The sequence below is a fragment of the Pholis gunnellus genome, assembly GCF_910591455.1.
Source record: "Pholis gunnellus genome assembly, chromosome: 18".
In the NCBI taxonomy this organism is placed as follows: Eukaryota; Metazoa; Chordata; class Actinopteri; order Perciformes; family Pholidae; genus Pholis; species Pholis gunnellus.
In genome coordinates this window covers 15,405,711-15,514,579 of record NC_136545.1, presented here as the reverse complement: position 1 = coordinate 15,514,579, position 108,869 = coordinate 15,405,711, and the positions used below count along the sequence as shown (strand labels likewise).

Here is a 108,869-nt window from a genome sequence, read left to right as displayed (position 1 = left end):
ACAAACATGAAGATGATCTGCTCATTTATACAAATTAAAAAAAAGCCTACCACATGAATATATGAGGTATTCACTACTCCCTAAAAAACAGACATACAGTGATTTACTCTATAGCTAACAATACATTTAGATTTATTACACGTCATGAATCATCGTCATCATCGTCACAGCACCAATATTTCAGTAGGAGGTTTTACTCTTTCTACCTCCATTGCAGTTTTACCTGTTCTCTACAAGAATGTATTTATTTTTGCAATACAATATTAATTAACCAGCCTTTATTTAACCTGGTAGACCCACTGATATTAAACATCTTTTTCAAGAGAAATATTGCCAGACATGCATGTATCAAAGGTTTCACACTAATCAAGCATTCAAGTGGAAGACTTAAATAAACACTAGGGACACAAAAACTTGTTCATGCAGGTAGGACAGGTGCATTGTGGGAACAGTTTACCTGGGAGTGGAGGTGGGGGCACTGGGGGCAGGATGGGGTTCTTTCCTTTAGTAATCATGCATATCCAGTCCTGGTGAGCGTCACAGTTGAGGTCGTTCCACCGCGCGTAGGTCCCGTTGGTGCTGCTCACCATCTCTACGCATTCCTCGCGGCCCTCGTGGTTGTTGGGCTCACCGGAACCCCAGTTGGTGTGCGAGAGAGGTGTGCCATCGCTCCAAGAATAGCCTACAGGGATGGAAATGATCATGAGGGTTTTTTTTTTTCTGTATCCCAATTATCTTCCCCCCCCAGGGTCCACTCTATGAACCGTACATTATACTCACCTCCTTCCGTAGGGTTGTGCTTGAGGCCGATCCACTTGCTGGTGCCTTTGCTGTATAGAGCCAGGAACTCTTCCTCCGGCTGGTTGTGGATGCTGACCAGATCAGCTCCTCTGCTGACACAGTCCTCGTGTGCTGCTCCCCAGCTTTTCTTCAGGGACCAGTCCACATTGTGGAAGAGCTGTAATAAATCAGCCAATAAATCAGTACTTCAAAAATTGACCACCGGTCTAATAACCCCCGCGGCGAATCACGGTTTTAGCTGTTTAATCCGCTTCCTTGTTTACCCGATAACAGTTTCTGAAGTGAGGCAGAGCTGTCCACCCAGTAGCACAGCCCTGTGCAGGCGGAGGAGTCGGGGGCTTGGTGGGCGGGGTGATGTCGGGCCTGGGTTTCTCACAGACGAAGGCGTGCTCCTCTAAGCACTGCTTGTCATCCCAGAAACCACCGATCACACCCGTGGTCATAGCCACACAAGTACCATCCCCGTTATCTGGAGACGAAAAGGACAAGTTGTGTTTGGCAACGCGTCCATACTGTCTCATCCTGTCTCATCCTGTCCAGCCGATGTAAGGGTGAGCGTTAAGGTCGGTACCTGGCTGGTCTCTGTCCCAGTGAGTGAAGGTGAGGGGTGAGCCGTTGTCCCAGATGTAGTCGACCCCTCCACCTGTGCCTCCTGCACGCAGGCCAATCCACCACAAACCGGTCTTTCCCGACAGTGTCACTGTAAAATGTGCCTGCTCATAACTGCAGGGAAACACAGAGAGACGACCGAATCAAAAACTCGAGCCAACCGGGTTGTTACATTATGAAGACAGAATCTTTAAGATGCTACATCTGCCGCCGTTATTAATTCATCCAGTCTTTCTTTCCAAGCTACAGTTCAGATATTTGGCAAAAGAATATTGTCCTGAGAGAACCTGAAGAGCAACATCACAATAACATTCAATTCACACACACACACACACACACACATATGAAGGGTGAGGGCAAGGGTGTGCCCCGCCGCTTTTTCCTTTAGAGGATACTAAAGGAAGGGAGGTAGGTTGTCACTCACACGTCTCCGATGTGCAGCAAGAAGCCGTCCTGCTCTTTACAGAAATCCTTAGCATCCGACCAGCTCCTGGCGCTCTCCTCCATCCAGTAGCAGGCGTAGCCGTATGCATCCCAGCCCTGACACGTATCACAGTCTCGTTACACAACATACACTGTTGCTCTCTTTCAACAGGCATCATAACTTTAAAAAAAAAGAACTGAAGGAATAAAGTATGGTTAGAGTTTGTCCTACCTGAGGGCATCCGTACACAGTGGGTTTTACAGAGGGCACTGGATAATGATCTTTGGGCATTTTGCATATGTAGGTATTGAGCTCGGTGCAGGACACGTCGTTCCATCGTCCAGTCTGAAGCAGATATGGAATGAACAATCAAAGAATGAATAAGGATACACTTTTTGTCTTTGTATTTGAAGTATAACATGTATGATACTGGTGTGTGTGAGACTATTTTTCCATCCTTCTCTCACCTGGTGTAGCATCTCAACACAGTCTTCAGTGAACCCATCGTGGTTGTTGGGCTCCCCTGGAGCCCAGTAAGTGAAGGTCACTATGTGTTCGTCAGACCAGGTGAACATACCAGTCACAAACAGGTCATTCAGACCAGTCCACACGTCATTGGTGGCTGTAAAAGACAACCAGGAAAAGAAAAATCAATTAGCTTTCTTTTTTCTCTTCTCTCTCTGGGCAGCCTACTAAAGGCCGCAAGCTGACTGTGTCAAAATGAAATCAATACCCGTAAATGTTTTATGTGGGAATGGATAAGAGATCACTTTTTAAAATCATTTTCCGAGATACATACCCATGTACAGGTAGCTTTCCAGCCAGCTCTGCTCCGTCATCGAGAGGATGGATACGAGTTCAGCACCCAGAGCCCTGCAAGTGTCCTGGGCATCATGCCACGTCTTTCTGTCCTCAAAAGGTTTGTAGCAGAACTCTCCAAACTCATACCAGTCAGGCCCTGAACACCTCAGCTCTGTAGCACAGAAGTTAGAATCAGTGCAATCAACCATGAATTGAAAAATACCCCAAAACACACACAATGTTTACTTTTTCTTTATAAACCTCTGTCTGATCAGAGGAAGGAGAATTAAGGGATTGTAAATGCATCTCAACTCACCCCCATCTGCAAAAGTGTAAGACACAGCATAGTTTCCATCATATCTGTAGGAAAATAAGCGTGTTGTTGAATTTGCCTCCCAGGACTGCACCGCACAAAGAATAAGGATTTGGTTTGAAACTCTTACTGGAATGACGTGATGCCGTTCCTGGTGGAGCCGGGATAGAAGTCCAGTCCCGCCATTTTCAACAAAGTACAGTCTCCTCCAATGTCATTTAATATCACTCCAGCGTGGATGGCTGCAGCACAGATGTTTGAGTCCTGTTCGAGGAGACAGAGCAGAGATAGAAGTACATATTTATACTTCAACAGTTAAGAGAACTTGTGCTACAGATATGACAATACACTCACATACCCCACGATATACTGACGTGCCGTACACTCGGTGATAAGCATTGGCACAGCGGGATGGACAGTGGAGACTGAAAGACACATGAGAATCAGTTGCTTCTGTGCGTATGATGAATGGAAATATCACGAAACATTATGTTATCCCACAGAATACAAATGCTACATGTAATATACAGAACATCACTCTGTTTAAAAATGATATTTCAGGTTTCACTCACGTCATTTTATCGTTGGCAAAGTTGAAGTTGGGCCAATTGGCGCATGAGATAGCATCTGTTGAACCACAATTTGTTATTATTGACCATCAGTGTTTATTTGTGACAATATCACAGTAGACCAATAATAAAATGTATTTTTTGGTGAATTTGGATGTAGACTTGTAACACTAGTAAAGTGTTTTTTCTTACAGTCCGGTGTGCATCCTAACACGTCGAAGCGAAGGCCTGCCTGACCGCTGAACTCCACTGGGAGGATGCGGACGTACTGAGTTGACACAGGTGTCCCCAGCAGCTGAGTTACAGGACTGTCTCTGTCTGTTGAGCCTAAGAAAAACTGGAAATGATGGAGATACAAAATGACTACCTGTTCCCCGTCTTCACAGTTTGCGTTTGAACCAGGAAGTCTCTGGACTTCTCTGTCATGTTTAAGTCTGTGCTTACTCACCTGCCCGTCAGCAGTGTAGTCGGTCCAGCTTGTTCCGTCCATACTGTGCTGGATCTTGAATTTGGTAAGCCAGTGTTCGTTTTGAGGACAACCCTGGATTACTATTCCCGTTACTTTTCTGGTCTGGCCAAGGTTTACCTGGATCCAGCTTGAGGTTGCTGGAGGAATTAGTTATAGTATGAGACTAATGTGAGGATTTCAGTTCAGCTTCAAATAGAGATGAAACCCAGTCTTCACCTTTAACCATCTATTAAAATATGATTTCATATGTGTGACCGCCGGGTTGGTACGTACGGCTTCCTGAAGGCATCCAGCAGGAATTTCCATTCAAACGGGCTCTGTTGGGAGTGAAGGCACCCTTGGAGGAAGAAGCGGAGAGCTGAGTGTCCGTGATATTCCCGTCCTCGACTCCCAGGCCGCGCAGACACACTGCGAGCAGCCAAAACATTAGCATTCAGCTGTGATTGTAACAAGTTCAGGGGAATATTTTTGATACTCCAGGAGACACGGAGGTTGGATTTGAAACTACTTTAATGAATCAAAGAAAAGGACGAGCCCACCTTTTTGTTCACAGGTGTAGACGATCTCAAGGTATTTGGAGATTGTGGGACAGGGGTCCACTTCCGTTTGGGCGTACGCAAAGCAGTAGGGATGGTTGTCACACAGCTTTCTATAGCGAGGAAGGATACCGTCCACAGTGCAGCTTCCTACAGAACAGAGATTACCTTTTGGTTAAACATAGATCAATGTTTACTTTTCAATTTGATGTGATTTACAGAAAACAACTCGTCAGAAAGCATCTATGCACATTGACAGAGTAGTATTGCGCAGCAGCCCCACCTTCTGATCCACCCATGTGTGGACAGATGGTATCACTCTTTCGTCCGTAGAAAGCCGACTGGATGTTAATTACACTTTCGGGCGGACAGTGAAGGACAGCAGAGGAGTCCTGGCACACCAGCGCCATCATGAAACCTGCAGCGGGAAGAATTCAACGTTTTTACATGATGACAAATTCATTGCTGTTTTACGTGTTATTTGCTGATGAAAGCGTATTTTCTTTGTTGTTGTTTAAGAAGTGACTGATCCAGAGGTATTGTTACCATCATGAGGTGGAGGAGGCTCAGGTGTGTTTCCTGAAAGGAAACGTGAGTATAGTGTTACAGACGTGTATCAACACTCTAAATATCTGTTTGCAAGTGTCAACAACAACAATTAGAGCAACATATCTCACCTTTCCGTTTGCAGATGTATCCTCTTTTGTTCAGACAGTGGTCGTCATTCCAGTAGCCGTTGTTAATTAGTATAGACAGGCAGTCTTCACCGTTATAGTTGTCTGGGTTACCTGTGACGAAAGGGAACTCAGTTGTCTTTTTTTTTTGCAAGACAATAATCCTCGTACGTTTTGTTTCTCACAGAAATTGTGCAGAATATGTTTGGCTTCAAACCTGCATTCCAGCGAATGTATCTGAAAGGAGCACCATCTGCCCACTCCCAACCGCCCTCAGTGATGGAGTCATGACCACCCATCCACAGAGAGATACCTGTAGGACTCAACTGGATCACACCTGAGAGAAAACCACAAAAAAACTAATTAAGGTGAGTCAAGCTTAGGAACAGATCCCCAAAAGGTTTCTTTCTGCCAAAAAAGGTTTGGTGTAAGAAGTTTTAAAGCCTGTTTCACCTCCTGGGTGTGATCAGAAGTGGGCTTTATTGCACCTGTAACCACAACCAACAGTGATGTCACTGTGTCCTGGAGTACACTTGTACATCACTGCAGCAAAGTGAGAGAGTAAACCACTGTAGATCAGCGGAAACAAGATGTTCAGCAGGTTTTAAGTTCCTGTTTGAAGGCACTATGGGTAGAATTTGTCTTTTGTCGCCTTGCTAATTCCACCATGCTTTAATGCTGCACAGGTTACAGAAAATGAGTCAAACAGCGGGCGGGTGGCAAGCGGCAGCACTCGGTCTCACTATTTATAGAAACCATGAGAAAAATGTCAAAGATGCCGCAGTCAGACAAAAATGCAACAAGCAGTAACTTTAAAGCAACAACAGTTTAAATTGGTTTATTGCTAGAACGATAAACTCAACAGTATATATTGTACTTTAGATATCTAGAGTACAACAGATTATTGGGGGTCACTGAACTAAGTACAAATATTTGGGGAAATAAAAATAGCCAGCATAACGAGGAAAACAATTGTGGTGTTTATAAAAAATCAAAGTTGACAAAGAAAGAAAGAAAGAAGTCAGAATTTTGGGGGATTTTTTTTAAATATGTATTATACTAAGGTGCTTATTGGTGAAACCTAAAACTCCATGAAAAGGAAAATCTCTCAGAATTACGACCTAATTCTTTAAATATTACTTGACTAATGAGTAATAATAGTCCTTCAACATACTTACGTGGTATATTCAAGTCTACTGTCATGCATCCAACAAGCAATGAATTTTGGGACAAACAAAAACTTGAAATGAATAAGCAGGACTAAGGCAACAATAACAGAAATACATTAAATTGGGATAAAAAAGAAGAAAAAGAAAAATCCCATGTCAGAATATTGGCGTAAAGATGTAAAAGTCATACCTTGTATGAAGGCCTGTTCGAAGGGATCGGTGATACTGACGAGGTCTCCTCCCTGGTTCACACAGTCGGCTCGAGCCTCTGCCCACGGCCTCATCGACAGGTAGTTGAACAGGTAGCAGTAGTCGTTAAAAGGGTCAGCCATCCAAGAGCCGCATTTCTCATTCCACCCTGTGACGAACACAACAGCGCACATATGCACATATCAAGATAAACACATCATCGGGTTCAGAGCATGCGTGACGTGCAGCGGAGTATCAAGTGAACCTGGTCCAGATGTTGGGGGCTGGGGAGGAGGTCCTTGTCCCTTGGCTACGGAGAGACAAGACATACAAGAACTATAAAATACAGTCTGTTTACAACACAAGAGACACTTAAATAAAAGGCACAGTGCATCACACCTTTTTTGCAGATGAAATCCCTTGTGGAGGTGCAGAAATCATCATTGATTTTCCCAGGCTCATGGGCAGTCATCCCTCTGAGGTGCACACAGTCCTCGTCGCCCTGCCAGTTGTCTGGCTGGTTGGTCGACCATGGGAGGGGGTCCTGAGATCCAAAGACAAGAAACACAGGCATGATGAAACATTCAGGACACACAAAGCTCCAAGAAGGATCCCATGATTTCCAAATGCTTGGGATCATGATTATTTTATTCATTAGTGTCAAAATGATATCATATTACAGTGATGGGCTTCACACAATATGTTCATGGTTTTGTCACTTACTGAAGGAGTTCCATCCGTGTATACAAACTGGTTTTCAACATTGATATCATTCAAACCCACCCAGGATTCCCCTGGCATGTGAGCTGAAGATAAAAGACAAGAACATCAAGCTTATTTTAATTTCAAACAACATATTTATATTCACAGCGTTCATATCATTTCTTGATGTGATATTTCAGGATTATGGGGGATGCACTGCTTTCTTAGCTGCTCACCGATTAAGAAACTGATGTCTGCCTCTGAGTGGAAGCTGGCAAGGTGGCCCTGCTCTCTGCTACAGTGAGCCTCAGCGTCATGCCAGTTTTTCCCCGACTCACCCTCAAAGTGATAGCAGAAGTCCCCATACAACACAAACCCAGGGTCACAGTGGGAATCTGAAACAAAAAAAAACATGCAACAGTTGTCAACATATCCTCAGCTAGACGGTATGTGAAGAGGAAACATGAAGTCTGACTAACCAGGAGCTGGAGTAGGTTTGGGGTTCTGTCCACCTGTGATCTCACAAATGTAACCCAGGCTCTTGAAGCAGTTGGTTGTTTCCCATTTTCCTTCATATATTCCTGGAAGAGATAATAAACTGATGTTGGTCCGGGCAATGCCAGCCTCAACTGAAAACATGTATTTAGGGCTAGAATGGTAGAGTGCTAATTCTACCTGTGTAGATTTGTCCACAGTCCCAGGTGCCGGCAGTGTTTTTGGGCCAACCAGGACCATAGTTGGAATAGGTTATCGGGGTTTTATCCACCCATCTGAAATCCCCGTCCTGGTCCTTATCTGGTGACATCACAAACAGGAAAACAAATGAAAGGGGCAATTTAAACAAATCACGTTTATCGCAAAGACAACAAGAGAGGTTTACAAATAGCATCATACGTTTTGTGTGTACAGTACCTGATAAACCGATCCAGATGTCAGGAATGTCCACTAGGTGAAAGTCTGGAAGTTTTCCGTTTATGAAGAACTGTTCTTCTTCACTGCACACGAGGGACGAGGGACGGGACACAAAAGACAGACAGGGTAAGATATCTACTGTTCTCCCAATCAGCTACTCAGCTTTTTTGTCTTTTTTAGCCCGTTGTTTTGGCAAACAAAGTTTGTAGGTGAACTTAGTCGAACATTTAGCAACTTAAGAGACAGATATTTCTCTCAGGAGTTAGTGCAGACCAAAAACAGAGCTAAGATAGTGAATACTGAACATTTATCTCATTGTTTTGTGTCTGCTTGATGTGTTAATTAATAGTGTTAATTGTCAGCTTATTTTGCTGCCCTAAGTGGCCAAAATAAAGAAATGTAACTTTAACGTTTGTGATAAAAACCAGTAAAATATGTATATGTGACGGGCAAAGAAATAATCTAGTCATGAAGTCAGCAAACCGACTCAGTAATGTCTTTAAAATTGGCTTGGCCTTTCTTCTTTAACAGCACTTTATGTGTGTTACACAGAGTCGCCTTTACTTCTTAAGAACACAACTTTTCATTTTGTAAGAGGAGGATTGTGCTATTTCTTCTTTTAAAAGTGACATAGTTTTGCTTTAAAAGCAAATGCTTCTCTCCTACCTGTTTATAATCAGCAGGTGGGCCTCCGTCTCAGAGCACTTGGTGTGGGCCTCGTGCCAGGTGGTCAACAGATTGACATTACTGACCAGCCAGTAACAACTGCCAGCGAAGCTCAGCCAGCCAGGGGGGCAGATGGCTGGAGGCGAGTATTGGAGGAAGAGCAGGAATAATGTGAGCGGTAAAAGCATCTTTATTGAATCATTGTACTTTCATGCTGAAATGAAGAGACGTAATCTTTGCAATATTTCCAAAACAATCCAGCTTACTGTTCAGCGGTCGTTTACACATGTAAGGACGCTCATATCGGCACACATGGGATCTCCACTTCCCAAATTCGCCTGATGAATCTTTGACGATTGCAGAACATGCGCCGGCCTGTGTATCGCTGTTGGAGAACTTGTGTTTAAACCTCGATTGCACTAATAAATACTTTATAATATTTAAATGACACCCTAACAATATGATATCTTACCCTGTCGGTTCACCATCAGCCCAGTTTCTGTACGACCCCAGAGGGAGAGCATCAGACCAGGTGTACTCACTGTTTCCTGCTTCAACTTGACAGGAAATCTTGTTGCATTTCTGGAGGAAGAAAGCTCATCTTCACACGGTTGTACTTAATATTCATATACAAATAAAAAACACCAAGTGAGCTTTTTTTTTTAATGCCACACTGTGTTCCTCTCACCAGTGTGGAAAGCCCAATCCAGAGGTCAAGCCATGATGCGTCCAGTGTTCCTGTGACAAAATGCTCCTCTCCTGCTGAGGTAATGGACACCAGGTCTCCTCCTTCCTGCACACAGTCAAGTCTCGCTGCCGCCCAGTTCCTCCTGCTGTCTGCTTTCAGCTTGTAGCAGTTGGAGTTGTACTGTCTCCAGCCGTTGGCTAAGTCACACTGTGGGCTAGGATTAGCTAAAGAGCAGAAAAGAAAATATGTTAGCCCCTCATGATCCAGTATCTGATTTGTTATTGAGGTTTGGTCAACTTTACATGCAAATAATAAAACAAATATTGTGGGTTTTGAATGAATTCAAAACTTTAGAGGACTCAGAAATGAAAACAAGTATTGTTCCACTAAGAGTTGAATCCAACTTTTTGTTACCCGCACTGGTGAGAAACTTCACAGCTTCACAAAATGAGACTAACATCTAAAACGGTACGGACGCTCGTCGGTGGACTTACGGTTGTTGTGCTTGCAGATATATCTCCTCTCAACGGCGCAGTTCTCGTCATTCCACTGTCCAAAGCTTGATCCTATCACCTGACCACAGTCCTCCCCGGGTTCATCGCCCCAGTTATCAGGCTGGCCCGACAGCCAGTACCTGAAACAGGAGAGAGATCATTTGGATGTGGACATTTTAAGTGTTTTTTTTTTCATTTACATATGAAGGAACTGAATGCTTTTTCTACACTGGAACAGAATTACATACGATATGTATGGTATGAAAGGGCTCCCATCACTCCACTCCCAGACTCCCTCTATGACTTTGTCATTCAGGCCTATCCAGTAGATACTTCCGCCAATTTGTGTCCTTACCCACAACTAGAAAAGGACACATAAAAAATACATTAACCCGGTGCGTGAAATGTTTTATCAAATGTTGTTTCCGGCGGCCTGTCGTGTGCGTGTCGTCTCACCCGCTCATGAATGTCCAGAATGCTCATCAGGTTGGAGTTCTGCTCCAAACAAAATGCGTTCGCCTCCGGCCATGACTTTGAATCATTTGAAAAGTAGTAACATTTATTCTCATACTCCCTCCAGCCTATCTGACACTGGCTCTGGGCTGTAAACGCAGCAATACAACATACTGTTAGTGTGCACATATTTGACAAAAACATGATATATTGAATAAAAACCACAAATATGAGAGGCAGCACATCATAAAATACTACTCACATACTACCACCACAATTCTCAATGACACACTAAGATTAAAGATTAATGGTCAATTCAAAACAAATCAAACAATGTCCTGAAATCACCATTTTACATTGCTTTAAAGTTTTTGTTAAAAAAGTGTTATTTTGTTAAAAGTGTTAAAATATGGACATTTGTACCATAATGCAAATTTAATGACGGAATAATGTCTTTGAGTCAGCAGGAATAGGATAGTGAAAATACTGTGACTACTTTTCATGTTTAATAAGTAAGAAAGTTGATGTGAAATGTCACAAGCTGGTGAATCATTTGAATGCCCATCAATCATAAAAGTCTCATGACAGATCCACAGTCCAGCCATGTCGGTCCACTCTCACACACAACTTGGGATAATGTTTCACTTTAACAACTTCAACAGGACGCTATAGAATCACATGATTTGCACGCATCTGTAATGAGTTCCCATCTGAAACAATGTGCTGCCAATCAGTGATGCTTAAGAAACACCAAACATCAGTGCCTTAAAGACTAAACTAGGACACTCTTCATGGATGACCACTGATACAAATGCTTCAGAACACTGAATATAATACAATGGTCTGAAATTTAAGTATAAAACATTTTTTATTTCTACTACAATTGGTAGTAAAGGAAATCAGTGTCTAGAGAGCTTTCCTTCACATGTTTAGGAGTTGATTTTATTAGAAATGACAGAAAGTAAATTAAACAACGCATAACTAATAAGCACTAAGGTTGAGAAGTCTCCTTTAGAATTAAATTTATTCTTTATTTGTTCTAAATGTTATCTTTTCTTCTGCCCATGATAATATTTTCATGCAACATGAAAATGTATATGTTTACAAAATCTCTCTTCCATCTTGGTTCTGCACACCAGGAGCAGGACGCACTTTAAAAATAATGTCTTGAAATAAACAGCACAAAGCACAAGTCATTAAATCGACAACATCTGCCTCACAACATATTAAAAGCACAACTTTCAGGTAATATTTCATGGTTTTTCTTTGTTGACACACTTTGTTTTTACTTTACATCTTTATTCCAAAACTAAAACCAGTGCTCTCAGGTTCATATCTTGACCTCCCCAAAAAAATGAAATGAAGAAGAGACTTACCACAAGCAAGAAGAGCAGCGAAGCTGAGCAGCTGCAGAAACATGCTTTGTGTTCTGTCCATTTTCTACTTTTCTATGTTCACCCCTCAAGCTGTGTTTCTACGCATCCTAATAGCTTTAAGTTGTTCTCCAAACTCTCCTGAACCTTTTGCAGCGCTTGAGATGTGCTGTAGCTTCCAGTCATCAGACCTCTGAGCATCATATCTCTGGTTCACCTCTTTTCAGCATCTAGCCAGGGTCCAAAGACTGAAAGCAGTAAAACACAGACGACAGACATTTGAGCTCTTGACTCATTTTCTACTTTACAATCTGCTGCAGTTTGCCACCAAACACAACTTACATGGCTAAAAACAAAGCGGGCTATTTTGATACCACAATGTGCAATATTAAGGATAAAACATAGTACCAAAAATACCAATTCATAATAATAAACATGAATTCGACAACAGAAAATGGAGGTTAAAAAAACAATTAAATATTGTATGTTATTTCTTGCAAAATGCATTTTAATGTAAAACACCTCGAGTCAATTGGCTGAATGTGTTTTATAAAAACAATTTACTTACCTAACCAAGAGAATAAAAGGCTGAAACATTTTCTGTGTGACTCCAACCTCTTCTTCAAGTTGAAAGTTTAAAAAACAAACCAGTTCAATGTTATAAAATAATCAAAGCACTTCCATCAATGCCCAATTAAAGAAAAGAAAAAGTATCCGATATATTTTGGGGGGAATTGGGACGATCTAACAGAATATGTGAAATTGTGCTTAGTGGTTCAAGAGGATGGAATAAAACACTTTTTGTCTTTCAGTAACCAAATATAAAATACATATGCATATATGTCACCACTGCTTTTAACAACTGTGTGTCCTTATCTAACCTTTACTTGCATGCCCTGTTTCTGTTTTGATGTATTTAAGAAAGTCTTTTCCAACACCTTCATCAGCGACAACAAATAGGCTAATTCTGGCATTTTATTATACCATGTGTATCGGTTGATTCTCTCAAATAAATAAAATAATAATTGTTGAAAATGGTAGAAATTCTGTGAGCTCAAGGCCCAAAGAAGTCATACCACACAGTACATAACAATAATAATACAAACACACAATTAGTTTCTTGAACATCAACAGGGGATGTAAACAATTTGTGCAACAGGAGCTTCAGGCGTCTATAAAACCTTAAAGACGTGTTGATTATAGTTTAGTGTGCACATCACATTTGACACACAAAGTCCAGAAGAGCGTGTATAACAACCACACCATAAACTTTATACTGCCAAACCTCTGCCTCACACGGTTACTTTTTAACTGGGTTTGACAAGATGTTACAAAACAATAAACCCAAATTTTATATTAAATTCTCATTAACGCGTTATATTGCTCAGCAGACTCATCAGAATCTCCTGAAGTACACTATCATGAACCAAACTCTTTAGTTTAGACCTGATGTGCACGTTGATGGAGACTTTTCATAAGTGAGAGAATAACAACTTGATAGCTGAAGGGTTGTTTGGGCCGGTTTGGACCTAGATTATAGTCCTGACGGAGGCAAAATTTGTTACCGAAAAAAAAAAAAGAAATCCCACCATTAAACTTTACACATAACTTTATTGTACCAATTCATACCAATACCAGGTAAACAAAAACACAGGATGGAAGCAGTCAGGAGGAGAAAGAACAACAAAGTACAGTCAAATTTACAAAAGACTTAGAAAAAAAGGTTTCTGGCTCATTTGCTAACAAAGTTGGGAAGTTTTGTTCTTTCCGGTTTTGGAGTAAAAATGATGTACCAGGTTAATAATATGCACCAAAATGATGATTGCCAGTACACAAACTGTCCAATAATATGTTTATTTCTATTATAACCATATATAGCATTTCTGTATTAAAGTCATCGCTCTGTCAACCTATTCTGAGGAGAAGAACACTTCGCCAGAAATTATTAAAGTTTTCATAGAAATGGCAGAAATAGGCAGGTGTGTTAAATAAACATCTTTAAACTTATAACATAAAATTCTCCATTTAGGACAAAAATATACTCAAGACTTCACATCTATTCTAGGAAAATAGTGCACAGCAATGGATTAGACAGTGTAGTAAAGGATAATAGCAAAGATACACCTATTTTATTGTACAAAATATCCATATATTAAAATATATAACGCGACCATCTGCGGAGACAAACCTCAGCTGCATCTCATACATCACATCCGAAAGCACTCTGATTAGGATTTCTGACAGTCCAGCTATCGTCAAACACAAATCTTCAAATTGAATATCTGTCCCCGTCAGTTTGAGCAGATCTCTGTACAATAAATCTGAAAAAGACCTTGAGAGGTGCACCGTATTGCTCTGATCAGTCCTCGGCTCTCAGGTATAAAGTCATCAAACCGTCCTCTCCTCTGAGGCGACTCAGGATTCAGCGGGCGTTGAACCAGATTGTGCATCTGCAGCTTCCCTAGAGCGGCTGACACTCTCTTTTTTTTTTTCTTCGTTTGGCACTTGCAGCAGTTAAATTCCTTGAACCCGTCACCTCCTACCCCAGTCAATGACTTGTCCCAATTAACCTTAAATGATTGTTCAAACACAATTACAGGCACATTCCAGCTAAAACTGCTGCAATATGATTACAGCAGCTGGAACTGCTGATAGAATAATCCTGAAACGCACCTTTTAAAAAGTCTTAACAGATGTTCTCACGTATCCTGGCTAAAGATCACAGGAATCCTAGAAACGTATTTGACATCTTAACATTGGATTTCAGATTGACTGATGAAAATGTTAACGTTTTAACTGCATACGCTGCACTGCAAAGAATGTGTTCAATCTAGTGATTTTTCACATCTGTGGAAAAGAAGTGCAGAGCCAACGAGTAACCCAGAGACCTTTGAAATGGTCTCACACTGGCCCACATTCATAATGTGCCGTTGACCAAAACTCACCTCTCGTTCCCGAGACGTTCGTATCAAATACTAAAAGGCTCAGCTACTATGTTGCCTTACAAAAAAGTCAAAACTATGTCAAGGCAGTCAAACAAAAAGAAAATACAGTACAAAGAACAGACGTCACTGATTGCAAAGAAACACCAGCAGGAGTCAAGAGAAATGTCTCGAACGTGTCGTCGTGCCAGAGAAGACTTCAGGTGTGTCCGTTGTGCACTGCAAGTCAGCAGAACCTCGCTAACATTACTCGATCACTGTGTGCAAACCGCGTATCAGCCACAAACTGACTGAGGCTGATGTTCAGAGTGGCCAAATCCCTCCCGTCACTGTGTGTGTGTGTGTGTGCTTTTGTGTGTGTGTGTGTGCTCGTGCAGTGACCGGATCGGACGGTGACTTGGCAGTCAGTCACCTGGGAACAAGTGGAGCGGCGGTCACATGCAGTTGGCCACGTTGCTGGAGCCCTGGCCGACGTCTCTGATTTGGCTGACGTGAGACGAGCAGACGGCGACTCCGGCTCCGGCCCGGCAGTGAGACACCGAACCCACCAGCTCCCATCTGAACAGCAAACAAGAGCACGACGAAAGAATAATGAGACGACATTCTAACAGTCCTAAACAACACAGCAGCTCTTAAATTATTGGATGCATGGAACCCCCTTACAGTTTATCCTGATGGGTTTTTAGAGGTATTGGATCCTCTAAAACGCCACCTCGATACCGTAGAGAAACACATCACAGTCTTCATTCATCGCCTGCTCACCTGTTCATCCGAGGCTCAAAAGCCTCCACTGTGTTCAGGTAGATGTTGCCATTGTGACCCCCGACTGCGAACACTCTCCCCATTACGGTGGCCACCCCGACTCCCCCACGTGGGGTGGTGAGCTCAGACACGTACTCCCAGCGGTGCATTCGAGGGTCAAAGCGCTCCACAGAGCTCAGGGGTGAATTGTCATCAAAGCCGCCTTTGGGAACAATGAGAGAGAGGATTATATAAAAAAAAAATGAAATCACAAGAAATGTATCTCGGCTGAAGGGTGATACAGGAAACTGGCATGTATGATTTTACTACAATAGCTCAGGTGTTAACCGCTAACACTCAGAGGATGATTGTGTTGTTGCTGATAAAGCAGACACAAAAGAAGAGGATTTCATGAATCCATACTGAGCCACAGCTACTGACCAGGCAGAACGCCCCGTTTCAATGAACCTTGAATGACTCTTCAAATTCCAGCGGTACAATAAAACCCTCACACTGTTAATCAGTTAGCAGATGGCTTTACAAAACATGAACTTTCACCTTTCCTGATTCACGCATTTGTGTATAAAGTCGCAGGCTGTGTGTCTGGGAGGCATGTGACCCGGGTTGACAAAATGAGTAATTCCAGTCACAGACAAAATACATCTTGTATACATCAGTATCTGGTACCGACAGTACCTGGCAACCCATGTGATCCGATCTGAAGAGATGAATATTACAGGTGTTGGGATGTCATGTATTTATTCCTCTCACCCACTACATAGAGGCAGCCGTTGAGCTTGCTGACTCCATTCCCGGCCCGTCGCTGGCCCATCTCGCTGACCTCCGTCCACTTGTTGAGGTGCGGGTTAAACCGCTCCACACTGGACAGGGACGCCACGCCATCGTTGCCTCCCACTGCGTACATGAAACTCTGGCAAAGAAGCGGGTATAAAAGCTGTAAAGTCCAGAACGGACATCATATAAATCAAGTCACACATGATGGGCCTCCGTTTGAAGTCTTACCCCCAACGCCACGGACCCCACTCCTCCTCTGGGAGTGTTCATCGGAGCCACGGCGCTCCAGCAGTCACTTTCGATGTCGTAGCGCTCGACATCGTTGAAGCAGGAGTTGTCATCCAGACCGCCGATGGCGTAGATAGGACCACCGAGAGCGGCCAGGGCTATGCCCCTCCTGAGAAACACACATCATGTCCATTTACTAAGACGACAGGAAACAACTCAATCTAAATTTAAAGAGAATATGATTGCTTCAGCATATTGTAGTGTCTGTGTATACCTCTTGGTGTTCATGGAGGCTTTCATCATCCACTTGTTGGTGAGGGGGTCAAACATCTCCATGTTGCCCAAGTGTTCGCTACCGTCATGGCCGCCAACAGCATAAACCTTGCCTAAAGAAACCAACATCAAACAGATATGAGAGTCTTTATGATCACGTGACCTGACCAGGAAATATTATTGTATTTGTAGAAAACGTATATAAGAGACACTCTGTATAATGAAACAGCCTCCAAACTTATAAAGTTGGATCAACACATCTCTAAATGGTTTAAAAAGACTGAACATTACAACCTTCATGAAGGTAGCAGTTATTGTAGTTCCAGCTAGGTCTATAAATAAATTGGCAACTGAGAATACAGGTCGTAATGTTTCCAAACTGCTCAACTTTCTATGCCACCTCTTTTCCTTTCTGGAGTTAATTATATATACTAGTAACCCCTCTTACCTCCTACAGATATTACACCCACATGACGCCGTCTGCTGTTCATTTCAGGACCAAAGAACCAGCTGTTCTTAGTGATGGAGTAACACTCGATGCTGCGAAATGGGTCACCAGAACCCCCCCGGCCACCCACACAGAACAAAACCCCTGAGGGAAAATGGTCGGAGAGAACAAAGCGTTGGCTTTCATACTTTATGCACAACGAACCTCAGAATAAACGCATTTTTATGGAAAAATATACAAAGAAAATATGAGTTTTTATATTATTGTAAATCTGATTAAGTTAAGACTAAGCCTGTAGCTGTTACAACACATTAACACTAAGAAAAGCATTTGGTTTCATGCATGTAGCTGTGTATTTCTGAGGTGCTAAAAAAAAAAAAAGTGCAAATGCCATAAAATCAGTTGTTACATGTTTTTAAAGCCAAACCATATAAGTACTACCTGCAGTGTGTTTCCGGGGTATGGTACGAACTGAATACTCAAAGTCCAGCACCACCTTGTTGCTGAGGTGCAGGTGGTAGTTCCTGGCTTCGTCCATCAGGTCGCGACAACTCAGGTTACCTTTAACCATCTCGTCCTTCGCCACCGTTCCAGTCAGGAACTCTACCGGGAGCAGGGGGAGGCGCACCTGAAGGAGAGACCAGACATTGTATCGGGGTTGTAAACGCGATTACGTAAAAGCTGTGAACGCATATGTAACACACATTTTACACAGGGATGTAGCTTTACCTTCAGGCAATCAGTAAGCTAGGTTATAAAGTCTAGAGGTACTTCCAAACACAACACACTTTTGACTTCAGGAAGATGCAGCACTAACGTACGTAAGCTAACCCACACCCCCGCGCTACCTGTAAGCTGTGAACTCTCTAACCTGAGACATGATCAGGTCCAGCCAGGTCTCGTGGTGCTGTGGGTTTGCCTTCAGCCATTTCACCGCTGCGTTGTACACCTGTGTCTCTGAATGGATGTTGAGCTCGCTGGAGGACAGCAATGTGCGCAAGTGCTGGGGAGACACGGAAGTAAAGTCCTCGCAGTCCACCACCTCCGTGAAGTGTTCGCAGGCATAGCGGTCAGCCATGTCCATCAGGTCCACGCGATTGTGGCTCTCAGCGAAGGTGCGTACTGCCAGGCAGTTGGTGGGGTGGAAGTGGGCCTTCATGTACTCACAACAGGCTCTCGCGACCAGCTCCACCTGAAAGATTCAAGCAGTAATGAAGTAAATATTAAAAACTAAATAGAATTCTGTTCCGTGTACAAATTGTCATAACATTTTGAATTGCTTAAAAAACGGAAGCATTATCACGCTTAACCCTTCATTGAAAATGCAGAACCCCTTTTGTAAGATACGGTGCATTTCTTTACCTGAAGGATGCAGGCAGCATAAAGCAGTGGCTGGACATTGTCCACAGTTAACGTGAGCTTGGAGGAGTAGGCAAAATGCACCAGGTCCTGGATGGCATCACCATCAAAGTCCTTGATCTCGATCAGTTCCTGCTTCGCCTCGGACATCTCTGAGAGGAACATGGCCCTGAGGAACAAATAGTCACATAGACAACAAGTGTGTTAATACTGTGCCTGATGACTATCCTTTAGGGCTGTTACAAGCATTACATTTTAGTTTATAATAAGGAAAGTGTCCTTTTTCTTTTTTGCTTTAGTGAAGAATGCAGTTATAGGCCAAGTTAAAAAAACAACATAAGAATGTAACATACCTGAAGTAAGGGATAACACAAGCCAGCACTAGCTTGTGGCATGGTATCATCCTACTGCCAACCTACAAAAAGAGACGTTTAAAAAAAAACAGGAAACAAGACACACCTGTATACAGCATTAATAATCTCACCGTTTATTAATCTCCACAGTACGACTGCGATTACAGCAGCTATTTAGGGATTCAAACAAAAACAATGCTCAGCTAAAATGTTGATTAATTACGCTCACATCTATAAAATATTGAAATCACAACCTTTAACCAGATATTACGGAAAACATAAAATAAAGAAAATAACAAAAACAAATAGAAGACGAACAAATCTCGCTCTTCCCTCGAGTCTGGACCGAGTGACCCACCTTCAGCGTGACGTCACAGAGCTCTCCTACTTCATAGAAATGCCTGAGGGAGTTGTGGAAGTCCTTCCAAGCCTCATGAGCCTCAAAGATAAAGGACCCATCGGGCTCACAATCTGCTTTCGATGTCCTGGTCACAGGCCGCTTCTCCTTGGGCTTCAGCTGCTTGGCATGGTCTTGCACCATATCCCCTGGTGCCATAGCTGGCTACAGGTAACAACACCTAGAAGAGAGATGAAAGAATCACTCAATCAATGAGTAATCAGTAGAATTGAGGGGAAATAATCAGCAACAACTATTAAATTCATCATATCATTCCCTGGTTTGAGCACCTCAGCTGTAAAGATCTGTATCTTTGTTAATTTGATATTGATGGGTATTGTCGCCCATCCCTAGCAATAAGCAGGCCAGATTTTCACTACCATTGACTGTGCCATGCAAGAATAACTTGCAAAATGAAACCCCAAATCAGTGCAAATACCATTCTACAGGCTTCAATGGAGGAAACACAAAGAGACATTAGTGGTGGAGGACACTGCTTGCCAGCTGAACAAGTTTGGTCAGTAATCCTCCCCCCCCCTCTTTCAGTGTCACTTCCCCTTTACTCATTTAGCAAAGAGACCGGAGACAAAACAGGACATGCACATTCCTCCAAGCTAACATGACACACCATGCAGAGAATACTGTGCAATCAAAAAACCCATACAAATTCCTACCTATTGCTGAATCAGATGAAAAATGTCCACAGTGTTTATGTCACAGAAATACTGAGAGCAGACAGCCAGAGTCCAAAGCTCCACCCACACCTTACAGATGATGCACTGTCTCTCCTTTAAGCTTTATGTCTCTGAAGCTGAATAGACTCAGTGTATCGCCCCCCTCATCACTAGTCCTCTCAGCTATACCAGCAGAAACATCTACAGATCAAAGGCTCGCTCTCTCTCTCTCTCTCTGTCTGTCTCTCCCCCCACTTCTGTTCTACTACACTTGTGGGCAGGCTTCATCTTTCAAAACCACATGTGGGGGACTTTGAATTGAGGGAATATTGCAAAGGCAGATTCGGGAACACTTTCATGGCCTTAAGATGATAACATCGTCTGTTGTATAATTTATGAGGAGCGAGAGAGTCAATAATTTAACGACAGATGTATCGCACAACTCAACTCCACCGAGTACAAAACGGGAAAAACAGTATGTGCCGACAGCAACCTCTTTTTAAATTCAAACGTGTTTTTTTAATGCATCTGCCATCTGCATACAAAAGGGACCAATATAGCACATTTGGTAGAAAGGTACACAAGAGATGAGTGTCTAGAGGCACACAGGAACTACTCTATGCTGTGTTTCCATTGGTTGGCCTTCAATCAGAGTATTGTGAAAGGAATAACTCAGCTAATATGCTTGCTTCCTGCACACTTGATCACTATACTTCCCTCACCACCTTTTAGGAGATTGAGGTTGAGATCAGCTTGTGATAAAAAAATCAATCAATGTCAAGGACTACTTGCTATGCAGTCAGCTGGAACAATGTAGTAAAGCATTTTATAGACCTTCAGATCACATACACAGTTCCGTTTATGCAGTCTGAAAGTAGTGCATCTTTAGTCCTGACTAACTTTAGTCCTGCACATGCCCAACATGTACAATAAGGGGACACATATATATGTCACCAAGATGTTTTAACAGCTTCTCGAGGACATAATATAAGTAATACGATAAGATAGCAGCTATAACAATACTGCAGATATCACATAATTGACACCAAGCTAGTTAGTTTTAGCTGGTTAATGTAAACGTTAGCTAGCATCTATTCTACAGATGCCATTAACGTTAAAAGTATTTACACGTGTCAATGTTTTGGTGTACGATACAAATAAATACTTGTATTTATCACAGCCAGATAAGTGCGTAATATCGGGCACAACTGTGGGGAAAAGTTGAGATAAAATCTAAAACATGAAACACAATCACACGTCAACAGTGTGTCACGAGATTAACGCTAACAGATTACTAGCTTGTTTGCTAACAGCAACTAGCAAGCAGAGTAGCATCCGAGAGCTAACGTTAGCTGGCAGGGAAATAAACCGATTCAACCGGGAGTTATGGCGGAAATCTTAAATGTAGAAATGTAACAAATAACATTGAATAACCGCTGCATTAAGTTAAACATATTTAATTTAGATACCTCATGTCGTAGGGAGAATTAAGATGCCGGTTTCATTGAGCGGAATGTTTGGCATTGGCACGTTTGTTGTGATTCCAGGTGCCTCATGGGTATTGTAGTTTTAAGGCATTACCTGACCAACTGCTGAAAGGACTATATTAAATGCTTAGAAGCTCATAATGCCGGTGAAAAGCGGCCAGTTTTAAGATGCGCTCTTTTGTTTCTGAAGCTGATCAGTGAAACATCAAAGTGTAACATATTTTTTCAATAAACTTCACACAGAGGGCATGCGGTAATGCATAGAGGGCTCTATGTTATATATTTCCGAAAGCAATAACTATTGATAAACAATGTCAAAGTTGATATAAACAGTGTCACATTGATTGCTCTTATTAGGTCTTCTGCCTTCCTGTAGAAGAGTTCCAGTAAATTACACTGACCTGTTAAAAATAAAGCTACAGCTTAATGTTCAAAGTAGGGAAATGTTAAACTGTAATTACAGTTGTTATAAAACTATATTGGCCAATCAAATCTTGGCTAAAATTATACATTAACACCTTCACATACGGTTTTGAGTTACATTTACTGTCAGTGCAGCGTCTGTATATTTCAGCTGTAAACACATATCGAAAACAGGCCATTAATGTGGACAGATGTTATACTTTTATATAAATAAAATATCCTCAAAACATAATTTGTGGGGTCCATGCCCACAGACATAAAATACGTAGTCCTGAAAAATCACAATTTGCTTGAAACTGTCATCGCAGCAGTGTTAAAACAGTTAGTGTAAATCTTAACAAAAGGTGTTTTCTATTAATACTTTTTTAAAATGGGATTTACAGATAACTAGGGGTGTGTTCTCAGATAAATGGTGATACTTCGAACTCTAAGAGCTAAAACTGTCCAAAAACAACACCCAGACCATTTTACTTTAAATGACTGAAATACATAATTTTCCTGTAATTCAAACTGTGATCAGTGGGAGGCCAATGGAAGTAAGAGCAGCCAAACATTATAATGAGACCCACACAGAAACCTTCACACAATAATTATCCAAAAATGTTTTATTTCAGAGCAGTGTAAATGTATGAAGTTCACCAGTGGAAAATAACATGAATAAACAGTTTTACAAGCTACTTGAAGGATGTACAATATTATTTGACACCGTCACCGTCAGATGGCCACCACGAAGCAAATATAACATTATGTCCGCATCTCCTACTTGTACTGCTTCTTCTTTTTCAGGAGCGCCTCCCGTAGAGCAATCTGGATGAGGAAATCAAAAATATTTCCAGTTGAAATGCTACTTATATTAAAACACAGTCAAATATACAGCAGCTATTTCTGAGAGGTGTGACCTACCTGTTTGTCTCTGAAGGAGCGTTTGCCTTTTGTTCTGACATTCTGACTGTGTCTCATCATCATGAAGTTCTTCGTCTTCCTCTTCTCTCTGTTGCTGGTGCCGGCGTGTGGGTTCAGCTTGGTATGCTTCTTGACAAAATCCTTCCGGTCGGGCCGTCCCGCCTTGAAAAATCGACAGAAAATTACTCCCAAAAAAAAAGATATTTGCTAGTTTTCTTAGTAATAGCAAAACTATAGTTGTTCTGGTTATCTTTGTTACCTTTATTTGACATTTTATAGACCAAACGATTCATCAAGAACATAATCAGCAGGCTGATGTTACAAAAGTCGCACATCTAGACAATAAATATTCCAGGCTGCACAAAAGAACAATTTAAAGACGGAAAAAAATAGATTCCTCACGCTAGATAATGCTCCCATGAACATATATTGAATTACCACCTGTGACGTTCGAGGGTCGAGCTCTTCTTTAGAGGCATTATTTAGTGTGCAGATTCTATTTTTCAGAGTCCACAGTGTTTCAGCGTCCATGAGTAACTCACTAGAGGAATAGTTGAAATCACCCTATAGGTATAGCATTAGAGTTTTACCATTGCTGTTGCCAGGCGCGTTTCCTTGTCTGCCTTTGGTTTCTTATGCAGTTTCTCAATGTTCCTCAAAGTCAGCACCTCCCCTCTTAAGGATTTGGGAAAAAAAACAAGCAAAAACCTCAGTATGAACTTCTATCTTTACCCACACACACACACATCAATTTCATCTCTGTAAATGATGCTTTAAGCTCTTCTAACCTGTTGTCTTCCTCTTCTTCGAGGTCCACATGTGTCCTCTTCTGGCCTTTGCCTGGTGCACCGCTGACCTCCTTAGCCAGCTGGACCATACGGATCTTCTTGAAGTCATCTTGAGTGAGGAGCCTGCTGCCGCTGACCGCCGCTGCTTTGGCTTTTCTTTCCTCGACTGGCATATCCTGAAGCTTCTCCACCTTACACACACACACACACACACACACACAACTCTTATATTAAAACCAAGATGCCAAACAAAATGAAGCATCAGCTTGTAAAGCCCTCTGAGGCAAATTTGTGATTTTGGGCTATACAAAATAAATTGAATTGAATAAACTATCCAGTTATATTCTCACCATTTCTCCCGCCTCTCCATCCGAGTGGTGAACATCCACCCACTCCCCATCTTCATCATCACCACCACTCATACTGGCGCTCTCCCAGCCATCTGTTGTACAATATGAAAAATGCGCCAAATATTGATCATCTCTATACACACATGGACACAATGGATTATGACCAGTTCAGCCCCTGTAATCAAATCCTATAGATTCAATAAGAAGAAGAAAAAGCTGCTCACCTCCGCCTTCCTCTCCCTCTTTGCTCCCCTCCTCCACCTCCAGGACCTCAGCTCCAGGAATGTAATCTTTAGCCTCCAGCTCTCCGTAGTCTCTGATCTTGGCCTCGGTTGATGCCTCTGTGGGTCTCCCCTGGAAAACAAGCGGCACAATTACTTACATTTGTTGAATGCAACAACAAAAAAGGGTTCTTTTTTTAAAATGGTTGTTGTTGTTTTCCAGTAAAAGTCTCGGCTCACCCTGTCCCTCTTGTGCAGCATCTGTGGATTAAGACTCCTGAAGAGCTGGATCAGTCCTCTGGCAGACATCATCACATCTGAACGCAAATACAGACAGAATCATGTTGTTTTGAGAGTGAATATACATGCACATGTATGCACAACTCCTTAGCGCATTCACATTTGTGGTTTAAGTACAGTGGCCAGAAAAACAGACTCACTCTTGTCTTTGTGGATCTTGTACTGAGCCAGGTCCTGCAGCAAGTCCTCAGTGATGGCGAGCGGACAGCGGGCTGTTATTTCTCTGATGGCGTTGATGCTTGATACAAAAAAGGTGTCGAATTTAATATAACATGGTAAAGTAAGCCGTGGCATGGTAGCTACGTATAAAACAATAAATATGGAATTTGTATTTCTGGTTTGAACATTTTAATCCATGCAAACTTTTGAGAACTGAAACCAGAAAGCAGACAAGGCTGCTACTCACCCCACAGTCATGACCTCCCCAGAGTTTCTCTCCGTCACAAAGTTGTTGGCGATGGTCATGATTACAGGTTCGATGATCTGCACAAGTGGGAAAGTGTGAGAAGGTTCATACAGGAATCCTTGCGTTATAATATTTGTGTTGACGGAATAGATGGATCTTCACGTACCTCTGGTGGGACGAGTTGATGGGAAGCCTGGGCCACACACAGGAGAACCTTTGTCACCTCTAGAAAGGCAACAGTTTGTTAAAAACAGCTCGTCAACACACTTTCATTCACTTAATTGGGAGTTCTTTTTACCTCTTTGATGGGGCTGTAGAAACCTCTGAACAAAGGCATAAAAGTTGAAGAGGAAGAGCTGGAAAAGAACAGAGTGTTATGCTTTTATTATTATTCCCATAACTCTGGCACAGTCAGAACGGCTTAGATGTCGTTATTGCTGGCAAAGCTTCTCCTGCACACTATTCATGTGAAATTCTGCCAATATTTACGAGGGCCAGTTCTACAGCAAGTCATCTGCCACCAAGGAGCGCACAAACTAGCTGATGAGAGCCACGTCACTCACCTCGTGGATTCCAACCAGTCTGGATATGAACTCCATCATCATGATCTTCACCTCGAAGCGCTCTTTAGAGGCTTCCAACTGCTTCAAGAGTTTCTCAGAGAAATCTTTGTAAAAACAGATGTTTGATGTTAATTGTTGACACAAAAGACCCTGAACAAATTCTTTGTGCTAAAGATGTTGTGGAGAAGACTGACGAGTCTACCTTGCGGGTCATGAATGAGGTGAATAGCAGAGAAATTGAACACTTCCACCTTCTTCTTCTTCTTGTGTTTCTGCCCGATAGAGTCAAAACAACGAACGTTATTCATTTGAACACAAATGACACAATACGAGTCATGACGTAGTAGTTACAAGAGCGGTACCTTGAGGACTTTCATCGCCTTTTCCATCTTCTTCTTGTTTTTGGAGGTTTTCTTGCCAGTGGAGTATCTCACCTTCACGTCTCGGAGTGATGGTCCCTCCGCCTGCAAGACAAGACCGATTCTTAACAAAACGCATATCTTAAATATGCATTAAACAAAAACGACATTCTGGAATGAGAAACGGTGTAATTTCTATATATTTTTGGTACTTGCCTCTGAGTCTGAATCATCTGAATCTTTCTCATCCTCATCTTTGCCCAGAAAGAATTTAAGACCGGCAACAACGATCTAAACAGGAGGAGAGACAGGTGAGAATGCACTTGTGCAATATAATGAGCAAAGCATTGCTTTCATTGGGAGAAAACATACCTTTGTAACCTTGGCGAAGCACGCCGTTGTTATGACATTAACTGTTTTGGTGTCGTTCCTGCGACACAAACAAAAAAGACAATCAGACTAAAGAAGCAAAAAATAAGAATGTGTAAAGTGAGTCCAGTGTACAAACAAAACCCCACCATATGTTTCTCTTGTAAAGCTCCACCATTACATCTAAAGAGATCTTTGCTGCTAGGGGGTTACTGTCTCTCAGCATGGTGTACATGAAGTTCTGCAACGTCTGAAACACACAACAGTATCACATCATCACGCAGACAGCGAGCGGTGACTATTTGAAGCTGCTGTAGTCAAACATGAAAACGTAAGACGTGCGAGTGTGTGTACTTACTGTGTTAACTTTGTTGTTTTTGTGCTTGGCATTGATGTTTTTGATATCTGCCACGATGTGTGTGTACAGTGTCTGCGGGGAGAGAGAAGCAAATGTTTACTTGTGAAGGGGGAAACATCAAAAGAGCACAAGTCAACAATTAAACATATGAATACAGAAGAAAAGCCTGTGAGAGTTATAGATTCATTGCTATACGAGGAAATCAGACATGGTAAGCATGAATACAATTTGTGAAATTAGCTTTGTACAAGAAGTTGTCAACAAATTCACCTTCTACTCAAAACTACTTCTTTTAATTATAAATTATAAGACCAGACTTTATGAATGTGCATCTACAATTTCATGGAAAACATGTAATAACAGTTATTTTCAATATCAATTAATCCGCTGATTATATTCTAGATTTATCGATTGATTGTTGGGTCTTTAAAATGTCTATCTCTGTTTCTCAAAGTGCAAGGCGATGTCTTTAAAAGTTTTTGTTTCGTCATCCAAAAACCCAAAGATATTCAGTTTAATACCTCCATATTTGCGAGGCTGAAAACTGCATTTTCTGCCATTTTTGCATTACAAATGACATGCCAATTACTCAAATATCGAAATAGTTGGCGATTCTTTTTCTGTCACTCGATTAACCGATTAGTCGCCTCATCGTTGCAGTGCTACATGACTACACGGACAGAGAATACACGTTGGAGGGCTGAGTGCAGTGCCGTGCTCCAACCTTTCTGAGAAGTTTGTCGTGACATCGCAGCAGCTCAAAGAAGAGCTCCAGGAGGCTGGTGGGGTCGATCAGATTTTTGTTCCTCAAAAGAATCAGCCCTTTGCAGAAAGTCTGACAAAGACAGGAAACAAACAAAAACATGTCAACACTGACAGACATGTCATTTGCATGAATATCAACAAACTCATAACACGGACAGTAACATATAGTCTCACCATTCTTAGGTCTGGCTCTATCATTGTGTGGTGACTCATTAATAACCCAGACAGCTCTTGTGGATAGGTGGACAGCTGCTGCGGGTAGCATTGGCCAACCTGAAGGACAAGAAGAACTTTAATTACGCAACCTAAAGATACTACACAATATAGCAGTGCTGGAATGCAACAAAGTACATTTACTTCCACTCTCAGAGGCAAACGTACTTTTTACTCCACCATATATATATGTGGCAGCTCACTATTGGATACAAGCTTAAACACGGTACCTGGGCGAGAAACATGACAAGATCCGCCAGCTCCTTGTTCGGCTTGTCGGGCTGCAGTTTGAAGATCTGCACGTTGGACTGGTAGTGTCGGTACTGCTGCTGAAACTGTGGAAGGCACAACAACATAGCGATTAATTACTGCAGAAAGTCTGCTAGCCAACAACGTTAGCGCGTTTGGCTAACAACACTTACCTCTTCTACGTATGACTGTGGATCTCTTTTTATAAGATTCTGCAGCTGTGGCAAGTTGTTCGGCAGCTTGTTGTTGTTTCGCCCGGACATGTTTGAAGAGGGGTCTTTGCCAGTAAGTAGAGAGAAAACTATGAAAAGCAGCGGTTCACAAGGCAAGCGTGGCAAATGTGTAGGCTGCCATTTAATTGCAGTGGCGAACGTTACTTCCGGTCATATCTCGTCACTTCCGCTTTTACTGAAGAGTTTGTTGACCATATTGTTGATATTTACTCATGTGCTGCTGTTCTTGGGGGTTTAAATTATTTAAAACTCATGTTACCCATGTCTAACTTTATATACATTTTTTTTTTACTTTTGTATGAACGTGGTCCACGCTTTGTCACAACACTAAATCACTTTTACTGTTCGTTGCTTAGATTACCAATACTCTCGATGTGAATTTGTGCAAACATATTCATCTCACACTTATGCAAAAAGTTAAAGCTTCATCTAAGAACATCTTAATAACTGAGACTGCACTGATGAGTGCTGAAAGCATTCTGACCCAAAACTGAGCATAAGTTGCCACCTATAGCGATAAACCTTTCTTGTAAAAGCATGGCGGTACCTCTGGTGCCACCTTCAGGACAAAATGTACTTTATTTTTGCAGAGTGGTATCCAAAAATAGCAAGGTTTTGTTTTCTCAATTTTTTAATCCTTTCGATGTTTTTTGTGTTTAATGATCATCACATCTTTACCGCCAGCAAGGCATTTTAGTTGTATGTGTGGAGAAATCACAAACCCAATTTGATGACTTAAAGAATCAGAATGACATGTTAACAACTTTGGGATGTGCAAATCAATTCTTTCAATGTCACTAAAAACATAACATCACAGTCGTTTCATTTCCGTTTTAAGAATGAAGAGATGTGAAATGATGTTTGATACAGTACATTTTACTGCAAATGAGTAAGAAAAGTAAAAAACAGTCACATGTCATAATCAAAAAAGCTGATGACATTACACTATGCGAGTGGTTACGTATAGTTCTCCATCTTCCAAGTTGTTAGAGTTTTAAAAAATGTAAATAAATATAATAAAAACAATGTAATGTAAATATAAAACATGCAAAAACTATTCACAGAAATTCCCCAACTCCCTACATGTTTTTTTCCCCCAAAACATTTTTCAACCATCAGAGATTAATACGGCACCATTTCTTTGGACGGTTCTTGACAACCATGTAAAATAAGTCCACTCATGTTGATCACATGCTCAATTACTGTGAGTCATGGACGACATCGTACCTTAAATTGACAAGAGCGGAACATATTCTCAGAATCTTGTTCATTTGAGGAGCCATGCTATACGAAACAACGTGTGATAATATTTTGTAAACCTTCAAATGTTGGAGTGCTGTAGCAACGTGGCCAATGGATGACACATACTGCTTATCTCTGGAGGAATATCCATGTTGTGTCGTGAAAAAATCTCCAGGTTTTAACTTGCCTAAAAGTCCAGAGTCCGAGGTTATGCTTTTGTCACTGGTGTGCACTTCATAAGCTCCAGAGATGAACATGATGAGTCCACATGGGGCAACAGCAACCACGTATTTCACCGTGTCATAAAAGTGGACGTGCGGTTCCCCTCCTGACTCAAGGTTTGGGGTTTTTTGCACATGGCTCTGACAGAACTGTAAAACACACGTTGTGTTAGGATAGTACTTCCTAAATGCTTGGGGCATGGTTGCTTCAATGGTTTCTTTGGGAAGCCACGGAATTAGAGGTTGCAGAACTTTCTCCAGTTCGTCAATCCAATACGAGACGATCTTGCTAGCCATGCTCTCCGATACGCAAAACTGTAGGGCCTGCATACCAATGTCACGGTTGGTCTTGAACATCATAAGCGTCAGGAGAAGTTGATCCCGCACAGACATTGGAAATTCATTGCTAGCGTTTCCTTCCACTGATGACACAAGGATGTTAAATACATCCAGGGCGATACCGATGTAGGACAAAGCATTGTGGTCATCATCAATTAACGGGTATCCAAAGTCATCATATCGAGTCTTATATTGAGTCATCTTAGGGTGCACATCTTGCATACTGCCCGTCGTGCAATAATCATGATCAAGTTGTGTGGGTTCCACCGAATGTGCATGAACTGAATGGAGCTGTGGGTCACAGGGATTTGCAGAACTTGAGTGGCCGGAGTTGCTCGAGACAGTCGGAGTGAAGTCTGACAAAGACACAAAAGTATGATTAGTTAGGAGCATAAACACTGTAGACGGATACTGTACGTCTGAATAACTTCCATGTGTATAGATGGAGGCTGACTAAACACAGACACTGTTATTGTGCCCCTTGTATAATCTGAGACTTACATTGATTGTTAGACTTACCTAGATCCATGATTACATTCAGTCTAAGACCGCATAATGTACTGTTTTCAAATTACAGTATACAATATAATATGAGATATGTATCACTGGGTATTGCCAGGATTGTATTGATACCAATGTCGATACTGATACTTATCAATACTTCTGTTGATACTACTTTGCATCATTTCGTGCAAGAAAAATAAAGACATTTGCTACAAATGTCTGTTGGTGATGTAACTATAAGGTTAAAGTGGTCATCTCTTTGAAAATATTAACCATAAACAACACAAAAGTAAAACAGCACACATAACTACAGACATGTCTTTTTATTTTTTAAACAAATATTACATTTAGATGTATTTCCATATAAAGGAACACACATATTGTCAGTAAAGTGAGCCCACACTTTGGGAAGTTACGCCCCGTCAACCATGACTAGAGAGGCCGAACAACAAGAAGACACCGAGGCGACCACACTACAAAACAGTCCACCAGGGAATGCGAAGGCTCCGTGAATATCAACATTTACATCAGACATATTTAAAAAATAAATAAAGGAGTCAAGTTACAATAAACTAACTTACCATTCACCGAAAAGTGAACTTCCACGGGGTCCGCCATTCCTAAGAAAAAGTCAACAAACCCAGCAGCCGCCTTTTGTAATCTTCTTCTTTGAGGTTTATTGGCGGTTGGCAAACAACGAATTGGTGCATTACCGCCACCAACTGGTGTGTTGATCGGGATGTCTAGTACTTACATTATATACACATGTTAAGGATTAATCATACATGTATTCATGAGACATAGGCTATTTAGACATTCTAAATAGATCTGTAGTTAAAAATTTGGTATAGACACTTACTAAGGGAATTCTTGGTCTGGGTCAAAATTGACCCGAACCATACTGTGAAGGCATTAAATATCAACATTATGTAAGGGTTAATACGAATGAACCAAATGTCTCTTTATTTTTCGACTGTCATTATGTATTGCTTCATGAACTACACATCAGGGTCCAGAGAACTGGTTTTAGGATTATCATATTTTAATAACCCTCTGATTTACTCCCTTGTTTGCTCTTGTTTTAGTCCTGGAAGATGCTTTCTCCCTTTCATTGCTCTCCTTCTCACAACCTCTTGCATGTCTGCATCCGGACACTAGCGACAGAGAGGCTGGACAGACCAGGCGCTATGAGCAGAGTCTGTTTCCTGTGGCTCCGTGGATGTTTCAGGGCCCAGTGTGATGTTGCTGCCCGGTCCACTCCTCGCTGGTCAGCTGCTGTGTTAAGAATGCTGGATGTGCATGCGAGGTTATATACAGTACATTTGTGATGTATGTATATTGTTGTGATTTTTCTGTGCGTGCAATAGGTGTTTCAATAAAAAAAAAAAAAAGTATGCGTATGAACTCTGCAACTAACTACGGTAAAGAAAATGAAGTTAGAGCTCCACACCAACTGAAAGAAAAGGTTTTGTGTTTTTTTTACTTCTGGTGTGTCCCCTCGGCTTGTAGATGAATAGAAAGCATTACAGTCCAAGCTGAATGAAAGAGACATTACAATAATGGGCAAGGTTTAGTGCACATCTGCCCATGGGCCATTCTAAAAGAATCAGAATGACATGTTAACACCTTTGGGATGTGCAACTCAACTCTTTCAATGTCACATTAAAACATAACTTCACAGTCGTTTCATTTAAGTTTTAAGAATGAAGAGATGTGCAACGATGTTTGATACAGTACATTTTACTGCAAATGAGTAAGAAAAGTAAGAAAGTCACGTCATATTAAAAAAAAAGCTGATGACATTACACGATGCGAGTATTGTTCTCCATCTTCCAAGTTGTTAAGAGTTTTAAAAAATGTAAATAAATATAATAAAAACAATGTAATGTAAATATAAAACGTGCAAAAACTATTCACAGAAATTCCCCAACTCCCTCCATGTTTTTTTCCCCCAAAACATTTTTCAACCATCAGATTAATACTGCACCATTTCTTTGGACGGTTCTTGACAACCATGTGAAATAAGTCCACTCATGTTGATCACATGCTCAATTACTGCGAGTCATGGACGACATCGTACCTTAAATTGACAAGAGCGGAACATATTCTCAGAATCTTGTTCATTTGAGGAGCCATGCTATACGAAACAACGCGTGATAATATTTTGTGAACCTTCAAATGTTGGATTGCTCTAGCAATGTGGCTAGTGGATGGCACATTTCTGGAGGAATATCCATGTTGTGTCATGAACACATCTCCGTGTTTTAACTTGCCTAAAAGTCCAGAGTCCAAGGTTATGCTTTTGTCACTGCTGTGCACTTCATAAGCTCCAGAGATGAACATGATGAGTCCACATGGGGCAACAGCAACCACGTATTTCACCGTGTCATAATAGAGGACGCGCGATTCCCCTCCTGACTCAAGGTTTGGGGTTTTTTGCACATAGCTCTGACAGAACTGTAAAACACACGTTGTGTTAGGATAGTACTTCCTAAATGCTTGGGGCATGGTTGCTTCAATGGTTTCTTTGGGAAGCCACGGAATTAGAGGTTGCAGAACTTTCTCCAGTTCGTCAATCCAATACGAGACGATCTTGCTAGCCATGCTCTCCGATACGCAAAACTGTTCGGCCAACTTACCAATGTCACGGTTGGTCTTTAATATCACAAGCGTCAGGAGAAGTTGTTCGCGCACAGACATTGGAAATTCATTGCTAGTGTTTTCTTCCAGTGATGACACAAGGATGTTAAATACATCCAGGGTGATACCGGTGTAGTACAAAGCCTTGTGGTCATTATCAAGAAACGGGTATCCAGCGTCATCATATCGAGTCATCTTATGGCGCAAATCTTGCCTACCGCCCGTCTTGCAATAATCATGATCACGCTGTGTGGGTTCCACCGAATGTGCATGAACTGAATGGAGCTGTGGGTCACGGGGATTTGCAGAACTTGAGTGGCCGGCGTGGCCCGAGACAGTCGGAGTGAAGTCTGACAAACACACAAAAGTATGATTAGTTAGGAGCGTAAACACTGTAGACGGATACTGTATGTCTGAATAACTTCCATGTGTATAGAATAGATGGAGGCTGACTAAACACATTGTTATTGTGCCCCTTGTATAATCTGAGACTTATATTGATTGTTAGACTTACCTAGATCCATAATTACATTCAGTCTAAGACCGCATAATGTACAGTTTTCAAATTACAGTATACAATATAATATGAGATATGTATCGATGGGTATTGCCAGGATTGTATTGATACCAATAGTGGCGGGCTGTGGTTTTTATACCTGGGCCTTCAGTGCTGTCTTGCAGCTGAAACACCACCTAATAACCTCATGATGGCGCCACAACTATGGTTATTTGTTTCTAGGGGTGTAACAATACACGTATTCGTGTTAAACCGTTCGGTACGAGGCTTACAAACCGAACAATACGTTTGAATATTACTAGTGCATTTGGAAAATGCAGAAGCTTAAATTGGGGAAATATAATGTTTTCGGTGGACTGCGCTCACGTCGGAGACAACGGGCTTTGTGACCTCTCAACCCGGAACAAAAAAACCCAAAACATAATTTCTTCTATATCTTTCAATTTGAACTCTTACTAAGTTTCGTTTCACAATAGTCACGTGCTCGCCCACTGACCAATCGCAGCACACACACTGCACCTCACTGCAGAGCTGCACCTGGAAACTGAGCTGCTGACGTACTTGTAGGCCAGCTAGAAGGCTCTGGCACGTCAAAGAATACGCCCAACATGTCAAACTAAAGATCTGATTGGTTGACTATGACAATCAACAATATCGTCTCCATTCACTTAAACTGCAAAGGGATTCACTTGTGAGTCTGCAGGCCTCGGGCCTCTCTTCTTACCTAGAGACACAGAGCTGAAATCTGATTGGATAAAAGCTCTACTTAAAACAAGCTGCGCTGGAAGCAGAGCAACTGAGGAAGACAGTAGCTGTGCAATGAGAAAATAAGATAATGGGAAAAATATTTTTATAAATTATAGTAGTGTATTTAAAAAAAATATTAAATTATAAAATAGCTCTAACTTTGTGATTCTGTTTAGGCCAGCAGAGAAGGCATTGCTGACCCTGACGGCCCACCACTGGATACCGATACTTATCAATACTTCTGTTGATACTACTTTGCATCATTTGTTGCAAAAAACAAATAAAGATATTTGCTACAAATGTCTGTTGGTGATGTAACTATAAGGTTAAAGTGGTCTTCTCTTTGAAAATATTAACCATAAACAACACAAAAGTAAAACAGCACACATAACTACAGACATGTCTTTTTATTTTTTAAACAAATATTACATTGAGATGCATTTACATATAAAGGAACACACATATTGTCAGTAAAGTGAGCCCACACTTTGGGAAGTTACGCCCCGTCAGCCATGACTAGAGAGGCTGAACAACAAGAAGACACCGAGGCGAACACACTACAAAACAGTCCACCAGGGAATGCGAAGGCTCCGTGAATATCAACATTTACATCAGACATATTTAAAAAATAAATAAAGGAGTCAAGTTACAATAAACTAACTTACCATTCACCGAAAAGTGAACTTCCACGGGGTCCGCCATTCCTAAGAAAAAGTCAACAAACCCAGCAGCCGCATTTTGTAATCTTCTTCTTTGAGGTTTATTGGCGGTTGGCAAACAACGAATTGGTGCATTACCGCCACCAACTGGTGGGTTGATCAGGATGTCTAGTACTTAGATTATATACACATGTTAACGGGCAGGTTTCTGCAATATAACAAAACATGTCCCACTGTTTCTTCTTCTCTTAAGTATTCACACTTTCTTATTTCGTCCTCCAGACCCTGTACTTATTTTAAGACCATACATCTTCCTTTACTTTCTTTGTTCTTTTACTTCTGCCACATATTTTTTGATTTGTCCCTTAATCACCACTTTAGCTTCTGACTTACGAATATTTAAATTGGGACACACCTGTGATCTTCAAGCCCATTTTGGTGCTTCATCTGCCTTTTCATTCCCATCAATTCCAACGTGGGCATCAACCCACACAAACCTAACAATGTCAGTGTTATCATAGAAGCTAATGGATAGAAGTGTTGAGGGATAATAGAAATGTTACAGTGACATGAATACAAAGGAATGTAAAACAGACTTTATCAAGAGGGGGAAGCTGTCCACTGAAGATGTTTATCAAGGCTCACCATTTGTGTTTTGTGTGAGCAAACTTTGTACTTCAATTTACAATTTTCAGTCACGCTAATTAATCAAACCAGGATGTTTAGTAGGGGTCTTTGATTTTACAACTTCATAACTGCCCCTATCTCAAGGAGGTATTTACTAAATTCTTCTTGCAGGATTATTTTACGTGGTGGTAAATCAGTGCAGCAGATATCCATCAGATAGCTCAGGGGTGTGTATTCATTCATTCAGGACAATCATGTTTAATGACTACATACATGTGAAAGACACGGTAACATGAGCACCTGTAAAATATGAATTCCAATCCAACAGCCAGGCAGAAGAATACAATATGAAGGTTCAAATGTTCAATCTTTGTAGAGACTGTCAGCTCATCATCACAAACTATAGCTCCAAATATGAGAAGTTAACGCTTCTCTGTCAGCCTCAGCAAAAGCTGAACATTATAGGCTTCATTGATGCATTTTAAGTCACACGTCACAAAGACAGTGGATGTTACAGGTCCACCCTTATACAGGTGCACAAGTTGTAGCTTTTCTTCCTCATCATTTTCAGTGGTTTTGCTAGTCAGCAAGCTTGGAAAAGCTGAATTAGGTTCATGTGTCTATAAATAGAGTTAACAAAGTGATGCCAACCTTTTTACGCTTTTTACAAAAGACAAAATATTTGAATCTTTTTTTTTTTTTGGAATAAAACTTTCCTCCACATTACACTTAAAATGTAGGCAGTTTAATTTTCAGGAGATGAATATGTACACTTAATTCCATCATTTACCTCAGGCAGTAAGCAATTACTGTATAATAGATTTACAAAGCAAATACTGACATAGTATTCTGTCAAGGCATGTTCCAGCATCAACATAGGATTCAAAATACACAAGTACAATTTTGTTCCACATAAAATATGAAATCATTGATAAATTTCATAATTATTTAAAACAAATCCAAGAATCTGGGGGGGGGGAATATTAGTGTTCTCTTGTAGGTGACAATAAGAAATACAATCAGCAGTTCTCATAAATGCATTGAAAAGGAGTAGCAGCCAAAGAGAGAGAGAGAGAGAGAGAGAGAGAGAGAGAGAACTCAAAAAGCAAACATAAAAATATAGACTTCTTTAAAGGATGTACTCTCAAGGAACTGGATATTTTAAGGCATTTTTAAAAACATGTAGTGTAATTTGGCAATTTCTGCCTGTGTCAACTCTCATTTTTGTTTGAAACAGTCACCCAGCCTCTACATGATGGCTACTATCCAGAGATGGTTTCCTCTGCTTGGAGGCATCGGAGGACATAGAGGATCACTTGATAGCAGAAAACATATTGCTCCTGTAAAAGAGAAAATAAGGGAAAATGAACCAACGAGATATCGAATCAGAACATGTAAGAATTAAGCTACTTGATACTTGAATCAAACATTAAAACTCACCTCTGTCTGGATCATTCCCTGTCTCTGAAGTCTCATGTTCCGTACCACATCTGAAAGATCAAACTACAAGAAAGCATTTATTGGATTGGGATCATGCTGAACACAGAAGAGACAATTAAAAAAAAAAAAAACAGAAGCTTCCTCTTAAACAAGATAAAGATCGTCTGCTTACGTCTGCATCTTTACTGATGAGACCCAGAACCACGTCTATACAGATGAGGGTTCCCGATCGACCGATGCCCGCACTGCAGTGTGAGACTATTGGCCCCGATCGATGGACGTGCCTCATGTAGGAGATAAACGTGAGCAGCTGCTCGGGTTGTGAGGGCGTCCCGTGGTCCGGCCATCCCGTGTAGTTAAGGTGAGTTACACGCTGTATTTCATTGGTCTGAGGGAGGAGAAACTCTCAAGTTAACGTGTCTCTTCACAGTGTAGGAACGTTTTCAATTGGTATACAAACCAACCTGAACATCTTTGACCTCGATGAGTCGGATGACAAAGTTGTCGAGAAATTGGTCCTTGATCAGCGTGATCTGCAACCTGTCGTCCACCATCTCTGCGGTCCGCGGCGTGTCGGGCCAGTACCGCTGACATTTCACCTTCCCTCCCTCTACTTCCTGGGTCATCATGGCGATCACATTAGACTTCTGCTCCCAGACCATTTGCCAAAAGTCCCCCAGAGTTGTGGGTAAGGGACCCTGACATGCGATGTACATATAGTTCTCATCCTTTACGGACATATTGATGAAGTTGGCATTGATGTAGCCCCCGTCTTTGCCCAGCACAACTCGAGTTGCGTCGACTAAAAGAGATTTGTAAAAAAATCAAAAGTCAAATTATGTCCAACATTGTAAGTGTCTAAATTGATCGAAAAGGCGAAAAAAAAAACACATTTGTGACTTTTCTTACAAGGAACAATGTTCTTGTAGCGGTTCTTCTTCTTGTTCTCCTTCGTCTGACCGATCAAACAGTCGTCCAGCGGCTGGAGATTCTGAAGATTCTGCCAGGAAGGAAAGCAGAAAAAGATGTTCATAAAAAAAAAAAAAAAAGAATCGAATGAATTGCAATTAATTCACATGCATTGAAATTCAAAGTAGATTCTTACATCAAACTCCTGCAGCGGGACCTTCTGCTCCAGGAGCCCCCTCATCATGCGGACCACAGTGTTGAGCTTCTGTCCTGTGTACTGGCCATCAGGGACCACTTTGACGAGGGGCAAAGAGGTCAGCTCATCCTCTGTGATGATTGGCCCGTCTGGAGGAGGGCAGAAACAGTTGAAGCAGAATTAGGAACATAATTCAAAATTACAAAACTAATGGCAGATTTTTGTCAGCGAAGACAAATCTGAAATTAGTTCCTCTTTATTATAGACTCCATTCTGATAACCCCAACTAGAAATTGCCATATCACCTGTAACTTTAACTCACATCTTAGACTCAAATTTCAAATCCAAAGTCGCTCTTACTATCTCTTGATTTGGAGTTCATGTTCTCAATTGGCAGGTCATCACTTCCCCATGTGATTTCATCTTCCTCTGGCTGTCCAGCACCCATTTGCAGATAGCTGTTGATTCAAAAACATAACCAGTGAGATGTTTATTAATATATTCACAGTCCCAAGTGCAAACCCTAAAAGCTAAATCTTACTTTTCATTCCTCGGATCGTCAACGTTCTCCTCTTGCCATTCCACTTTCCTGGAACTCTATTTTGAAAGAATTAAAGAACATATATAACAAACTGAAGTTGCATATAGCTTCGATGTTTCATCAAGTTAGATGGATTAGATTTGTACCTCGGGGGAGTCTTCCGGTAAAGAAGAGCCATCACAGTCTGTGTCCTCTGAAAGCTCTGCGCTGTGCTCCGTCTCTCTTCTGTGTCCTAGTGGATCATCTTCATAGTCTTTGAAACAAGAGAATGAAGTCGAGTTTGTGAAGTTCACAATTTTATTATTTGATATACAAGTTCATTTATTTTGTTCAAATCTAACAACATTCAACATGGTTCTATAGAGATGTTCAGTCCCCTTTGTAGCCCGTATGTTGTTACCTATTGGTGGTATGGGAGGACCGCCGCCAGCTTTCAGCTCATCATGGAGAGTAAACAGCTTCGTCTTTGCTCCATCGTCCTCACTCAGATCTGAAAGCAACATGAAGGAGAGTTTACAGAGATTATTAAAAATGACACTAGTGTCTATTTTATTTTAAATACAATAGAATTACATCTTCGTCAATTATTTAAGAGACTGAATCATACGTAGAGATTCCATGTTTTGCGTCTCTGCTTGTACCTGTGTTTCCATTGCACTTGTCAGAGTTGATGGGCAGATAGGCCAGGTATGTGCTTGGGTTCTGGTCTGGCGGTCTGGACACTATAAGATGCACCAGGCCCTTAGCTTTACGGATGGTGGTGACAGCTTTGGTGTGGGACACACCTGTCATTAGTTCCTCATTCACCTGCAAAAAAAAAATCACAATCTTTGATACACGAAGAAAAACTATGTTCAGCAGATTAAACGTTTTGCAGTATTTGTTATTTGTGGGCAGAGGTCAGCTGTCAAATGCATTTGGCGGAAAGTTAAACAGTAAATGAACAATATGCATTCAATCTTGTTTAATAGAACTACGTTAATCAATACGACCTTACATTCTGAGCAGCAGATGTCAAATAGAACTCACTTTCAGCAGCCTGTCTCCCACTTGCAGTTTGCCCGAGGACTCTGCTATTCCTCCCGGTGTGATGGACTTGACAAAGATCCCCCTTTCCCCTCCAATCACAGAGAAACCCAGACCTCCTGACTGCAGCTTCTCCAGATCCAGATGTATGATCTCCTCCTGCATATTCAACGAATACATGTGCAATCATACTATAACTGTTTGGTAGTGAAGTCGCTATTAAAACAAAGCTTGATGGTAAAAATCAAGACTATTCACAACATTACTGTGATAAGAATTGTCTCTTAATTCAGATACAAAGCACAATAATGTATTTCTAAACTTACCTCTAAAGGACAAAGTGCTGCTAGGCTCTCTGTATCTCTTAGATCTTCTCCTTTAAGAAACCCTTAAACAGAAAGCAAAGTTGCAATTATATGCAAAATAACAGACACACTCAGCATTTGTTTTCGTTTTTTTTACAGCTCTGAAACATACCATTCATGCTGGAGGAAACCTTGGGGCTAACATTGTTGTTCAGAAAGGAGACACTTTTCTGCCCGGTAGAAACAGGCTGTCCATCCCTTTGAGGAAAGAAAATGGATGAAATAACTTTTTGTAATGCCATTCAGATCAATAACTTACAGACTCTGCATGAAAAATTCCACACAGGCTACACACGTCATTGTTTTCTAGACTACCTCGTGGCTTTGAGTGTGAGGTCGTCGAGGGACAGGTCCATCAGTCTGGTGCTCTCACTGAGAGTCAAGTACTGCGTGGGAGCCCCGTTGATGTAGTGGATCAGATCAAGTGGTCTCAGGCTGCCCTCATCAAAGGCCATTGAACCGGGAACAATGTCTTTCACAAACAAGACATCATATACACTGTCACAGCCACCATCCAGTACCAAACCTGGCGACAGAACAAGATGTGAAACAATCAACACTGGACTTGAAGTACTTATTTTGGATGCAGCTTCTGGGAACCAATGAAAAGTGCCGGACATGTTTTTTGATGTTATGAGGGCCGTTTCTTACCCAGTGGCTCTTGACTGCCCTTGAAGCCAATGTCAGGCAGCAGGTGGGCTTCTATGGGGGGCTTGGGAGCCTCCAGGATCCTCCCTACCACCAAGTCAACCACACGAGGGGCCGCGCGCACAAGATTGACCACCTCGGTGTGGCCCATATTGCTCACATCTGTGTTGTTCACCTGGAGATAGAAAACAAACGACTCATACTTTATGGATTTAAAAGGAATCGTTCGACAATTTGGGAGATAGGCTTGTTTGCTGGAGACACTTTTTTTGTTTGAAACCACAGTCTTTCGTTTACTTTTATGCACCAACAACACAGGCTGAAACATACTGTCGGCTGTGACCAGATTAAGGGAATAAGGATGAATTTGTACCGTAATCATCCGGTCCCCGGGCCTCAGAGTTCCGTCTCCTTTGGCTGGATCCTGGACGATGTCATGGATGTAACATCCATGATCATTACCTTTAGTGAGGGTGAAGCCCAGGCTGCCCTTGTCTGACTTCACCAAGGAGACCTTTAGCTCTACCTCCTAACAACAGAGATGCATCTCAATTAGAGAAATTTAGACATTTTAAAAATGTAGATCCACATTTTTCTTTCCGCACTCCTTACCGGGCCAAAGTCCTCCATGTCCTGTCCATTGCCGGACATGGTGAGGTTTAACGGCAGAGGCAGTGGAGGAGGAAGGGGATCTGGGCTTGGGGCAGTGAGGGAGGACACCATATGCAGGGGGGACGGCTCCAGATTCGCCGTCACGGGGGATGGAGGACACCTGCACAGACAACAAAGACACAATTATGAAATATCAGAGAATACAATGAATGCGGACGATATGACCATTATTTAAACAATTCTTCAAGTACCTCTTGCTGAGGTCCGAACTCGCCATCGACAGGTTTGGGGAGTAGAAGCCTGAGTTGATGGTGTCGTCCAGTTGACCAGTGCTGTCGTAGCGTCCCAGCTCCAGGTTGCTGCTGGGGGTGTGGTAGACACTCCGCTCCCAGGTTTGCCTGCTGTGGTCCGCGGGGATGGTGCTGAAGGCTTCCTCCACCTCCTCATCCCCGTCAGTGCTGTCGCTGTAGCTGTTGTGTCGGCCGGGGGTTTTGACCAGCAGCCTCTCCAGGGCGTCCTCCACGAGGCCCTGACTCCTCTTGCCTTGAGAACCCGGAGGAGATTTTGCCCTGCCGAAGCTCAGGCTGGACTCTGCCTGGGTCACCAGCTCCTTTCGGGGGGATTGCATGGGCGTCTGGGAAGAAATCAGTTTAAATTGAGTCACCAGTTACTGGTACTTGAAATGTCCACACCGCAGTTGGAAGACAAAAAAGGAGCTGTATTTACTGACTCACCAAAGCTGAAGTGTCCATTTCAGGTAGGACATGATATTCAGGTCTACACAGGAGCAGAGTCACCTCCTGTCCTGTTCCTCGCAAGGCTGATATCACCTCCTATGTGAAGGAATGAGGACAGACCAGACCAGATCCAAATAAATTGTGGTATTACATTTTTTTTATACCATTTATAAGAACCTGTGGCCGCAGCGACTGCAGAGATATCCTACTTACATGTTGCGAGAGTCCTTTGAGGGGGGTCTGATTGACCCGCATGATGACGTCGCCCACCTTGATGCGACCGCTCTCTGCAGCTGGTTGGCCAGGAAACAGCTTTTTAACCCTCACCATGCTGGAGCCGGGGGGTTCGTCGGGGATGTTCTCCTCGCGACTGAAACTGAAGCCCAGACCTGATGTGTTCTTCAGCAGGCACACGTCAAACACGTTATCTGTGGGAACGAAGACATGCAGCTTCTATTTATTTGTTGTGACCGGGGTGTGCTCGATCTCTTGGCTGACAAAAGCCCCTCTGACCCTGCACAGGATAGGAATGTATAGACGGTGGAGGGACGAAGTAATTTGAAATGAAATACACACACAGCAGTCTGAGTTACACAAATCAAGTGGGTATCTTTCAAAATCACAGTATTAATGGTACCTCATTTACACTTGTGTTACTAATCCACAAGGAAACACTATCTGTGGCGAACACTAAACTACAAATTCAGAAACAGATTGATGTGACGCAGCACATTTAATTCTAGGAAAGCAATATAATGGTCTTCTATGTCCAAACCAAACACACATGTTTATTTTCTGTCAGATGAGATTACCAACTTACTTTGTTTAAAGAGAGCAAAGTTTCTTAGTGTAATACTGTTAAAGTATATATGAGCTAAATGGTCAAAGTGTTTCCTACTTACGTTCATTACCATCCCCGTGGACTCCTGAACATGTATGCATGGCAGTATAGGCTTACGGTATAAGGGAACACTATTTTGCAACCAAAATAAAAATACAAAACATCCATTGATCTGACAACAGGTGCCCAGCCGACGAAGAAGATTAATTGACACATTAAGGTGTATTAAAACGGGTTAATCTTGGTTACTCAATCACCCTGCTTGTCGCCTCACCTCGTGTAACAAAGCTGTACTCTGGTTTTTCTTTGACCTCGAGTGGCTGCTCTTTGTTTTTGGTCTGGTCTCGGCCGCCGGCTGCAGTTGTTCGCGTGCACTGAGGCGTGAGGGGAGCATGGACACTGTCTGCAGGCGGGTGACCCTTCTCCAGCAACAAGTGCACCATCTGAGGGAGAAAGTGATTTACTTGGGGAGCGACTGTGGCTAAGTGGAGAGCAGGGCCGTCCTTCAATCAGAGGGTCGGCGGTTCAACCCCCGGCTCCGCTAGACGCATGTCGATGTGTCCTTGAGCCAAAGACCCAAAATTGTACTAATGTACTTAGAGTGTTATCAGTAATTAATCATCCCTCACCTGCCCAGTATCTCGGAGAGCTTCTACTGCTTGCTGATGAGTGGCTCCCTCCAGACTATTTCCATTGACAGCCACCACACGGTCACCTGAGCACAAGAGAGTCCAAATAGATAAAAACACACACTTGTTTGCTCCAATACTTCAGTTCATTATTCTATTCTGCGTCATCATTTGCAACTTCGGCATTTAGGCCGTCACCTTTCTGTATCCTTCCGTCGAGCTCAGCAGCTCCTTTCGGTATGACGGCTTTGACGTAGATGCCTCCGTGTCGAACAGTCGTGTTGACTCCTCCCTAACAAAGGAACACACCTCTTAAGTCTAATCAGCCAAAGAGAAAATAGGTAATTATGTATTTTGGGGGGTGATGGGAGGGTGGAGGTTCTTTTTCATTTTAGGTGTTATTGCTAAAATGATAAATGCTTTGTCTTTACTGTGGGTTCATAAATATGTTTTGTACGTTGTATGAAGACGATAACTTCGTGAACATATCACACAAGAGAAGTACATTTGGCAAAAACTTTCAGGACCAAAGTTTCCCTGCTTTTAATTCTGTAGTTTGCTAACACTGATTGTGTTGTTTGTGGACCTGACCAGAGATCAGTGTTTGTTGATGCCCGTGTGAACATCACACAAAATAACTGGCTTAGATTTAAGTCGAGCAGGTTTGGCCATTTGTTTAGAAATGCCATCAGCTGACTGTCCCGAGTTTGTATCATTCACGTGTCAGACAGAAGTGACGTCGGTTTTCCATTTCTTCATTCTTCAATAGTTCGTTCTTGGAATAACTTTGGAATGACATTACTTTCCCAAAGTGCCACAGCAAAGCACAGCCTACAGAATAATAATGTAATGTCCACTTAATAAATGAAGTTAGACAAAGCCTTTATCGTATCACAATTATGAATTAGTTTAAAAATGAAAAAAATCCTCCACTGTGATGTTATTGACAAAATTATTGAGATGTTAAATCCTAATAACCAACGACAATGTAAAGTTCTATTCCGTGTCCACTTGGTTATGAATGATAGTCTTGATGATGGGTTTATTGTTGAGGTGAATCTCGTGGTTAATTTCATACACACACACTCACTCAGTTATTACAGCAACCCTGGTCAGATGACACACAAATCACGTGATTTGTTATCGAGTGTTATCGTCAATCAATAAAAGCAGCAGCAACAAACGTGTAGGAAGCCAAAAGAGAGCTCACTAACCAGTCCTGTTTAAAATGTTCATGGTCCTTACTGTGAAGATACTGAGTGACTTTATTAAAAAAAAAAAGAAAATCCTTATTGATCAAAAAAAAGAAGACCGCATGCAAAAAGAATTAGGTGGACAACATTTCCACAGGAGCTTCCAGAGCCGACAACATCCAGCGTTAAGAAAGCAGACCCCACCAAGCAAAACATGTAAACACAGAGAGACAACAGGATGAGAGGGAAAGGGGCAAAACGATAAGAGAGGGTGAAAACCTTGCCGAACAGTACCGTGACACTTATGCCCAGGCTGCTGTCTTTTTTAGACAGCTCAACGTCAAATAGTTCTCCTGGACAGAGACTATTGACCCCTGGGGCATTAGCATTTACATTTTCCATGATGTATTCCTGCAAACAGAGAACAGTGTATTAAGTTGAATTATCACAAGCTGGAACATGCAGAGAGAAAAAAAGGGGATCAAGGCAGAGTGAGGAAGCTGAACTGAGCAGACATTACATTCAGGGAATGACATGCAGTGAACAGGTAACAAAGTGCCTTGCATTGACATTGTATATGTAATGGTAGGCAAAGGTTATATATACACAACAGGTTTGTTGTTCCAAGCATCTGAAAAGGTAAAGCGTGATGCTTGTTTGTGGAAGAACTTATCCTGTTCCTTTAAGAAAAGTTGATTTATATTTGCTCCACGAAGATAAAAAAAAAAAACAACCTTTTGTGAGTTTTGATTCATAGATCTCTTGAGTAGACAACTACTCTGTGGGACGATGTATAAAACCAATGAATTCATAAACACAAAGGCCGCACCTTTTTCACTTTGAGTTTATCTTGACTACTGGAATAAGTCTCCTCATCCATGTCTGAATCGCCCCAGTCAGAGTGCTCGGAAACTTTGGGAGCTTCTGACACTTTAGCTTTTCTGGTTTTGGGCGGCAGAGCCGGTGGCGCAGGATCCAAACCCATGCTAGGTTCTGGTCTGTGATGTTGGGCAACGGTTGCGACGGTTACAGCTGTGGCAGTGGCTGTAGCTCTTTCTAGGCACTGGTGGACTCCATTAGCAGGGGGTGGGCTGATTTTAGCAACGCTGCTCGTCCTGGAGTCCTGAGAACTGAGGCTGGAGTGCTGGTGGACTAGGGAGGAGGTGGATGGCGGCGTGCCGGCGCCGTGGAGAGGAGGGCTGGGGCTTCCTGCTCCCACCTGCTCCTCTGTCGAGGTCTCAAAGTCTAGTTCTGGTCTCTGGCCAGAGTTTAGTGCCTTTAATGCAGACTTGGCTTGATAGGGAACATAGCCTGGAGAAGATTCTGTCCAAAAAAAAAAAAAAGGAAGACAAACAGTCTGCAAGCGTGGACGAAAGAGAAAACACTGGTACTGCACTCCGTACATGACGACAATGAGATGTGACCAAAACAAAAAATGATCGTTTTACCTTTGTAGAGGCTTTCTTTGGGCTGCAACACCACCAGAGCGACATCATCAGGAGCATTTTGGAGGATGTCAATCGCGGTGGCGTGAGAGAGCCCTTCTAGGTTCACATCATTCACTGAGATCAGCCGGTCACCTGCATCAACATTACAACCGTGACACACGTGCTAGCACTGCTGACTATCATCACAGCGGACACCAAAACAAACATCATTATCTTGCCAAATGAGAGGAAGAGCGGAGCAAAACACCGGCCTACCAGGTTTGAGGCAGCCGTTGACGTCAGCAGGACCCCCAGGAGTAATGGAGCTAATGATGGTGCCAAGGTCCATCCGACCAGAGTTCTCCCCTCCAACAACCTGGAACCCTAGAGAACACACACAAACAAGACATAAACACATAAACACACAATCAAACACAAAACATCTCAGGAATACTTGCGTTGTTATTTCAGGAGGATGCATATGGACCCTTACCCAGGCCATATTTCACATCTTTCTTCAGGTTTACAGTTGTGATCTCTCTCTCTAGAGACGGTAAGGCAATGAGCTTCTTCTTGAGTGAATCTGTGCGGCACAAGGACAAATGGCATTTGTTATAATTACCAGAAAATACAGTTAATACATTAGCGCCGTTATTTCTGATTGATATCATCGTAGTTCCGGTACATTAATTTAACAGGGGGTATACAGCAGGCCATTCTGAGAGGATTAGTACATCTACACTGCAAATATTAATCAGCTCAGGCAGGCGTACAGTGTTACTGAAGGACAACTACTTTAGCACTGCTGGCTAATGGGCCTGAAAAGGCGGGTTAAGCTAGGATGAAAGGGAAGGTCACGAGTTCAGTGCCAAGCATGAAGCTATTAAGTGGTGGGACCGGGGCCAGTTCCACAGGCAGGAGGCACTGAGAGGACCGAGACTCAATTCTGCATTATATAATTGTGATTTAGAACACAAGTTTTTTTTTTTTTTTTTTTTTGTATATCCGTACTTGGCTGTGCCATGATCCACATATGGTTCACCAGATTGAAAAGGGGGGATTAACAACGTTACAAAATGAGTGACGGTAGAGAGCAGTCGGATGTTTTCTGCATTTTGAGATTATAAAGTATACAAAGCGTGGACATCCAGTGTCTATGTATCCGGGGGAAGGGAAGGATATTTTGAAACATACCGTTAATAGAGGCTGGGGTTGAAGGCCCAGGGGAACTGTGCATACTGACACCTGGGAACAGAAACACAAGAGATCAGCAAGGCTGGGCTTTGGGTTTGTACATTATACAGAACAACGTAAACTTGTCTCGTCTGCCTCTCTGCCCACTTACAGACAATAATATAGGAAATATTCACAAAAACATGTATTGTCATCAATTAATAATCAACACATGCAGAAGCCCCCCCTGCATGATCAGACCATTTCATGAGAATATCATATTATGTGAAGTAAACAAAAACAAAAAAAGTGTCTAAAATAGAGCATCTGTTGCAGATATCTTGTTGTCAGTCTGCTGCTGTAATTCAATGAGGAATCATTTAAATATATTCTGCCTTTGTGCTGGAACAGGCAGACTGAAACAGTCTTACCAGGGAAACTAGATTAACTGGTTTCTAATATAGATGATGAGCAGTGAAGCCAGTAAACTAAAAGGGATTTTTAACACTATAATAATTCAATGTTTCCTATGTGGGAACTCAGCTACTGCACAGCAGGTAACACTATACCAAACATGCAAAGTATTGAATGCGAACTGTGCCGCCTGTTTTTCCTTCTTACTGTTGACTTGCCACAGTGGAGCCAGACCTCAAATCACACACTGCAGTTTGGTTTTAGATCTAACTGCTCGCCTTCAGAATACACGTTCGTCATAATTACTTGCTTTCCCAAAGTTCATGAGATTGATCTTAAAAAAGGCCCCATATAGAAGGTGTATGTGGCATTTGATGTCCCCTGAATTATTTTATTATACTCATGGAAGAGAGCTGGAGCCGCACAGAACGACTATCTTAACTGCTGGTGAAAGATATTAATCATTGTGATGAATTATCAGATTAATCACAGAGAGTGTGGAGAGTCTCCACCACAATTAAGATGACATTGATTTATACAAGCACAGATGTACATTTCAGATCCTTACCGACTACATATGCTTGGCCAGTCTCCTCCGCGGAAGAAGAGTCAGAGTCTTTTTTGGACATATTGAGACTCCAGGTTGGGCTGCTGTGGGTCACCGAGCCAAAAGATCTGAGGAGGAGAGAGGGTAAGTGGTCAATAATTTAGCCCGAGGAGGCATCATGAGAACGAAAAGGAGTTTAAAAAAAAACAACAACTGTGTAATGTCATCTGTAAAACCGACACGAGAGGGAGCAACTGACAGGAAAAACAGGGTTGTTCCTGATTTATAATAGGAACACACACTGGTAAGATCAATCTCACAGACACAAGGGTGCATGTGCGCACACACACACACACACAAACACACACACACACACAGACCCCTAGAGGTTTAATTAGAGGCTCGAGGTAGAGCTGTCTGTGTCTCTGTGGTGTTAGGCAGAGCTTTAATCCCAGTAACAAGTCCTCACTTAGAAACCTTAGCCTGTGCTGAAGTGAGCTTGGAGGCTCTGGCACGGTAGACTTTACATATTCTAGTTCCCGCGAAGTTTGATGAATGGTAAAGTAATGAAATACCAAGGAAACAATGTCAGCATTTACAACATCCACTATGATTTTATTCTGAACTACTCTCTCTCACATACTAGTGTGTTTAGGCTTTTGCTTAACATTTCACGTATTTCAACTCACTTGTCCTGTTGGTGCAGGAGGGAGTCTGTGTCTGAGCTGGCTCGCTGGTGTTGCTGGAAGTGAGGGGCCACTGGGCCGGGTGGTGCCTGACTCATCCTGATGTGCGGCTGTCCACGATATGACTCTGCCGGCCGGAGCTCTGGAGACTCTGGCATCTGGCCGAGGTTGTGGTGGGAGCGGCTCATTATCCGCGGATTGGAAGTGGTTGAGGCCACTGGATTGAAACCCGGAAAGTGAAGCTCATCTTGGACCAAAATCGGGCCAGACGGTGCCTTGTGGAGGGCCACCTCTGAGTAGGAGATCCTCTTGAGGTGGTCTGGGTTGGAGCGCGTCGATAAGCTGGGGGCCAGGCTGCCCGAGCTCACCGTCCTCCCCACTGCGTCTCCACTCCGAGGGTCAAGGGAATACTGCAAACTGCTCAAGGGGCTGTTCTCTGGTTACCAGAAAAGACATGCAAAACAGAAAAGAATCGGAAAAAGATAAAGCAGTGAAATCCCAACAAGCTAAAGTGTTGATCTGTGTCGTCTACTCAGCAGTCTGAAGTAATTATTGTCAGGACAGAAAAAGCAGGTACTGTCCTCGGCACCTTTATCTATTTTCTCTGGAGTTCTCCATCTTAATCATCAGAACTAATGGAATGGTCAGTCTTCTTGGCGGTCAACTTATTAACTTAGTTATGACTTTATGTCTACAATCTGGTGGGAGTATTGGAGTGTGATGAAGGCAAAGCTGTTCTGATGTTCAGCCAAGTGAAACTAATCTAACGAACCAAGGTACCATGAAAAAGATAAATCAACTGTAAAAAAAAATGTGCCCACGTTTGCTTCACTTATTGCACAATTAAAATAGATTAAAAAAATAGATAAACAAGAGATACAATAGACTTTTACACAGACAGGTTAGATGACGGACATGAGTAATGACAAAGCGGAGCTTATTCAGGTAGAATAACTACTTGTATGTGAAGTCATTGAAACAAAATGAAGGAAATGAGCGGGCACCAGCTATTATCTGGGGAGCCTATGTGGGATGGCTGACACATGCAACTGCGGCTAAAAACAGTGTAGTTCAGCGTCGACATCATCAGGAGGTTTGCCCTTTTCTTGGACATGATGCGACACTTTTGGGCCTAATGTGTGAAAGCATTTCTGTGACATCTGAACCTTCCCCTCAGTGATAATATGTACAATTCTCCTCTGTCTAGGCCTGAGGCCATGTTATGTGACCGCTATGCACTTGTGTGGATGCTCACTTGTCTCCTACCTAGGTCTTGAAGCTCCTGGTTGCTCTGGCGGGCCTTCATCTGTAGGTGGAACTTGTGCTGATCAGAGCAGAGCTGCAGCAGATACTGACAGGTCTTATTGCTGTCCGTCTGAAACAGGTGCTTAATCTCATCTGATGTGTTCTGGAGGCAAATCTTCTTTTTCTTCAGGGTGACAAGGTGAACATTTCAGTGAAATTCAGGACCAACTAGAGAGAATACATACGTTTTATTTTTGATAATAAAGACGAATACATACTATAAAGGAAATCTTTTTCGTCTCCCTCCAGGGGAACCTTAGCACCGGCGTACGATTTCCATTAAGCACCTCAAAGATGAGCACTCCCTTGGAATAGACACCCAGCATGATGCCCGTCTGGGAGCGCTTCTCAGGAAGCACCCGGTGGAAGTGGACACCGTACTCTGTCAGCCTCTGGCTCACCTTTAAGACAATCAATAGAGAGTCAGAGGGTGGACGTGTTTTGAGTCAGATTCAAATGGAGTACTGGAGCTTCTCATGCCGACAAAAAGGTCTTTCATTGGGTCAGTGATCCAATATGAGTGCACAGATGTTTATCTGACTACATACGATGTGATGATATTATTCATTTTGGTTCAGTTTTGTTTGCTGTCAAACTCAAAATGTATTACTTCCTTGGCCGCGGACAACTTTCTCCTGGAACACCTGGTATTTTGAGCATACAAAATGTTCACTGCGTTTGTCACAAACACTTGTGTCGCAATAACTGAAGGTATTTTGGTTCACTCTGGTTTTGCTGACCTTGAGAAACTCAAACTCTGCATCGGAGTCAGATGCTCCGTAGTAGTTGCTGTGAAGTTTGGGCAGCTCCTCCTTGATGGTCGTCTGGTCCACTTTATCCAGGACCGACACCGGGACGTAGTGCTCCAGTCTGAAGTAGGTCTTCCCGTGGAGCTGAGGCACAGAGATTAACAGCATTATTTTTCAATTTGTCATTTCATGAAGTTTAAAAAAAAAAGGTTGTACTGATGTCCCTCGAGGACAGAAATGCCTGCTTCTAAAACAAATGCAGTAAAATGATATCAATATTATTTTCCACTTTCACAGAGTACAATCTTTAACCAACTTCATTCCTGATCATAATTATCAAATATTAAGTTTCTGAATTGTAATAATTTAAATGCCAGTTTGCTGACATAATGCCACAGGATTTTTTTTTCCACAGTCTTGGATATGTCAATGATCAGCAACAACATTGTTTTGTATTGCATCAAACACTGCAGTGCTCCATAATACAGCAGAAACAACCTTAGAATGCATTGACCCCAAAAGGCAAACATGTGAAATGGCTCAATTTGGTGGAAAATTTAAAAAAAAACTACAACTTTGAAGCCAGGGCTCTAGATTGATTGCCTGATATGATAGAAAGCATGATGTTGTGCTTTAATGGCCGTGGGATCACAAATTGTGGGTTTTAATGGGGTCGTGTTTGTCTTTAAGGCCCGGAGTGTCTGTATTTTGGCTGCACTGTCGAGAAAAATTTGGAAAGACAACTTGAACCCTTGCCAAAACCTAAGCCAAATGCATTAACACAACCAAAATGATTGGAAATGTCCAAATGAAAAAGCCAAAAAAGTCCCCAGTGATGCAGTTAATGAGACCAATGTACATTTTTAGATTGTTTAACATTTTACGAAATAGATCTTTAGCTCTATATTCAGCAATACTAATATATAAAACAACAAAAACTTAGATTTGACGATGACACAATTAAAAAAAATTCAGTTTAAACCAGTAGTTTAAGTGTTGTTAGCTGACTGAGAACACTTATATGTGTTAAAGAGATTCAGTACCTCAGGTTGGTAGTCACTGAATTCAGCCTGCAGTGCCAGTGAAGCCAACACCACGGCATTTTCTGTGTCACAGCGCATCCTCTCCTCCAAGATATCCTTCCTCAGCTGCAAGTAGTACTGATGTTTGGTCATAGCGTGCCTGTTATACACAGGAAAATACAGACATGTTTGGATATGTTAAACATGATATGCTACCACACGGGTCCATTGTTCTGTAAGAATGAAACTCGGGTCACTTTACAAAATATATATACTCACTGTATGAGGTTGACGTCATCAATGAAGAACTTGATGCGTAAGAAAAGGTTAAAAGACACATCGGATTTCTTCTTCTTAGGATCCTCCTTCCATCCGTCTGGGGCCACTTTGGACAGTTTGGCGTCAGGCTCAACGAAGAAGAACTCATCATCTGTGTGTGTGTGTGATTATTGAGAGGAAATGAATCAGCAATGTCAACAGTTTGCATCTTCACGGAGACATCGGGGGTAGAAAATGTATTTACATGGAAATATTGTGAAACTACTCAAACACCATTTCATAAGCTTGAGATGTGCTCTCACTGTTTTATACTTTGCATTTAGGAGGGGAAAATATAATAAATAAATATGCAATTTCAAAAAGGTCTTCCATGAGCAACACTAGATTCCTGGAATGTTTTCTTAAGAGAGAAAGAAGGTTTTATAAGGTCAACGTGGATCAGTAACGAAACAAACATTGGTTACCTAACAACCACGGTATGGTAACTACATAACCACACATAGAAGGCTGATGCCCTACGTGTGCCTGACAAAAACATGCATACGTGTAACTCCAACCACAGACATGCATTACCTCTGAGGTATGCTAGGCCGAAGAGATGGTGCTCCACCAGCCCGATGTGGGCCACCACCATATCAAGAACGTCTTTACAAACTGCCTTGATGTCACAGCTCAGCTCCAGCTTTTGGCCATTCAGCAGCACCACACCCACCTTGCGCTGCACTTCCTCCACCTTGCCACGCTTCTTATGGGCAGAAGGAAAAAAAAGGAAGGATCAGAGGACTGCAAATGAGATACAAAGCAGTTTCTGTGGCAACATCAGGGATACATCGGCTTAAAAAAGGTGGCATTAAATGTACATCCTCACCATTATTGAAGAGGGAACGGATAAGGCAACACAGGGCTCACTGGCCATCTTCACAAACTCAGGCCCATGGAAGTTCTGTCATTGGTGTCAAGATACAAAAGTAATTGTTATTGAGGGAACATTTATTTACAAAATGTTAAAAGATCATTTTCACCCTGGACCTTCTTTTTATATATATCCCTTTGCTATTATGACATCCGATTGTTCAATGTGCTCACTTGTCAGTGCTGAATTACGATACAAAAGCACCTGTGACACACACACACACACACCCACACACACACAACCAAACACTTCCTTTCTACACAAAGACTCGCACTGCAGGTTCAAGCTTGTTTTTAATAGCTACACTAATTATGAATCATGTGATGATGATGAACAGTTTTTGCGAACATCAGCAGATTTGTTGCCATGTTTACCATTTGTACACATTTAGTTATAGTCGGTGGGATGAATCCAACCGGCTGACATGAATTATGGTTTTCACTCAGGCAATTTGCATATAAAGAACATTCACTGAGCAACAACGTCAACAACCTAGTTGCCAATGAGCTCATGAGAGTTAAAATCTTACATCCATCAAATATCGCTACATAAACAAGCTTCAAGCGATAGTCAGAACTTGAATGTCGGGAGTTCCCATTGTTGAAATGATGTCTTAACTCATTTCAGGAGTCGGCTGTGTCATGTGTGGTCGACAGCTCTATAGTATTTGCACGTAAACTAAATTAATGTTCGGAAAGGAAAATAACTCAAGGTTGACATAATAAATAATAAACACAGATCATCATTTAAAGCATATCCTGGAGTCTGTTACGCCACAAAGAGCACAAACCTTGGGTTTGCGAAGTGGTACAGAAGAGGCGAAGAGGGGGTCTCGAAGATCGAGCATGGAGGTGCGAGGTGGGGCCAGGGGGTCGTCGGTGGGGTACAGGTTGGCCCTGGACAGCCTGTTGGCCAGGTGGGCCTGGAGCCGCTGCACCTCCTCCTCCTGCCTCTGGAGGAGCAGCTCTGCTCCCACCAGGCCTTCATCCGCTGCCCCCTCATACAGCCTGCGGGCAGAAGAGAAGAGGAGGGTTGGTGTCGGAGCAGATATTGTCAGAAAGCTGAAACAAGACTGTCGCCTAACGTATGATTTTTATTTACTTCTTCTTTTGCTTTCTCCGTAAAATAAAAAACAGGAAAATAGCAACATGATGTCAGTCAACGTGTTGACACACAGAAGGACACCAAATACTAGCTGCTATGTCTTCTTTTTAGTGTTTGGGGAAAACAAGTGCTCTGTTCAGTGGGACACAGTGGTCTTTCTGTTAGCGGGCATAGCAACAGCAGGCAGCACTTTTCTGTAATGCCAGAGATTAGAGAGCTGGAGATGGCTGAATGTGGATGTCACATTAGATGACCTCACTACAGAAGCATGGGGATAGAGGCTAGATAGAGGACCGAACACGGCGGCTTCCCCTGTTCTGTGGAGTGAACAAACGTATACAAACACATTTGATTCAAGACATACACACTCCTATGCAGTGGGGCAGATGGGAAAATTCACATTTATTCTTGCTCTTTTTCATGTACAATTCAAACACAGCGATTCAACACTTGAATTTGCTAAATGAAACTGGCTGGGAAATGAGTTCATATTGGAGAGGCAGAATGAGGATGAATAGGATACGAGATGCTGCCGGCGTCTGCAACATCCACTAAGGGGTAGATTTCCATATTGATCAATTAAAGGGACAGTTCACCCCCCAAATCAAAAATACATTTTTAGCCTCTTACCTGTAGTGGTATTTATCAATTTAGATAGTTTTGGTGAACTGCCTAGTTTTGGCCGTCGAGTTGTGGTGTTCAAAGCAGTTACTATAGTTCCGACATGAAACTGCTCACAACAAAGTGAAATATCTTGAGTAGCTGAGACGGAACCCTTGATTTTGGGGTGAACTGTCCATTTAACTGGTAGTTTCAGGTTGGCTGCTTAAGGGAGTAAACGCAACACTAATATCTTGTTTGTTAAACTGCCTCCTGTATGGAAATGTGTGTGTTACCTGTGCCTGTGTGCGTTGTGACTCGTCAGCGACAGGGCATCGTGTTCAGAGGAAAGTGCCAGCTGGGAGCCAAACCTCCGCACCTCGCCTGGTTTCTTAGCTGGAAGAGACATTGCAGTATTAGCTGTGTACACATACATGTATAAATATAAATACACACACAGACACACTCACAAAAGGAGAACAGGACGTCTGTTGTTCTGGGTTTAAATTGTGTACAAAATACCACCATTGCATGATGGTACTAAAATATACTGAGTCAAGTACTGCTCCGGCTCTGAAATTATTATACAACCAAAAGCACATCTGAAACCACATGGTAACATTGGAAAACTGCCTATGTGTACAGTAACTAGTATTTTTAATATACATATGTTTATATTTTCTTTAATTATATATATTTTACCTTGTCTGTAGTCTAGATCAGAGGAGGTCACTGAGGGGCTTTCACTGGATGAACTGTAATCACTGTGGTACCTCTGTTGGTTGTGAACGGGGTCTGAGGGAAGAGAAAGACCATCAATTCATCTTTAAAAAAACAATACAATATGAATCAGGCACCAACATAAGAGGATATCTGCCGGATGATGATATGGATCAAACATAAACTTCATGCACATGGTAGACAACTTAGAAATGGTTACATGGACTTGTTTTCTGTTTGTGACGAATGTTAAATTGAAATTATGTTTCGCAACAAAGAATTGGAAATCACTTTTTATAGGACTTAGTCAGGAGGTGTACCAACAATTGATGACCCTCTCCAAATCCTACTGAGACTGATGGCAACCCTGAACCAGTAGACTGAGACACACAAAGCAGGCATTAGTCATGCTGTTGGTAAACACTCCTGATGAAAGGCATATGCAACGACACTGAAAAGCATCTTCTGCACAAGTGCATCCATGCATACCTCCTGTCAGCTCACGGAGCATTTTTTTTGTGTTGAGGGCGTAATCTTTTGTCTTGCTTGACTGGCTGAACCAAAGCAAGTACAGACCAGCTCACCACAATGATTTACTTTTCTCTGAGCAATGCTTGATCCGTGGCAAAGCAGGAAAACACCACAAAAAAAAATGTTAAAAACAGGATCCTAATCTACTGTGTCATGCGTTTCTCTGCCTGTAGAGCAGGGAACTTGAAAGTCCTGCTCTACAGTATCAGCGACTGAGCATGAACGAATGGCATTCCCTCGTCACTGCTCAGGCATTTTTAGTTCAGAAGAGTTTCACAGTAAAACATCTCTTTGTGACGATGCGTGCCTTAAATAAGCTCCAGAAGTACAAAGCGTTGTGACCCAGAAAGAAAAGGAGGAGTGGTCAAAATAGATTTCCATCTTCCGCTGGTTAGTGAGTCACGAGAAAACATCTGCATTAAAGCAGAAAACAGTGTCTTCTGTGTCTTTTACAGTGATTCACCTTCAACAATTAAAATCCCCATACTTAACAATTTGCACCCACATTGCCACATATACGTGCACAGATACCCACTTATTGTTAAAAATAATCTACAGGTAAAGGAAGGTGAGTGTTCTGGATGTGGCAAACATAAAACAATACGTCGCAAACAATAAGGCAAAAAAGTTATATTTGAATCAGTCTGACTGTTACTTTAATCTAAAAGTAATACATTTTTCATGGTTGTAAATTGTACTTTTAATTAAATATCCTGTTATAAACAGAGCAGAAATACAAGTACCCAGCCTACCATATAACATATAGTGCCGGGGTAATTATATTGCTATCCTATTATGCTGCATATTGAGTGCAAAAGAGCCATAAATGTAACTCCTGTGAGTAACTTAAATCTGTGTACAAAGGCTTCTGGTGAAGCCACGAGTGTCAGTAAATCATAATTAACCTGAGGGTGACGGAGCATATGTAGAGAAATCCCAAATAAACATGGGATCAACACTTCATCATGTGCCCCCCCCCCCCAAAAAAAAACACTGCACCTGAACGCAACGAGAGGAAAGAGAGACGAAGAGCGTCACGGCTAATTAGAGAGATGAACAGCGATAGCTTGACGATAATGTGAATGTTGAGTGAGGAGGCAGAGCGGTTAGATAAGGGTTAGGAGCTACTCCTCAATGATTGCTATTGTTTCTTTTCCAGGATATATATACATTCCTCTCCCACCTAAAAGGGAGTACACAGTAGGTAGCAAGCATGCATACATAAATTCACTAAAGGACAATGACAGAAAGTAAAGAAGAGGAGGATGCTCACTCAGCTCTATCATGTCTTTCTCTCCATGTAAGGAGTCATACACATTCTTAACGGGAAGAGCATCATTTCCTGGGAACAGTTAATGCAACCTGAATTTATCTCCTTACTTCCCTGTACTTCCTCCACCTTATCCTCTCATTTCCTCTCCCACATCCCCGTTCCTCTTTCCCCTCTCGGTGATTCCTTGCAGAACAGACACTTCAGCGCGGTACGAGTACACAAACAGCTTCTATAGGCTGTGGCCTTTTGGGGCCGTTCAAGCTGAGAAGAGACACAAACTCAGACGGGGAGGTTTATTCAAAGTCTGGAGGTCCCACAGAGAAAGACAGCACTTCCTTTAAAAGCATAGAGTAAAATGGATAATAGCTGACAGAAAGCCTCAAGTTTCCCCCAGTCAAGTTAACATGACTCAGAAGAAAAACACAGAAAAACTGAAATTTCAAGTGCATATAGTGTAGAAAAAAAGCCAACCCAATGGAAAGTATGTCTATTCATAACATTTCTGCTTGTGAACCTTGTTTTAGACATTATGCATAATGTGAAGAGGAAATTAGGCAGTTGATTAAAATAGATCTTAAATAAAGCTAATGAGTTTTGTTTTTTATAAACGCCTTAAAAACGCTATAATTTTTCCAGCCGCAACACTTTCAAGAAAAAAAAAAAAGCTGTGGTTTGGTTTGCTTTCGCTGAACGCCTCCCCTTCCTCCCGAGGCAGACGTGTTCTGTATTGTTGTCCGAGCTGGACCCACTCCGGTCCAAAGCCACATGACCCGCCGCCAAGTGCTGGAAAAGTCCAATAATGTTTGGAATTCCCTCATCCGCTACGCATGACTTCAATTACGCCCTCTAGGTCGCCAAGGGACGTTTTCCACCGATAGAAGCACCGTGGCACCAAAAGGAGGGGGTGAGACATAGGGGACCAGGTATAAACATGCCCATGCACACACACACACACACACAGGCATGCACACACACACAATGTTTAGTTATGTTCATGTAATACACATTCAGTTGAACGTGATTTGCACACACACACACACACACACGGACGGGCAGAGAACCAGTGTGTAACTGGGGGAAACCTGAGAGCACTGACCACTGCTGCGCCATCACTTTCCTGCAGAAAAGAACAGAAAAGAGTAAGAGCAAGAGAAAGAAAAAGGAGGTCTCTGCCAAATAACGGATCCACAAGGCCCTGCAAACGGTCTGCGCTCAATTAGGCCCCATTCATACTATAGAGAAATAGCTCTGGGATGGAATACGAAAACATTTTGGCTCAGTCGTCACAGTCGACCTCAGTCAATTTGGATGAGAGTTAACATTCCTTTGCATCGGCATGGTGTCTCACATGAAATGCGGGACAATAGACGGGGGCTACTCGTAATGTTCCTGTTCTGACACTCTGCTCCTCTCTTCACACCGTCATATGAAATAGAAAATGCCAAGCGCCTCTGATTACAATCAGCAAAAAGCAAAAGGGGAGGGAAGGAAAGGAAGGCAGGACTTGAGGCGAAGAATGCTGTTGGTCGGTGGCTCGGTCAGCATTAGAAATAGTTGCCAGAAAAGCAGGGAGGCCGGAGGTTTGGGGGAGCTGGAGAGCGGGGAGTACGGGAAACCAGCCGGAGGAGGAGGAGAGAGAAGAAGAAGAAGAGGTAGAAGACAGTGGTTTATTATATGAAACCATTCATCCCTCACGCTCCTCCACTACCCCAGATGGCCAGCAGACCCATACAGCCACGTGTGACTGTGCATTAAACTCGCCTGCCGACGGAGACTTTACCGAGAATTCAATAAGCTCCCGAGGGAAACGTAAAGCTCTTGGGGCTGACTACTGAGGTGTTAAACAATTGTGTTGTGTGTGCTCGGTCCAAGCATGTGATTTTAACAAAGATTGGGTTTTTTTCCGAGTCTGTAAATACCTTGCACGTATGTGTGCTTACGTCTGTGTTTTTGAAGTCATATGTTAGGGAAAAAAAAAAAAAAGAGAGAAAAGGGCCTTGGCTATATAGCATGTGTGACAGCTAGCAGCGGGCTAGAATTAAGCTAACCTGTAATTACAATCAGTCATTTTGGAAACCTCTGTACCACTGACTCATACGTTCTGTCCAAACACCGCTGCACAGCCACCACCAACGATACCTCGCTGGATGCCAGCACCCTGCTCTCTCCTCCCACATGGTAGTTACAGATGGACGCGCAACCTGTAACTAAGTCCGGGTGTCGGTCTGCTCACGTCATCCGCAGCGCTGTCACATGTCCTCCAGCTGATGGTTGTCTCCCTGCAGCCCAAGCTGCTGTAACCCCGTTTCATTGCCTAATGAATTCATTTTACCACCCGGTCTGACATTTCCTATACATCTTGATGACACAGCTGGGACCTTGTGTGACTATGATTTACTGAAGATTTTATTCTTTGTCTCAAAAGCAGACTGAAGCGGAGAACTTAGGTGCGGGTTTTCCCCTTTGTAATCGTGGGCCACATTACGCATAACGTCCACGTAGCTTCATTAAATGTTGAAGTCGTGTTCTGACAAAGTACCGGCACAAGCGCCAACCTGTCACCAAAATCCCATTATCCTGCAATACGTATGACTTATGCTGATTGTTGACTGTAATCTGCTGCAATGAGGAAAAACAAAAAGGCAGAGATAAAAGATCTGAATGAAACCATGGCTGCAAAAACAGGCTGAGTGTGGTTTGTAGATTTTGCATATTAGGAATGTCAAGATTTAATCTTTACACACCTAACACTAAAAGAAAATCAGTGAGGATCCTTTTTTGTTAAAAAGGACAAAAGGAAGGTCGTCCACAGTATGGCATGTGCACAGTAAGAGTCAGGATATGCGAGGAAAGAACTAGTTCATATTACGTGCAAAATGTGTTCACAGCGGTTCTGAACGGCCACGGTCGAGGGAGGGATGTAAAGATGGCCGTCAGAGAGAGAGGGGGATCAGGGAGACTTGATATTGTTTCAATAGGAGGGGAAACATCACACATTGTAGACAGCTTCTCCTGGAAGGCCTCCATGGTTTGTACTCTGTACTTCGTCTTAGTTAGTTCTGTTGACATGTTAAAACCTCGACTGGTTTTTCACCCCCGCACACCTGGCCAGTCACAGCGTGAAGTGGGCGGGAATTTCCGATGGTTGATTTCAGAAAGATACAGAAATCGTTGGACCAAAAAAAGCCCCCCCCCCAAATCTGATGAAGCATACTGGCGCCTTAAGAAGCACGTCCTACGTAAGCAAAACTATAAACCAGTTTGATTCATATACTTGTGGCATGAGACTTGCTTTGTAGTTTTCACACAGGACTTTTCAAACATAAACACATAATACTATACATTTAACCCGTAGGACTGAAATAGAAACCTAAGAGCACATTTATCTCAGTGCTGGGACTGAAAGCTCCTCTTTACTACACTTTTATGTCCAGAAAGTATACTCACCATCCACTGCAAGCCGTAGCACCTGAAGCTTCCTCTGTCTCTCCTTTATCCTGTCGTAGGCGTCGGTGAGGCCCGAGCCCACCGTCACGGCCGAGTGGTGATGAGGCTTCTTGCTCTTCAGCCCACCGAACTCAGAGAAGTGAGAATCCCTGGACGCCCACAAGGGCGATTTGCGCCTGCCTATGGAGTGGGTACTTATGGCACTGCTGCCCCTCCGTGCGTCCTCCAAGGCCCCAAAACGAAGAGCCTCTGGGTCAATGCAAGCCAAGTCCACGGAGGAAGCCCAGTACTTCCTTGCCCGACTAGGGCCAAAGTCCACACTGTGGAAGGGTAAAGATCTCCGGTCCAGTTCCACGGGCCGGCCCTTTTGCTGGGGGTGAAGGGGGTGCAGGTAGGGATAGGAGTGCTGGTGATGGAGTGACGGGGGTCTGGGGTAGAATTCTGTGGGGGATTCAGAGTCGGGTTGATAGTCATTCGGGGAATACTGTAGGACCGGCCTTTCATCCCCCTTCAACAGGTCCTGGATTGGTAGAGAGCCCATGGAGCGGCTGAGGCCTCGATTAAGTGACGTCGGCTCCTGACTCCTGGCTTTGTAGCGCTCCAGAACCCTGGGGGCGGCACTCCTCCCTGAGAAACGGAGAGAACCAACATTTGATTGAACTACGAGCAGAAGCTCACACTGTTAGAACTCGAGTGTCGAGGCAGTGTCGGCTCGACTTGGTAGGTTTAAGGTTTAAATGGTTTAAGTGCCACCGAATACTTTGTGAATGTTGACAAATTTACAACTGAATTCATCGTCAGCAGTGGAACAGTTTACAAGCGCTGTGAATGTTGAGGAATTAAAAGATGTGTACACACTCTTATTGCATAAGCCTGGAGAGTTACAGAAGTCACATGGCTTGTTTGACCTGCTCTCCGTGTTGTTAGAATGAAACCGGGCATCGTGAAACGTCATGACATTGCATTTTACTTGGGAGATAGATGTTTGCAGTAAAACGACTGGCTGCCAAAAAACCCACAGCACTCAATATCAGCTGCAGCAGAAGTTGAAGTTTGCCAGCAGTAGATTAACTACAGGTTGGAAAGGCAGCAGGCGCGGATTCAGAAAGCTGCAGGTCTGTGCTGGAAACAAACACACCGACACTGGAACCATTTAGAAACAATTGAATGCAATGAAAACTAGAATGGCACACGCCACTTGAAGAGCAGAGGCAATGGTGCATTCACACACTCCTTGGATAGTTCCATTTCCAGAGTTGGGAAGTCGTGTGTGTGTGTATTTTAAGATTAGGCAATACGTTACAGTAAATGAATAATTGGGTAGGCACACAGCATGTTTCCACTCAGTCATAACTACAGATGTAGTATTAATGAATTCCCCATGGTTATTGGCTGAATTCGATGGCACTTAATTAGAATAAGTAGCAGCAATGGGAAGTTTCTGTTATACAGCGCTAGGGGTGGAAATGTAGCAGTGATTGATAGCAAATCAAACTAATTAATAAGTGAAGTAAACAAAAACACAAAGAAAAGCATATAAAGAAAGATGGCATGCTGCTCTTGACTTTGGAGGGGTACCAACTATTTCTGCATATCGTCTGTTTTGTTCAGTAGCTGAGTCTCCCCATTACTTAAAAACAAAATCGAGCATACGGCGCCACAATAATGATCAATTACTGGCACAGCCGTCCAGCCCGTCTATCACTGTGTCTTTCTTTTAAAACTGAATAATGAATGTTGCCGTCTCTGACTGTCCATAAATTCTAAGTTTGCCTTTCCAGACAAGCTGAACATAAACTGCTGCCAGTGACGGTTCTTCTTTTTAAAGAGAAAGCAGATAAACAGAAGGCAAAACGTGTGCATAAGCAGGAGCAGGAAAACAAGGGGCAGAGATGCAGAAATGAGCTGCACAGAGGGAGACGTCAAGTCCTGTAAAAACTCTGCATGCGGTGGTTTAATCTACAAAGCATATGCTTGATCTTAACGGGGAACGACATCAAAGACGGACAGGCTGTCTTCCAGGAAGTCAGGGAAGCACACAAGGACTAGACTGAGCAAAAAAACAAAACAGGATGTCTTATATCTCAATGAAGTCAATTGTTACCACAAGTTTTTCAGCAAATACTAGTACAGCAATAGCAATGAACTAGTGACGACATTGACTATCCAAAATAAAAAAAAGAGACAATGACTGAATTCCCCTGGCAGCAAGTTGAACTTGGAACTGCTGGCATACGGGCAGGAGCTGCTCCTTGAGAAGAAAGGCTCTTAAGAACGGAGTAATACTCTTTGCATGTACTTTCCCTAGGGCTGGCTGGTGCTCTACCAGGGAAACAAAGCGCTGATACAAACAGCAGACCAGCAGCTTCACTGGTGACTCCAAAATATGCTTCTGTAATCGATGCCATGCCGTGCTTACATAATCGGGACGGCTGCCATGTTTGTGCTGCGCTCTCCTTTCCATGGCCCTGGACAAATGCCGGACTTCTCTCAGAAACCACTGGGAAGACTTGCTCATATTTTCCTGAATTAAAATCGGATTCGGTTGCAGCGTCGTTGTTCCCCGTCCACTTTCGATTCTTTTCCACCAAAGTGAGGGCGCGAGTGATGAACAGCATGGCAACCGGAGACGGCATTTACATCTAATTCTCTCCACATGAAAGTACATTTACAGACGACGTCCAACACATAAACAGTATCCTCGACTACACTCAGTCAGAACCTCGGTTTATCATTAGAACATAAATGCTCTCTTGACCCAATTATACATACTATTCTCAATCATCTCAACGATCTAATGCAGCGTCTGGTGTCCTTGATGCAGACTTTGTCAACTGAAGAATACGCAGAACTTGGATAAACAAAAACAAGACGTGTTTTTGAAGACTAATAGAAACCAGACCCTTTTATCATGAAGCGCTGGCATCCGAGAAATCTGAATCACTGCGTACATAAAAGAACTCTTTCTACACCACAGAAATGTTCCATGGACAACACACCAAGCAAAAATACAACTCTGTGTTCAATGTATGTGTGTGTAAGTGAGGCTCATCTTACCTGAGGGCAAGCCCTTGCCCCTCAGCCTCTCCCGAATCTCCTTACTCCGCTCCGGAAGAGACTCTCTGTCAGTCAGCAGACCGTCCAGCTGAGAGAAGGATCGAGACGAGTGGAAGTAAGAGAGAAAGAAAAACAAAGAGCGAGCGTAAAAAACAAGCAGAGCAAGGAGGGAAAAAAAAAAAAAAAACAGAAGTTAGAGGGTCATTCCCTCTGAGTCATCCATCCTGAAATCATGTTCTATCAGCACAAGCCCCATAATCTCATAACTTTCACTTTACTAGGATACAGCTTAAAGTATGAGCCAATAAAAACAGACGGGAATGTTGTATTTGACCCACATCAAATAAAAAACTGCTTACCTGGGACAGGCTGCCCAGCACCAACCGGACTAGTTTTCTGATATAGGAGAAGGGAGGGTCACAGCTGGAGTTTCTTATGTGTTTGCTGCTGATGTCCAGCACCGTGCGCAGCGACATTCGACTGACTGTAACATCATCACACATGTTGAGGAGCAGGCTGTTTAGGTGTTCCCCCAACTTCATAGGCTGCACGGCAAACAGAAGGAAGACCATTAACACACACGCAAGATAAAGTGACGAGCTGTACTTGCATCCCTGAATCTGATACCTGTGTTATCGTGTTGACTTCCATTATGTTCAGATAAGGAAGCAAACCGTGCCAACATGGCACAAGCCCATCACCTACTTTAAAAGTCCATCTACTACAGGCTGATTGTACTGGAAGTGGGTGTTGGGACATTAAGTGTCTATTCAGCCAGTGAGTCCACTTTGTGTCTTTTATGACCCTTTATTTGCATGCATCAGAAACAATCACATGCTTCATGTGGCCCAATGTTTGTTACAAACTTCACAGCTGCTATTAGCACTCCTCTAGCACCTCCTTCACGGATGCGGCCTGAGCCTTCCGGTGAGGCAGATCGGATGGTAAGCTCGAGTGTGAGTCACGCCGTCTCTAACCTGTGGGCGGGACTTTCTCACAAATGTGAGCGCTGTGTTTTACACCTGGCTGAGATACGAACGCGTTGTGAACCAGATCATATCCAGAAGTCTTGGCAGATGCGAACACATTCCAGAGAGTGTATTTACGGCTCGCACCTTTTCCGATCCACATGAGGTATTCAGATACGGATCTCATTCAACAAAGATAATGCCGGCTTTCAGTGGGGTTATGAGAAATGATTGAACTGTTGATCCGATACTGAATTAACAGTACCAAGAATTATCAAACGAGATTCCTGCATGGGCACTGTCGACGATTTTTGAGTAACTTGGTGTTAAAGTCGCCGTAGCACAAGATACTTTGGAGATTTTAAGATACACTTTTACCGTACTTTGGTTGTGGCTGTTCCAGAAATCCACATTCTCAACTCTTAATGTTTTTGCCATGTGTGCTAAACGACTGATGTCACGTGAGCATCGATGTCATCACTGTATTTTTTTTATTACTTAATGCTCATGTGCTCTTGTTTCCTAGTGTCTGTCCAGTTGGTTCAGCACTGTTTGACATCGCCCATGTAGAGAAAGCTAGTAGCTAAAATGGTTTAAGTTGAATTAAATGAGCCTTTATTACAAAGTGTAAACATGGTCCTATATTATTTCCATTTGGAAGGACGTATCCTTGTTAACGACTCACCTGACTTTGGGGGATCTCGTAGTCTGCTCCCCAGAACAGGGTCATCCCCAGAGAGTACATGTGCATCTGTGAAGAAAATATCACAGAAGTTTCAGAAACAGATTTTGTACTTCCTGTAATCTTGGTCTCTTAAGGACAAAAACGTTTAACGAAAACAAGAGCGTAAAGCAATAGTGCGAATATAGAAAGATTAGGAATATAGGTTTTGATTCAGTCAGATTATACTAAGCACTGAATATTATTAATGTACGTCTGCCCGTGTGAAAGATAGACTCAAGCTGGAGTGTAACAAAAGCTGAATTCATTCTTATTTGGAAAGGGAAAAGACGGGGGCTCTCAGCCTGAATCTAAAACATTTTTCCATTTTCCTCTCCTTATTACTCCTCACTCAGCTCGGGAGAGAAATCACTTCCCCTGAATGTTGGGCTTGGTAGAGGAAAGAATAATTCAGGGATTGCCAAAGAATGCAACACGGCCTTGAAGGTCTTTCATGAACAGAGCTCGAGAGCAAACTTAAAGACACACTCGCACTCTCAAAAAATGTGGAAATTCGTTAAAAAGCACCAACACCACCACAAATGTTGAAAAAGGGAAACTCATGGCACTTGCAGCTGACTTCTATTTCACCCACAGTCTCTGATAATGAGAGAAGCAGATTAGATTTTCAACACTGAAATAACTCCGCTGGGGAGACGGGACCAGGCTGGAAAACCAACTCAGCACAAAAGTGTGTTGAGGTCTGCGGGGCCGCGCCAGAGACGGGAATCCGGTCATGCAAGATTTCAGCTCTACCAGAGAGGAAGAGTGAGAAAAAAGGGGGGGGGGGGGGGGGGGGGGTCGGGTTCTGTGCGTATGTTAAAGAAGTCGGGCAATGGTCGATTACCACTTCAGGTTCTGAATTTTACTAGTTGTTGTGTTACTCAAGTGTTGTTGTGACAAGGCAGTTAGGTCTTTAATAAGAGCACATCCTCGCCTGATCAAACTCACGTCAGCGACGCATTAGAGGTCGTAGACTAAACAATTCGTATGGTCGACACCCGACGGGCTGTGGAAATGTTTATACCTTCTCTATGTCAGAGATGGAGGTCAACGAGGCCCCTCCCAGGACCTCTGGAGCCGTGAAGGCTCTCAAATCCTGCTGGGTGACATACTCGTCCGTGAATGAGATGTTGCCGGAGGGCATGAGCAGGAGGGACCAGGGCGAGATGATGAAGCCCATGGCTGAAGGGTCTGGAGAGGGGAACAGACAATTCAGCCACTTAAGATGCATTCAGGAACAAAAACAAACAAACAGCAGCATTTTTGGACTTCAACTATTTAAATACCCAGCCATTGTCTCTCACTCTCACACACACACACACACACACACACACGTATCGCTCAAGTATTTAAAGCCCGAATGCAGCCACTGTAGGCACATCCAACCACAGTGGATGTTTCTCGCTACGTTTTCGGCGTTCGTGGAAACTCAAGATGATTGAAGTAAACAAAAACACATGCTGATTTCTTAGTCTGCGAGAAAATAACTGTTGAGGCATAGAAGCAGAAAAGGAATGGCTACACAGCGTAATTCTCTTTTCCTACGAAAGCCGCAGCCTGCGCTATGGTTAGAGAAGGTTTTAAAAATACACAAAAGGAATGTTTGAGCAGCGCTGCAAAATTCTTTTCTTTCGAAACTCCGAGAGAAGCGGAGAGACGAACAGAGGAACTGGATTTGAGGCACCCAAATATCTGCTTTCAAACGCTGGAATTCACTAAGTAAATAGAAGTTTCCTGTTTAAAACCCGTGTGACCATTTGAAGAGCTTACTCAAGAAGTAGACTGGGTTACTAGGTGGATCCAACCCAAAGCGCTTTTGCTCCGGAGAAGCAATAACAGAGCTGAAGCAGAAGTGCATGACTCAGCCTGGGCTCGTTTGTTTCTTGATGGAAGAACACACTAATCAAAAAGATTCAATACACTGCAGATAGAAGCAGAAAGGATAGAAGCTGACTGTTCTAATAGAAACCAAAAGAGTCAAACTTGGCTATGCACCATTTTATCCCGTAACAATGTGGCCCGTCTGTCTGATAAGCTGCTATCTGAGCTATTAGGGGCGAAGGATAACTCTGAACTATTATACTAAGAGGCTGCCCTCTAAAAGTAGATGCTTACAAACGGTGAAGCGTGCCATGCATTCAATGCCACAGCAGACATGCCGTTATATCAGAGATACTCTAGAGGCAAACGCACGAGGAGCTGCTCCTGTAACAAATCAAGAAACATTCACACGTTTCCTGTTCAAACAAATCATTCTTATACAAACAAGGAACTAACCGCTACTGTTTACATACAGGGGGGGAAAAAAAAAGTTTTAGTGTTTGATAATGTGAGTGTATTCACAATGTCTGAAGCGTGTCTGAAAAGTCATGTAAAGTCAGTTGTACGTTGTCTCACTTCATGTATTAGGAAACCGCCTGACGTTCACTTCAGCTGCAGAAACAAACGTCATCTAAAGTACGACATTCACTGCAAACACTTCTCCGTTACTTTTAACAGTGGACCAGGATATCTGAGAAATAAATCGAACACAGTCAAGTTTAAACGGTTGCCGTTATTAATCCCCTCCTGTGGTTAACATACTTCTTTACATAGCTCAGTGACTCTATAATAGCTGGTTCCAACATCTGCTCTTCAACTTTTTGCTTCACTTAGCAATCTAAAACTGTGCACGAGAGAGAGGCCACGGTTTACTCAGTATGGCTACACAACTGCACTCTGTTGGAAAAAAAAAGAAGAAGGATGCGCCAACAATCGCAATCTCTGCAGCGCAATGCCATCTAAATATTATTGTTAAGATAATCCACAAGTATCCAGCCTCGCATTCTGTCCTTAACTTTATCTCAGAAGCTTTGATAACGGCAGAGGATTTGCGAAACAATCTCTTGTTGTGCATGCGACCTCGGCATAAGAGGCACATTTACAGGCCGCGCCGATGAGATGGAACTCCTACAATGTGCCGGGGATTGTCTGCAAAGGAAAAGTGGAAGTCAAGCTGCTTTATGCACACTGCTACATCTTGATTACTGCTTCATGGAAATTCACAGACCAATGGTAAACAGTTCAGGTGATTTATTGATGAATTGTTGCCAACACAGTCAGGTGCATTGGAATTTCGTATGAGACGAGGCACCACCCAAACTATTTTAGCAACAAAGAGGACACCGCAGCGCTCGCTGGCTGACATCCTCTCCAGTGTCCCAAGAGCTAAACCTCCTTTAGCCGCCCGCTGCTGAACTTGGCAGCCTTATCGCTCTTTGGCTTCAAGGACAATCACAACCCTTTTAGGCACAAGTGACTCACGGAAATGATTGCAACACAAGAAACTAAACCGCAGAGTCAACCAGTATCAACACAGTCATGCTGACAATGAAACGCACTGATTGAATGTTGTGATTTGAGTGGGACTGAAATCTATAATTTACTTTTGATTTATGGAGTGATGTGATGGACGGCAATCACTCCCATCGACTTGTTAATACAAAATATGAACCTGCAATTCATGGGATCTGGACACCAGAAGCTTTTTTTACTCAGCCCCTTTATTTAAAAAGATGAAAAGTAGTGTCGACAGATTTAGAGAGCAGGCTGTTCAATATAAGAACAGGAAGGACGTGAGAAAACACGCAAGACGAATGTTTGTGAACTCTGTTTTGGGCGAAGAAAACATCGGAGAAAACATCTGTGCACACTTGATTCCAGGTATTCATACCTTTGTGGAAGAGTTCCTGGAGGCTCTCAGCGCTCTGGCTGAGCACTGCCCAGACCTCCTCCTCCTGGAGCGGACCTCCTCGAACCTCCAGGGCTTCTGCCAGAGACACATGCATCTTCCCTGTGCGAGAGGAGAAAGAGGACAGCTGACTTATACCACAAAAATGATCACACGTGGACAATACGCTTTAACCATGAGGGCTGTCATGCCTCTCGTGGCCTCCGCACATCACATCTGAAATATAACTCGGGCTTTTAATTAGGTTGAGAACTTTAATACTTACGCGAGTCTGATCCTGAAAAGGATCTGCTCCCTACTTGCCCAGACTGGCCCGACAGTGTAAGATGAAAGCGTAGCACATTGTTCATATCACTACAATAACTCTGAGCATTGAAGCACTTAACATCAACATTCTTCTCCCTCTCGTGTCATTGGGCAAACTCCCAACGTCTTCTAAACGCAAGCCGTCTTATCATCCTCTGATAAGGAGGACGTAACGCAAGCACATGATGCACACACGCATGCACACACACACGCACACGTTTTCTGGTTACCTGTCATAAAACTATAACTGGGTCAAGCTCAAGCTAGGTGGTTTATGTCATCTCGTGGCCAGCAGTGATTACGGCAAAGTCAGCTTTTGGTGCAGAATATGCAAATATGTCATCACACAACAATATCTACAAGACTTCCCATGGATTCAGATTGCACACAAGCCACAACAAGTCACGCCTACGGGCGAAACTTTGATCTCGTGCGACCCACAGACGGTCTGTCTTCCATGACTCGTTTGAAAGTGAGACAGAGACTGTGCAATAAAAAAATAATGTGGAAATGACGAATCAAAAATAGAAGTCTGGGCAATGCAATGTTTTCACAGAGGACAACTAAACAAGAATGAGGATATACAGAATTGTATAAGCTTATAAGTAACTCGTATAATAAGTAACTGTGCCGCTTGCCGCTTGAGAAGAAGGTTAACATAGTTGATCCTCTTCACAACGAGAGAGCTGCGTTTTCTGAATAAGACAACTCAAGCTCAGACTGATTGAGCTAATATAGAGATTAACGATCATCTTTAGTGTCTACTATAATGTACAATCTGCCTAGCGCAAAAAAAAAGGTTTTATTCACCCTTTGTTGTGGTTTTACGGCCGAACCAGATTCTACCGACGCAGCTTACGTCCATGAAACCTTCTTTAATATTTCTCACGTCATTTCTGGAATGACCTTTCCTTATTCCTCTTGAATTACACATGATAATACTGTTGTATATCATAATGCTGGCAACCTGTTCGTGATAGCCTTTCCTCCTGCCCAATGAGCTAGACCTCAAAGACTAGCTTCTAAATGTCTGAATACTTAACCACAAAATGTGACACTGACACAGTCACGGTACAATATAACAGAAAACAAATCCATGTATTCAATTTGGACTTGTTGAACGTCTATTTTTCACTTTGTTCCCCAGAAATTAGAGCAAACCCACACTAAACACAGCACAGGCTATATTAGGACTAGACAACAGCTTTTAAAAAAGATTTTATAGATCACAACACAAAAACACAGCAGATGAAAACACAGGACATGAGGTACAACTCATGCCTGGGATGGTTACCAAACACCACATTTCATCAACGTTCATGTTCTATAGTCCCACTGTCCTAAAAATAGACAACAACAACACATTTGCCTAAAGTATAGGCAAAACACAAAGCACGGCAGATGTCATTTGGCTGCCAACTGCACTTAACCAGTGGGCTGGGACTACACCTGTCGCCTCCACGGACCATGTTTTTGATATTTTACAGAAGTTAAAAACTTGATATCAGCGACCCATAACTGTCTGCGTACATGTTGTGCCGATCGACCTAATAGCTGCTGAGATATTTCAATCCGCACTGAAGTGGTGGACTGACCGACAGGGATGAACATTGCTAGCTTGGCTCAGAAAGGACCAAGTTGATGTAGGAGCTAAATTTGAGCATATCACTCATCCATAAACTCCCGAGCATAAAACTGGGTCAGCAGCCTCATTAGTGTCGGGCTTCACATCTGACAGCAATACGCGGAAACAACGTCCTTTCTGTGTATCCGAGATGGGAGCAGAGAGTTAATGAGTAAGCATGTCGCAGGCCTAAATGTTTAGAAATGCAGGAATGCAGGTTAACCCTTCTAGTCAATGGGAGGCGTGAAGTCTGAGGCGCGCTGGGTTACTACCCATCTTGCTCATTACCCATGAGAATGGGGAGAGCGGGCGCTGTGAAGACCGATTGTTTCGCAGCCCTTGTTATTTCAACAGAGACCTACAGTGGAATGTTTTTTATCCGCGCTGCTGAGGCTGCTGCGCAGGCCAGCTCCTCTCACATTGGACTACGGTCCTGCTCGTTATTGAGGGGGGGGCTTAGGAGGCAGCGGCCCAAAACAGCGAGAGCAGACAGCCCTCACCACTTCAGCGCGCCTCATTCTCTTTCTCTTTTTTTCAGACAGTGGGGATGTTTGTTCCCAGGTATTCCCACACTAAAGCTCGAGAGAAAAACCTCTAAACAAGGCTTAGTCTGCTACTGCTGCTGCTGTTAAGTGTTTGAAAGGCTTGGCCACAGTCACAAGGATTTTTTTTAAAAGAAAATAATCCTGGAAACGTGATAGTGCTCTTTGCTCCGCACTTGGGTGAAGCTTTTCCTTTCCTCCCACCTTCCTGTCTGTGACACAGCTACAACCCATGAAATGGATTTGAAAACAATCCCCTGAGCACTTGAGTGGAGTAAATAAAAAGGTACAAATAATCTCATCGCTCTATATTTGCCAGGAACAAAAAGATCATAAACAATATGTAGGTCTTTCTCTTTAAAACTTTTCTTTGATGCTAAATCCTCAGGTGCTTCACTCTCGAGGCAACAGCCCATAAAAACGCCAGATTCCACCTTCTATTCCCAAAAAGCATAACTCGTAACACAAGATACGAGAAGGAATTTGTTCATATCCTCCAAACATCAGAACTGTGGTCTCAGCTGGCAAACACATTTGGAACAGAAGCCAACGAGAAGAGGTCCTCTTCGCCAGCATTGAGGTGAAAATCGTCCTGAAGTCATTCATGCCAGGAAAATTCAACAACAAACTCTGAGTGAACCTCTTATTCCCAGAATCGTACTGCATTATGCAGCCTGCAAGCACACGATTCAAATTCAAAACATACACCGGGGTCTGGGAAGACCTGGATCGCAATATCTTCTGAACCAATAGGACCGATGATGTAAGGACTGATGTTTTCAAAATGCGTACGGCAAAACCTAAACCAGATGTTATCTGCCATCAAAGTGATAAACTGAGGGCATATAAAGTTGATGTTCAGTTTATGTATTCTTCCTTACTGCAAAACAAGAGAGGTTGTGGTTGCACAATGTGTCTTCTGAAGAAAGCTGTCGTGTGAATTAAACAGAAGCAGTGACTCACCTAAATAAAAAGGGAGAACCAGATGGTTTGTTTTATTAAATCATAAACCTCTTACAATTTAGTCAATAAGCCGACATGCTTCCCCAGATTATTTTGCAATGAGTTGAACACAATGTTGCTGATGGACATTACAGCCCTGAACCCGGTACCTGCCAGTTATGGACTGGTTTCCCTAACTAACCAATAAGCCACCCTGGATGTTGGCGTTTTGGTTTTTCAGCTCAGCTCAGCCCAGGGTCAGGACCAGCCGGAGAGAAAGCCATGACTATTCCATGATCATCAGCCCAGCTCTGGGCCCGTACGGCCCTCACATCTCATTTTGGTCTCGACCTCATCCGCTCCATTTCCGTTAATCACAGGGTTGCTACGAGTACCGTGACATGCAGAGCATGGTTTTGCAAAACCTCACTCCACACCCCCCCTCATCCAACACACACACACACACACACACACACACACACACACACACACACACACACACACACACACACACACACACACACACACACACACACACACACACACAACCCACTGACTATTTTTTCCCCCATTTCTTTCCTATGATGATGCTCACACCATCTCCATCATAACCACTTAAGATGGGCTCTTGTTCCCCACCTTCCTCTTTAGGCTTCCATGGCACATTCTTCATGACCTTTGGCTTTCAGCTAACTTTACTACTTTTCTATGGTAATGAAGGGGGGAGGGGGGTACACACTGCCTTCCTAGAGCCCCCATAAAACCTTCAGTCTGCACTATAATTATGCCTCTTTGTTAAACTTAAGACATGTTGACAAAAACGTTGACCCCCTTTTTTGTTAAAATGACTCAAATAAGTGCTGGTGGCGGTTAGCTATAGCCAGACACCCTGGTATTTATGTCCCTCCCAAACCTAAAATACACTCACTGGTGTGGTCAGAGATGCCCCATGTCAGCCATCGGGAGGAGCGGCATTGTTGTGACATTAACACAAAATGTAGCAAAATGTAGCAATGCAGCTCGAGTCATACTAAATACCAACAAACAGGCTGTAAACTAGCATCAAAGAAGCCAGCGAAGCGCATTACCGAGGTTTATTAGACAGAAGAAGCATCGGCGTTCGAGCCTCGCAACAACAGACTCGGCTCGTCGTTTGTCCCGTGGACGTATTAACGTTACCTCAAAGTTAGCGAACTTCTTTGTACACCACGTTTTCAAGTGCTTCAACTTACCGGTCGAGTAGAGCTACAAAAATCACTTGAAAGGGGAAGTGTTCGTACTCCGACGAGGCTATGAGTGCGCACACAAACGGGAGCAGAGGCCATCCCATCCACAAAGCAACATCTTGGATAGTAGTTTACTAAGCGGCAGCGGCGGAGGCGGCGAGGCAGGCGAGCAACAGGTCTCCACCGCGCATTCAGCTATAAAAATCCACTACAATGGCACTTTTTTTGTTATCCGAGCCGCCGCTGTACAACAAAATATACAAGTATCTTGTTTAAAAATGGCTCAGGAGTCGTGTTGGATGGACACAGCGCAGCATTGAGCTCCCTTCAAGTCTCAATAACTGCTGAGGAGCGCAATAACTCCTCCTTTAGCGCAGCTAGCGTGGGCTGACTCGGAGTAACGAGACACCTTACTGTGGCTGCTCATTGGCTCTCTGCTAAGGGGACTGTCATTTAACTGTTTCTATAGAAACAACACACACAACTGGGAGTAAAATGTGCAGTGGGGTTGGATCCAGGTTTGCTAAATGATCTATTTATAGTTGTCCAACTTTTGTTTTGACAACAAACCCCAACACATTTGCGCATATAAACAAAAATGTGTTAAATGCATTATCGTAAAAAAAAAAAAAAGGTCAAAGAGGGAACTGAGGTGCAGGTGTGGGTGTAGGCTACATGTGTTTCTCTGGGTCTATTTGACTTTGAAATAATACACAAGTGAGACTAATATGAATACAAAAGCTGAAAATTAATCCCTATATTCCGAGCAGGAAAGTAAATGGATCAGTTTGTGTATCACGTGATGTTTCCTTCACCCCCCTGGGATCAAACAAGCTGACACTTTGCAAACTAACAAAAAATCAAGCTTGGCCCATATCTCAGTTATTCCCACAACATCAGAGATGTTTGAGCGTCATCTAAGCAGTCAGGAAGCAATTCACTGTTGAGTACTTCCTTCCTATGGTGGACTTCAAAGCTGACTCATTTACGCTCTGCCTTGTGCCATCTAGTGGCTGTTAGTCATCATCACATGCTGCCTCATATAAATGGTGACTGTGTTGAAAGTGTTATTATGGTTCTCTCTGCCTGCCTGCACCTGTCAGTGCTAATAGCCATTATTATGATCCCCGACCATGGTCTGGATCCATAAAACCGGATTACTTGATTACTCCCTAGATGATGTTCATATTCATTTTATTGAACATTTCGAAAGATGATGCCGTTGCACATAATGTCTGACATTTATTCTTGCATACGTTCTCGACTCTGAAGTCTTATAGTCCTGATATTGCCTTTGTGTCTGTCCGTGCATGCATGAGTACATTTAGCATAAGCATACAACATTTTGGATGTAATATTGTAATTTTAGGGTTATATTTTGTTTGAAATCTTGTAACAATTTTACTATTCGAGCCACTCTAAGATCCTAAATGTAGTAATAGGAAATATGCAATAAGACACACATGAGCCCTTTTATACCTGTACCAGTGTGTTCAATCTAAACCTATTTTTTGATTGCATTGAGGACTTGTTAGTAGACTTTATCTTATTGCATCAGTTCAAGATGATGCAACAAAGCAACTCACAAACATAGAGGAGGTGTACTGTGCTGTGGCTTTAATCAGAGACTGTGCTCATCATTTGGTCTGATCTCAGAGAGTACACCAAAAATACTAATCCTTCACAGTCAGAATGATATTGAAAATCAACTTAATCTCACTTTGATCATTTTGTAGAATACTGTAGAAAGTTTGGGCAGTCCCAAAATATATCGGTATGTCCCCAACCAAGCCATAACATCCTCAAACACACACTAAAAGTAATCAGAAGTTATATGTATCCCTCTATCCACACCTTAAAACTGCACATTTAGCATTTTATTTAGAGTGTTTAGCCCTTTTGAGGTAGATTATTTTTGACTCACTTAATGTAACCTAAACAAAGAAGATTTGTTTTCGAACTATAATGAAGCATATGGATTATCCTGCCGTGGACCCTGATGTACAGATGTGCTTCATTGTAAGTTTACATTTGCATCGCCAGGAACTAAACATGTGAGCCCATCTCATCTAATGAACAAGTTCCAACTGTTAATCATCACCATGTTGTTTTTGACTTTCATCTAATGGCAAATGGGATTGGCTGAAATCCTTTTTGCTTATTAACATCATAATGAAACAGGCGAAAAGTCTCAACTAATGTACTAAAACCCAGGCATTTAGTTATCCTGTCTGGTGTGGAATGAACATTCCTCCTGGAGACCTTAAATAACTTTGGCTTTAGGCAAGACGTTTTTTAGAGATGTGCAGTACAGATAGTGATAGTGTGTGACTGGCATTCCACGGCACTATTATTACACAGTGAATGGTAAAAATGTAGCGAATGTTCTTTCCTCGATAACGGGACGGGAATGGAATGACAAGGCTTTTGTTTTTTTAAACCTCCTCCTTTTAAATCTCCACGTCATGGCATTTCCAAGGAAAGGAGGAGAAGAATGAATTGAGTAATTTTAGGTCCTAACCCTGGTATGTGAGCTGAACTGATTTTCACCAGGGAACACTTGGGGAACCTGCGCCATAGTGCATGTGGTGATTTACTATAAGTGTCTAATGTTTTAGGTACTGGCTTTTTTTCTTTCACTTCTGGCCAGCTTTGAAACGTATTAGTGTCCAATAAACTGCAATCAAAGAGATCTGTATCATTTTACTCAACAGCTTCTAATCTCTGTTCATTACCGGAAGCAAAGAGGCCACGGTGTGGAAAAGGGATGTCTCATAAAAGGGCAACCGAGGGGTTCTGAATGTGGGATTTCTTCTTCCTTCTATTTCTGTCAGTTCTGTCCTTAATACCTCCTCATCAGTGCAGGTCTGAACCTCGAGGGCGATTTGCACTGCCTTGAAAGAGGGGCTTTACTTATTCTGACGGTCTTTGAAATGTGGGGCACCTGGTAGATTGAAGGCATGTGGTTCGCTGACTGGAGAGTTTTGCCTTTGGGTCCAGCTGGAGAGCATTAAAAACTTTCCTGGAGCTTTTGATATTAGTTCCTTGGTCTTCGTAGAGTTCAAATAAAAACTTGCCACATCTGGAAATTAAGTGTCAGAGAGCCATCAGAGATGATTTGTAATAATGTGTGTAGCTCTGGTTGTCATGCATGGAACGTTTTTTTCCCCACTTGTACCCCAAATCAGTCTAACATAGAACTAAAAGCTAATTTGGATGTATCGTATCTTATTCAATCAGGCTTCTGCACTTGAGACATCCTCCCACACTGATGAGTCAGTGTTGCTGAATTTAACTCAGAGCATGTTATAGGTGAGCAGACTTTACTGGTCACTGTTTAGTGAGTTGTTCAAGTGGCTTATCTTACTGGAGACACCTTTAAAGCTGCTACTTGGAACTTAAATGTTGTCTTGATGTTGGCAGTCATTGTGGACAAAAGTGATAGTGTTTGTGAGCACCAGAGTCCCTTTAGAAAACGTCTCTTTTCACCGCAGGGTCTGACAATCTGCACGGTGCAGTCCTGGTCCGGGTTCTTCCGTGCCTCCCTTCCTTCCAGCGAAACCAGCAATACAGCCTGGGTCTTCAGCAGCGTGGTGTCGGTGTTGGCTCCTATCGGATACCTGAAGAGCAGCGAGGCGAAGCTCTGCTCCTGGCCGGAGAAGGAGACACGTATGCCAGGCGAAGAGCTCTCGACACTCCTCCTCAACTGCAGGTTGAAGGTGGCAGTGAAGACGGATCTGGGCCTGTCCGCGGTGGGCTGGTTGCTGCCGGAGGCCCCGCTGGAGTTTGAGCTGAAGGAGTTGTCAAGTGAACAATGATTTTGTCTGATTTTGCGCAGAATCCAACCGGGTGCATGGAAACGATGACAAGGATTAAAATTAACGATATAAAAAAAGCCAATCTTCTCGATGATGGTCTCGTTTATTTATGTAGGTCATATCGAGGCATCAGCATTAAATTAAGATTAAATTGTACACTTAAAGCGATTTGTTTTGGAGGGCCTTTTTTTAGGTGTCGTTGGCTGCTGCCCATTCACAGCAGTACATTGCTTTGCTCCTGTCTGTTTCTTCAAAGTGGGGGCGTGTGACCGCCGTCTACACTGTAGGAAATACACTGACTGTGAATAAGTACCTCAGAAAACACCCAAACTATCCCTTTAACATTGATCAACTTAGTCTTAGTGATAGCTCTGTGGTTCTAGCAAACATAGTCTCGTTGTGCAACAACAGACTGGTTTCTTCAAGTTATTTCCCTCTTGGTGTGGATCCTTACTTTTAACCATCAGCTTGAAGAAGAGACAGGTGCACACAGTCTCATGATGGATTTTGGATGCATCATGATCTAAGTCACATTCATCTCATTTGTGTTTGGGCATGAACCTGGAAAATCTTCAGACTTTTAATCAAGATTATGCAATGCAATCAACCTCACTGACGAGCTGCCATTTACACATTCACCGGGTAAAAGAAAGTTTTTTAAGCAAATTTGTTACAGCAATGATGCTAGACTCAAACACAGACAGACTGCAGCTAACTGAGGAGCAGAAGTAAGCTTGCATTTCATAGAACACATATTTCAATTACCTCTCAAGGCTGTAGAGGTCAATAATGTCGTAAATTTGATTAATCTTCTTATTAAACTGAGGTCAGAACATACCTCATAGTCGGCGGCCAGACAACCTTATAGCCTGACTTTAACATTTCAATTCCACCCCAATTTGAGCCCTCTTCAGGCTAATATCTTCCATGTTTAATCAGTGTATTGCTATAGTATCCACCTGATACAGACCAACAAACTCAGCATCATTGAGCGAGGTAAACACCCAGATATTTCCAGGAAGTCAGTGCATGGGGGATGAAAACACAGCTAAAACATTTGTCAGGTTCCTCTTCTTGAAGTGGCCAAAACTCTGTTAACACGGCTTTAAAACTGAGATTGCAGATTTAAAAATCTATTTCGAAATGATATTTTACATTCAGGCTGCCAGGTGGACACCCAGGCTTTGTTGACCCATGCAGATGTGACCCGAGGCTCATTGGCATTAGCATGCTGCTGCTAATCTGGACACAATTACAGATAGGAGGAATGATTTGATTACTTATCTTCTGAGCACTTCAGCCATTTGTTTACAAAAATATAAAATGATGAAGAGGAATCATAGCAATGTGCCAGGAGGTAATGGGAAATATAATAAGAAACAAATACATATAATAAGACATAAGGTTCAGAAAGACGACCAACATTAATAATACTTTTGGTTTCAATTGCAGACACCATACAAACAAATAGCACATCTCTAAATAGCAATACGAGTTCTATAGATATTAAAAACTAAATACGACAAAATAAGAAATCAAAGACATGACATTCAAAAGCAAATATGTGCAGAAGAATAGTTTTAGAAGCTTTTATGTTCATTTTGTGGTGCTTATTGCTGTATGCATAGACTTTCCTTGAAATGAAATGTGCTATAATAATGTGCCTTGCATTTCTTTCACCATTAAAGCCACCACAAAAAGTACAATCATCAATATATATATATTTCTTGTTTTCCGTATTTGTTACTATATTCTTTTTTTTTTGCTGAGAAGCATCGACACTGTTGACTGAGCCTGGTACAGGACGGGATCATCACAGAGAGAGATGCTCCTGCACGCGCCCCGCCCCCCACCCCTCCCGTCCGGAGTCATCAGCCTCCATGTGATCTCTTCCTCTCTCGCCCTCTCTCTGCGCTCGGGCTTTGACGTCAGACGTGCTCCTGCTCGGTTGCTATGGCAACAAATTTCCCTACACCCCCCCCCCCCCCCCTCCCTTTCCTCTTCCCTCCCTCTCTCGTTGGTCCACAATGGTACAGCCAGCATCTTGCAGCACAATGGTTGTAAGGTGGTGAGCCGAGTGTGAGTGATTCAGCATCAGCGAACTTCTGCTTTTTTTTCCTTTTCCTCATCGTCTTTTTGTCACGCGCAAAGTCAGCCTTCAGCAATGATCACTGCAATGTTTCTTGTCGGGATGTTTTGAAAAGGACCGTCACCGGACTGGGATCGTCATCAGCTGGCACGGAATGGTAAGGCCGGGTGGGTTCGTTTAATGTGCGATGCGATGCTTGCAGCCCGGCTGCCTGGAGGGTGGAGTGATGATGAATATTGATCTGAAGGGAAGGTTAATGAAGTCCACTAGCGATGCCTTGGTGGGAAACACCAAAAAAAAGAAGAAGAAGAAGAAGAAAAAAAAAATCAAGCCCATCTTGACACATTCAACACAGCGGTTGTTGTTTTGTAACAACTAGTAGCATTGTGCGGGTATTTCATTATGGCGTTAGTCATGTTGTCCATCCGCTCTCCATCTCCATCCTTACAGGCATCCTTCAATAGGCTTACATAGCACAGAGCTTAACACATCACTTAATAGGCTGATAAATAGGCTACTTCTCTTTCTTATTTAACATTCTGATTTTAGTATATATATATATATATATACTATATGCACCATTTCTGTGAGCCATCTCTACATATTCTGTCTAATCTTATGGGGCGAATAACAACTTGTGTGAGGCTCGTTATGCATTTTTGATTAGAAATGCAGGGGTGGTGCAAATGGATGATGCTCTTCAAAACACAAGGCTTAGATGAGCCTCATACTGTAGGCCTACATGCAGAGTTTGTCCCTCCTCCCCCTCACATGTCAGCTGCGCACCTTGTGCATTATGCAGACCACCGCTACTTCACCAGGGATGTGGGACCAGCCTCAGATCCATCAGAAGTGCTAGAAAAGCAGATTCTCAGACAAATAGTCTCAATATATGGCGATTTATTGATTAACGTAGGTATTTTTTTTTTTTTTCTCAGTCGTGGTTTTGATACTGATGCCGTAAGTGTTTGTGGTACATATTAAGGGAAGTGGTTTCTGGAGGCTTTGTCATTTAAACTGAACTCATAATGCAGAGGGGATGGGATGTTATTGACCCTGATGTGGCTTAAATTGTGTGCAGGACACATTGGATTAAAAGCATCCACAGAGGGAGGCAATTTTTCTGGATATTCTTCTGCAGCCTTGCTTATTATGCTGATTGAAGTACAGAGAGGTGTCAGGAACTCACCGGTTATTTGCGAGCACAAACAAAATGCTGTATCTGTTATTTGGCTTGTATTTTTGAAATTCCCCATTCTTCCACGTACTTGTTTGGTGCATGCCCACAGTCATGGACTAATAACTGGTGTTTTGCCGCGCCGTCAGTGAGTCAGTGAAGGTTTTTAAAGGAGTCACAACAAACTCCCCACGTACAGGACGGAAAAGAGAGAGGTTTTAGCGCTGTGACCTTGGCTGCTGAATTATTCAGGAGCAGGCTCCCATGCTGGTGAGAGTGCTGCAGGGAACACGCTTAACAATTAAACAACGCTTCTTCTTTTTTTTTCCACGAGTGTTTCTGCAGTGGCTGAAGGGAGTGATAGAATAGATAAAAAAAGGTCCAACTTACTGCTCTTCATCCTCATCATCAGCCCGTGGCAGATCATGTGGCTTGAATAGTTCTTCAGTATTTCTGCTGAATTACTGGAGTAGCTTCAGTTTATAAATCAATCTGTATTATTTGCGGCAGTAGCGACTGCAGGTCTACACAAAATGATATTCACTGATATTGATTTTTAGGTAGGCTGCTTGTTTATCCGATGTAGAATCGTCAATGGAAATAGCCAACAGCAGACTAATGTTATCTTGCACTAGACGATGCATTTTAATTCCATTTTGTTTCGCAGACTTAGGAGCATCAGTATACTAATCCTTAGTTACGTAACAAAATAAGGCAATGTATTAAGATGAGATAATGGTGGGATTGTAGGCACGATTAACCAGCAAAGGAAGGAATTAGACAACAATTAATTATTCTATTAATCATCAATTAATCTTGCCATTATTTCCCTGATTAATTGATCTTTTGTTTGGTCTGTTCATGTCATGAATTAGTGAAAAATGTCTTGATTTGTCCAACAAACAATCCAAAACCCAAATATATACAGTTTACAATGGTGGTAAACAGATAAAAGCAGCACATCCTCACAATTAAGAAGCTGCTATTATAAGGAATGTTTTTACTTAACAATGAATTGATTATTAGAATAGTTGCCAATTAATCTTTGGACGATTTCAGCTCTAAAAGGAATTTTGTTTTATGAGAAAATTATAGGAAATAAATGTATTAAAATGTATAGAGGCAAATGGGTGAGTGATAAACACAATATAAATAAATGGTCGATAGGATTTGAATGAACTCTGGTCTTGTGGAACTAAACACATTCATGACTGTATTCACAAGAGAGGAGCATAACCACACAAATAAAAAAAGACATATAATGAAGTACTTGTCCAGTTCAGGATAGCTAATATAAAGGTTTACTGGCTGAATGTGAGAAGTTCAGGACTTTCTCAGAACGATTCTTGCTGAACATCAACTACTTAAATGTCCTCATCAGTCTTTTGGGAGCCATTCTGACACGGTTTTCATAATTATATGGAAGGTCAAAGCCTTCATTTAAAGAGGATGGATTACTGAGGAGTGCGGGTATAGTTTATCATCACCCAATGACCCCGGCGGAGTATTGTTCCCTGTATATTACTGTGGTCTTAATGATCCATCCCTCCATGTTGTAATGGTCCGAATAACAAGGAGGGAAAATAGAAGATAGACAACTTTGTTTAGAAAGAGATTGTACGAGATTAATAAATGTGTGAGGTGTGTTACCGTGAGGAGATATGTTCCTTTATGAAGGAAAAATAACATCTTAAGTATGACTGCATGTGTTTACATGAGCAGGAGTGTGTTTCTCTTCATTGCTGATGTAGTGCGTGGTTCATGTAAGTAAGCGAACATTAATATGTTTAACAAAAGAAACAGTGACACAGAATTATATGCTTTAATGCAATTTGGTTTTATTTACCTCGCCTGGTGCTTCTTAATGCTTTTATGATCATAACTGTTGGCATTGAATCACTGTAATGGACAAATAATGTTTAGATTATATTAAGATTTGAACCTGAAAGTCTTTTAGTGATATTACGGTCTTATTTTTATCAATACAATTGAATTCTTGCTGCATGAAAGTTGATTCCCCCAAGCTGCAGCATTGCTCACCAACAAACAGAAAAAAATGTGCCTGCAGAGTGAGATGCACAGTTACATAATTGGATTTTGATCTAACAGAATATGCACTTTTTATTTGCTTTTGCAGAAAGCTGAGTGCAAGACTTTAAGCCTGTGTTAGATTCAATCCCAATCCCCTTGCAGCACATCTGTAAAGAGACTTAAGAGTCACTAAGGGTCGGACATTGTAACAATTCAGAGGATTTTAGAGAGGGCATTAATTCCAGACTAAATACAATGCTTAAAACCTGCCTTATATCCCCAAACCTTCTCTCAATGCACTCCCATTAAAGATTGGTGTTGGCAGCTAAAGCTATAGGCTAAATGTCAAAATCCAGTTTATTTGGATGCACAAATGAGTGATTTGTGCTGTAATCAATTGCAAGGTGTGGTAAACTCTGTCGAGAGAATAGACCTTTGCAGCAGTGATCTATTTTAGAAAGCATTATCTTCTGTAACCATGGCATCAGGATAGCTCTGTGATCATGTCAAATAGAAATATTTCTCTCATGTTGTGTGCTATAGATGAATATCCAGGAGGTTGTTTTACAGAAAGCACAGTGGTTTCAATCATTTGCTCCGGTCTTCCTCATAGGTTCTGCAAGAACAGTTAAGATGAATGTACCTGCACCTGCCAAAGCTGTACATGTTAACTAGCATGCGGCTTGTCAGAAAGCTGCAGCATAAGCAGATTTTCAGCTAACATGTCTGTTGTTTACTTCAAGTAAATTGCAGGATGTGAGTGAGACGACAGACGAGAGCACAGACAGAGAGGATAAGTGTATTTCATCTGTATAGAAACAGAATCAATAAGATGTCGGTGAACATTCGGATTCTCAAAGCCTGTAGCTGAGCTGGTAGAGTCGGTGCTGTCTTGTTTTCCTGGCTGTATCTGCAGTTTGAAGTGCCTCCCTTCCCCTCCCCTGAGCCCAAATGTGAGGCCGTACTGCGTTTGGCTCGGGCTGCACAGTGAAGGCAAGGCAAGGCTGCATACTGCAGGAGAGGCTGCTGAACCAAGCACTCACAATGAAGCTCCGAGGGAGGGGGAGGGGAGACGGTTGCAGCGAGGCTGGGAGCCTGGGAGCCGGAATGGTGGGAGCGAGGGAGGGACAAAAGAGAGGCAGGAAAAGGGAGAATGCAGGCTCTCGTCAGAGTTGAGGATGGAGGGAAGAATGAAGACATGGATGGAGGACGTTGTCACAAAATGTGAATAAGGCCCGAGCGCATGAAGGAGGGAAGAAGAAGAGTGGAGAGAGGAGAGGAAACAAAGATGGATACGACAGGAAACAATAACACTGGTGTTACAGGCACACTGTGTTTTATCAGTAGCCCTCTGGTGCTACAGCGGTCAATCAACCTATTTAATGCAGACATAAAACATTGTCTATAACTCAATATAAATCCTATGTGACTTAAACCATGACACGTCTCCCTGTAGATACGATAGTGAGCCAGCAACAGTCTGTGAAAAGCAAGCAGATTGGATGACAGTGGATGCACCACATTGGTCATTTAGATTTTGTATATTTGTATATAACATTGTTGCCACGCATGATATTCCTTTTTTTTCATCACTCCATGTAAAATGTTAAGATGTTCTTGAATATTTCACATACTTCACCACCTGAAATGACTGAAATGTATTTCCAGTCAGACACTCCTTTCAGTCAAGAGACATCTTCAGCAGTTATTGGCATGACATGTCCCCTGGCTGCCCTTCTCCAACAAGTAATGAAATGGACTCATGTCACACGGGAAGTGTCTCACATCCTGTCCTTCAATAATAGTGTCTGTTTTAACTTCACCAAGAAAATCTATAAATCAGATGAGTACACCTGCTGTGCCAAAGCTGGAAAAAAACCCTCACCTTTCATGTCAGATATTATGAATAGATTGGATAATAAGCATTAGTATTACAGTTTGCAACAATCCATTCAACATGTTAGTCTTATTTGTGTCTGATGTCACAGTGTGTCTGCTGGTGACTTTGTTGGCATATGGAATAGTAAAATCTTTATAGGGGTGGGTTACATTTTATTGAAGTGTCTGTTGCTTCTGATGTGGATGTGGTTTCAACGTTTTCAGTTTCATCACCAACAAACATGTTTTTACTGCAAACATTTTAATCAACACAGAAATGTCGTAGGTGTAACTATTAATATTTATGTTAGCTCCATTCTATGCAGGCAAAGTATACCCATAATAGACTCAGTGATATGTCTTTCTGGAGCACTAAAATGTAATTAATAACATCTGTGCTCAACCTGCTGGAAGACAAAATATCTGCCGTGAAAAGGGGTTGTAGCAGGCTCCTTGTCTCTGGCACAACTAAATGGAATGCAGCCATTGTAATGTTATTAGTTACACTTGTGTTTGACAAGGTATAAATGTCTAACACCAACGGTATCTCCCACTTGGCATAAGGAATTTTACAAAATTGTCATTATACCCCTGGTAACATGGTTGCAAGGCCACCATTGCTGGTGGTTACTAATTAAGTGAATAAAATCCAATATTAACAATAATATAATCAATTCAGCTAAGCTAATAGGTGATTTAAACTAGTAAGTAAGACAACAAAAGTAGCTAATTTAAACTATTCATCTGGTGGGAAAAAAAACATTTGGGAAGCTATTGCATTAGCTCATAACAGTTTGATGACATTGGATACCATCATCACATTGTCTAACAGTAGTCGCTCTCAATCCTGGTCCTTCAGCCGTCCAATCAGAGGCTGATATGCACCGTGGTTGCCAGGTGCATATCAGTGTGCAGTAAACTCAGGTGAAACAGAGAACTAAACGTGTGCCAGATCGTGCTGGGATTAAGAGCTACTGCTGCACGACGGGACCCAGTATGTAGAGTGATCATTGGTTTGCCTGAGGCAGTGTTGTTCCCATGAGGGCGGGTGTAACAGAATGTTCAGGATCCAAAAACCAAGGACCAGCCACAACTGCAGAGCACACACACACACACATGCACACGTACACCAGCACAATTCAGCATCAGCAAGGCCATGCAGCACTGGAGATTAATGGTGTGCTGTATCAGTAATGTGCATTACACCATTCCAGGTAATTAAAAACCTCCTCTCTTGTCTTTTTCTTTTTCAATTTTCAGTTGGGTCGTCTCGTCAGTTTAACAGACCCGGCCTTTTGTAATTGTGCAATACTTTTGTGTCTGAATGTGTTTGTGAGCGACAGAGACTATGATGAGTGCGTTACTGTGGGACGGGTTTTAAGTTTGTGGTCACAGGCTGGTGAATTCAAAATGCCCCATCAGACAGTCAATTCCAGAGGGAGGGAATACCAGCACATTGTGACTGACTGAAAATTGGAAATTTTATAAAAATCTATACTGCAAAGATTTAAAAACTTCATCACTGGTGCTTTATAAACTCTGATGCAACACTAAGCAACACTGCTGAGCAAGTATACTGGAGGGAACAATTTTAAGGAAGTGTAATTGATGCTCAGATCATGCAAAAGCTATTTAATACCAGTACCTTTTACGGGATATCTCAGGAACGCCTGGAGGCAATTTCTTCAACTTTGGCACAAACCTCAACTTGGACTTAAGGATGTTCTGAACAGATTTTGGTGGTCAAAGGTCACCGTAACATCACAAAACCTGTTTTTGCCCACAACACAATAATTAATACGGCAATCTTGACACTTTAACACAAATGTCTAGAAGGATAAAATTATGAAGTGATGACATTTTGGACAGACATGGATGTAAACTGACAACTTGACTGGTCGGCGGAGGCATAAAACTGCATTATTAAAGGAAAACATTTTATCAAAAAAACCAAACAGCTATGGTTTCTAATCGTTGCAAAACAAACAATGTAGTAGCACTGACAAGACCGGTGCAGGTTGGAAATACACAGCCACAGCTTTCATTAATTGTAAGTGTGTCACTCATTCAAAGTTAATGTCTGTCTTACCCCACCCCTGTACCCCCCCATACTAACTGATCCTCACCATGAAGACTTTAACAGACCATACATGCTCATATCTTGTAGATTTAGGTAGTTTTTGTTAAGTATATAAGAAATTAATGTGAATTATGATTAATTCTAATCTTTTAGAATAAGTTTTAATATGTCTTCAACTCTCTGGTAGAAAAGGGGAACTCAGCCTCTCTATTTCTTGGCATTGGCCCTGTACTGAGGAGACGTATTGTAGTCAGAATGATATATGGGCATTTTAAGGAATGGCGCTGAGTCTAGTGTTAGCTGCAAGCAGAGCAGCATTTCAACAACGCTGACCACTATCAGCAGAATCTGGTCAGAGGGTTGAACAAGCTAACACAGAATCTGTTGTTGGCTTTCACAAAGGGAGTAAATAGCCGTAGCGTGCTTTGATTTGTCACTTCCGTCGCCTCTTCGTGATTAAACGTTCTCGATAATTACTATTTTTCTTTTTCATGACATGGCAATCAGTCGCTTCCACACTCATTATTGTTAAGCTTTGTAAACAGCTCCAAGGCAAATAGTTTATGGTCTTCATCCAGTTAAGATGTGGCGTGGTTTTATGGTTTATGGCTCCTTTCTTTTTTTTTAATGAATGTAGCGCTAACTAGCAGGCTACGTACGTTCAGCCTAATATCCTCTTGATGATCTGGGAGCTGTTTGAAGTATTACAATGTTTACTGCTGGACGACAAACATTTTGACCTTGTGAGAGGTTTAGTGTGTTATGTACACGGATGGCATAGACGTAGCTAGCAAGTTAGATTAATAGATTAATAGCAAATATTGTGCTGGTGGCGGCAGAGATGTTTGTCATGTCAAACATACAGCTGTGATGTGAAATTACAACAGTGTTGTGGGATTGTATCACTGGTGTGTGGACACGCAAAAATCAGATCTTTAAACCCTCTTTCCTCATAACTGTACCCTTCTGTATCATTTATCTCTCGTGTCTCCTGCTCATGTTTTTATTCTGTTCTTAATCACACTTTACTCTCATTTCAGTCGGTGTATGATTATTATAGTTCTTCTGGTATTACAGGCACACTCTTCAAACTGCTCGACATGTGGCTCACACAAACGCACACCCAGTGGCAAAATGCAGCAATGTCAGCCATCACTGTACTTTGACACTGCAAAGGTAAAAAGTAAAAGGTCTGACTAAATAGGCCAAACCAGAAATCTCACGCCTTTGTGTCCCACATCTCTTTTTTTAATGCTGCTGTCCACCCTTTGGATTTAGCAGAGACACTAAAGCCTTGACGTTATTAGAGGACCGGTGGAGCTAAGTGATACATTTGGGTCCAGAAAGTCCTAAATTCACCTCCTGAGAGCAAAATTGCAAAGCCACATCCTTTCAACTGCTATTCTAGATTCTGGGAACATTTGTCGCTGTTTTATGACCACACGACCACTCTCGCTAGGCCAGAAAAAATGGCTTCACTATTATTTTCTATGAACATCACATATCAATTTATTCAGACATGATCATCAGCACATTGGGGGCTTCATTACCTGGAAAACCCTTGAAGCAGAGTCATTGCGGGTGATCGCTGCAGGATATCTTGCTCCTGCAAGTTCAGTCGTTTCCAGAGCTTCCTTTCCTCTTTATTCCTCCCTCGCAATCTTTTGAACTGATCACCCAACGAAAAAAGCTCCACATGAATGTGAAAATTTACATTTAAATCAAATTGACCCGTTAGCTGCTCCTTCACAGTGACAGCCTCCCAGCTTCGCCAAAACTTACTTTATACAAATGCGATGCCTGATGGTACATTCTTTTTAAATGTAACCCTGTGAACACTTTATAAGATTGTTGATATTTTTATATGTATTTGCGGTGCTAAGATTGAAATCTCACACAAGTGTATGGGGTTGCACAACACATCAGTCACAGACTTCATTACTTTGAATAATCAATAGCCACGCAGCGCATGTGTGCATTCTTTCAAAGGGATACAGCTTAGAGGAGTAGCTCAACATTTTTTTAAAAATAAGCTCGTGAGAAGATCGAGACCACTCTTATGCTCTGTATGCTGAATACGAAGGTACAGCCGGCTTAGTTTAGCAGTAAGATGGTAACAAGAAAAGGAAGAAAAAGAATATGGAGAGTAATGACATGTCGACATGATGTTATGATATCAGCCGTATTGCAAGACGAGTACACTCGTTGGCCAGGACTTCATCTTGTTTTTCACTCCTCGACAGCACCAGCCATATTCAGGTCATTTTTCATCCCAAGTCACACCAGCTTCTTGAAACACAAAGACATTGGGTCAAGGTAGACCGTGCTATATTGTGCTCTGATGAAGAATCGATTATATTGGTGTATTCTAGTGGAGTGGGTAGTGGCGACATGTTGTGTTTTCTCACTTTTATTGAGAATGATGGGGACAGAGAGAACACGACAGCAAATTCAATCCCTCACCAGCTATTCCATCATTGTGCACATGTTAATACAACTTCTGTACTGCAGCGTAGCAAGGGATTCAGGTTAAATCCAGATGTTACTGAATGTACCACTACTCTGTAGAGTTATGTTTATACATATTTATATACGGGATAAATTGCAGCTCACACACTGTTCCTGTTAATGATGTCCACATGAAACTTGACTCTGGCTCTCCTCTGTTTGTGTCTTGCAGGTATTTATGAGCAGACATTTCTTATATAACTGCAGCCAACCAATCCTGGATGTGAAGATAGCTTTTTGTCAGGTGTGTGTTCCTTACAGGTAAAAAAGGTACTGTACCCACTGACTTCCATTTCCCCCTTCATTGACCTATATGTTGTGGTATTTGTTGTGTTTCTCTGTGTCAAAAGTGAGTGTTGATAATTCGTTTAATGCACGAACACTGAGATCCTAACTAAAGACAAAACGGTGCTGCAGCTTAATCGCCCGTCTCCTATTGAGTTGTGACTGCGTATAAACAAAACTCCTGTGGGGATGTGATTTCTTTAACTGTTAGCACAAGTCTGTGTGTGAGAGGACCGCGTGGTTTTCTGCAGGCTATTCCGCTGTAGCTCAAATTATTATTAAGGCGCTTTGCATGGGATGCCTGCGTTACGCCTGCATGTGTTAGCTTGATGTGCCACTACAGCTGGCTGTACAGTAAAGGCTGCAGTCCAACGTGTTGTAATAATCGAATCACAGCTTCGATGATCCGATTAAATGGTGAATTTAAATGTATTACATCACATGTATTCATTTGTCATGGCGTTTGTGGGAAGTGTTTCAAACTTGTGCCCCTCAGTGATGCACGGTGGCGCAGCTTTGTTTGGTGTGTGAGCCGCGTTGTAATTACCCCGTCTGTAATTAGCTGGTATTTTTTGTTGTGGCACCATTTGTTCGACTGCACTGCCCAAGTAATTATAGCCTGATTATTATTGTGTGCACATTCATAAAAGAATGTCATTTGTGCAGTGAATACAGTAAAGACATTAGTGACAGAGTTTAGATTTCTGCATGGAAACAGTGTAAACTCAACTGTACTGTATGTCCCGTCCTGTGTCTTCTACCTCTCCAGTTTTACCTGTTGTCCCCCGACACACACTTTGTTGTCGTCACTCTTTTATTCATGATTGATTGATTAACAATAACATCTTGAATTTTGAATTTTATCTTTTACTGTTACTGTGTAAATATGATGGTTCCCTTCCAGATGTTTTATTACTTGCCAGGTAAGTAAACACACACATGTTCTTCAGCATCACTAACATAATCTCTCTTGTTGCTTTTGCTTCATGCAGGGTTTTGGAAAACAAGTGGATGTGTCATATATCGCCAAACATTACAACATGAGTAAAAGCAAAGTGGACAACCAGTTCTACAGTGTGGAAGTGGGAGACTCCACGTTCACAGTTTTAAAACGTTACCAGAATTTAAAGCCCATTGGCTCTGGAGCTCAGGGAATTGTCTGGTAAGTGCTCAACAGCGCGTCTCTTTTATGTCCTGTTTTACATCACATCACGCTATTTGATTTGTTTTTTTATGTAATATTTAATGTGTGATTATCTCATCTAGCTGTTAGTTGTTTTTCTAATTATCTTGTAGTTTATTGCTGTGGGAGATTATTAATGGGAGGAGAATGCCTGCTTATCGTTTTTACCGTTTTGTTTGTGAAGGGCTGCAAAACGTAATTTTAGAAAATTGTATAAAGTTGATGATTCATTTGGCAATTGGAAAGACATGATTTCAGTTCTCCTGAAACCCTGACGTGCCTCCATTATGCCTGATAATCACAACATCTGAAAGCACTGCATGCAGCCGTGTGACTCATCTTTGAAGAAAAGTTGTGATGTGCAAAGTGAAAGAGAATGAATCAGCTCAACGTAAAGCTTGTGAATTTAGAAATGTTTCATTTCTTTGAAGGATCTTTTTTACTTTGGGTTTTAATTCTGTATTTGCAAACAGATAGAGGTTCTTTTAAGAGGGCAAACAAATTAGAATAATTTCAGTTTTTCTGATGAAGATGAACAGGAAAATGTTAGATTGTGATCAGGCACAAATTCTAAACTATCTTCAATTATAACTGTAAATATACTTGTTTACTGTCTAGGCTTCAGCTAAGCCACAAAGTAATGAAGTAGTAATGTGTTTCTTTCCAAAGAAGGAATTCAGGAAAATGACCTCAATCCGGTGGTAAAAAAATCAATAGAATCTTTTCATGTCTCGATCGTTTTGATGAATTTTAATTGCAACTGATTGACTGACCTGATGGACCTTTTTGAAGCCGAGCCCCCAACTGAGAAGCGCACCTCTTTCTTCTCATGAACGTATAAATAGGCTTGTGATATTTATTTTACGGCCGAATTTAGAAGGTCAGAGGGGTAAATAATAAATAAGGCGACAAGAGAATAAAAAAATGATTTCAGCAAAGAAAGTGTCAAAAATATCAGTAGTGTTTAACAAAAAAAGTCAGAAACAAATTGCAAATATTATATAAAGAAAAAATAATCATCACAATCACTATATATAATCAGGATGAGCATTCTGGCATGATGTAATCATGAATGTGGGGTGCAGGTTGTTTGTGATATTTGGATTCACTATCGGCTCATGAGCTGATGACTTACTGTATCTGTTGTTACAGAATATGGATGTGTGGACTGTAAAGGCCTAACAAGATGGGCACTTACGTGAATCCTTAATCCGGATTGCAGAGGGAGCTCATATTCATTGTAATTCATCTCACGCTTGCCCTGTCAGAATGCAGCGGTGCCGCTGCCAAGGCTCCACTTAAAGTAATGCATCTTACGGTCCTCGTCAAATGACCAAACAGATCTATAAGTTATATTTATGTTTAATGCAGTGTCACTGTGGTCACATAGCTGCCTCAGAATCTTCCTGGGATGAGCCAAGTTGACATGTTTTGTATCTGCGGTTCTTATAGAGTGTTTAAAGAATCACTGGCTCTCTCAACACTCCAAACCCCCTTGCCCTCCATTCGCCCTCATTCATTGTCCTTCCTTTGCTTCCCATGCCCTCAGCCCTTCTCTCCTTCCGCTCCAAAGCAATTTTGTGCATTTGCAAAGGAGCTTGGGCAGGCTGGTGCTGCTAATGCTGGGATTGTGCCCATTTGAGGGATATTGTAGAGATGGATGGCATTGGGAGACAGTGCAAATCTAATTTAACCTGCTCTTCTGTGTGCTGCTTGGCTCTGCCGATACAGCTGTCATCTGGCGTCATCTGGTGTCATCTGGTGACGGTATTACCACGACCAAACCACATGAAACCCCAAAGACAGATGTAATATTCTGCTGATTATAGGGATCAAACGGGACACACTATGGAAATAAATTAAATGTAAACCAGCACATCCACAACGTACCATGAGACCGTGACATATATTCATGTTGGTAGAATCATTGTGACATAATGTGATGATCAAATTAGTAGAGTGATGTGCTTACTGTGCATTATTATCCGCATAATCCCCAATTGGATGACATCATTTCATCTAACATCTGTCTGATTTTGCACAGACAGTAGATTCTTTTCTGCCTGCGGTTATTTTATGCCAAGGAATCCTGGTAAAGATGGGCATCAAGTGAAAAGTTTGCTACAAATAAATACAAGTACAAACCGGGACAGATGCCATTACAATGAAAAACATACCAAAACACAACAACAGACACAACACCTACAGGACTCAGAGGCTAAAATGACTCCAAACACAACCGATTCTAAAATGTATTTCAAACGATGTGCATGGCATCTTCATGGCGCCCTTTCCTCGTCCAGGCACTGCTGTGCTTTTCACTGAAAACAAACATAAATCTAATTCCAAATGTTCTCAGAGGTGGGTTTGTGTTCCGTCAGCAGGGAACTCACTTTGCTGTAATGACCTGCAAAATGGGTTGAGCCACTATGTGGATAAAAAAAAACCATGAACTTATAACCAACACTACCCCTTCGATTTCACTGCATTGCACTATTTATTGTTGTTCATAATTCAGCACTATCAATAATGTTTATCACATTATTATAATCATGTTAACGGACATTTCGTACGAATGATTAGAAATGGGAGAGGTCAGCGTTCATGGTGTGTCGCGTTTGAATGTGGAATTAAAGGAATAGTTCAACATTCTGGAAAGTGTGCTTTCTTGCTGGAAGTTAGATGAGAAGATCAATGCCGCTTTCATGTCTGCACATGAGGATGAAGCTACTGCCAGGAACCGTATCATTTCAAGAGAGGGGAAAGATATCAAGTTAAGTTTACCTCGCAGTCTGTCAGGAATCCATTGCCACTTTTAAAGTCGGCGCCAGAGTTATAACATACGTGCGCTCACAACAGCTGGTGTATTAATCACAACATGCAAACAAGCAGGGAGTTACCCAAAAGATTATCAACAGTAAGTACAGTGAGTGTGCATTCTGCCTTTGTTACGCAATCAGACAATTCCTGCCCCTGTAAAGGCTGAGAACATGATAATGAGGGAACACTTGTATCACTGGCGCAGCTCAGACTCACTCTGCCAATGTTGTCGCCCACAAACATCCCAATCTGTGCACATCTCTGCCCTTCTGACTTGTGTGCTTGGTCAGGAGGAGCTTTCAGAAGAGTCTTAGGAGGGATGAAGGCTTTAAGTAGTTTAGCTGGTCATGACATCATCTTTCACTCAGCCTGAAAAGTGATGACAGGCTCAAATCCCTGTTGGATCAATGCTTTTATGAAGGCTCCACTGTTTCCATGGTCACACACTATCCCTGGCCTGCAGTCTCCAGAGACATGACGAACCACAGTTGTATCCCACCCACCCAGCCATCCACAAAAACCCACACACAGTGTCTTATGATTAAGGCTGCAGGAAGCCTGCCCACAGCATTGAAACTCAATTTGCAGCATCTTTGAGGGAGAATTTATCAGAAAGGGCGCAGTCTAAGATATAGCTGAGAAATATAGCTGAGAATGCGATGTGCTTGGCATCTTGATGGCGGCCTTTTCTCGTCTAGGCACTGCTGTGATTTTTATTGGAAACAAACATAAATCTACACAAAGAGGCAAAATTCCAAAGGTTCTTCAGAGGTGGGTTTGTGTTCCGTCAGCAGATAACTCACTTTGCTGTAACGACCTGCAAAATGGGTTGAGCCACGATTTGGATAAAATAAATAATGAATTTATAACCAACACTACCCCCTCTATTTCACTGCATTGCACTATTTATTGTTGTATATATAAAACAGCAACATCAGTAATGTTCATCACAATATAATCAAGTATAATCATATTAATGGATATTTCATGCTAATGATTGGAAATGGGAGAAGTCAACATGTATGGTTGGCTGTAGCATCTGAATGTGGAATTAAAGGAACATTTCAACATTCTGGGATGTTTGCGCTCTTCCTAAAAGTTAGATGAGAAGATCGATGCCGCTGTCATGTCTGCACATGAATATGAAGCTACTGCCACGAGCCGTACAATTTGCGTGACTATGTCCTGGCCAGTCACAGTGACTTCACGGCTGCCATGTGGCTCCTCCCACTGATAGCCTTGTAGTCATATAATGTAAACACCCTAAATGAGTTACTTGTGCTAAAACTTTGATGAATCTTAATTCGTTTCTTTAATTGCTGAAAAAATGCTTTTGCTATATTCCTCTTAACAGCCCCATTACATTTGATTTTAACATCATACCTCTGAGGAAAAAAAAGTTTTCCACATAAAATTCACGAGTTCAAAACATCTGTCACCTATTTTCACGTGTCTTTGTTTTCTTGGAGATGAGAAAAATAATCATTTTGTTTTTATGAACCAACGACATTCAGGCTGGATCGTCACAGCATCTTGTGAAGTGATTCATCCAGCCATCAATAATAAAGGAAAGATTGTTGTTCTTCTTTTATCCCACAGTGCTGGCTATGATGCTGTCCTGGACAGAAATGTAGCCATCAAGAAGCTGAGCAGACCCTTCCAGAACCAGACCCATGCCAAGAGGGCATACCGGGAGTTGGTGCTCATGAAATGTGTCAATCACAAAAATGTGAGTGATTCAGCTGAGGGGTAACGGGGAATAGGGACGAATGCAGGGATAATGAAAATGTATCCATTGTCAGAATGAAGCACAGTTTCAAGCCATACCCCAGTCGGTGTCTATTTTTGGTTCTCAATAAATCCCTTCGCTACAAAACTGAGACGAGCAACTGAAACGTTGTGACTGTGCTAAATTTGATGCCTCCAGAAATGTACCGAACTGGCAGGAGAGTGAAACAGAGAGCACTTCAAGGCATGAATGTAATCTCCAGTGCCACATGTTTGACCTCTTTCCTTCTTCTCCGTCTCTTTTTCCTCTCCTTCACCTTTATCCCCGCTCTTTTGTTACAACTCACTTTTGTCTCTTACTCGTCCTTCACTATGGTCATTATGCCAACTTGTATCCCCGTCCATTGCTGCCACTCAGATTTGTGTGTATATCTACTGTCACTGCTATGTGTTGATCCTCTCCATGCTCTTCTCTCTTTCAGATCATCAGTTTATTAAATGTCTTCACACCACAGAAATCATTAGAGGACTTCCAGGATGTGTGAGTATAGTAAATCCTTTCTACGCATAATTACATCTCCATGAAAAATATAAATTTAGCTCATGTAGCAGGCAAAAAAGGCTACTTGTTTTCATTTAAATTATATCCCAAATGAAAAGAAGGGGACTGATTTACTATGTATTCTGTGCGTGTTACTCCTTCGCACCTGCAGTTGTGAGAACACAACCGCTGGACTGTATTCAGTGAAAGTACTGTAGGTGTAATCCGAGTGGAGGTATCCTGTTCTCAAACTGAATGATAAATGAGAGTGTGATCACGTTTAGAGCAATCTCTAGGTAAACAGTACTGCAGAGGGATTCATGTGTCTTTTTTGGCACTTTTTTTCTGCCCAAAATGGTTGGAACGCACAGTTAATGACTTTCACGGAGCGCTATTATTTTAAATTATTTTATCAAACAGCTCATCCAATAACTCATCAAACACTCAACTGATAAGTCTGTCAACCATTCCTAAATATTTAAAAAAAAAACTTTTCTCAGGTACCTAGTGATGGAGCTGATGGATGCCAACTTGTGCCAGGTGATTCAGATGGAGCTTGACCACGAGAGAATGTCCTACCTGCTCTACCAGATGTTGTGTGGTATCAAACATCTGCACTCAGCCGGCATTATTCACAGGGTACGAAAGCAGAACCCCACAGTTTTCTTGTGTAACTACTGAATATGGTTTGGGTTGTGTGTTTTTCCGGGGACAGCAATTTGTAGTCAAACATCAGTAGCCATACAATGTGTCACCTTGTTTACCCTATTGGCAATCAAAGGCACAGAGGAAACAGGGGTTTTAATCTCTGGTGCTTCGGTCTTCACTGGGTGTCCCAGCAAACACATCTGGCGGGGTTCACAGGGTGGGAAGCCTGTGAGGGATCATGTCTATGTCAATGCAACAGGAGATTTAACTGGTTTACCAAAGCATCTACACAAGGGGAACGATGTCAACAGTGGTTAAGCAGACACATTGCCAAAGTGCACAGGGTAAAGGCAATTCCAGATTGGGAGAAAAAGTAATCATTACTATAAAAAAAAGAAATAAAGCCGAGTACTACCAAATCATTGCCTCCAGTTTCACTATATACCATTTCAGGCATTTTATTTGTCAATGTTCATTTACATGCTAAAGACGTAACATACCAGAGATCATTGAAACTTGTCAACAGAAAAGAGTGTTTGTGACCAAAATATACAGTTTCTCACGCCAGTCTTTTCCCATCTCCAGGACCTCAAACCAAGCAATATAGTGGTGAAGTCAGACTGCACCCTGAAGATCCTGGACTTTGGTCTGGCCAGGACCGCAGGCACCAGCTTCATGATGACCCCTTATGTGGTGACTAGATACTACAGAGCCCCAGAGGTTATCCTAGGCATGGGGTACAAAGAGAACGGTGAGAATGCATCATAATTGAGTCTGGTTTCATCAACTTTAGACATATTTAAAGCAGAATAACACTGGAGTGATTCTATTGTTTGCTCTCTTTGTTAATGTACACAACAAGTCTGACATTCACTTTGCCACAGTCAGTCAAAACAACTTTGGGAGCCAACATCTACCTGTAGTCCACAGCTTTGAAGCAGTTGTGTTACAAAGTCATTTTAAGCAGCAGTATGTCTATGTGAGCTGTGTATGCAACTTATTTTTAAACCAGCGACTCACCTGGAGTATAGAACAAAGAGCTGGAGCTTCTTGTAGAAAATGTATATACTTGTTTGACTTTTCATGAGCATTAATGATCAGTAAAAGTGTGACCTATCAATGACCCCAATTATCTGTGAAACCTACAAACACATCTGGTGGAGTCTTTGCAAAGGAGCTGAAGTTAATTGAAGTGTTGGCGGTATGAGTCACTGATTAGAATCCCCCAGAACATCAGACTTGTGATTGAATGCCAGCCTAAGCTGTGACTCATTAGCCATATTCCTCCCACGTAGAAGCCTGTCGTCTCCAAGGCTTTTGAATTGCCTGCCGCTAGTTAGTCCTCTGCTTCTGCTCATCTTCTGCTCTCTGTCTGTATCTATTTCATTCAAGTTGATCTCCGTGTCACATGCTTCTGACTAATTAATTCCCCCTCACTGAATGACAGCTAATCACCGTTGCCTCTCCCAGAAAGCTTGACGTGTCTAACACTAACCGTTGCCTTCCTCTCTTTTCTTTTTGCTCCCTCTTCGTCTTTCTGTCACCTCTGTGCGTGCAGTGGATTTATGGTCGGTGGGGTGCATTATGGGAGAAATGGTGCGCCACAAAATCCTCTTCCCTGGGCGGGACTGTATCCTTGTTATCTGATGGTAACACTATTTTTGTTCACGGGTTTGTGTCTGCTGTTATATAATGCGGAATGAATTACAAAATCAATCATTCTTTGCTTTAAATACGACCAGCCATGGTGGGTTTCAAGTGTCTGACTCAAGATGGATTACTACCCTTTGAAACACTCTCAGAGTCAAGTGCTTGGAGCGTTTGGAATAATTAAATATAGTAGCTACGGGCGTGTCGTCCATTATTCCTGGAAAGAATGTAAATGTTTAATTCATACAGTAATAACCATCACATACTTGGTCAATTTTTGCTTTAGTTCCATAATTTTCCATTTCTTAGTCACATTTACTTTGAAGAATATTCTGTACCTGGCCTGATGTTCTCTGTGTGTAACTGAGGTGAACTAAACCACACTCACATCTGGCTGTCTTTATAACACATGTCCCGTTTTAACGCTTTTAAATCAACCTGCAATAACATCATAAAATAAGCCTCGTACGCTCTTGTTCTCAAGTCAGTATATTTGAATCTTAAGCTTCACTCAGTCTCATATTTTGGCAAGAGGGAGTCTTCTCTCTAGTGTGCCATTTGGAGAGTTTTTGTGAGGGCTACCTGGTGTGTTCTCCTGCAGTGAGTGAGTGGGCTGTAATCTCCAAGATGAAGTTGTTCAGATTTGGATAAATAGTCCCCGATGCTGAGTGTGTGCACATGTGTTTAAAGGGGACGTACATCTTGCCATCTGAGGGTGCCCAAATATGTGAGTCAGTTATTAAGCACTCAGTGAATTAATCATTTTTGAGCTCATGGAGCAGCTTACTTGAACTCACTTGGTGGTGTAAGGAAAGTTGAAATGTTAAAGGTTAGCATGTCAGCTAAAAAAGTTGAGACAGCTGCCATGATGGGGAATTATTATGATGCAAGGCTGAAATCAGTTATATTGATTTTTCTATTTTCCCATGTATTTTCATGGGATTTGTTGACAACACCAAAAATGTAGAATATCACCAGCCTCATTCTTTAACATTATGAATGTACCGTAAGTTGTTTAGATAAGCCGTGTGTGTGTCTGCAGGTGCTTATGACTAATACTGTGGTCTCTCCATCCCTGAACAAAGACTAATGCTCTGGAGAAGTAGAAAACCCCTGCAATGAGCTCTGCGCTATCTCTCCCCCTCTGTCTCTGCTCTCACAACGACCTGAGGTTCTTATCACCTAACACTCCTTCCTGTCTTACTGTAGATCAATGAGCTGTAGTCATGCACGTTTTTTGTTAATCCGCTGCTTATAGATCAGTTCCTGGACCGGTACCCTGTCCTTGCTAATCTTAATTTACTTCATAGACTTTCCGACCTGAAGTATTGACCCGGCTGAAGTTATCTGCTCCTTCCTGAGCGTCTGTCAAATGAAGATATAGAAGAGCAGTCTGTCTGCACGGGCCGCAGCACAGTGAGCCTCAGGGTGGCTGGGTGTTCGGCGGCCATTTGGTACAAGAGCGTGTTAAATAAGTGGCTATGGAGTGATGGGAAGGACACTGAAGTTCTATCTTGGGTTTCGCTGACGCGTTGCATAAATATAGACAAGTAATTACTGGTAAAATACCCAGCTAAGAGATGGCTTGTAATGCATATTGCCATGTTGCAGAAGTAGCAAAATATTACTATTAATAATATATTACTTTATAAAGTGCCAAGTCACGGTGTCTTCAGCTTCAGTGTTGTGGCGTATTCCCGAGTTTCACGGTGTATGTGAAATACAATTAGCAATGAATGAGAGGGATTTAAATTGAATTACACACATTTGATTGGATCGCTCAAAGGTAGACGTGACTTAGCAAATACAGAGCGATGGGGCTGCAGAGGTCTGTTGGCCTCCACACTCGACTCACTCACCCACTTTGTGAGGGGGAGGATGAGGGTGAAATTTACAAATCAGAGCTGTAATGTAAGCAGAAATGTAAAGAGACCATAAAGGAAGTGACTCATGTGACATAAAGGGACCCTACTCTTTCCCCCTTTGACTCATAGATCTGAGATCTGCAGTATGAAAATATTTTTGGACACATTTTTAGCAAGTAATAAATGAGGGATACAAGAGGAAAACTTGTATTTTCATGTTCTTAAACGTAAGTAATTTAGCAGTGAGAAGAGTGATTTATAATGCGAGTGTGTATGTGTGCATGTGCCTGTGTGTTTGACCCCAGTGGACATGTGGTCAGTTGGCTGCATCTTTGGAGAGGTGATAAGAGGGACAGTGCTGTTCCCTGGGACTGACCGTATCCTTCCGACCTTCTCTCACTCTGATTCACATGTAAACCTGAATATCGAAGAAACTCCACAGCATTTTCTAGAGATTTCCAGACATGAATACCTCCTTACATGGTGGCGTGTCATCAACTTGCTAAAGAGCCATGGATAGGAACTTAAGTGGATGAGAAAAAAATTGCCTCTCTGAACTGTGGGTGGATCACGGCCAATGTGCAACGGAGACAAAAAGGAGGTGGAAGTGTGCAGCGTTCCAGCAAGATGAAGTAACGGGGATCTCTGGTGGCCCTGGCAGCTAACTGCCTCTGGCACCCTCTGTGAGAACACGGGGAGGGGGAAGGGGGAGGGTGGGGGGGGGGGGGGGGGGTCATTTGCAGTGTGTGGCGGGTTAAGAGAGGAAGCATTAGTTGCCAACAAGGAGGGGAATCACAAGCTGACATACCACATAACCATGCATACACAAAAACACAACCACGTGCTTCGTGCCTCTTGTTAATTATAAACTTGCTTATATTCTCGCCAGGAGGGTCATTGGCAGGGCTGTTCTTTTATGACCCAATGAGTATACAGTAGGTATTTCATCTATTTTAAGCAGATACTAAACGAATGTGTCGTATGGAACAAGAGATCACTGGAGAGCTGTTCGATCCCCAAGAAATTAATTATCCAAACAAAACGGTGTTTTTGGAGGAAAGTGAAGGTAACAGAAGGGAACGAAATTGGATGCATACGGAGGTGTATAATTCTCTTCACTTATTAAGACAAACTTCGATCCTTTGTCATTTACCATGGATGCATGTTTTGGGGTAAACCAAAAGACAACCGTGTTTGTCCTGAATATATAATCAACAGTGTGTATTGTGGTGGAGTAATGGACACTGAGGCATACATATGCTGTATATCCCATGTGTGTTTCCCTTAACCCTGACCTACCACACCAGATATCGACCAGTGGAACAAGGTGATTGAGCAGCTGGGCACACCCCTACCAGAGTTCATGAAGAAGCTTCAGCCCACAGTGAGGAACTACGTCGAGAACCGGCCAAAGTACGCAGGACTCACCTTTCCCAAGCTCTTCCCCGACTGCCTTTTCCCTGCTGACTCTGAGCACAACAAACTCAAAGGTGAGAACTTGAGCTGCCTGAATGGACTGTATCTTAACCATTTATTTACATTTGCATGTGCTGTGGTGGGATTCTGTAATGTAGAGCTCTGCAGTATTTCAGGGAGGATCTCACATAATAGGTAATAACCTACGTCGTAATATCACTCATATATCATAGGACTAGTTTTGGAGCGGTCTTGACTACCTCTACTTCATAGCACCTGTAAACACTGTGACAGGAAAGTACTGTTGCATTGTCACACCAGCAAAATGTCTACGTTCTTACGTGATAGATGCCTCCAACAGATTCATTTATCAGTTTGGGGTTAAATGTTTCAACAACTATTGGATGGATTGCCATGAAATTTGTAACATACCTCCATGTCCCCCTCAGGATTCATTATAATAACTACTTAGCACATCCGTTCATCAGGTCAAAATGTCAATACTTTGTTTTTAGATCCAAAACCTGCAAAATGAATATACAGACAGTGTATATATATATATATATATATATATATATATATTACATTTTGCCTTTGGGCCTCCATATTAAATGAACCCCATTCTGTGGCCCTCTGTGAATTCAATCTATTCTTATGCAGAGCGTTAACCAAGACATCATTTATTTGTTCTGTCTCAGTTGAGAGGAGCCACCTCTCCTCCCAGCATTTTAAAAAGTGGAAATTCCTTCCATTGAGATATAGCAAAATATGCCTTTTCTGTTGCCCCGCGCTTACATCAAAGCTCCTGTCTGGTAAAGTTCTCATGAATCACTTTTGTATTCTGGCTGCTCCCCGCTGGAGTGACAGTGTTAAAGGAAATGCAGCTAGAGGGAGAGTGTGGGAGGGTTGTGAGGCCGGGTGGAACTGCTGCTGTTTTGTGTGTTTTTGTTAGGTAGGAACTGAGACAGACATCCTTTGGGCTTTGGTTATTTTGAACTGTGTGAGGAAGAGACAGACTGACTGTACTCGGGGATAGAGAGAGGGAAGATGTATGGAATAAGGAAAGGTGGAAGGAGAGCCGTAGAGGAGTCGTTTTACAGATTTACCATCCGTTTGTTATTGACGTGCTGAGGAGAACTGCAGCGGTTGCGCCCCGGCTCATCTGTCTTTCTGTTCGGGTTCTCCAGTCCTTTGCTGGCGTAGAGCTATTTATAATGGGGTCAGTGTGTGTAGGAGAGAGATGGTGTGAGGTTCAAGGGTTCTCAATTTCAGATCAGTCCAAGAAGGCTGGAGCGACTGCTCGTGCTGGTGGCATTCTTGTATGTTGAGAAGCCGAATGTTTATAAGAAAATACTGTGCATTATGCATACTGATGCCCTTATTAAACTATATTTAGAAAGACAACAGTGGGAGCAAGTGATTTCTTAGACTCCATACATGACTTTACATGATCATCAGCCTGTAACGAGTAGCACAAAATACATGTTGCATTAATCAACAGTAGATATGTATATGGGACAAGTCAGAATCTTGAATTTCAGTGAGTCCCAGAATATACGTACTCTGCAGTAAAGCTCTCATTCTGTAGAAACTGTGGGTTTATTTGCTAACCCCCGTGTGATTGAGGCTTTGTGAGACTCCGGTTCCCTTTGACAAGCTGCAGTTGTTTATTATTCTCTTTAATCCCTGACATTTCTCTCTCTCTCTCTCTCTCTCTCTCTCTCTTCCTCCCTTTCTGCCTTATTGTGTTCTCCAATTTACTTTTGGCATATTATTAGCATAGAGGAATATTCTCTTGCCTCGTTATCAAAACCACATGTTTTTTGTTTCTTCAAAACCACAGCTAGCCAGGCCAGAGACCTGCTGTCTAAGATGCTGATCATCGATCCTGCTAAACGGATATCGGTGGACGATGCCTTGCAGCACCCCTACATCAACGTGTGGTACGATCCAGCTGAGGTGGAGGCGGTAAGTGGGCCTTTGGCAGAGCGGTATATTGATTACCATCCTACCATCAATCCTCTCCTCTCTGTCTTTGATTGGTCAGCACTGTTTAATTTGTATTTGCATTGGCGAACATTTTATTATTATCCTTTTTTAATCAAAAGCAAATATAGCAATTGACAACACTAATATAGAGGTTTAAACTACAGTCTGTTCTGGATCAGTGTTAATTGCTGCATCAGTGCATTTATGATTGTGTTTGAACATTTCAGTTCACATCTCCTTTTCTTCTTCCTCTCACTCATTGTTTTAATTTTTATACCTGAACTTGAATCGTTTTTTACGACTCGTAAGATAAAGAAAGCTCATTTTGCTGCTACTTGTAAAAGAGCGACGTAGTGTTCAGTTCTGTAATGCAAGACTGGTGGTGTTTCTGGTTTAAGTCCAATTTCTTCATCAGCGCCTCATTAGTATGAGGTGACAGTGAGATTGGGAAAATAAAAAAGCCATCTGCAGCACAATACAGTACAGCACAGATTCCACTTCTACTTGCAGCAATACACTAATGAGTGCATGACCAGCGTTAAACACCCTGTTGGTTAAAAGTAGCTTTTGTAAAGACGCCACATGACACACCTTCATTGTAGTTCATCTTTAGAGGATTTCTTGACTGTGCACTTGTCTAAATTGTTTAGTTGTCGATGGTTTTCAATGATGACGTTGTTGTTTGAGTTGATGTGGTATGTATGATATAGCTGTGAATAGCATTTCAACACGTTTTCTGCTATTTTCCCTTTCTCTAATGTCATCTCATGCTGATGAAGGCCAGAGATCTCATCCAAATATCCATGGTAAATAACAACCGCCCTACCTCAAAGAAAACAATCCAATGGGATTAAAGACTACATATTTGGTTCAGCACTGCCAATCATTAATCATGATTAAAAACAAGAGAATGACAATAAACATGTTGAGAGAAATACAAACTGCATATAGAACCTCTTTACTTCTGTCTGGCTTTAGCTGCTGAATGCAGACATATGTAACTGTCCCTGCAAGGTCATGTCAGAGAGGTTTATGGGTGGTCCTGTCGCCTGCAGTGAGATCCCGGTGCCAGAGTCTGGTTCAGGATCACAAGGGTTGACTGACAGCATATGCGTGTCCTGTTAGATAAGATGACAACCCTCTGGGGGAAGGACATAGGCACTTAAGCTGGACAACCCAGCAGAGTTCCTCTTATCTCCCTGTCTGTCAGGAGTTCAACGCAGATTTGTTCTGTAATATTTTAATAAATGTGACAATGTATTGGTATTTATGTAAATCACCATTTTGTGGGATGACGGCTGTATAAAGCACATACTGTTTTATTTTGTGTGCACACAGTGCACGTTAAAGTGTCAGTGTAATAGCAGGATGTGTTTCTCTTCTTCAGGATTTGTTTTTTATTCCCATCTTTGTATTTATTTGTCAACAATTCCACTTTGCTAAATCTGATGCATCATTATGTAAACTTGTATTTGTATTTGTATGGATATTCCACCTGGAGATATCAGCCATATAAATGTCCTGTTAACTAAACCGTTACTAAGATCTTTGTACTCTCTCCCGTTTAGCCGCCACCTCAGATCTACGACAAGGCGCTGGATGAAAGAGAACACTCCATTGATGAATGGAAAGGTGGGAATTACTTATTTAAACCATAAACAGATTTTTCAAACAACTTTTTATGTTTTAATAACTCCCTCTCCTTTATTTTGCTCCTTGGCAGAACTCATTTACAAAGAGGTGATGTGCTTTGAGGAGAGAACGAAGAATGGCGTAGTGAAGGGACAGCCTTCACCTTCAGGTACTCTCAGTGCATAACCCTAATCGCTCTGTAAGTGAATTTACTACAACCTTACTGGAGTTACTTGTAAATAGAGAAACCCATCGTGTTGTTGACCATGTGTCTCTGTCTTTTGCATCTCCTATTTTTAAAGTTAAATGTTGTTCAGTGTTTGTGCCAAGTGTATTCGTTAAATGCTATTATTGTTTGACAGCTAATCTTGTAATCGCAAAGAATGCCTCTTAACACATTTGATTGCAGATGCTGTGTGCACTTTAATGAGTGTGTTTGTGTAAATGTACAACATGTCATGACTTAAGATTTGGGTCCTTTGGAGTCCATCACAGGACATTTCAGTCCTCAGCTGCAGCTGACATTTTATACTCTTCTGTTGTCTGCTCAGGACCTCCAAGCACAATAAGTGCTGTTCTCATAGTCTGCCACATGGGGGCAGTGTGGAGTCATGTTAGCACATTGACCAGGCCGCTCAATGAAAATCGGTGAAAATAGCTTGGTGTTGGGTAAAAACAGCAGACATTCTTCATTAAGAAGATTAGAAAAGCAAACTGTAGCTAACTCCTGCAGAATCAGTAGCATCTGCTGATCAGGAGAGGTAACTGCCACATGTCTCACACAGTACCATTAACATAATAATGCTGTAATTGTTATTCATAGAGATATCACCAGGCCAGTGGTACAGTATTTGTATACTTGTATATCTTATATTAGTAACACATAAACTATCCTGAACTACAAAGATGAAAAGGTAGTTCACTGAGTGCAGAGGGCGGCTGTCCATTAATGGTGACACAACAACAGTTATAATCTCCCATCACAAGCTGTCGGCAGTGTCTCCCAAGGTTAGTCTTCATTCATTTATGATTTACAAGCTTCATTAATCTTATGCTGAAGTCATCTTTAAGACTAAGATTTTAATTTGTGCTGCACCCGCGTGGTGACTTTTAACAGATATTTCTGAAGTATTTAATGTAAGTAAACTTACAAGTGAAGTGACAGCTGTAATTAATGCCGGCCATTAATCCTGCTTTGTTCTGCTTTATTTTGGGTCAGCTGAGGTACCCACCGGCCTCCATTAAGCAATTACCTCCCACAGGGAGCAGACACAAACAGCAGATTTACCAGATTTGTCCTCTGTAGAGGACTGTCTGTGTTAACAATTTCCTCAGGTTGGCTTCACACGTATGTTCTCATCCTTTTCAATCAGGCTTTTTATTTCTTTGGCAAAAGCAGACTGGCTATTTTGTATATTTTAAGAGTTCTTTAATGAAGTCTCAAACAGTTTACAGCCGCCTGTTTCCACCTTTGACTTCAAACCAGATCAATATGAGGAAATGGGATTGTAATTTAAAAAGCGGTGACCGACCCCAGCCATAGCAGACACCTTTAGTGACGTCATACCAACACATCTTCATGGCATCAAAATGAAATAACATTACTTATGCCAGTACAAGATAAAATCTGTACTGAAACTATCCAGCAGCTACTTGGCATGTAAAACAAGCCCACCCATGTGATCACCCTTTGACGATGTTTCCTGTGACAACCATTGGACCCAAACCTTACTTACCCCTGTTTCATTATAGACAACACTGTGATTGTGGTGTCCCACAGCTGTCGTTCATGTTGTTCTCTGTGTGCACTTCTAACGCTTCTCTTCTATAGTTGTATTTCTTTCTGCTGTCTTTGCCGGGACTCTTTTACGTTGTAACCCCTTGCTGCTGTTGATTCCCTTAGCACAGGTGCAGCCGTGAACAGCAGCGAGAGCCTCCCTCCCTCCTCCTCCATAAACGACATCTCCTCCATGTCCACCGACCAGACCCTGGCCTCAGACACCGACAGCAGCCTGGAGACCTCCGCAGGACCCCTGGGGTGTTGCAGGTGACTAGCCGCCTGCCTGCGAAACCCCATGTTCTTCCGAAGGTGAAGAACCCAACCCGAAATGACCCGACTGAAAACACACATACACACACACACACACACACACACACACACACACACACACACACACACACACACACACACACACACACACACACACACAAAAAAGAGTAAAGATCAAAATGAATATATTAAGAACAAAAACACGAGTCATGGAAACACAGAAATGATGAAATCTAAAGCCTGTGCATTGTCATTCAAAAAACAGCAGTGGTATTTAAACTGAAGTAAATGAGATATATGTTAATGATCCTCTAGTTGCTTTGCTTATATTACCCCACATATCTTGTATATGGCATCCAAACGAAACGACCAAATGCTTCGACTTGCGTCTCCTATAAAGTGCATACTGGCTGGCTGCTGGTCTCCCAATTCCCTACAAAAAGCATTTATGCTCCAATCATTGTGGCAAGGTGGGCTGCCATTTTGCTCATCACTACTGTACAATACGTTCTCCCTCTGCCCTTTCCCTATCAAACCCCTTATGTAATGACACTGCTGTATTTTAACCTCTAGGCCGTGTCTTAGACGCCCTCATAACCACCCAACACAACCCCCCAAAGTAAGGTTGCCTGATTCGTGTGTTTGTGTGTGGTTATTCTGCAGGGATATGTAGTCGCTCTCACCCAGAGTGGCGCTTCCTGCGCTACTTGTAAATAATGTAATTCTGTACAGCTGAAGGGCACACAGAGTGGGACTGACGGCCAGTACACTGGGAGTTTTTTTTTCTTCTGACTAGCGCACCTTGCCACATCATCGCTTTCCACCTCAGTTGCCCCCTGCCTATTGCTGTAGTCCTGCATGATTAGATTTAACTCAATGCTAATCTCACTGTATGCTAAAATGAGTCTGTATACAGACTTTTGTTTATATACGATGTAAACTAACTCAACTCCAGACATTGGGGGGGGGGGGTCTGGTCTGGTCACAGGATAGGACGAGTGAGTGTGTGTGTGTGTGTGTGTGTGTGTGTGTGTGAGTGTGTTAACCACAGGCAAGCCATTAAGACATTAGTAAATGTCAGGGCTGAGTTCGGGACTTAAAGGGTCAGTACATTCTGAAATAAATTATTTTGATTGTGCTCAGACTTCATGAAGTTACCCTTAAGGGGTTGAGGAAGTCTGATTTGTGTGTAATGTCCCTTTTATTTTTTCCTGGCAGTGTATGATCGGTCCCTCCGCTGCCCCACGCTGGCCCACAGCCCCGCATGTCATTGTGTACCATTAACCCCTCATAGGCAAGGGTGGTTGGTCTGTTTCGCTGTGGCGTTGCCACAAGGAGACCATTCTTATTTATTTGATTGTCTGAAAACATGGAAGGCTTTTAGAAAAGGGATACAAATGATACAGTGGGAAGTTTAAAGGCGGGCGATGAGTGTTAACCTCGTAGCAATGTATCGTTTTGTTCTCAAGAAAACCCATGTACATCCTTTCACTACACAAC

General features: G+C 42.2%; 6 protein-coding genes across 15 annotated transcripts; 1 reads left to right on the top strand and 5 right to left on the bottom strand.

Moving 5' to 3' along the window:
- Positions 1-13,464: 13,464 nt before the first annotated feature.
- On the bottom strand, positions 13,465-21,619 carry klhl8 (kelch-like family member 8). The gene is made up of 12 exons (XM_079179698.1): positions 21,522-21,619; positions 19,340-19,559; positions 18,982-19,043; positions 18,632-18,797; positions 18,141-18,461; positions 17,711-17,897; positions 17,270-17,413; positions 16,823-16,934; positions 16,549-16,717; positions 16,297-16,456; positions 15,547-15,748; positions 13,465-15,342 (listed from the first exon to the last, which is right to left on the bottom strand). The coding sequence occupies exons 2-12, from the start codon at positions 19,535-19,537 to the stop codon at positions 15,219-15,221; spliced, it is 1,845 nt and encodes a 614-aa protein (XP_079035824.1). The 5' UTR covers positions 19,538-19,559; positions 21,522-21,619; the 3' UTR covers positions 13,465-15,218.
- A 925-nt stretch (positions 21,620-22,544) lies between these two features.
- sdad1 (SDA1 domain containing 1) lies at positions 22,545-28,153 on the bottom strand. The gene is made up of 22 exons (XM_079178757.1): positions 27,980-28,153; positions 27,788-27,892; positions 27,519-27,617; positions 27,304-27,414; positions 26,580-26,651; positions 26,371-26,471; positions 26,225-26,282; positions 26,069-26,143; positions 25,856-25,957; positions 25,696-25,765; positions 25,494-25,597; positions 25,229-25,286; positions 25,097-25,155; positions 24,931-25,007; positions 24,665-24,762; positions 24,465-24,541; positions 24,228-24,357; positions 24,004-24,095; positions 23,654-23,844; positions 23,456-23,540; positions 22,866-23,027; positions 22,545-22,769 (listed from the first exon to the last, which is right to left on the bottom strand). Exons 1-22 carry the CDS (start codon positions 28,067-28,069, stop codon positions 22,722-22,724), a joined length of 2,064 nt encoding a protein of 687 aa, XP_079034883.1. The 5' UTR covers positions 28,070-28,153; the 3' UTR covers positions 22,545-22,721.
- A 740-nt stretch (positions 28,154-28,893) lies between these two features.
- On the bottom strand, positions 28,894-30,996 carry LOC306710837 (uncharacterized protein). The gene is made up of 2 exons (XM_079179540.1): positions 30,927-30,996; positions 28,894-30,197 (listed from the first exon to the last, which is right to left on the bottom strand). The coding sequence occupies exons 1-2, from the start codon at positions 30,961-30,963 to the stop codon at positions 29,239-29,241; spliced, it is 996 nt and encodes a 331-aa protein (XP_079035666.1). The 5' UTR covers positions 30,964-30,996; the 3' UTR covers positions 28,894-29,238.
- Positions 30,997-32,135: 1,139 nt separating this feature from the next.
- LOC306710141 (uncharacterized protein) lies at positions 32,136-35,471 on the bottom strand. The gene is made up of 2 exons (XM_079178535.1): positions 34,915-35,471; positions 32,136-33,335 (listed from the first exon to the last, which is right to left on the bottom strand). Exons 1-2 carry the CDS (start codon positions 34,949-34,951, stop codon positions 32,398-32,400), a joined length of 975 nt encoding a protein of 324 aa, XP_079034661.1. The 5' UTR covers positions 34,952-35,471; the 3' UTR covers positions 32,136-32,397.
- A 174-nt stretch (positions 35,472-35,645) lies between these two features.
- ptpn13 (protein tyrosine phosphatase non-receptor type 13) lies at positions 35,646-74,302 on the bottom strand. Of its 4 annotated transcripts, none has more exons than XM_079179390.1 (49): positions 73,988-74,302; positions 69,324-69,443; positions 66,636-66,802; positions 65,573-65,638; positions 64,279-64,464; positions 63,920-64,007; positions 60,863-61,489; positions 55,594-55,686; positions 55,188-55,287; positions 53,978-54,194; positions 53,143-53,217; positions 52,848-53,019; positions 52,275-52,425; positions 52,017-52,155; positions 50,965-51,117; positions 50,443-50,625; positions 50,186-50,348; positions 48,923-49,355; positions 48,255-48,361; positions 47,294-47,344; positions 46,593-46,682; positions 46,376-46,483; positions 46,121-46,252; positions 45,502-45,995; positions 44,952-45,083; positions 43,678-43,771; positions 43,480-43,565; positions 43,125-43,293; positions 42,223-42,437; positions 42,007-42,105; positions 41,524-41,906; positions 41,273-41,432; positions 41,034-41,189; positions 40,664-40,835; positions 40,328-40,538; positions 40,125-40,210; positions 39,974-40,035; positions 39,651-39,806; positions 39,263-39,428; positions 39,022-39,111; positions 38,768-38,874; positions 38,622-38,677; positions 38,441-38,538; positions 38,081-38,229; positions 37,885-37,975; positions 37,440-37,777; positions 37,148-37,363; positions 36,976-37,038; positions 35,646-36,875 (listed from the first exon to the last, which is right to left on the bottom strand). In XM_079179390.1, exons 2-49 carry the CDS (start codon positions 69,436-69,438, stop codon positions 36,798-36,800), a joined length of 7,743 nt encoding a protein of 2,580 aa, XP_079035516.1. In that variant the 5' UTR covers positions 69,439-69,443; positions 73,988-74,302; the 3' UTR covers positions 35,646-36,797. The 4 variants fall into 4 exon arrangements, with proteins under 4 accessions (XP_079035516.1, XP_079035518.1, XP_079035517.1 ...); XM_079179392.1 differs by having other exon boundaries at positions 44,967-45,083; XM_079179391.1 differs by having other exon boundaries at positions 52,848-53,016.
- Positions 74,303-89,737: 15,435 nt separating this feature from the next.
- Positions 89,738-107,370, top strand: mapk10 (mitogen-activated protein kinase 10; the record flags this gene model as incomplete). 7 transcript variants are annotated; one of them, XM_079178687.1, is made up of 13 exons in its annotated part: positions 89,738-89,806; positions 90,840-91,009; positions 95,450-95,579; positions 96,061-96,119; positions 96,620-96,758; positions 97,353-97,518; positions 98,326-98,397; positions 101,590-101,772; positions 103,542-103,666; positions 104,467-104,493; positions 105,256-105,319; positions 105,411-105,488; positions 107,228-107,370. In XM_079178687.1, the coding sequence occupies 13 exons, from the start codon at positions 89,741-89,743 to the stop codon at positions 107,368-107,370; spliced, it is 1,422 nt and encodes a 473-aa protein (XP_079034813.1). The 7 variants fall into 7 exon arrangements, with proteins under 7 accessions (XP_079034813.1, XP_079034814.1, XP_079034811.1 ...); XM_079178686.1 differs by lacking the exon at positions 98,326-98,397 and adding an exon at positions 100,588-100,659 and having other exon boundaries at positions 89,770-89,832; positions 103,542-103,689; positions 104,472-104,493; XM_079178688.1 differs by lacking the exon at positions 104,467-104,493 and having other exon boundaries at positions 103,542-103,681.
- Between the last annotated feature and the right edge of the window lie 1,499 nt (positions 107,371-108,869).

Bases quoted from the DNA above. Each gene is read 5' to 3' on its own strand.
- klhl8 (XM_079179698.1), bottom strand. From the start codon at position 19,537: ATGGCACCAGGGGATATGGTGCAAGACCATGCCAAGCAGCTGAAGCCC. The intron at 17,898-18,140 runs GTTAGAGAGTTC...TCTCTCCTTCAG, and splicing joins TGGACCTGATCATGTCTCAG to GTGCGCCTCCCCCTGCTCCC. The intron at 15,343-15,546 runs GTGAGCAGGCGA...TTTGCTGTTCAG, and splicing joins TTTGAGCCTCGGATGAACAG to ATGGGAGCTGGTGGGTTCGG.
- sdad1 (XM_079178757.1), bottom strand. From the start codon at position 28,069: ATGTCCGGGCGAAACAACAACAAGCTGCCGAACAACTTGCCACAGCTG. The intron at 26,472-26,579 runs GTAAGTACACAC...TGTGTGTTTCAG, and splicing joins AAAACAACAAAGTTAACACA to ACGTTGCAGAACTTCATGTA. The intron at 24,096-24,227 runs GTGAGCAGCTTT...ATTGTACAACAG, and splicing joins AGAGGGAGAGGAAGGCGGAG to ATGGCTGGGAGAGCGCCAGT.
- LOC306710837 (XM_079179540.1), bottom strand. From the start codon at position 30,963: ATGGCGGACCCCGTGGAAGTTCACTTTTCGGTGAATG. The intron at 30,198-30,926 runs GTAAGTTAGTTT...TGTCTTTGTCAG, and splicing joins AGTTCACTTTTCGGTGAATG to ACTTCACTCCGACTGTCTCG.
- LOC306710141 (XM_079178535.1), bottom strand. From the start codon at position 34,951: ATGGCGGACCCCGTGGAAGTTCACTTTTCGGTGAATG. The intron at 33,336-34,914 runs GTAAGTTAGTTT...TGTGTTTGTCAG, and splicing joins AGTTCACTTTTCGGTGAATG to ACTTCACTCCGACTGTCTCG.
- ptpn13 (XM_079179390.1), bottom strand. From the start codon at position 69,438: ATGCATGTGTCTCTGGCAGAAGCCCTGGAGGTTCGAGGAGGTCCGCTC. The intron at 46,683-47,293 runs GTATGTTTCAAA...TGTGCCGCACAG, and splicing joins AACCCCAGCCTCTATTAACG to ATTCACTCAAGAAGAAGCTC. The intron at 43,772-44,951 runs GTTTTCACCCTC...TTCCTTTGTTAG, and splicing joins TCACGGTACTGTTCGGCAAG to GGAGGAGTCAACACGACTGT.